At 36.5% G+C, this 108,211-nt stretch overlaps 3 protein-coding genes across 3 annotated transcripts; 1 reads left to right on the forward strand and 2 right to left on the reverse strand.

The window, feature by feature from the left end:
• Window positions 1-1,691: 1,691 nt before the first annotated feature.
• Window positions 1,692-52,617, reverse strand: LOC140151203 (autophagy-related protein 9A-like). The gene is made up of 21 exons (XM_072173461.1): window positions 52,516-52,617; window positions 42,058-42,263; window positions 41,177-41,222; window positions 39,242-39,304; window positions 38,280-38,423; window positions 36,173-36,308; window positions 34,261-34,363; window positions 33,421-33,520; window positions 32,622-32,671; window positions 31,882-31,966; window positions 30,976-31,116; window positions 29,897-29,959; window positions 29,437-29,511; window positions 28,722-28,831; window positions 27,303-27,343; window positions 26,724-26,858; window positions 24,484-24,663; window positions 23,134-23,379; window positions 22,242-22,474; window positions 20,690-20,879; window positions 1,692-3,520 (listed from the first exon to the last, which is right to left on the reverse strand). Exons 2-21 carry the CDS (start codon window positions 42,161-42,163, stop codon window positions 3,470-3,472), a joined length of 2,298 nt encoding a protein of 765 aa, XP_072029562.1. The 5' UTR covers window positions 42,164-42,263; window positions 52,516-52,617; the 3' UTR covers window positions 1,692-3,469.
• A 401-nt stretch (window positions 52,618-53,018) lies between these two features.
• On the forward strand, window positions 53,019-68,574 carry LOC140151204 (CCR4-NOT transcription complex subunit 9). Its single transcript, XM_072173462.1, has 9 exons — window positions 53,019-53,133; window positions 58,134-58,282; window positions 59,234-59,354; window positions 60,205-60,292; window positions 63,158-63,264; window positions 64,278-64,373; window positions 65,421-65,519; window positions 66,398-66,489; window positions 67,081-68,574. Exons 1-9 carry the CDS (start codon window positions 53,107-53,109, stop codon window positions 67,241-67,243), a joined length of 942 nt encoding a protein of 313 aa, XP_072029563.1. The 5' UTR covers window positions 53,019-53,106; the 3' UTR covers window positions 67,244-68,574.
• Window positions 68,575-76,429: 7,855 nt separating this feature from the next.
• LOC140149906 (ankyrin repeat domain-containing protein 22-like) lies at window positions 76,430-81,640 on the reverse strand. Its single transcript, XM_072171923.1, has 9 exons — window positions 81,549-81,640; window positions 81,011-81,157; window positions 80,100-80,164; window positions 79,779-79,883; window positions 79,236-79,287; window positions 78,292-78,402; window positions 78,005-78,103; window positions 77,137-77,199; window positions 76,430-76,572 (listed from the first exon to the last, which is right to left on the reverse strand). Exons 2-9 carry the CDS (start codon window positions 81,111-81,113, stop codon window positions 76,526-76,528), a joined length of 645 nt encoding a protein of 214 aa, XP_072028024.1. The 5' UTR covers window positions 81,114-81,157; window positions 81,549-81,640; the 3' UTR covers window positions 76,430-76,525.
• Window positions 81,641-108,211: the final 26,571 nt, after the last annotated feature.

Here is a 108,211-nt window from a genome sequence, read left to right on the forward strand (position 1 = left end):
TATAAGATGGTAAAAAGTCAAGTCTATAGACAGTATGCAAAGCGATGGCACTCATCCTCGTTTGAATACAATTCTGTCCACCAGGAGGCCTCCACAGGGCAATTTGCATGATAATACATTAAAACAGGTGATAGGTATGAATGGCCATGGAATCAAACTAGAAACCTATCTCTCTATCATCATAGAGTGTCCACCAACAATTTTGTAGCTTATATTACCTTCAGGCACTTTTAATTAACTTATTGCAATAGTATTCAACAAAACTTGTCCAATAGCTATAATTGAACAGCTAACTTCCATCAGGGGTGTGAGGAAAAGGGGAGGGGCTGAAGGCAGGGAATCACCCACTTAGAATCAACAGAAACTACTTAATGCTTAATTTAATGTCATGGCAAGTCAAGGAAATGCAGTATGATTGTTCCATGAAAGAGTCTTTTTCTGGAAAGTCCGCTTACTATTTTCAAATTAAATATGTCAGGGCTTTAGAGTTGCAGATGCTAGGAACTGTTTGATGACCCACATTGCATGTGTGCCCCCCTCCCTGCCATGGGTTTAAATACTAGCTCAAATTTACAGATTGAGTCAAGAGGTTCAACATGTTCACCACCAGACAAGTATAATTCCAATTTTGTCCAGAACAAATAGCAAGTTTTTCTTTATAAATATTATACTCAATGCCATTTCAATTGAATAACAGAAACATTTTCACAAGACATGAAGTGTACTTTGAGAGCGACTTACATTATTGCCTTTTCAATCCAACATAAGCATCATATCCCAAGAATTATGCATTCTTTGCACACTACATGTACTATGCAGCATTCAGAGATCTGCTCTTCATCAAGATATAAAACCTTTCTTGACCATAAACTGTCTGTTATCTTTTTAACAATGCATAAACAATAACGATTCAGGGCTGCAGCAAAGTGGATTGCAACAACTTTGATGTGATGAAAGTCATTTTGCAGAGATACTGATCTTGAAAAGGATAAAATTGCTGATAAGTGCAAGGTACGCCAATACAGATATCTACATAATATACTGTATACCAATCACAGAAATAGAAGGCTTAACTTGCCCATTACTTGTAATTTCACTTGTATATCAGCACTTCATAAATGATGTATGCACTTTTGTTTTTGTACATAATATATAGTAGCAATTGAGCTTGGCAAATAACAAAATGGATGGATATACTGAGAAGTTAAATATTAATTGCTGCTATTAGAAGTAGTATTTCACTAAACTAATATACTTTCCAAAAACATAAACACATTATTCAGTGTTATACAAATAAATCATTCTTTGCCAAACACTTACTAGTCGTTGCTTGATAGTTTTATACATAATACCTCATCATTATTTGATTTAAAATTGAAATCACATGCAAGACCTTGATATATAAGCAACTGATTTGCCAATGAGGTCAGAAACTTCTCTAATTTTGGGCCAAATAATCCAGCTTATTTGTCAATCAATCGTTTTTGTTTATTAACTAAATCGAGGCGATTTTGTTTATTAATTAGATCGATGGTTGAGAACCAGTTAGGAGGACAGCTTTTATGGTCTACTTAGCTTAGCAATGCTTTGCTGCCTTCGATAGCGCATTGTATCGGAGAGGTACCTGGCTTTTATCAAAGCCCAAACCCATAAAAAGCCTGTAGCAAACTCTGTCAGGCTACACTCGCTCCGATACCATAGCGCGTTGACCAAAATATCGATTGAATCAATTTTACGACTATGCTTGAATTAACAACCCCTTGAAACCTAATTACACCACTTTATATAAACATAAACTTACAAACATTATTGACTTTCTATTGACCGCAGACACGACCCCAGACATGCTTATTTAATGACCACTTGCGTAGTTGATGAGTGGGTCGTGATGTACTTACTGAACACAAAGGAAATTGATTATGGATTTACCATCGACCGTGTTTATAATCCTGCTGCTCTGCTAAGCGCTCCGATAGATATCAGCAAACTCAGATACTGTTAAGCTTGTTCCTATCGAACGCGTATGTGAACCATTATCGAGACAGCAAAGCATTGCTGAGCTAAGTAGACCATAAAAGCTGTCCTCCCTTAGCCTTAACTCACATTGGTTTTCATTTCATGTTTCATCTTCTTTCTGGTTCTCAACCCTTGAAACATTGATTCAGCTCTGATGATCACTGCCTCATCACTTCAAATCACACATTCGCTTCCATTTCAACTCTTCCTCAAATCAAAACAATTTGAAAGCAATTTATTAGATTCACTTGCTTTGGAGCTATTGAATATTGGCACAGGGCATCACCTGTGTGCAAAAGTGGCTTCTTTTCATGGCCAGACACTGTAGGTTTATAGCACAAGTAGAGTCTGAAAAATCATTACAAATTGGGGAAATGTGTATGGGCTCTATTTTTTGGAATAGTTGCATTACCAATTAGCTCCTGTGGTATCTAAATCAAAGCGGAGCTCCACTATAACCAGTTTTACACTTTCTAATTAAAGCAATAATGTGCAATGTCAATAAAGAATAGATTCTTTTGTTTTCCACAAAATGTTAGTTTATAATATACCTAAAACTAAAATTGAACTGTAAGTAATTAAAGCACATTTACGCTTAGTATTTCACATGGTATACACCACTGGGCATTACAATCCTGCAAAAAGTAGAAATTCAAGAAAAATGAGGGTGTCAGTATGGATCAAATCACACATTATGGCTTTAAACTGTTATTTGACATGACAGGATTTTGCTCAGGTGTATATAATTTTGATAATTCCCTACTTTTTAGGTATGGAAAAAACTAAACACTTTTGGAAGTTATGGGAGAAAAAAAACCTTATACTCATTGAAACACATGTCAAATCATGGAAAAATGAATATTTCTTAAAACTTTGGGAGAAGGGAGCCATTCTACAAAATAAAACAAAAATAAAAAAACCAAACATTGCACAACTGTACTAAGATCCTCAATCTGGATGTAATCAACTGCTATTCACAATTTCACATTTTATAAAACAAACTTGATTGAAATTTATACAAGAACTTTGTACAAAATCATTCCAAACGATTAAAAAAATTTCAAGATATTTGGTTTATTGGTAAAATTAACAACAAATGAGGTAATATTCTGTGTAAACAAACCAATACACCATACCATACCATACCATACCATACCACTATAAACATATCTCTTTCTTTGTGTAAAGTCACATGGCAAATAGCTGATAAATATATACAGACTCAATTCACATCTATATTATAAATAATACCACACAATCAACAATGTGATCATCCACTAGACCTGCATATCACTCGTGTCCACCAATGATCCTTCAGGTACGATGGGTAGAGGAGCGCCCTCTGTCTGTTCACAATGTCCATCTTGTTCAACACAAATTTCCTCTGGTGGTGAAGCATCATCATCATCATCATCTTGATCGTTGTTGTCCATTGCCCAGTGCCGTCTAGCATCTATATCTGGTGAGGATAATGTCCTGGTAGGATGATGCTACGGTCATGGAGCTGCACACACATAAATACAAGAGATATTATAATTACGTATTTGTCACAATCAAAGATTCAAAGTTTTCTCAAATCCCAATAAATACCACTGAAAAATATAAAGTTGCAAGTGGATATTTATGTCAAAATTTCGGTAAACTAAACAAACCACCATAATGTTATGGTGAAAAATGTTCTTTTTTTCCAGAATAGTGGCTTTTCTCACTGTACAAAACACAAAACATATTTTGAAACTTGACATAAAAATGTCAATAAAAAACTTTGTATTGCCTTTTCAAAATAAGTATGTATGAGAATTGAGTAGGTCAGGTCATACATGTAATGTAAGTTTATGTAATTTTCCAAACTGATGGCATAAAAAGTACACAGTATACATAGTGCCTATTATAGATGCAGCTTGTAACATAACAGATTAGAATACCATTAGCTACAACATAGAATGACAGTAACACCTGGGCATTCAGCTTAGATGACTGGGACATTATAAATACCTGAATTACAACAGTGTTTATATTTTAGATGTTTTCCATAGAAAATGTCCCATTTGACTTTTGGTTTAAAATTACATAGCACTCTTGGCTCTAGGTGATAAGTACGTATGTAGGTCTAATGTGTTGTGCTCATCATTTATAACTTGACACAGCTGTTTGCAAACATAAAAATCCATGTTTTGAGATATTTCCTCAAAATATCAAGACATATATTAAGAACCACTAGGCCAATAGTGGACTTGATTGTACTCATTTAGATGCATTTTTCATACGTTTTCCAAATATGGTTATGAAAATGAACAATTATGAATTTTTTTAATTTTTCAGGAAAATTTGGAGCTTGCATTCTGCATATGAGTACAAATATGCCTACAATTGGTCTGTACATGTTATATTTTGTTTAGTTTATTTGTCTTATTTTTTAAAAATAAGTTACTTTTTAGTTGTTGATACATACATGTTTAGTTCCTTTAAATCAAATAAAGCTAATCCTGTGAATGGGTTGGCTTGATGCAGAGAACACATATTACACAAGGGATATTGGACAAGATAGAACAAGTTGAATGGGGCTGGCTATCTCGACCTCACACTTAGATCCACATCGATTTAGATCACTAAAACCTGATTCCTGATACTGGGCTAATCCAGTTGAATCCATACACCCCCTATGGAGGACATGACTTAATCTTCCACACAGGGAGTGTGAATTAAAAATGGAGTTACCTGAATGGGGGACTCCATTTGAAATCTACACCCCTGTGTGGGAGATTAAGGTCTTGTCTTTCAGAAGGGGGTATATAGATTTCAAATTGAATAGCCCATTGCTCTTTTCATTCAAAAAGTAATATCTCTACCGCCATGTCTCTGCTTCTACAAATAGTAGACAGAAAATGAAATCAGGAGTTAGTGAAACTGAAACAGTGAAAATCTGTATGTATCTACAAAAGTAGACAAAATTGAAGTGATCATAAAATACAATTCGACCACTTTTATATGACTAAATGGTATTTTATGATCACTTCAAAGATGGTTGAATTTGAAGCAGACATGAACACAAATATTGAAAATGTTATTGTGTAAATTGGCAAAAGGAACTGCTTTACTCTTTCATTTCATTTCATTTTATTTAGGATTCAAACCAAGGATAAAAAATACAGAAAGGAATACATTTAAAAGCACACTTATTTCCACTGTGGTCCTTGATGAGCCTACAAGGTACAAGAATAAAGAAATATTTGGATTTCACTTTACATATGTGACATGATCTGGTCCATGGGGGCCAAAGGCGGCAAATTTGAAACTGAGATAAAAGCAAAAATATGGAGTAAAAAACAATAAAATACATAAGAAAATACACATTATAAAACCTCATAACTTTAGAACCAAGTATGCTAGACCTCTGGTGTTTTCAGTATATGATAGCTTAATGTTACTACAAGGTATTATAGTAACTCAATTTTCAAAAATGCCTCCTTTGGCCTCCATTGAGCAGATCGTGTCACATATGATATTACACACATCAAGGTGGTACCACACCCCCTGACAAATCCTGTGACCAGTTCCGCACTCCTCCCAAAGAAACAAACACACACCGGCAACAAAAGCCATGCACTCCAACAAAAGGATACGACCAGATACGGACCATAATCAAATTATATACATGTTCAAACTCTCAGAAGACATTTATGCAGATATTAGGCAAGAAAGCTAACTGGAAGGGTTTTAATTTTAAACCTTCTATGGAGATATCACTTGTAGTATTTGAATACCAAGGAAACTAATTTGAAAATGGCTGGCAAGGAAAAAAATACTTGTGTCTTTGTTTTTAACTTTTAACTGTGAGACAGAACTTGAAAGTCATTTGATATAGATGGTCATCAATACAGATCACCATGCATGCTCTGAGAGGTCATTACACAGTACTGCGTAAAAATTAGATGCAGATACAATTTCTTCAAAGCTAAAATGCATTTTTGTTGCTAGTAATCTTTCTCATGGTTGTATAATAATGTTATTTCAGTTATAATCTATTAGCATGTACAGGTTGAGTAAAAATGATATGTGCCCAACTTGACTCATTTATTTCTGGAATCATGGACACTCTAAATAAATATTATGCTCATCCACCTATAATATTGTTCATTTCTTCATCAACTAAATTTTGTATTTTAGAAATTGGTAATTTCAATCCAAAGATGCAGCAATTTCAATATAATTCCCCATTTTCATGTCACCATATAGAGTGTTAATTGTTGTGCAGTGCTTCCTGTCTCCTATAATGAGTCATTTAGCATGCCTATTATAACAAAACTGATACCAGAACAATTTCATTTGCAATACACAGATATGAATGGCTAAATTAAATATATATGGCACTTAATAATGACATTCTATAATTAGTGGCATAGCCAGTGGCCGGATGGTGCCCCCACCCCCACTCATCATGGCCATCAGTTCACTAAAGCCGTCGGTGCAGGAAGGGCTTTGGCCAAAAAAAATTGGGGTCAACAATAGACAATTTTTTGTGCACTGCTTTATGCAGGATGAAGAAATAAAGAGTAAATGTGACATGATCTGGTCCATTGGGGCCAAAGGAGGCATATTTGAAAATTGAGTTACTGTAATTATTACATTATACATACAATAGGCTATCATTTACTGAAAACACCAAGGTCTAGCATACTTGGTTCTAAAGTTATGAAGTTTTTTGCTGTCTATTTTCTTATATATTTTATTGTTCTTTACTCCATATTTTTACCTTTATCTCAAGTTTCAAATTTGCCGCCTTTGGCCCCCATGGACCAGATCGTGTCACAAATATAGCCCAAGTACTAACTAAAAACTTGGATGTGACCCACCCTTTTTGCCCATTAACGATGCCACATTGAATGATATTGATATAAGCTTAATGGGATGTTGATATTTTTTTGCACTTTTTTGTGCACTTGTTCTGCACCCCCACACACACTTTCTAGATTCCTTGTATTGATTTCGTACTGATCTAGATTCATAGGCATCATGTGCGCATCTCTAATATTTATAGCTCTTCACATTATTCTGTTTTGATATTTGGCAACTTGTGTAAGTATCTTGTTTATTAACAAAAAAGAATCTTCCCATACATGCATATAATATCAAGTAGCTAAAAACATGTTTTGCAAGTCTGTAAATATATTTATTTGGTCTTAATCCATGGGGAAAATACATACATGTATAATATCAAGTACTTATATATGTTTTACAAGTCTGTAAATATATTTATTTAGTCTTCATCCATAGCGACAATACTTTTGTTTTTACTATTCTGTCTGAAACTTTGCATGGACAATATTTTGGTAGTGTATTATTTTTAACTGAAATGATTGCTGCTGCTGCTGCAGTATCGATCAGTCAGAGGTACAGTTATTTCACTGCCCATGGCATTTCAAACGTAGGGGGCTTGTGATCACCATTACCTTCCCCATAGGATGCCAACTTTAAGAAAATCACCAAATGCTATCATGTATCAAAAGACATTGTATGAGCTATTTTATATGGATAGCACACAATATTGCACACAAAACTTTTGGTTCTCAACGCATAAGCGTCAGCCATAATGCCTCCACGTGAGATGTGCATCACTTTACATGGGGCAGTTTCACTTGGGGAAGTGTGATTAAAAGCAACTAACAACAGAGCTGTACGGTGAGCAAGAAGAGGGAGCCCTGGGGTAGTGACACCTTTGAAAATGTCATCAACTGTAGAGGAGGTCTGTATACTTTGTTCCACCCGTTTTTGCAACTATACGTCTTACCAGTTCCGAGGAATCATGCTCACAATTTTGAGTTATGCAATTAGCATATTTTGTGACAAACTCCTAATGGAATCTGAAGACCGCCAATTGCCACCCCTCCACCAGGTCACATCACTATACATATTACCAGTTCCAGGAAATTGTGCTCACAAGCTTGGACAAATAGACTGATGGACAGACAGACATCAAGGAAATATAATGCCTCCGGTGGAGGAATAAATAACATAATTATCATACAAATTCAAGTCAAAATTACTTCTATATAGGTTAATAATACATAAACTATTTAATGTATCAGTTCAAGTGGCGATCAGTGGCACCAGAGCCAATTGAAAAGGAATAATATGTTAAAATAACAGGTTAATTAATTGATCAAATGCATTAAATGCAATTTGTTTTGCTGAAATATTGCAGAACTTTGTCCTTCCCCCTCCCTTAAAAAAAATCAGGTCATCAGTGCTAGCGTTAGAGGTTTAGGGGTGGACTATGACTTGATCAATGGCAACTGTTGACACACTTTATATAAATATCATATCAACTGGACTCTTATAAATGGGACCATCTTGATGATAGTCTAGATAAAAGTTGTACATGTGATATGAGCTGAGATACAATGCAAAGATAAATAGGTGCTGAGAAATTGGACAGAAGTAAATTTATGCAAATGAGCTACCAAATTAACATATTTTGCTTCCAAAACCTAAGTAATGGAATTTGAAGACCGCTAATTGCCAGCCCTCTACCAAGTCACATCACTCAAACCAGTTCTGTGAAATTGCACTCGCAACCTCAGACAGACTGAATTACAGATGGAAAGCTGGACGGAATGCCAGACGGACAACCAGGAAACATATTGCCTCTGATACAGTGGCGTGCACAGCACATTGAAAGTGGGGGCCAGGTTATTCAATTCCCCCGAATGGAATCTGATTAGGAGTGTAAGGTGCGGGCGTATGACTGATTTCCCCCGATTTCCGGAAGTTTCCCCCGAATGACCAACAAAAGTGGGGGGCATGTGCCCCCCTGCCCCCCCCCTTGAGCATGCCACTGCTCCGATAGAGGCATAACAATAAATAGGAATACAATAGAGAAACATTATCATCTTACATGCATTTTACGTGAGGCAGCTATTCAACTGTATTTGAAATAAGATGCTCTTGTGCTCACACAACAGTGAATCGTTCTCAAATTAAACTGATTCCATCCCAATAACAACACAGTAATGAAGAAAGAAATGTGGCAATCTTTCTAAAATTAAACTGATTAGTTTCAAGTAACAACAGAGAAAAGTGAAATAAAATCTAGGAATCTTGGTCAAATTAAACTGATAAGTTTCAAGTAACAGCACGGGAAAAGTGAAATGAAATAGAGCAATCTTTCTCAAATTAACTGATTAGTTTGAAGTAACAACAACACAAGAATGTGGAAAGAAATAAGGTAATGTATATCAAGTTCTTCTGTTATCAGTATTATGATTTGGTTGGTAGTGATATGTTATTTGATATCTGTAGTAATACTTAATATATGATGTCTTTTTTGTTTTATTTTAATTTGCTGCAAGTCATTGTCCTGTCCTAGCCCACAGCCACATAATTGATAAGGGACCTGTCGGCTTTTACAGGCTAGTCTTAGATGGCATTGTGGGGTTTCATATAATTGTATTACTTGATTTGTTAAATTACATATTTTTTAAGGGTGTCTACGTTTAAACGTTTCATGTGTAACCGTCCGCTAAATGCACTATCCGTTTAGAAAAATCGCTAACCGTTTAAACGTAAAAAAAAAAAAAAAAATCGATGTTTTTCCTACTCTTACACAAAGTCTAATCAGGGTTGGCGCGATTTAAACCAATTGATTTAAATCACGATTTAAATCACGATTTAAATCAAATGATTTTTTTTTTTTAATCACTGATTTAAATCAACTTTTTCAGTTTTTGCTGTTTTTGATAAATTTAAGTTAATTTCTATCTTGAATTGCCTGTTTTACTTCATTTGTAATGTTTCTACACCTTTTGGATACAATTAAATACCTCTATGATGTCATTTTATCTATTGCTAAAAAATCATTTTCAAGGTGCAGAATTCAACAGGTTTTTTCCCATGATTTTACCAAATTTTTTCTTTGAAATTTTCACATCTGAAAACATGTTTTGATTTTTTGTAAATACCTGATAGGATTGCACATTATGTCTAGCATTCCACTGGTCTCTTTAGACTTAATCATGGGGTATAGCAGTTCTTGAGATAAAAAAAAATCCAAAAAATCGATTTAAATTAAAAAAATCCGATTTAAATCAAATAAATCGATTTTTTTTATTTAAAAAAAAAATCAAAAAAATCGCCAACCCTGAGTCTAATCCACCACCAAACCTTACTACATGTATACCAACCTACCCTAGCCCAACTAACCTTTAACCTAACCCAAAACCCTAGCCCTTACCCCAAAAAAAGGGAATTAGGGGAGAAATTGATTTCACCTGAAAATCTGACCTATATTTAATATTTTTAAATGCATGAATGTGTTAATAATGTTTTACTTTATTTTCCCTCATTTCATCGAAATTGTTATTTTTATTGCTAACAAAATAAAAGAGAAACCTCTCACATAATTTTGGAAATTAAAAAAAAATCTAAAATTCTAAAAATACCAAAAAAATACATTAGAATGCAAAAGCTTTTTTTCTTCTGGGTAAGAATTATTTTCTTACATGCAACAGTTTTTTTTTCTTGCAGGTTAGAAATTTTATAAATAGGTCATCATATACAAAATGCATGCATGGACCTATTTATCAAATTTCTAACCTGCAAGGAAAAAGCTGTTGCATGCAAGAAAAAAATTCTTACCCAGAAGGAAAAAGCTTGTGCACTTAAGGGATGGGGTATGAGCGTTTGGACAGTATTTATTGTGGGACATTAGAGCACATCAGTCATATCAAATTGCATTCTGAAAGCGAAGAATGTCATTCTGATATCAAATAATTTTGATTTTTTGAAATTGCAATGTAATACACATTTTATGGCAAATGATTAAAATTGATATTTTGATATTTAACAGTACTCAAGTAAACTTTATAAAACTGATGATTTATACTTAAAGTGTATGTAGGTGGGATGAAAAGCCGACGATCAGTTGAAAATTTTAACCTTTCGTATTGAAGATATGGATTTTTTTCCCAAAAAATCCATATCTTCAAGTTGTTTTTTTTCGGTTTTGGAGTGTCCCTGGACCTAGACCTAGATGCTAGGATCATTCATGGTTGACCTTAAAAAATAAAAATTTCAAGATATTTTGTATTTTTAATATGAAAATTGATAATTTGTATTCATGTCATACTCTATTAATGATTTCAAAATGCATTGAATTTGAAGGCATTTTGAAATCATTAATAAAAAAATAATTTTTTTTTTTATTTCAACCATGAATGATCTTAGCATCTAGGTCCAGCTGTCGCTCCAAAACCGAAAAAAAAAAAAATTAAAAAAAAAAAATGGGGGGTGGGATTTTACTTGAACGTGGGACTATACTCGGACGAATACGGTATCAGAATTTTAAAAATTTTTTAAATTTCCAAAATTATGTGAAAGGGTTCTCCTTCCAATAATTAGCCATAAAAAAATTGCCAATTTGATGAGATGAGGCTAAATAAAGTAATTGAAACTTTATTAATTTACATAAATGCATTTACTAAACCTGCTAATACAGGTCCGATTTTGGGGTTCCCTTTTGGGGGTTGGGGCAAGGGTGTTAGGCTAGTTGGGCTTGGGTGGTTCGGGAAGGGGTTAGAGTTTGTATAAGGGTAGTAAAAAAAAAAGGTAAAACTTTTTAAAAAAATAAAAAAAATAAATAAATAAAAAAACGTTTACACGGTTAACCGACCGGATTATGGTCCGTTTAAACGGTTAGACAAATAACCGTGAATTTACACCCCTAGTATTTTTGTATTTTGGGGTTTTTTTTTATTGTTTTATTTATTTTTTATTGTGATACCAAATAATACTAAGCTAAACCAACACTATAAAAATATTGGTGTAACACATCCTACCCTAAATATACTGCCGACAGTGAATTTTTTTGAAATTATTTTGAGACATGAAAAATAAATAAAGGTCATCTTAATTAAATACATTGTGGATAATATATATTCTTAAATGGAACAAAGTACATGTAGTTTCTGACTGTTTGCTTTCATAAGAAGTGAAAAATGTTTTTAAATATATGAATTTTAACTGTCTTCCTATTTACCCTAAAATTTAATTACGTTTTGCCAATCAAACAATATTTTTAGGCCGTAATGAAGATATACATTTTTTTCCAAAAAAGACCTTAAAATTTTTAGGCCTTTGGGGGGAAAAATGTATATCTTGAATACGAAAGGTTAAATTTTCAAATGATGGATGGCTTTTTCTCCCAGCTACATTAGATTTATATAGTTTACTTCAAGGATTGTTAAACATCAAAAATTTAAAAAATTTAAATTTTTAATAAGTTGCCATAAAAATTTGTATTTTATTGCAAATTTTAAATAAATCAAAATTATTTGATATCAGAAGAACATTCCTCGTATTCAGAATGCAATTTGATATGTCTGATGTGCTCCTATGTCTCACAAAAAATACTGTGCAATTGTTGCTATCTGATCCCTTAAGAGTATATGTATTTCAACTGGAATAGCCAATTGTCAATGGGAAACTGAAGTATAGATTGATTCTTCATTACAAATGACTTTTATTTCATCATTTCACATAAAGCAGTTGTTGCATGTTCCAACACACAAAACAATCATGTCATTGACAGAGATGAGGCTAAGATCATGGGAAAAGAGAGCAATGGATATAAAAGATGGATTAAAAAAGCAATCACCACCAGGAAGCGGGGCAACACCATGAACAGACATGAGGGGCAATACAGCTTAAGTCATGTTTTTAACAATCTGGTATCTGACAGAAAATCAACTGGCAACTCGGTTGCTAAGCAGCAGTCAACATCAGCTGTACACAGATCGCCATTACAACAATAGCATCGAAAAAGGAAACTGAAAGTTTCCGAAACATCTGCAAGTAAGTGGATATTTTATTGGACTAGTCGTATGAAATCACAACTAACAACACACAAGACAACGGAAATAAAGACATTGTGCCACAGGTGTATCCAGGTGTACTCAGATTTCTTGGAACAGATACAATATAACAGACATGGTTTGAGGGTATTTTCATGATCCAGGGAAGGCTCAAACAAGAGGGATGAGACATTTAGTATGCCCTAGTTACACAACTAATTCTATGCAGTCAAGGCTCACAATTAAATCACCCCAAGTCATAAAATAACAGTTTAATCAAATCAACTGATCGTACAAAAGATAACACAATGAAAGTGTTTGGGATTTTTTGCTGCCGTAAGAAATGGTTGTAACGGTTTATTCTGATCAAACGATGCTAACCAAGATAAAACATTATCAGCCATTGTGCATTAAACATTACATGATCCATGTACATGGGTTCATAGCTGCTGATTCCTTTGTATAATAGACCGAACTAGGTCTAGTTTAGAGCCATGGCAAAATCCCATCAAGCATCAATAGCCAGTTACTAGCAAGCCTGCATGCTTGCAATTTTGACATCGAGATCGGAAGGAACTGGGCCAGTTCTATAATAGACTAAGCTCTGACTTTGGCTCAAATAACATAATTAGCAGGATATTAGCTTGAGACTCTCCCATTAATTTTTGTATCCTTGGAGGTTGTCACTTTCTTTGTAGAGCTTTACATGCATGACAGGCTATTTTGCTGTATTATACAATTGTCACCATACTACTTTGTTCTCTTCTACTAAACAATATTCCTAACCTGTGTGGGGATACCGTATGTATTATCCAACCTGTTACAAAGGAGGCACCCAGAGGATTATGTATGTGGGATTTGACAGTGATAAGCTTACTTAATGGGTGCATGTAAGTTTTATTTCTGTTGAAGCCAAACAATTAGGGGCTGCCACTTTCCTTCCTTTCCTTTCCTTTCTAGTACTTCCTATTGCAGCTCATTTGAGCTATACTGGAAGTCCTCTGGAACTTAGAGGAGGTGAATACAGATATCAGAACCGGGGATGGTCCCCCTTCTCTTTTCGAATAGCTCTGACACTTAACGTGCACAGGATTTGACTCTTCCTGTACATGGGACCACCAGCTTTACGTGACTTTCCGAACCACGAGACACCGTTCATACACTACATATAATCTGCATGTGCTACGTAGTATGGTAACATCCCGCTATCTCTAAGGTCTGCTATCTCTAAGGTTCGCTATCTCTAAGGTTCGCTATCACTAACGTGTAAAGTCTATGGAGACAGAATCCGCTATCTCTAATAGAGAAAAGGTTAGCTATACCTAAAAAAGGTCCGCTACTTCTAAGATTCGATATCACTAATTTAAAATAAGGTTCGCTAGTTCTAAGGTTCGATATCACTAATTTTAAATAAGGTTCGCTATCACTAATTTAAAATAAGGTTCGCTATCACTAATTTTGAATAAGGTCCGCTATCACTAATTTATTGAAGGTTCGCTATCTCTAAGGTTCGTTATCACTAATTCCAATAAAGGTTCGCTATACCTAAGGTTCGCTATCACTAATTTTAAATAAGGTTCGCTATCCCTAATTAATTAAGGTTCGCTATCTCTAAGGTTCGTTATCACTAATTTCGATTAGGGTTCGCTATACCTAAGGTTCATTATCACTAATTTTAAATAAGGTTCGCTATCACTAATTTTAAAAAAGGTCCGCTATCTCTAATTTTAAAAAAAGGTCCGCTATCTCTAATTTTAAAAAAGGTCCGCTATCTCTAATTTCAAATAAGGTCCGCTATCTCTAATTTTAAATAAGGTCCGCTATCTCTAATTTCAAATAAGGTCCGCTATCTCTAATTTCAAATAAGGTCCGCTATCTCTAAGGTTCGCTATCTCTAAGGTTCGTTATCACTAATTACGAAAAAGGTCCGCTATCTAAGGTTCGTTATCACTAATTTCGATTAGGGTTCGCTATACCTAAGGTTCGTTATCACTTAATTTTAAATAAGGTCCGCTATCTCTAATTTTAAAAAAGGTCCGCTATCACTAATTTATTGAAGGTCCGCTACTTCTAAGATTCGATATCACTAATTTAAAATAAGGTTCGCTAGTTCTAAGGTTCGATATCACTAATTTTAAATAAGGTTCGCTATCACTAATTTAAAATAAGGTTCGCTATCACTAATTTTGAATAAGGTCCGCTATCACTAATTTATTGAAGGTTCGCTATCTCTAAGGTTCGTTATCACTAATTCCAATAAAGGTTCGCTATACCTAAGGTTCGCTATCACTAATTTTAAATAAGGTTCGCTATCCCTAATTAATTAAGGTTCGCTATCTCTAAGGTTCGTTATCACTAATTTCGATTAGGGTTCGCTATACCTAAGGTTAGTTATCACTAATTTTAAATAAGGTCCGCTATCTCTAATTTTAAAAAGGTCCGCTATCTCTAATGTTAAAAAAGGTCCGCTATCTCTAATTTTAAAAAGGTCCGCTATCTCTAATTTCAAATAAGGTCCGCTATCTCTAATTTTAAATAAGGTCCGCTATCTCTAATTTCAAATAAGGTCCGCTATCTCTAATTTCAAATAAGGTCCGCTATCTCTAATTTTAAATAGCGCCCGCTCTTCCTAATTTTATATAAAGCCCACTATACATCTCTAATTTTCAATAAAGTTCGCTCTTTCTAATTTTAATTAGCCCACTATCTCTGACTTAAAAGTTATTTTAAATAAAGCGGGAAAGGCGCCCTCGAGTTGAATAGTTTATACGGGTGAAAATATACACATAAAAAAACCCAACATACTCTTTAAAAAAAAGAAGCCGTTTCTTAAACACACTAAAACTAAATTACAAGATAAAGTAGTCAATAGATAGAGAATTTTGTCATGCATATTTTCATGGCCTGCTACTATAAACTTGATGTGGGAGTTACCACCTGTTGATGGAAGCAGCAGGCTGCGGTCTTCGGATGGCTGGTAAAGCTGCCAATCTGAAGCCTGATGTGTTATTGATGTAACTGCTTTATGGTAGGATGTTCCAAATGACACTGATCCCAAAGTGACCCCTTTTTTCCATCACATGTTGTTTGGAAGATATAAATTGCATAAAGGACCCCCTGTTCTGATTTTGATGGTATCAATGATTTTAAAGATGGAAGTAACTCGACGTATGGCCTAAAAATGTGAGCCCTATTTAGCACCTAAAGTCTGTGGAAAGTTTTTTTTGGGTGGTATGTACAATTTAAGGAGCATTTCCATGCGTTTTCGTGTCTTTATCTATTTAAAATGCACGTGAAAAAATGAGGACATCACTGGCAGCGTGCATGGACGCCACCAGGTTTTTCGCTTTCCGTGCGTTTGCCGGGAATAGGCCTAGGCCTACATTCATTTCCAATTTAATAACAGCTTCGATTTTGGAAGAAGCTAGAAACCTTTTAATATGAGTAAAGAAGGGTTTAAAAATATAGAAAACAATGTTTATTGGTGTTTAAATTACAAAGAGACTTTTCAATGTTATTGTTAGCTGTTTTAACTTTTTTTGTTTGTAATTTAAACTCAAGTTTTGGCCTTCAATTTTGATTAAATTGCATAAAAATTAAGTTTTTTTTAAATAATTCATATAGGTTTCTAGTTTGCTCTATCTATACCAATGTTTTGTGTGTTCCAAATTATTACTAATAATCAAAGTTGAATTTATATTAAAATTTAATTTCAAATAGTCAATCATCACATTTGCTTATTGGACAAAACGGGTTAAATCCGATGCTGGATGGGTGGGATAGGCCTGTTTGTGTTTCAATTTTTGATGATAGTACTTTGAAAATGAAAATTGCAAATCAGCAACTATAATGCGTTGAATTCGCCAGCGTGTCTAAAGGATATATAAAAGAAAATAACCCAAAAATTAATGATTGTGAAGCAGTTTCCGGCAAAAGTTTATCACGCCTATAGTCCCAACTTTGCATAAAATCGTGTTTTACAGATCTTGTGAATGTGATCTCTATAAATTTGAAAATAAAATGCGACAATTTGAGCAATGTTTACGATTATGTGCGCATGAACATACCAGTTCAAAACGTGGTTAGCAGTCAGATATAGGGTCTAAATACGGGAAAATCTGTCGCTAATTTTCTTAAAAAGTAGGCCTATACCTAAAAATGTGGTGTCATTTTCAAATATGCGGAATTTTGTTCTGATTTATGATATCAACAATATTATTATAAAGTTGGAGGTAACTCGACTAATGTCCTAAAACGCGACCCCCTATTTAGCACGTAGATTTATGGAAAAAAGTCATTTAATTGGCAACTTCTGTAGATTAAATTCAGACTTCCGCTCTCCCCATGGTTCATTTAGAATTGGGTAAATGAATCATGAAAGTACTCCGTCCTTCGGAGGGGACGTTAAGCCGTTAGTCCCGTGTGCAGAGAGCCATACCTGTATATGTATTTCGCAGCCAGTTTGAAAAGAGTAGGGTGTTAACCCCTGACTGTTCCTAACCCGTCCGGTGTTCAAATGGAACCCAATGGAAATAAGCTTCAATAGAGGCTTTCTTGGGTTATCCAGGGTTGTCAAAACCCGAACAAATCAAAACAAATAAAAAAATTAGCATATATTATCATAGAGGGCAGTACACAGCCCACTGTTTTTTGCCAGGCTTATTGACAATAATCGTATGGTATTGCATATCGTATGGATTCCCCATCTCTTTTCCCTCCTCTCCCTATCTCCCCTCTCTTTCCCCTTCTCTTTTCCTCTCTCTCTCTCCTTTTCCTTTTTTCCTTCGCTAGGGGCGAGGGTCTGAGGGGGGGGCCCAAATAGGCAATTTTGTCAGGGGGCAATTGCCCCACCTGCCCCACCGCCCCCACCACCCGCCAGGCAGCTACGCCACTGGATCAGAGAAGATATTCTCTGGTTTGATCAAGTAAAATAGGGTGAATAAATTATGATGCATCAAATGGCTTCAATTGGAATTAATTTCCTTAATTTTGGAAAATTTTCCAATTTCCAACTTCCTCAGACACCTCCCCTGCATAGACAATAGTGGATAAACAAGTCGCCGATTTCGTTTTTGTCACCTGGTACTTTATGTTTAACACAATTATTTTATAGGCCTACAATTATAACAGAAAAAACTTGTGCCAAAATGGTCCACCAAATGACTTTAATTAGGTCTTCATTTTGGAAAGGTTTCTCACTTCTTAGGGGGACACAACATACATGTATATCCCCAACACCTGAGCACAACGCGATCGGCTATCAATTGTAGGCCTATACTGGTGCTGACGGTGAACTGATTCAAATCTCTTCAACTTGTTCAGACCGGACCAGTATACGTACTAGCGATCTTGCAAACTTTATCATGTTTATTAAAATAAAATTACTGATCATAGCGAACCTTACAGTAAATTAGAAATAACGGGTCCTATTTTAAATTAGATGGGCCTTATAGCGGGCCTTATTTTTAATTAGAGATAGAGGGCTTTATTTTAAAATAGCGAATTTTATTTTCAATTACAGATATGAAGCGGGCTTTATATAAAATTAGAGTTAGCGAACCCTATTTGGAATTAGAGACAACGAACCTTATTTGAAATTAGTGATAGCGAACCTTATTTAAATTTAGAGATAGCGAACCTTATTTAAGAAATAAAGGGTAATGCATGATCCTTTACACGAAAATAATGTGTCCGAGGCAGTAAAAACGTAAATAATGGGTGAGGCGCAGCCGAACCCATTATTTAAACAATTTTACTGCCGAGGACACATTATTTATGTAAAGGATAATGCTGCACCCTTTATTTCTATTCTATTACCACAAAATAGTGTGATTTAAAGAGAAAATATCATTTTTTTTGCCCAAACATTTCAAGGTGTTTACCTCAAGGTGGAGCGCATATGCATAGCCAAAGCGCATGCACATTCCAATAACACAACCTAGCATTCCATTCTCCCCTATAAGCAGGTATGCACATACAATAACACACCCCTGACATTCCATTCTCCCCTACATAAGCAGGTGTGCTGTGCGCTCTGCTGTGCGCTGTGATGATACAGATAGAAGAACATAAAGTTCGTTGCCCTTGACACTTTATCGCTAATTAATGGTCTGTCACGTGACGCGTTTCAACAAATCACAGTGCGCGATTTTGAATAATGGGTCGTGGGGGTAATAGAATTAAAATTAGAGATAGCGAACCTTATTTAAAATTAGATATAGCGAACCTTATTTAAAATTAGAGATAGCGAACCTTATTATAAATTAGAGATAGCGAACCTTGTTTGAAATTAGAGATAGCGAACCTTATTTAAAATTAGTGATAGCGAACCTTAGAGATAGCGAACCTTAGAGATAGCGAACCTTAGAGATAGCGGACCTTATTTGAAATTAGAGATAGCGAACCTTAGGGATACCGGGATTGTTAAAATTAGAGATAGCGGACCTTATTTTAAATTAGTGATAGCGAACCTTAGAGATAGCGAACCTTCAATAAATTAGTGATAGCGGACCTTTTTAAAATTAGAGATAGCGGACCTTATTTAAAATTAGTGATAACGAACCTTAGGTATAGCGAACCCTCATCGAAATTAGTTATAACGACCCTTAGAGATAGCGGACCTTTTTCGTAATTAGTGATAACGAACCTTAGAGATAGCGAACCTTAGAGATAGCGAACCTTAGAGATAGCGAACCGTAACCCGTAGTATATGGGGGGCGAGAAGGAATTCTACAATTATATTCTACTGCTTTGAAGCAGAGACTGCTTCACACTTTCAGAGAAAATATCTCTGATACACTAACCTCACAGTAACTGAACATATTTGCAGGATTCCCGACCTTATAGGAACATTTTGGGATAGTTAATGAATTCTCACCAAAGGCAAGCCCAAGGCTCGAACCCACGCAGATCGTATTATCCCGGCCGACGGCTCAGCGCCTTAGACCGCTCGGCCATCTCGCCCCTTGTTTGGTTATACTAACTTGGCAGATACCATAGCTTAGCCTCTTGCACTAAATGTTATTACATGTACTATGGCTTCATTGATTCATGTGTAGAGTACTAACAATCATTCCTATTGGAGCTCTGAGATAGGTGCTATCCTTGTAGAGCCAGGCAGTGTGCCTTGTCCTGCATTGTACTTTATAGAACTCATTATGATTGCATGATTAATAATTACTAAGGCTTAGTGCATCACAGTTCTACTGTACTATAGTTATTATAAGTAATTACTATGGCTTAATTGATGTGTATAAAGAGAACTAAGATTCAGTTTTATAATTTTTGTTGTAGCAGCCGATAAATCAGATAAGGGTATTACCCTGGCTTGTATGCAATCTTGTGGTTCTACTGTACTAAAGTGAAACATAGCTCACTCCTAATCATTAATTTAGTTTTAACTGGAGATAAAACAAAAACTTCACTGTTATACTGATTTCTTGAAAAAAGAGCCAAAAACATGCATTTTCGGCATTCAAAATCTTGATTATATGTTGAAATTTTGCTCTTAGTCTAATTATCACTTCTTTTTTTTTACTTTAATTAATTGATTGGTTACAAGAATGAAACATGTCTTTTCCAAAAATTAGAATGCATAAATTGAAATTAGACTTCATACAAGTCTTCAGACTTTATTGTCACAACATGTGGAAAAACCCACAAAAATGCATGTTTTTGGCCCTAAATTTGACCAAAGAGATTTAACTTTTGTTGACAGTTAGAACTAAATGAATGATTAGGATTGAGCTATGTTTCATTTGGCAGAATTCTATATATTTTTAATCCCCAAATATTAGTATTTTTATGGAGTGTGGAGTAGGGCTTACCTGATGCATGTATAGAGCACTAATATTCATTTCTGTGGCAGCTGATAAATCTGATGTAGGTGTAATCCTTGTAGGGCTTTGTAGTCCTGGTAGTGTGCTTGGTCCTACTATACTCTCTGCTTGCGCCATAGGTAAATAGGATTCTGCTGAGAAGTTCACACTTGTTTGCAATGGTCCAGAGGTATGCATACTGCAATGAACATGAAAAATAAACAAAAATACAATTATTATAAAATGAACCCTCCAAAATGATTGTTGACAAACAGATTTGCACATAATGTTACAAGCATGCTTCTACAAATACACAGTTCATAATGTTCAAAACTGAATTTTGTTTTCTGGTAAGAAGAGACACACTCATACACACCCCGCCACCTATAAACACATCAGCGAATGACGAGGCAATATGTCATGAAATGTAGCAAGCATTCTTAAAGACCCTTATTCTGTATTTACACACTAAATACACTACACTAGCAACAAAGACCCACACAAGGGTGAACATTGGAGGAAAAAGTGAGTCCTGGTTCAAATGAATTTAGTCATGACCATGACTCACTTTAGGCCCAATAATACTCCTCTTTATTAAAGTAACACTCAGTATTTATGGTTTAATATCCAATTGCACAGTTCAATAGTTTCTATCCTCAAATTGAAGATAAAATCCATTTTTGTTCACTATTTCCTGGGTATCTTATGTATAGACTTTAATTCTCAACAGCCTACAGTAAGTATATAACGGGCCTGAAACAATGCCTGTATAGTTTGATCAGCTCCTAATAGGTAGGAAATGTTTGGCTTTTACCACTACGCCGAAAAGTAGACCCACGTTAAGAGTGCTATTAGTTGACCTGTCTGGTCTTTATTTTGTGTGTTAAAGAAAGTAGACAATATATATGACTTGAATTAATAAATTGTGATGCATCTGGAGATGTCAGAAGAAAATTCTTAAAATAAAATATTTGGAAATAAATCTGCGACGTGATAAGGCCCGCCGATTGCGAGCTGATCAAAGTATAGCTTGTTTATTTGCCCCATTGGAGCCACATCCTCTGATAAAAGTATATCACGGTTGTTTGAGGGGATCATTTATTAATTTTTCAAACAAAACATCATGTACAACCAAATTTTAGGCTTAAACAGTTAAATGTGATATCATGCTAATGTATACAGATGCTTTTGAGTCATTCTCAACTTTAATTTCCCCTCTTTTACAAAATTATTCACTTTTATAGTATTTTTTAAAGCTTTATCGGATATAAAATGTATCTATTAGTGACAAAATTGGTGGCGCTATTTAGTTACTGGAAATTACTCTTTCAATCTTTTAATACAAATAATTCCTTTTATTGTTTGATAAAATATGTTTATAAAATTTCCTTCTTGTTTGTTTCACCTATTCCAGCTGTTTTAAAGGCAGTATTAATCACCTAACCCTTGCAAATAAAGAAATATGATTTAGGATAAATAGCGCCATCTATAGTTTACATTTAGTTAATAATGAAGCCAATTCTATATATATCAAACAACCATGGTATAGGGCCTGTCTCACCTGCTAAGAAGACCTCCTTCTGTCTGTAGTGGTCCTTCTGTACTTGATATTGCCCCTCTCACTTTTGGCTGGTTAGCTTTGGCTGCTGCTGCTGTTGTATCTGTCCCTTTAGGTGAGCCTTCTACACTCCTGAGGGATCCTGTATGGTGACGTGGAGGTGCTGCTAATGGTGGAGGCATGCCGGCTGGGGCCATGCCTTGCTGCATTGCCAAACTACTTAGAATACTGTTGTACTGCAATGTAAATGCATAGGAAACATGTCATGTATCATGGCTTCAATGTTGCTATGTTTGGTGAGAAATATATCTAATTCTCACCAATTATGTGCAAGATATTCAGTTCAAAAAGATCAAGACTCATTCCTACAAATTTGTTTTGTGAGAACCAAAAAAAATCACTGACTGGTGACACAATTAATTTGCCCACTGGTCAGTAAATATCATGCTGATTATATTTGTTGTCAAAGTGTGTGTACCTATTGGTCATGCAGCTATAAGAATCGTTTCACAAAAAAAATTAATATCAATATCAATTCTCAAAGTAAAGAATAGCGAGATCATGACAAATCATGTGTAATTTTCAACAATGGGTCGTAAAGGTTAATAGAGTGGATGATAAGATGAGGGAATAGCACTGTATCAGAAACAAAATACAGGATATTGCCTAGGGTCTGTTATAACTGAAGACCAAAATAAAAAGACTAGTTTGCGTATGACGTCCTGTCAATCCGACAAAAAATGCTGTACTGCGCAGGCCAGCAACCAATCACATCGTGTCTTTGTCCTGACGTCAGACACAAACTAGTCTTTTTAATCCGGTCTTCAATTATAAGTAATTTAGGTACAATGACACTGTTGAACCAGGAAACACTCAGCACCCGCTTGTTACTTACCCCACCTCCTTCAAGTGAAGTGATTGATCTAATCGATGTTGCCATTGCTGTATTCTCTGCATCTACCGTATTCAATAGATGTATATCCCTCTGTGCCTGTTCTTTGAGGGCATTGATGAAGTATTCACTCTGCTGAGGTGGCTTCCATTTGGGGTTAGTCATTGTGAAGTGCATCAGGGAGAGTTCTGTTTTCCCATCCTCTGCTTGCTGATATTGACTGGCTTCACTCTTCCCCTCACTCAACCACTGTGATGATAAATGTAATTATTATGGTTTCAAAATGTGATTCCTCAAATTAAATCACAAAAAAGCTTACAAATTATGTAAATAATTCAAATCTAGGAAATAATATCCTAATCCTAGTTTCCTGTTCTGTGGCCCCTGATTGAGTTAGATTCATTTATGAACTAAAAGTAATCATAGTCTTAGTTAGAGATTGAGATTTTCCCCTCATTTGAATCAAATTTGACATTTAACATCCCAACAAGCCCAACAAGGTATTAATTTTGCCCTCCCAGAGAAAACTACACATAAAAAATAACAGCGGTGGACAGGTGGCCATGGTTAATTAAGAAATGGACTCAATTCCAATATTTGATAATATGCCTCATCAAATGACAGCTTTTTGTAATCTATTCTGTTTTTCACAATAAGGCCATATTGTCAATCAAATTCTGAATTTACAGAAGGAATTACAAAATATAAGGTATAATTTTCAGAATTAAAATGCTTTTCCCCCCCATCATCACTGAAATGGGTTCTGTCTACTAAGTCTTGAACATAACAATGACAGTTACCACTCTGTTACATTGTTATGCAATAGGGAAGATTTGAACCTATAGTCCATCCTGCTTCCTCCAGAGAGTGCGCCAGTACTTTTGCGCAGTTATTTCGGTATGTACAGATGTATCGCCTTTGATGGTGTATGTAACCATGCCAGTTCTTTGAATCAACAAGCGTTATTTAATACTATGCGCATTAGAGCACACACTGACGTCACTCTCTTGAGGAAGCCAACTAGATAATAGCTATTTAATGTTCTTTGTCCAGACCAAAGGCAAAAAATATGTTTTTCTGCTGACAGTTTCGCCAGAAACATTCTGGCTTTCTCAAATCGATTGGTGTTGTTATTGATCCATCTGCTTAGATGGATCCATGTGTTGCAGATGGATCAATAACAACACCACTGATCGCTTTGAGAAAGCCAGAAGGTTTCTGGCGAAACTGTCAGCAGAAAAACATAAGTTTTTCCTTTGGTCTTAACAAAGAACTTCAAATAGCTGTTTAATCAACAGACCTGAGTAACCTCTTCAGTCAACTAGATAATAGCCCATGATGGAAACCACTTACCCTGGGATTACCATGTGTCCTAATGTCCATCTGAGCAAAGGAACACACATCCCCAACACCTACTACATCTACTGAAAAGTTACGATAGAAGTCTACAATGTCTAAGGTTTTGGTGCGTAGGTGAAAACATAATACGAATGGTGTGACAATAGGGCTTAGCAACTCTTCTGCAAAATGGGTCTGAAAGATAAGTAAATGAACAGGTAGTTAATATTATACAAATACAACATGTTTTGAGGGGAAGTAGTCAAAACTACTGGTCCCGCGGTGTTGGATGATTTGATTTTGACTAAGTAGTCAAATCATCCAACAACGAGGGACCAGTAGTTTTGACTACTTTCAAATAAACTTATGTTGTATTTGTTTACTACTACCTCATAAAAATTTTCACTATCACGGTAAATCGTAAACAAAAGTCAAAACAAACACCAGTCAACGTGCCGGCCGGCCGGCATGGTAAATAAGCTTTGCTTACCTGATTTTATTGGAGGATTTCAATCTACATTTTGACCTACATTATTTGAATTTTCTTTTTAACATTCCATAAATAACATTTTGTTTCATAAAACGTCAAATTCGCGTGTTATTATCCATGTGTAGCATAATGCTACGTCAAAAGGAACGGTGACACAGCGGGTCGATACACCGTGTGGTAGTAGGGTGCGGAAGTTTTACTACTTCCCGCGTGCGGCGTAATTGCATGGGCGGCGGGAAGTAGTCAAAATACCGTACTTTCATGACCCTGATTTGGTAAAACAATCTAACTTGAAATTTGGACATTTTGAGATAAATCCATATCATGGGTAATGTGAAGGCGCTCTTTCCATTGGTGACATCAACAAATCGCCACCATGCCACCAAATAATGAGATTTATATATTTTCTAAGACATTAGATTTGTTTAATAATTTATTTTATTCAAAAAGAAAAACGTCAAGTGTTCAAACTTTAAAGCTCTTTTCTCGAAACAGCGATTTTAATTTCAAGTTAGATCATTTTACCAAATCAGGGCCGCTCGGACGCTGGCGTTATTAACCAATAAGATGTTAGGATTACCTAATAAATATTTATGAGGTATAGTAAATTATGATACACAGTACTATTGTTTTTACATAATGGAACAAATGGTACATAATGGTACACCAAAAATAGTCTGTTCCATTGCCAATCCCTGGTTGAAATGGCCTGTTTTACTAAAAACATGTATGTGACATATTCAAAGGGAATGAGTCACATGTCCACAACTTTCAATTAGCAGTTTTTACATCATTTTCTAGCAGTTTACAAATGTTACATTTTGATGCAAACCCTATCAAAATTGGACATCTGGTTACCAAGCTATAAGTAATTATTTATCAATGGCTGAAAACAATATAAATATATATTTAGCATGAATAGCATTCATGAACCGCACGGTGTACATTGGTAGCTTTTAAAATGGCTACTGATGACATCGCGAAATACCCAGTGGCTGTCTGGCGAAATGGCAATAATATCTGACAGCATTGGCAGCTACAGTCAAATTCAACCTGTTTTGGAAATATTTGATAGTGTAAGGGAGAGGGGTGTTGTACCAGAGAGGATGTAGTTGTCAAAGATTGAGGTAACAGCACAGGAGAAAGAGCCATGACGTGGTGTATCCGATTCCTGTATTTGAAAGAAATTTTTTTTTAAATCTGGCGACCTACCGACCCTTTCATTTGAAGCGGCCCTGTGGGCAAGCAAACAATTAATTGTTTTTGGCCTAACCACATATGTGTACATCCATATCAAAACGATGCACTTGTCGGCTGCTACATGTGTCTCATTTCACATAATAGCTTGAAATAAATACCAGACTCATCCGAAATGGAGGTCACTTCAAATCATCCCAAGTCATAGTGGTTTAGGAACACAGATTAACATTTCTTAACCTGGGGATGTGATTGGAAGTGACCTTTTTTGATTATTTAGCTAGTATTTGAAATGAGACACATGTTGCCGCCGACAAGTGCATCATTTTGATATGGAATTTGTAGACAGAAAGTTGACGAAACACACATACTTAAACTGGATCTCTAAAGATGCACTCCGTGAAATATATAACATAAAATAAAAGCGAACGAAGCGGGAAACAGTTGTACATTAGCAGCAAATTTTCAGTACTAAGCGTACCTTCTTTGATATGGATGTACACATATGTTAAATTGAAGTTTACCAGGCGCATGGCGAAGTAATCCACTATTTTACCATCATACTTACAAATTTATATTGGAATAGTTGAGCAAACTCATCTCTCACTCTGTAGGTGTGAGCCACACCTTTCCATGAGTCAGGAATGTAGTGGATCTGAGCTAGGATACTCTGCATCTGTGTCTCTGGACACCATATTAAATTCTGTCAACAATAACAAACAAAATATGATACTTTTTCTGAACACTTTTGAAAAGTTACAAAAAAGTACACTTCACTAAAATATATCAGCAATTTCCTAATAATCACACTCACATCCAGGGATGTACTTTAGTTTAACACTCGCCTGAATGCCATGGGCTTGTGACTTTGCTGTCGGGCCGATAAATTTTCAAAAGTACCCACCCGTCTGGCGGGTAAGAAATTGAGGATGAAAAACGCGTAATATTGCAACCCTGAGCTGAGCCGCCCAAAAAAATTGGATCACGCCCCTCTAACAATACGTAAGTCACATTAAAGAACAAACATAGCACAGTAAAAATGCTTTGAACTAAATTTCTAAGCTCTTTTGGATGACCTATATTATTATGTGTTCTACTACATGACACATTCCTATTCTTATGCTTTGTCACAGACATATAAGCTTACCTCATCGGGTATGAAGGTTCTACACACTGTTACTATCAAACCTGAAATATAAGCAAAAATGGCAACAAACTTGAAAATGGAAACTAAAATATGTTCAAGTTGACTAATTAAAAATAAGAATTGCAAAATCTTGGGCACCAAATTGAATTTTCAGTGGGCCAAAATTGTGACATCTGAGTAAGCACTGAGCCAAGTTGCTACCTGTGCTTGGCCATCGTGCAAGGCATTTTAAGTTTACAGATTATTTAGGGATGGTTTTACATTTACATTTATATTTACAGGCATTTATGGCGCCATTCACAAAGATACCATGGCGCTTATTACAAAAATATACACAAAGAGTCAAATAACAAGAGAATAGTTCAAGAAAACAAATGAGTCTTTTGCATAGATTTGAACGCGGATGTGGTCGCAGCAGATTTTATGCCCACGGGTAGTAAATTCCATGCCGTAGCGGCTGCAATGTGAAATCTGTTTTCACCAGTGATTCTGTGGCTGCCTCTTGGAATAGCAAGCGGTTACTGTCAGAAGATGATCGTAAGGTACGAGGAGGAACATAAGCGGTAAAGTAGTCTAGTTATAGACGTTTACTTATAGATGGTTTATTACTTCATGATGATATCTTACATTTGTTAAAAAATGACCTATTTAATTCACAGTTTGTGTAAACCATATTTTAAGTTATATAACATGACAGTCTGTGACATACACCCAATAAGTTAGAACTAAAGAGTACCAAGCATGTATGTTTGTATGTCAATCACGGATGGCTCCATAGTGTACCAACCGATTACTTCTCTATAGTCCTGGCAAATTTTGATTCATATAGTTGTTTGTGTTCTGCATGTAAATTATTGTTCCAAAAACATGCACAATGCATTGCATGCGCAAACCTTTGAAATGCTCAAATTTAAATAGGCTAGTTATCATTCCATTTTTTTAGCCGTTTAATGCCAGAGTATACTATTTGAACTCCATGAGCTACAAACTTATATGGTGGACTCGCCATATCATTTTTTTTTACTGTACAAATGAATACTGACCCTAATTTTGGAAATTCCAGAAAAAGCTTTTTTTTTTCTTTCAACATTTTTAACATCCTGAAAAGTTTTTTTTCAGTTTCTGCACTCTTCAAATCTGTTTTAAAAACATGAATAAAGTGGTGTACAGTAGAGAAATATCCCAATTCACAAATATTTGGGCTATTTTAAAGGCATGCGGTCATGTTTTGGCTATGATCTTTAAAAAAAAGAGAAAATTTTAAATCCCGACCGACGGACCGACCGACCCAATTCTGAAAAAGTTGTGGAGGATAAGCAAACAATCTTTTTTTTTTTTGCCTTACACACAGGGCAAGTTTGAGACCATACTCTTTGGATCTAATCTCTTTGCATACACCTAATATGGTGATTGACTTACCTAATAAGGTCATTGCAGTAAGTACATGTTCAACAGTCAGCACATCTTCATCTATTACTGTTAGGATGATAAGAACTGCTAGGATAGAGCCAGCAAAGAATGCTATATTTCTGTCAGATGCAATGGAAAAAAACCAATATATGGATTTTTATTATAATTACACTTTACAAATAAGACAAAAATAGTATAGAATTAAAAATGCCTTAGACTAAACATTATAATTGAAGAACGAATAAAAAAGACTAGCTTGCACCCGACATCAGGGCAAAGGCGCCATGTGATTGGTTGCTGACCTGCGCAGTGCAGCATTATTGGTCTGGTTGACAGGACATTGTTTCATACGCAAACTAGTATTTTTAATTCGGTCTTCAATTATAGTAGGTACACAAACAAGGTACTTCCTGTCTATCAATTTGACATGACTGTCCGTTGGACAGTTCTCCTAGTGTATATAAAGCCCAACATCTTATTTATTTAGTTGCTCCGAAGATGACACTTGAGTATTGAAAGCTCAGCCCTCTAATAAAGACTGCTCTAGGGAAAAAATAAATCTTACTCAAACAAGGCACTTGTATACCAATTCTATCATATACTTGTTAAATCAAAGATTTATATTGTAAATATCCATATTAAAGTGAGATCACAATGCATGTTTTTCTTTATTCTGCACTAATTTGAATCTTATAAAGGTAGGAAAGACAAAACAGGTACTTACTGCGATACAACTGTTAGAATATTAGAGCTGAAGGCACCTAGGTATCTAGCAGCAGGCCTATACCCACGGTTTAACCTGTAAAGGAACATAACAAATATGCCAGGTAGTTATGCATGTATTTGACATGTATGAAATAGTACTACTACAAAAAAGGGAAGTATAACATAGAAACAAAGATACTGCTCACATACATAAACCCATCTGCAGAAGATGCTAGTCAATCTGGCAAAAACTTTTCATGTGAGCGAAAAAAAGTTTAGTGTTGGAAGTTAAACTCTTTTCTTGTTTCATATACCGCTATGTATGAATAGCCACTTGCATAAATCAAAATATGTATGTATGTTTACATATATGTATGTTTCTTTGAACAAGTTTATTAAGAATGTTAATTTCAACTGTGGATTTTGTTCAATCTTCATTTTTCATGAATTTTCAAAATGAACAAAATTCCCAGACTCACCTTGCAGTAAATTCATGATCTAGCTCATTGAAATGCCTCACATACAACCTAGCATAAGCAGACCTGTAACAGGAAACAATAATCACAATAATTGTATACAGACTTAAATTTATAATAAGTAGCAACTTGCTGCAAATCTTATAACAAAAGTTCTTACAATTATCTTTAATAATTTAATGAGATCAATGACTGTTAATACTTGCTGATATTGCCAATAGTTGTATTAACAGTATAGACCACTTGACATGTGACGTCATTGCCCAGCAGTATGCGCGCGAATCATGCCAATTTCCATTGTTCTTTGCCCTGCAGTGTGCGTACGTATCATAGTTTGCTCAGGGCACGTGCATTTTAAATCGCCCACCACATTTCATATAGTAGAAGAAAGCCATTGAACAGTGTAGTGGTTCCTTCAAGCATATCGATAGACCAGTCCCTTGCCTTTGTTGATAAACAATGATGTCAAGTGGTCTATACTGTGAAGAAACTAAACATTTTGCTCTTAAGACTAAGAATTTCCTTCAGACCAAATTTATAGGTCCGAGAATAAAATGTTTAGATTTTTCACATTACTAGATGGAGCGAGGTGAACACAATAGAGATATATATAGTTGTTTATTCCTCAAGAAGCACAAGACTTGAAGCTCTGTCACAAAATTCAAGGCACTGGAGTTATCTTAAAATGTCAATGGGGAAAATTAAGAAAATCAGTTGATTCAAGTCACATTTGGTTTTCTGCAAGTTCACTGGTTTCACATCACTATTTGGATTGAGCTGAAATTACTCAATAAATCTACAACTGTTTGTTCCTCACAAAGCATAACATTGGTTTCTTCCAGGCTTAAGCTGAGTCATGACAATTTTGGTGGAGTAGAGGCATTTGAGCTATTTTTCAGGTCGATTGGGATCAAGTTATCTTACAAAAAGTTTATCTTACACAAATTGAGAAATTTTGTTAAGTAACATCACACCTGTTTTTATTCAGTCACAGGTCAACACACAAAAACAAGTCTGAAACTTCCTTCAATGTATTTCAACACAAATCAAGTCCATGAGCTATGACAAGAAATCACACTTACCACCTACGAGCACCTAAGGTTGAGGGATTCCTCTTGATAAGGTCAGTGTAATTGAAGAAAGAATACAGTAACTGCCATAGCAATATGAATGGCATCAGAAGAAAATTAACTAATCCTACCCATAAAATATGCTTGGAAAGTCTGCAAGTAAACAAGAAATAAATCAGAATGTTAGTATACTACAGATACAAAGAAAAGTTGTTTAAAAAAACTAATTCAAGTGCAAAACAAAATACATTTTATACAATCTATTTTTTTCTGTTTCTTGAGACAGTTTGTTTCATAATTTATACACCAGTAGTGTTTAGTCATCAGCAATTGCCTTACTGATATATACTCAAAACAGGGTCACAGTCCCAAGACTTTTTAAAGTCCTAATCCAACACAAAAACTATAAGTCCACCCAATCCGACAAGAAACTATATACATCATGGATGCACATCAAGTTATACATATCAAAAATCAATAAAATGTTGCATCTATGTTGGGTTGCATTATACGCTATTGATATTCACTATATAACCATTATTATAATCTATTTTCTCATCATTTACAGGGTTATTTTCTGTTTGGAAATTGCATTAAAAAATCAGTATCATTTGCATGAACAAGCATTGAATTAGAATAGACCTTCTTTAAAAGATTATGCCACAAACACAATTCATTTATCTCCGATTGCAGTCTTTTACACTTTGTTGTATTCATGTTTGCCATAATAAAGGATACAATTAAATTTTCATGCAATTATAATTTGGGTAAAATGCATTTGATCTATAACAGTATGTTCCCGAACTTTTTACAATATGGCAAGTAGCTGATATGAATACAAACTTTGTGCAAACTTTTATTTATTGCAGTTGCTGTACTAAACTTGCCACCAAATACAAGTAAAAGCTGCTAACTTACTGTTGTGCTAGTTGTTCCCTTTTAGCTGCCTTCTTATAATCTTCCTTTAGATGCCAATAATTTTGAAATGGTGACCAAGGACCCCCTGTAATTAAATAATAATTGCACACACAAAACTTGTTATATAAGAATATAGACTATAGCCATATATTATACTTAATGTACTTGTCATCAATTTCAGTCAAATTTAGTGTAAATGATGAAAGTGTAAACATGTACAACTGCTATTCAACTGGGGCTTTTAAAGTCTCTTTTGAATGTTGCTTGTGAACATCATTTAATTGAATTCACTTTGACTTAATGGTTATCTAATTGCTTTTTTCCCTGTATAAACAGTCAGCAGAATTGATTTGTTTGCCATTCTTGTCTGCTATATGAATGTTAACCAAAATTCCATGAAAATGGCTTCAATTTACTAAATAAAGTAAACACCAAGGAAATTTAATAAATTATGGTAATTTGAATGGAGTTAAGTGGGGGATAAGCAGCGTTCGAAATAGGGCCGGTCAGCCGGCCATTGGCCTGTAACTTTTTGGCCTGGCCGGTAACTTTTCTGACTGGCATCTAGTTGCCAGCCCGGGTGGCCGGTAACTTTTTAAGGTCAAGCCCGGCTGGCCTGTAACTTTTTGAGGCATATTTCGAACACTGGGGATAAGGCTCTCAATCAGGTTATAAGAGAAAGCAATAACATACAAAGCAATAATGCAAAAATACAAGGTAAACAAATATCAAATACTTACAAAATAATATCAGTTCTAAGTTGTATTTTAAACCGTTAGTAAGGAAGACCCTGAAGAGGAAAAAAAACACCAGAATATAATTGAAGTTACTCACAAAGAAATCATTTGTTTTGAGGCAAATTAAGGTGGATATGGGCTATTCCAGAAATAAATGGTACACCTAAGACATGGGAATAAAAATTAAAACAAATTGTCAGTTTTGCCTTTGCAAAAGGGCCATCTTTCTTCAGAAATGGCATAGAAGACAAGGACCACCCCCTGTTGAAAATTGGAATCCATATCATCAACATACCCAGTGCCCAACCATACCACTGCAGAACTGCCAACCTACTGAAGTCAGAAAGAGGGACATTGACGCCAAAACCTTATACATGTACACAAACTAGGAACAGACAAATTCAACAAATTGAGGTGTGCAATACTTTCAGAATTCAGGGAAGGTTTTGCAGGTCAAAATTTATCACAATTGACTAAAGAGAATGCTATAGCAAAATTTTAAAGTGAAATTTGCATCATTTTCATGCTAACATTTGAATTTGCCTCACTGAAAATTTCAGAAAGTAAAATCATCCCTCTTTTTCACTTTAGAAAGCCCAAAAAGAGGGACAGTTGGCAAGTCTGCTATTGCTGACATCCGTAGATCACAAACTTAGTAGCTAAGTTAATGAGCTTTTATATTTCCTTATGAAATTTGTTGATTGTTCCCTATTTTTTGCCTTTATCTTAATTTCAGTAAATTGCCACCTTTGGATCAGATCATGTCACATAATTATTTGTAAAAGAAGATTGTGATACTTACGTCTCTCCAAGAAATGGCACCTCATGCTTGAGTGGTAGAAGTGATTTGTTCACCATTGCTATCATATAATTCTTAAATCTAAGTATTCTATGGTAAATATCTGAAAGTGAGAAAACAAGTACATGTTGCTATGTATCCTAAACCAATTTTAAACATCAATTTCAAACTTATTAAAACATTTTAGGAAATTAAATTTTCATTTGTTTGTTCATAACTTTCCAAGAAGGAGCTGTGTAGCCAGTGTTAACTGCTCACATGTGTATGTATGCAAGTTTAAGGAGTTTAAGAATCCAACAAGCTCTCACGCTTATTTGCAATTAGAAGAGTGCAGAATACTCTTAACCTATGTCCATAATTAATGTCAGATTTTGTCTTTATTTGATTGATTTGATGCCAATATTTTTGGATGTTATGGTTGGACAAATCACTGTGTGCTGTGCACCTGTAAGATTATTTTCAGATGGTAACTAAATAACATTATATATTATTTTAACCTAGAAAACATTTGACATTTGGTTGCAATGGTCTATTTCTTTTGAAAACTACACACCCATTCAGGAAGATTTTGGAATTCCAATCAAAAACATTTTTTTTTTTTCATTCCAGATCCAACAATTGTTATACAAAAATAGCAAAAAAAGAGTGGAAGATTTTGGAATCAGAATGATCAAAATTGTGTAAATCATTATTCAATAATTTTTTTAATTTTTAGCTGGATCGTAACATAAATTTGCTTTAAATCTTATCCACCTGGATTGACATATTAACTAGAAACGAGGTAACTGGACAATTTCCAAAGGGGTGTGGATCTCAAATGGAACAGTGTATTTTCTTACTTACCTAATTCAGTTAAATCTGCTTTATGTATACACATTCTTTGCTCCTTCTGAACATGTTGTAATCTTTTCAAAACATCATGCCAAGTTAAATTCAGCAGTTCATCCTACAAAATAAAACAAAAATAAAAACATATTGTGGAATACAACTTAATCTTCATAAGAACACCATATGGTCAGTACCTAAGTATCTATATAAATAAAAGGAAGTCGCTAAATCTTGTCCAGAAGCAGGCTCCGAGATGCTTTCACTTTCAGCTCTGATTTATTCGTACATTGATCGGGTACATATTGCCATTAAACCATCTGACGTTCATTTTTTAAAACTATTCAATCACTATGGAAATAACAAAAAAAATTGTCGGTTGCTAGGCCGTTGAGGTCAGTAACCTTATGGGTCAGGTCATGACAGCAAACGCGTCAAATGCAAGCGATGTCCAACACGCGCGGTAAGTCGCGAGGCACCCACCTGCGCGTACAGGTTTCACACAAATTGCGGCGCATGGTATGGACGCACTTAATGTTGGCTTACCGCGCGTAGGCCTACTTATGTGTACGTGACTGACTGCTTCTCTGAGACAGTGGCGGATCCAGGAATTGGGAAGGGGGGGGGACAATCAAAGTTTTTGCCCCGTTTTTTGCCGCAACCTTTTTGAATGGCCACAAAGCACCATTGTCCCCTCAGAATTGGTAACTCGATCAAGGCAAAGGCCTTCAAACCATTTTGGGGGGATTATTGGGTGTAAGCTGATGAAAAGGGGGGTCATTGGGTGACAGATTTGCAAAAAAGTCCACTTTTCAGAGGGAATGTTAAAATGTAGCCAACAGAGTCGTTCAACTGTTCAGTATAGCCCAAAAAGGTTAAATGTTAGGGGGGTGAGTGAGCCCAATTTAGTGGAACTTGAAAGTCCACATTTTGGAAATTCTGCAGCCCCCGCAAATAAATCCTGGCTATAATGTAGGCCTAGCTATTAACAACAAGGGCTTGCTTAAAATGTTTTGCAGCAACTTTTAAACATGTTGCTTACATGTTTTATACCATTATAACCCGAAATTGAAACGTTTTCTATCAACCTCTTCTAACATTAATGTTTTATGTTTGTTGGGATAAAGTTAAAATCAACCATTTTGTCACGAGCTGTTTCAAAAGAAATCCGAGGGATTGAGTGAGTAACAACATTATCACAGGTCTGGATATTCACTTAAAGTTTAGCTTCTTTAATATGACAGGAGCTAACATATGATTATCAAGCTAACATGATCATTACTATACTGGATGAATAATCTACACCAAGACACCATGATTATCATCACCGTTTACCATGTTTACTAACCACTCCCGTTTACTAACCGCTCCCGTTTACTCAACTAGCGGGGACACGCGCGAAGCGCGGGTCTCCTGCTAGTTTCATAATATTTTGTTTCATTGCCTTAGAAGACTTTTGATGATAAATCTAAATGTAATAAGACACAAGGCTGCCACAGATCTTCTAACTTAACACTTTACCAAGTTAACCCCTGAGCACTACCTGCCGATCTAACATTGCCTCTAATTGGTCAATGATATCTTAACTTTAATCACCAATCAGATTGGAGCTTTGCAAATAATTCACCCCAATTTTTTTGTGCGGTGAAATTATTCTAACAATGTTGCTGATTGGTCTAATCGATAATGAAAACTTCGATTTGGCCAATCGGCAGGTAGTTCTCATGGGGTTAATGAATGACCTTGCAGAATAAGTTTTTTTTTTAAATATGCTGGTTTATAAAATCTGCACAATTCTTTGTAAGTTTATGGATACAGAAAGCAATTATGCATACATGTATATTGAATGAACAGTTCAAATTAAGTGAGAAACTAATAATGCTTTTCATATTACATAGACAGTGTCTATTAGAAGGAATGAAATACTTACTGCTGATATTTTAAGAGCTGTCAGATAGAATAGTCTAATTTCCCAATAGTGCCAGGCATTATAAATAACCCTGACTAAACGATGTAACCAAAACACACCTGCTATCATCACACATATAACTAGAGCACCTGGGGGACTGAAAAATAAACATATAGAGAAATTCATTGTTGTAAGTCCACTTGTTCATCAAATGTTTTGAACTCTCCAATGCTATATTAACCCTAACACTGTTAAATACCACAAAATATCGCAGCACAAAGCAACTGCAAGTACAAGCATTCCATGTGGTGCCATTGTGCAATCACACAAGCACTCATATATATACATGAAAACGCTGGCCGGGCCAGGTCAGCACTCATGGCTTGATATCCTTGGTCTTGTCAGCGGCACCCAAGGGGTCCATGGTTCCACCAGACTTGGTTCACACCAGACTCATCTCAAGTGGAGGTCATTTCAAATCATCCCCAAGTCACATGGTTTAGGAATACATAGACATATGTAGCAGAAAACAAGTGCATCATTTTGATATGAATACACAAATGCTATATATACATCTGAATATTTCTACTGGGGACAGTGGGGAATGGTTACTAGGTAATACAGTTTGGTTTGGACTTTGGAATAATACTAGTAAATATACTCAGAAGAAATACAACATCCAAACACACTGGAGAAATGTTACTTGGAACCTTGCACCTACTTAAAATGCCAAAGCTAGCAAGTCTGGTACTTAACAAAGTTTCAAGTACAAAGCTGGCATAGCTGAACTAACATGAAATGAATAGTTCAAATGCAAAAACAAAAAGATGTAATTTTCAAACTTTTTGAGTCAAAGCCAAAGGCCTGCACTACATAATGCTGGCTCTAAATTGACACCTTGCTTTGAAATTCAAAGGTATATTGTTGATCAAAAGTAGCACATATTTTCTTATTATTTACCAGGGAATAAATAAAGATTGGGAAGTGTCACTCGAGGATATATGTAATAAAACTATGGATGCCGCCATTACCCTGCCATCGCGTAGGCCTGGAACACTACCGCGATTTCTACCGGCTGCATCGCGCCCGTGCTCCGCGTTCAAGAAATAAAACCAAGGTTAGACCTTTTCAAGCCTGCAACAGCGTATTTTTTTCAAATGTTGCATAGCTGTTTTTAATACTTTTTAATAATATTTTTAGCGCATCTATTAACTTAATTTATTAAATACATCAAATCGACCAACAATCCCACTCTCCAGACCAAGATTTATACAAGAAAAATACTGTTTCAATCACAAAAATTAACCTTAATTTCGCGCCTACACGTAAGACTTGGCAATAGTCTATTCAGATATCGTTGTCAAGCTCGAGGTGATTGACCCTTAAAGGAAGTGTCCGGCAATCACAACATTAGGTCTTATTTGTTAGAAAAATAATTATCAAGCACAAATCACATGGTTTTATTTCAATCAAACTCATATTAATGATAAAAACGAATAAAAACAGCCGTCTCTCAACACGCGATATTCAAAATTCGCGCGAATTGTTCTAGAGCAGTGACGCCATGGTTATTTGTGCTCATTTGTCGACAGGCTTCATTGAACTATTGGGACGTCACTGCTCTAGACAATTTCGGCGCGGGAATTTTGAATATCGCGTGTTGAGAGATGGCTGTTTTTATTCGTTTTTATGGTTAAAATGAGTTTGTTTGAAATAAAACCATGTGATTCGTGCTTGATAATAATTTTTCTAACATATAAGGCTTAATGTTGTGATTACCGGACACTTCCTTTAATGATTGACAGTCGGGAACGCGTACTGTTATGCGTAGTCATGGTGCTGGGCACGTTCGGGGTGCTGGCGACCGTGGAGTCGACGGTCGCCAGCACACCCTTTTCCCAAGATGGCGGCGCCCATGCTGGTACCAAATTTGTGATTCTGTATAGCATACCGTAGCGTGCAAATTTGGCCAAATTTGGAGAATCGGCGAATCACTGTCAACCCCTTGTATTTACTTAATTTTTGACCAGTTATATTAGCCTGCATCTCAAATTAAGGAAAATGGATATATTGGTTTTTGCATCGAATTCTCCAAAGGCACTGTGGTAGAATGAGTACAATAACTTACTTTCTTGAGCACTTATCCAGTGGATATATGGCATCTGGTAATGTGACTTTTTTATCACTGCTATTGTGGCTATCTCCAAACAAGACATCATAGTCCACACAACGTAACAGAAAAAGTGAAAATATAACTATGAACAGAAATTGCCTGCAAAATATAAGTAGACAGTATAATAGTCATCAAACATTTACACTCGGACCAAACATATTCATATAGATCAATAAATGTGTATCATTGGTATGCATATAATTAGGCTATAATATAATTGATGTAATTTTCTTTGATACAATACAAAGTAATATCTGTATCTAGACATCTTCAATCCTCAATCAAGGATTGTTCTTAGCCTTGAATTGTTGGCAACCACATCTGGCCCCCAGAATGCATGTTGCGCATATATTATAGAGATCTATTCAATTAAGTTGCATTTACACTAAGTGAAGTATCAAAGCACAGAAAAAATTTGTTGGTGTTTTTTTCTTAGCTGTTGCTGTAAAAGTAAGAACGTTCATGCAATCTTATTGGTTCTTACCCGTGTGATATAACCCGGTTCAGTGTGTGTACATCGACACGATACACATACTCGCTATTTGAATCAATTGGAGGATTAAACGGGACTGATTGATTTTAAAGCCTTGGTTATTCCTTGTAAAATGTAGGATTTAATTTGATTAAAATTTGGTATACTTATGAATTGAAGTGTTTTGGCGTAAAATAATGTTGTCGTTCCGTGTTATATAAGACAATAGATGCATGACAGAGGCTAAAAATAATACCGTTATTCTCTAAATTATACACTTCTTGTACAATGTATATTGCGAGCTCAGAGCAACAAAGGCTCATCTCCAGTAACTCCTCTGGGTTATATTGTGCATAAATGATATCATGCTCATGAAGAACATTAACCATGGGAGCTACTGGAGATAAGGCTTTGTTGCACTGAGTTCTCTAAATGGTATACTTACACTAGTTCGAAGACCTGGGCAAGCATCATACATAAATAGCCATGCTTCTGATGATATTGATAAATGTAAACACTATTAAGGAAACATAAGTTTAACAGGAAGGCTAGCAGAATTTTCCTATTGGCAGCCTACTTCTGGCTAAAAGTGTGTATTTTTAGTGCTACAGCTCAACTGATCGTACTTTTCCTACATTCGACCTTGCATGATTTTTGAGTTGACACAGTCATGAAAATAACTATAGATACTTGACAGACCATTAGTAGCCCAGTTCTGAACCTTTTCATTGATCATTCATAACAATAGGTATCTGATGGATCAGTGAAGATAAGAAGGGATTATAATATATCCGTAACCTTGATATTATAGTACATCTCGAGGAAAAAGTGCAATGGACATGTTTTCATTTTATGTTTCAAATATCCCGCAAGCATGAAAATTGAGTATTTAACCCAAAATGGAAAATGGAACAATTTATTGGAAATCTGTTTAACAGATTTTTTTGACATCTTTTTCTGCACTGTATTATACCTAAATTAAGAAATTTTATATATATTCAAAGAAAATATAGGTCATCCAAAAAATTTTGATTTTTACACATTTTGGGGCAAAAAAGGAAAAATAAGCAAAAATCTGTTTAACAGCTTCATTCATCAAGTCATAACAAACGGCCTACATGCTTAAGGGATCTAAAATGAGCGTTTATTGCGTTTCGACAGTATTTTTTGTGGGACATGAGAGCACCTCGGACCCTATCGAATTGCATTCTGAATTGAAGCATGTCTTTCTGATATCAAATAATTTTCATTTTTGAAAATCACAATATAATACAAATTTTATGACAAATTGTAAAAATTTGATATTTTTCAAATTTTGATATATAACAGTCCTCAGTAAATTATATAAATCTAATGATATATTCTTAAAGTGTATGTAGCAGGAGGAAAAGCCGACGGTCAATTGAAAATTTTGACCTTTCATATTGAAGATATGGATTTTTTCCCAAAAAGACCTAATTTTTTTTTTTTGGTGTTTTGGAAAAAAAATCCATATCTTCAATAATTAAAGGTCAAAATTTTCAATTGATCGTCGGTTTTTCATCCCACCTACATACACTTTAAGTATAAATCATCAGATTTATAAAGTTTACTTCAAGTACTGTTAAATATCAAAATTGTCAATTTTTAATGATTTGCCATAAAATGTGCATTAAATTGCGAATTTCAAAAAATCAAAATTATTTGATATCAGAATGACATTCTTCGTATTCAGAATGCAATTCGATATGTCTGATGTGCTCTGATGTCCCAAAATAAATACTGTCCAAACGTTCATACCCCAGCCCTTAATTTCTAATAAAATATTGAAATTGTGAAAAATATAGGTATTTATTGATTTTCATGTTTTTTCTTGCAAATATGCTAATAATATGCAAATTATGAAATTGCAAAATAAAGTTTCTACATAGCATACATCTTTCAAGTGTGATGTTCAAAATGACAGACATCAAAAAGAGATTCGATGAAATGTAAAGGTGTAGTAACAATTTTGGCATGGACTGTCTGGTCAGGAAAAGTACGGTAATTTGAGCTGTAGAATAGGTTTGTATTTGGAGGTGACGGGACCACCCTGTATCAGAAGAACAAGCTAAAAATATTGCCAAAAAAAGTGCCAAAATTTGTTTAGGGTAGGAAATTGCACAATTTTTCCATACATGTACTCGTATAGGGAATGCATTTTCATACCTTGCAAATATTTGCTTAGGTGCTTTTAAGACTTCATGGTCATGCATGATACCCCCTATCAATGACCAATAGCCACACTGGGACTTTTAATGCATCCCTGTTTATTTCAAAAGACAGCCTCTGAAATAGGACAGTTTTTGTGACCCAATTACTCTGTTGATGCTGTTGTTGTTTTGTTTATCAGTAAAAGGATATTCTTGTGAAGAATTCATCAAGGTTTTCTATGTGACTCCATCGAGCTGAAAAGAAAAAGAAAAAAGATTACATGCAGTAGACTCCATGATTCAAATACATACACTTCTAATAAAAATTTATTATCACCAAGAGAGGAAAAGTAACATGTGAGATGGACATGCCAGTAAGACTAATGATCAAATTTTGAACAGACTAAACTACAATATCCAAGCTCATAAGCAGGATTTTATTTTCCAAAATGTGGACCTGTTCCCCACCCAAAAAAAAAAAAGAAGAAAAAACTACCAAATTACTTGTATGCAAAAAGTGGACTTCACCTCTACCTCCCCACCCAAAACTATTTTGAATAACTTGAAAAGGTGGTCCATTGTCTAATTTAGACCTTCTTGTACATTTTCACTCTGTTTTCCGAGGGACTTTTTGGGGTACAGCCTGGTTATATCATCTAAATACATATATGCAGCTTCCATATTGTCTGGAAGTCAACCATTGACAAAAATAATAAACAGCGGTGGCCCAAGAATCGAGCGCTGAGGAATGTCAATATGGATACTTTTAAAATATACAATTCATTTTAACATCTTCTTACTACATTGTAAGAAAAAAATCTTCCAAAGTTCATGTTTAGTTACATGCACATCACACAATATTTCAGCACATCTGAAACTAATAACATGTAAGTAAGTATCTCCAGTTTAATCACTATTGTTTTGAGACATTGTAGGCTCCAATCTATAATTGCTAAAAAGATTCCTTTAGAAACCTTGTAGTCAACCTATTTTGCCAAAGAAGACATCATTTTTGCTGGGTGATTTGACTTGAATAGACAAAAACTTGCCAGAGAACCTTTAACAGTAAAGTTTACAAGCATTTGCTTACTTTTATTGCCTTCTGGCATGTGTAACATGACATCCTGGTCATCCACAGGGTCATCATGGTCATCTGTTGACTCCAAACGTCGATACTCTGTTTGTAGACCCGCCATTATTATGCTGAATTACATGTATGCATATGAGGTTGACAACAAGAAGTTATGAAACTTTATCATACATGTTCAACCCAATCAGCATGCTGGTTTAACAAATCTAAAATTATACAGAAAGCAAAAGGAATAACAAATTTATTATACATATATCGGATCAAATGAGTGTTCACATTTCCTAAGCATTGAGGTATCCTACAGTTTGATCAGCTTGTAATCGGCGGGCCTTATAACATTGCAGATTAATATCAATATATTTTATTTCGAGAATTGTTTATGACATCTAGCCAGAAGTAATAGGAATTATTAACTCAAATCCTATCTTTGTCTGCTTTATTTAACACACACAATATAGACCAGAGAGGTCAACTATATCATAATTAATGTGTGGCTACTTTTCGGCGTAGTGGTAAAAGTCTAACAATTCCTGCCGATTACGAGCTGATAAAACTAATGTTTGAAGCACATAAAAGGGGTGGTCAATAAGTTAGAAGAACACTTGAAAGAGTACTCAGCCAAATTCTTTCTACATGTATCTCACTTTTTCAAGAGCATGGTCACTGCATACCTTACTGCACCCGACCACCCGTCTCAATTTTTCTTGAAATCTTCCGTGTTTTAAAAACAGAATGAGCCACTTCTAACATGGCCGATTACGTACCACCATTTATAACGTGGTGTATACGGTAGGCCACTGGTAATAAACTGGTCTGGAAACAATGTCTATTTGGTGAAGTAATATTTATTTCTTCATACTGGTAAATACATAGACATCAAAATCATACAGCAATGTAGAGCGAACCCATGTCGTGTTCGAAATTTCGTTCGGTGATATCGTGAGTTAGAGAGACTGAGAGTGAGAGAGTGAGAGTAAGATTTCTCCCACACCTGGTTTTCATTGCCGTCTCCCTATTGAAAACCAAATTTCTTTTGATAATAAAAATCGATTGGCAGTTTATCTGGATTTCCCAACAAGAAAATCCTACAAAAAAGTATGGATCCCCCATCAACATTCTGCACTGTTACACACTCGTCAGTAAAGGCTCAACAGCATTTGACACCAGTAAACCTGATTATGAAGGTAGTTAAAATTATAAAATTGGTTTCATTATTGGGTGCCATGCCTGAACCACAATATGGTTGCTTTTGTTATCTGAACCCTCTGTAGTGAATGGCAGCTTGACAAACTGAGTATAGGGTCAAATTAAACGGACGGAATATGCCATCGGTGCCCACTGCTCATCCCAACTGCAGTACTGCCCTCAAAATATGTCCTTTACCTACAGCAGTCACTTGCCGTGCCCTCTGACAAAGTTGCCATCGGTGCCCCTACCCTGCCCCTTCATAAATCATTTTAACAAGTATAGCGACGTAACTCAAATTCATAGAAAACAAGTGGAAAATACGAACATTTGGCACCAATTCCCGGGCCAATTCACTCAATCCTGGCTGAAAATCCATGCCGAATACTAAAGACTTCACAAAAAGTAATGCAGAGCTGTTATAAATACGGCTATAGCTTCAGAACTAGTCATCGTTTTCAAAACATAAAGAAGGATATTTACACCATTTTGATAACCCATTCGTCCAATTTCATTCATTAATAAAGCAGACGTAAAAAGACCCATGGAATCAGTGGCCAAACTGGGCAAGTTCCTAGTGACATAACCGCTCCACTTGCAGAAAAGTACAAGCAGCATGATGAAGCGTCCCGCCGCTCAGCAGCAAGTGGCAGAAAGTATGAAACCAAAACACACCAGGAGCATGGTCTAGCCTGAATAATCAGTCCCAGAACAAAATATTAATTTACTGATATGATCGTGTTCTGGTACTTGAGTGTTTGGACAACCGGAACAGTTCTGACAGGTCTTTTGTCTACCTCTCTGTTTGTAAACAAATAAGGATGTCAAAATTGTCATCCTTGTCGAATATGAAAGTAACAGCGTTTATAAACGGCACTGGTGAGATCTGTCATCAAGACTCTCCCTGAATCTCAGAAGTGTTGAAGACCTTGCACTACGGTGACCGAGTGATAATCTTCTTCTTAGGGGTTGGAGATCCAAGTGCTTCCACTGATGAATGGACTCATAATTCCAGTATGGAATTGTATGTCTTATCTGAGATGAATACATGTATACCTAGTTTAATTCGTCTCAGGTCTTATCACCTTTTAGATAATTTAGCCAAATATTGAACATTAGAGAAACACAAAGGGATGAAAACAAGCACTGACATAGTTTCCAGAAACTGCTTTAACATAAACTGAAAATTTCCTTATACTTTGTACAGAAATGATCCAATCAAAATTTCCTGAAATCGGGGAATTTCTCAACAAAACTTGTTTTCACTTGTACAAACATACATTTTATTCTGAAAGATATGATACATACGAGAGACCTGGAAAATACGATGAAAGAAACTCTTCCAGGAAAGCGTGTTTCAATTGTGGATTAACAAATCATACAAGTAGTGAATGTCATTTCAAATATCCAGTTCAATGTAGAACCTGTGGTGAATTCGGACACAAAAGCAGGTGGCATAGAGATCAAAATGATCTTTACCATGTTTACAGTCAAAATTGACCAATTAGCCAAAAGTCACGTGAACAAGTTTGTGAAGGTAACTTGAAAGAAACTGAGTTTTCATGTAAAAATACAGAGAATAGCTTTTGTGATAAGTATGTTAAAGCTACCTTTGGTTAATCAAATCATAGAAACCGTTTTAGTTGTTTAAGTGTTTCAAATACCAGTTTTGCTGATGATGATGACAATAATGTTAATATACTTGATCATAAAATTAAAAGAAATTGTGAAAACAAACAAGTTGATTGTACAAGTAAGAATCCATGTACTATATCAGCCAAAAAAAGGAAAAGTAATGGTCTCGTGTTTGCTCATTTAAATACTCGAAGTATGAGATACAAAATGGACGATGTAAAACTTATTGCTGCTGATGAAAATATTGATGTTTTTACAATAAGTGAAACTTGGTTAGATTCAACCGTAAGTGATAATGAAGTGAATGTACCTGGTTATCAATTGTATCGAAGAGATAGATCTGCACATATAGATGAACATAATGAAGATGATCATGGTGGTGTAGCTTGTTATGTAAGAGATTCTTTAACAGCAATTCATAGAGAAGATCTTAATGATGATGCAATAGAAGCACTTTGGGTTGAAATTAAGCCCAAGTATAGAAACCAATTCTTGTGTGTACATTTTACCGCCCACCTAGTTCCTATGTTGAGTATTTTAAAAGGTTTGACGAAAAGGTACAAAGTATTAATGCTGATGACATTGTTATATTAGGTGATTTTAATCTTGATTGTTTATCTGAAAATAAAAAAAAAAAGTTCATGAGTTTTGTACTAATAGCCAACTCTCACAGCTTGTCGATGAGCCGACCAGAGTTACAGAAACGACGAGGACTTTAATTGATCTAATTTGTGTTTCCAAACCAGAAGAGATTTCAAATTGTGAAGTGGTATATTATGGTGTAAGTGATCACTATTTAGTTAAGATGTGTAAGAAGTATAATAGGGTGAAACTGATGCCAAAAACGGTTACAAGTAGGTGTTATAAGCATTTTAATGAATTGGAATTTACTAATGATTTGTCACGTATTGATTGGAGAAATATAACTGCCATTGATGATCCAGATGATGCTTGGAAGCTGTGGAAAAATATGTTTCTTGGTATTTGTGACAAGCACGTACCTTTTAAGACTAGAAAAGTAAAAGGTCATCTTCCCCCATGGATAACCCCTGAATATAAAAAACTTTCTCATGAACGAGATTATTTAAAGAGAAAGGCTCAGTTATCTAATGATACAAACGACTGGAAACATGCAAAAGAAATCAGAAACAAAGTTAATGAACTGAACCGTAATCTGAAAAAGGAACATTTCCGAAAGGTTATAAATGATAATGCAAATAATACATAAACTTTGGAAAACACTGCGTGATCATGGTGGTCTTGGTAAAAAAGTAAAAGTATTATTGTAAATGATAATGAGAGTGAGAGTATTGATCGTGCAAATCAGATCAATGATCATTTTTGTTCAATTGGACACGAAGTTATCGATAATGCCAATAATATGAATAGTACCAATCACGACAGTGACTTGATGAGTAACAACCTTGGATCAATTGGTAGTAATGTATTTAGATTCACAGAAATCACAGAAAGTTATGTGCTCAAGGAGTTGAAATCAATTTCCATATGTAAATCAACTGGTACGGATAATATCCCAGCAAATCTTCTCAAAGTTGCTGCTGCATATATTTCTAATTCACTAACGCACATATGTAATGTTTCTCTAAAGAAAGGTAAAGTACCAAACGAGTGGAAGGAGGCTAGAGTTACTCCCATACATAAGGGTGGCGACAAGGATGACTTAAATAACTTCCGCCAATTTCGGTACTTCCCATCATTTCAAAGATCCTGGAAAGATCAGTTCATGAACAATTGTACACTTATATACAGGAAAATAATATTCTTTCCAGTAATCAGTCCGCTTCAGACCAAATCATTCAACACCAAGCACCCTTATTGATGTTACAGATCACATACTGACTGGCATGGAAGAGAGAAAAGCTACTGGAATAGTGTTTCTCGACCTGCGGAAAGCCTTTGATACCGTCAACCACGATCTCTTGTTGAAAAAGCTCTATGGTATTGGCATTCGTGATATGGAGCTTACTTGGTTTACATCCTATTTAAAAAGAGCGCACACAGGCTACTGCAATTGGAGGAACACTATCTGATCAAAAATGTATTACTATTGGTGTCCCTCAAGGGACAATCTTGGGACCATTGTTATTTTCTATTTTTGTGAACGACTTGTCAAGTAATCTCACATGTAAGACTGTACTCTATGCTGATGATACAGCACTTATGTATTCAAGTAAATGTGCTGATGATATGTGCACTAAACTAAATGACAATTTAAATAATGTTGAAAAATGGTTAGAAAGAAATAAGCTTTCTCTGAACGTTTCAAAAACTAAATACATGATATGTGGTACACAAAAGGGCATAGAAAATGTGAAAATATAAATTTATCTATAAGTGGTAAGGACATTGAACGTGTTGATAATTTTAAGTATCTTGGGACATGGATTGATCCGTTGCTAAAGTGGGATGATCATGTTCACAATACCTGTAAAAAGATCTCTCAGCGTATTGGTCTTGTGAGTAGATTAAGAAAGTCTGTTCCACCCAAAGTTACCAAATTACTTGCCAATACACTCGTAATGCCGTTCTTTGATTATTGCAATCTTGTATGGAATAACTGCTCTAAGGAACTTAGTAACAAATTACAAGTTCTCCAAAATAGACTTGTGAGGTTAGTACTTAACGAAGGCCCAAGGGCACGTGTTTTGGATATGTATGATGTTCTGAAATGGAAAACTTTGAAAAACCGTTCTCATATCAATCTTATTAATCTTGTTCATAAATGCTTGACAGGGAATGCCCCAGATTACCTGCGAACTAAATTTTCCTATGTTAACACCCACCACGCCTACGTAACAAAGTCAAGCTCAGGTCTATGTCTTTACCATAACAAGGTGTCGTCAGAAGCAGGAAAAAGAACTTTTCATTATCGAGGTGTTACAGCGTGGAATGAAATGCCACAACATTTAAGGTTAATAAATTACAACTCAAACTTGTTCAAACGGGCACTTCACAATAATTTCTGAACTTTTAATATTTCGTAAAATGTATATATATGAAAAATGTAAATAATGCGCCAAAGTTTTACTTTATGACTTTTAAAGATTGATGTATTTTGATGTATGCTTCTATATTTTGAGTGTTATTAATTATTCTACATATATTATGTTTTATGACCCAGTGAATATGTAAATAACTAGCCAATGTCTTTACTATGATTTTAATGGCTTTAGATATTATTTGATGTATAAGTTGATGTATGTTTGGATGTTTAAGTTATTAATTATTTTATGTATACTAGTATTACATGTATATTTTAAGACACAGAGAAATGTAAATAACTAGCCAAAGATTTTTACTTTATGAATTTAATGACTTTTGATATTTGATGTATTTGATATATGGTTTTATTTGGATGTTTGTATTTTTAATCATTCTAATATGTATAATTCTACCAATTACTATGTACTTTATATTTTATGACATGACACAGGGCCCCTGTAATAGCAGATTTATCTGAAGGGTAACCCTGTATAAATATGGTTTTAATAAATAAAATAAATAAATAAATAAATTCTGAAAATTGTTCCAACAAATTCATGTTTTTATAGCTATTTTGGACAAAAAAGAGCTTGATTCAAAACCAGTGATACCAGCTCTGAAGCACATGACGGTACCATACGTTTCTTGCTTAATTACGATTTTAAAATAATTTTTCGAGACAGAGAAGCCCTAAAAAAATGGTCATTTTCACTTTCTTTTCAAAACGTTATTTTGATCTTGCTTTTTATCCAAAAATTTCCCTCATTTATCGAAGCCCTGCCCTCCTTCCAATACATTACCGAACTCTAAAGTGTTCCAACTTTACAATGAATAAAAAACTTTTAAAACCTTGATGCAAAAGTTTTAAAAAAATAGTCCTTGTATAGCGAGGGTGGTCTAAAAGGGATTGCGAGAGTGGCTAAAAGTCAGGATGGTTAATCTGCGAGTAGTTCTTCTCCACTCCAGTGAACCCCATTCAATTTCAAGCAAGGGTTTTCAACATAACTTAGTACAAGGAACTTATACGTTGTCCTCATTCACAAACTGATACTATCTGTCCAACGTATTTCTATTACCTTACGGCAGAGTGTTGAAGGAATATTACAGTCAAGAATAGGCTCCGTCACCCGTTGTTTGGGATCCCTCACAGTCTCCCAAAATATCAAAACACCAAAAGCGATGCACATATACTTACTTCAGACTGTCTTTTATCATATTACGCACACAAAGTTTTGTCAACTTGTCTAGAAAGGTCAAATTTCGCAAATTTAATCGCTGTGCAATGATGCAATCCTATGCAAGTCCCACATCACATCTTTATCGGCGATCATGTTTTTTTTACTGAAGTTTGGCTACACCCATCGAATGTGTGTCATCAGCCCTCAGATCGGCCCTCAGACACACACATACAGGCATAGAGTTCTGCAGTAGCATGTGTTGTTGACATTTTGTGTAATGTTTACATCCATGACAGTTCTAATACCATCAACAGACAACTCAAATACAAAGGATATCAGTTGGCAAGTTTTATGCAATCATTAGGCCGTGTAAAATTAATATTTTGGTTCTCGCCCCTCCTCCTCAATTTCTGGGATTTGTCAGATTTTTTTTTTTTTTTTTTAGATTTTTCAATTTTTTAGACTTTGGAATGATTTATGAAATCTTCATACATATAAATAAGTTTATTAGAGAACAAGCATCACTTCCAAGTCTTTTGTGGTACTCAATGGGGTTTATCCTCAGAATCTCACATTTGAAAAAAAAAAAAAAAAAAGGGCCTCATCGTTTCTTCGAGCACTGTTGGAGAAGACCGAAAACTACTGACAATGCTAATTTTACATTGGAAAAAAACAAAAACAAAAAACACCTCCCTCCCTCATCAATTCATGAAAATCCTCTGGACGAGAACCAAAACATTAATTTTATACGGCCTGATCAAGTTTACAACACTATCAGTCTTACAATGAGCAGAAAGTCACTGAGTCACACCATTTCAAGTACCGGTACCAATATTGATTACCTCAAGTGGCCTACTACTGGTGACCAGACATAACCTTTCTGATTTTCATGTTATTTTACAATAACAAAACCATGTTTTCCTTGATTTTAGTATGAAATTGAGCAAATAGAATTCATTGTCATGTCAATTTGGAGTTATTAGGGGCAACTAAAACTGATATGAGGTAAGTTTTATATGTTTGGAATCTGTATTGACTATTCTGAAGGAATTATTGCCATGTAAACAAACCATCCCTTGGCCCATATGGACATGGTGTACTGCTTTTCAGTACCCTGTTTTCCATGGGTGACTGTAGGAACTAAGGGTGTGAGTGAGTCCCGGGAATTCGAGTCCCGCCGAGAATCCTATTACCCGGCAGGAAATTCCCTGCCCCTGCCCGGTACCGAAATTTAAAAAATAATATAAAAAAATTTAATTTTTGTTTTCAGTTTTTTTAGGTTTTGCAGTGTCTCTGGACCTAGACCTAAATGCTAGGAGCATTCATGGTTGAAAAAAAAAAAAAAAAATTTCAAGATGTTTTGTATTTTAAATGCATTTTGAAATCATTAATAGAGTATGACATGAATACAAATTATCAATTTTCATATTAAAATACAAAACATCTTTTTTTTTTTTTTTTTTTTTTAGGTCAACCTTGAATGATCCTAGCATTTAGGTCTAGGTCCAGAGACACTACAAAACCGAAAAAAAAACTTTTAAAAAAAACTTTTTTGCAATTTTTTTTTTTTTGTTACCCGCACGAAAAAAGCGCCTGAAAAATCCGCCGGGCACAAAATTACCCGAAAATCACACCCCTAGTAGGAACCCATGGATTCGATCCATGTAAAGTTTGGCTGCTTCCCACCAGCGTCATGCACATGACACAGCTAAAACGTCAACCGTTTCAAAATTAGAGAATCATTTTTTAAAAGATAGGATTTTGTCTTTTGCCTATCCAATATCGTGTCATAATGGATGGGCTGGCCAATATTTTGAGTAAAAATATTGGCCAGTCCATCCATTATGACTCAATATTGGATAGGCAAAAGACAAAATCCTATCTTTTATTCTCATTTTTATTCAGTTTTAATGTAATTTTTGCAAGAAAAACTGCCTTTTTTCAGAAAAAAATAAAAAGTTACTTTTGTGAGGACACCCCCGTTGTTTTAAATGAATGAAACCATCACAAACATCTAAGCCGCCGAATCGCGTTCTTAGTTCTCGCACGTGTATTACGCTGACGCATTATCGCGCGATCATTGAGGAGCAACAAGCGTGCCGCCATTGGGATTGCGTGCCGTGCGCGCACTGACTAATATCACTATCAACTATTGTGAGATATTAAACACCAGAAAACCAATCAAATTATGTGAATTCTTTACAAGACGCACCAATTGAATAAGAATACGCAATGAGAGTAAACTTAAATTAATGGCAAGCGGTCCGAATTTTGAGCCATACAAGTTTACGTGGTGAATAGACGTTCGCTTTTCGTATCTCTTTCCTTGTTGGAAAGGTATAACGTTGAGGAGATAGGAACATGTACCGTCATCCGGGACCTACTCTGCCATGTTTGGCTGAGTAACGGTACATGAACACGGTCTTTTGTGCCTATGTAAATTAGTCATTGTGTAAAGCTGTGTTTATACCCATGGGTTGCTCATCATCAGACTGAATCCTTGACCGACTGAGGGTGTCAATATAGGCCTACCTGTCGCTTTTGAAAAACAGCGATTCATGCGCATGCTCAGTAGGCAAATACAACGGCGATTTAGTACACTGATCATGCGTGCGATTCAGATTTCGGCAAAAGCAATTGAGTATAAATGCGTCTTTAGAAATGACTGGCGATTGTGTGTTCTCAAGTGGGTTTTATCATGTTAATTAGTGACCTGACACACATTTGTATTGGTTCGATCAAGCATTGATTTTTTGTACTGGATTGTTCAAGCATCTCCAACAAATTTTTCAATGTAAGTGCCTCTGGCCCTAGTGGAAGTAAAAACGGATACTATGCTATGGCCAGAGTTCTAGTCTAGGGCTAGTGGTGAACTAAACATATTGTTCCAGGCAGTGTTCGAAATAAGCACTTATCCTCTTGTCCTCTTGTCCAAAAATCACTGGGGACAACCATATTGAGCTATGTACTTATCCCCTGGACAACCACTATTTGGATTTTTTACTCAAAAACATGACATATATATTTTGGGGACAACCAAAATGTTTTGAGGACAAGCAGAATTCATGCTTTGGTTGTCCTCGGGACAACCTCCATATTTTCCTTATTTCGGACACTGGTTCCAGGTGTGAGAGATGAATGAAAACAAAGCGAGTGGCTTGTGTCTTTGTTTTGTAGTGTTTCAAACTGTGTCTAACATGCTAATACAGGGGACAACTTGACAGTGAATTGGGGATAGGCAAATAAAATCTAATCAATCATTGTCATTGCATCATCATGATCAGCAATTAATTCATGCAATGAACATGATGAACTTTTCATTTTAGCAAATGCCGGTAGCACTTGCACTTTAGGCTAGCTTGATGGCACAAACCCCTATTTTTATCAGATACATTGTCATCTTAAAGCTCTAAAAATCATCTGTAGCTTTTATCTGACTCTAAAATATAATACTTACATCACATCTTCTAAACATTTGGCGTTGTTTTGTTCGGTTTGTTGTTTTGTGATGTCGCAGAAATTGTACAGCTGCAGGTGTTTCTGTTCTTACTCTTAGAACAAAATGTCTAAAGATATCAAATATTTGGTATTTAATTTTCAATTTGACTAAATATAGATCAGTATTGCTTGGATTTAGGTTGGTTCAGCAGAAATAAGTTTAACTCTTATTTTGATGCTTGAAAAATTTAGGAAGTGACCTACACCTTCACCCAATTATTTTAAAATTTTATCTGTTTTAAAAGCACTAGAAAAACAAAAACAACCACTTTCATAATATTTTTTAATAATATGACAATGTTACACTATTTTATCATCATTAGCCACCTAATATTTGCAAATAATTTTTAATACTACTCATAATAATATTTTTATCCTATTTTAGTTTTTAATTTACTTTGAAATAATAATAAAGAAGGTGATAATTTTATGATTGCTGAGCAAGGCGATTACTGTCAGCCATTTTGTCAAAAAAAGTCGGAAAAGACACAGCAACATAAAGAAAATCCCGTTTTCGACCAGAATTGGGTTTCTTATCTGACGAAACACAATGCTCCCGATGCCTAATATGCAGCAGGTTTGCTATTAACATTTTTGTAATTAAATATGGTGTAATAATAACTTTACAGTGGAATAAGTTGATGTTAAATTGACAAAAGTTACTCTCCAGTGCAAAATTCGGAAGCATTACATGCATATTGCACAGTCATCTGGGCTGGTCATACATAGTATAAGTATAGTATCCGTTTTTACTTCTTGTAGAGCCAGAGGTACTTTCATTGAAAAACTTGTTGAGCATGCTTGTCTGCTTGAACGATTTGTTCATATAATTTCTAGTACAAAAGTTGAAACTATTTCGTTCATTTGTCATTCACCCGGGGGTGTCACTCCCGTTGACGTTTTGGCCTGTACTACACTTTAGGCTGTACACCATCCGCGATAATCAACTTTTGAAAAAGCACCCTAAACAAGGATTTAATAGGTATGCCAGGTGAATTCAAATTTGCCATCAAATAGGTATGCTACTAATTCAAATTTGCCATCAAACTGCATCATTTTATATATCAAATTAAAGCCCTTGAGTAAACAAAGCCAAAACTGAAAACCTTTTTTTCATAGCACTTTCCGTAGCAAAGTTACATCTTGTCAAAGTCAAAGATTGACTTTCATCAAAAAGATTCAGCTAGCAAAATTCCCCAAAACGGCATTTCGGGGGTGTTTCTAGATCTTAGACTTAGTCTCATTATGATAGCAGCTTTTTTAATGGAACTGCTATCAAAATCCTCTAAAATTCCATGTGCGATTGTCTTATCACCATAAAAAATCATATATTTGGGTCAAGTGAAGTATAGAAAACATATTTATGTAGGTTTCCTTCTTCGCCCAGTTGTTTTAAATTTCTATGTAAATATGCATTGACATTGTCGGCGAATTTGGCTGACTAGCAAATGTGTTAACTAAGGTTTGCCTGGCATACCTACATCAAACTGCATCATTTTATATGTCAAATTAAAGCCCTTGAGTAAAGGAATGCCAACTCGGAAGACCTTTTTGTCATAGCACTTTCCATAGCAAAGTTACATCTTGTCAAGATTGACTTTCATCAAAAAGATTCAGCTAGCAAAATTCCCCAAAAAAGCATTTCGGTGGTGTTTCTAGATCTTAGACCTCATGTTGACAGCAGCTTTTTAAATGGAACTGCTATCAAAATCCCTCTAAAATTCCATGTGCGAGTGACTTATCACCATAAAAAATCATATATTTGGGTTAAGTGAAGTATAGACAACGTAGGTTTCCTTGACCGGCCAGTTCTTTTATATTTCTATGTAAATATATGAATTGTGTTCTAGGCGAATTTGGCTGACTAGCAAATGTGTTAACTAAGGTTTGCCTGGCATACCTAGATTTAACCCTTGGCTAGAACAATACCCTAAACAGGTAACACGGGCCTGTTTTCACACCCTAAATAGGGACCTTGCATCAAATTTCATACCCTAAATTTCATTTCCGCGTATTAGCAATGCCTGGGCTGGCAATTTTGCTACCCTTTTTTCAATTTTTCATATTTTTGACACCCTAAACACGATACGCGCGTATCGTGCCTACCCACGAAAAACTACCCTTTTACACGTTTTTATTATCGCGGATGGTGTAAGGGTGTAAATTAACGGTTATTTGTGACCCCTCGGCACAACTGAGCCCGGATGTCGCCAGTGCATCACTATTGAGATATGCTCTATCGAACTTAACAATAAACAATAGGAAACAAAGGATTTATTGACTGTTTTATTGATTTTTCACTACTTAAATGTAAAGTACTATAGACATGATATACATCATTTTAAAGCTAATTTCAAGCAGAATATTTTGGTTGAATATCTCAAAAATGATGATTGGCAACTTCAGGGCTCAGTTGTGCCGAGGGGTCACATTTGTCTAACCGTTTAAGAATTAAGGGGGTACTACACCCCTGTGGTAAATATGTGACTATTTTTGCATTTTTCTCAAAAAATAATAACACAGTGGTAACAAAAGTAATGTATATTATTGGGGCAAGGAATCCAATTACTACACTGAAATTTCAGTGACGCAAGACAAGCGGTTCAGTAGGCCTATATATGATAGGAAATGAGGTACATCCTAGCGGTAGCCTACCTCTTTTCTTATCATAAATAACAAACCTCTTGTCTTGGGTCACTGAAATTCCAGTGTAGTAATTGGATTCCTTGCCCCTATAATATAGGCCTACATAACTTTTGTTACCACTGTGTTAATAGTTTTTGAGAAAAATGCAAAAATAGACACAAATTTATCGAGGGGTGTAGTACCCCCTTAAACAGACCACAATCCGGTCGGTTAACCGTGTAAACGTATGTAAAAAAAAAAAAAAATATTTTTATATTTCTTTAAAGTAAGTTATAGATGCTAAATTTCTTGTTATTCAAGGTTTGTTTAACTTGTCCCTCCAAAGATCTGTTTTTTATGCCTCCACCGCGAGGCATACTGTTTTTGCAATGTCCGTCCTTCCGTCCATCCGTCCTTCCGTCCGGATGCCATATCTCGGGCATGGATGGGCGGATTGACTTCAGATTTTCAGGATAGGTGGGTCATGGTCAAAAACTCTGGCTACTTTTTTTTGGGTGAGGTTCAAGGTCATATACTGAGGTAAAAGGTCATTTGAGGTCAAGGGGCTCATTTTCCTTATTTACCTCTTTTCTCAGAGACTAGGGGTTGCATGTTCCTCAAACTTGGTGGGTGGGTGCATCTTGACCCCAGGCAGAACAAGTTTGTATTGGTTAGTGGGTCAAGGTCACCTGAGGTCATGCAGGGGTCATTTGAGGTCAAATGAGCAAAAACTGTCATATGGCCATGAAACTTGGTAGGTATAGTCCACATTTAGAGCCGAATTTTCGGAAGGTCATTTTGGGGTCATTTGGGCCCTAGACCCCCGACCGCTATTGTGCCGCTCAATACGCTAGATCTCGACGCTAGAATTTTTTTTTTTTTTTTTTTTACGTTTAAACGGTTAGTGATTTTCCTAAACGGATAGTGCATTTTACGGTCGGTTACATCTACATCTACATCTACTAGGATACTCAGTAAAGTTGCCAAGGCAATATCTGACTGAGAAAACAATACTGACGCCGGTCATCAGACACGGATCAAAAATTGACAAATAATACAATTACACTTAAAGCTACGGTTAAACGTGAAACATGTAAACGTAGACACCCTTTGGATGGTGTACAGGCCACAATGGGAGTGACCCCCCCCCTCCCCGGGTCATTCAACTCAACAAAGCTTAGAAGTACTACACCCCTCAATAAATTTTGTCTATTTTTGCATTTTCTCAAAACTAATAACACAGTGGTAACAAAAGTTATGTATATTATAGGGGCAAGGAATCCAATCACTACACTGGAATTTCAGTGACCCAAGACAAGCGGTTCATTATTTATGATAAGAATATGATAAGGTACCGCTTGGATGTACCTCATTTCCTATCATATATACTGAACCACTTGTCTTGAGTCACTGAATTTTCAGTGTGGTAATTGGATTCCTTGCCCCAATAATATACGCGACTTTTTGTTACCAGTGTGTTATTATTTTTTGAGAAAAATACAAAAATAGTCACAAATTTACCACAGGGGTGTAGTACCCCCTTAACGTCCATAAGTTGATCGAACCAAAACACTTCTAGTGACTTCTTCATGAGTGTGCACTGAATTTCACTTTGACTTTGAAGAGATACTCCTCTCTAGATGAGGTCACCCGCAGAGGGTAGTCTATTACATCAAAAGAAATTTGCTTTTTGGACAAGACGGGTTAAAATTGACGCAGGAGGGGGTAGGCCTACTTGATTGACATTTCTCGTCTTTTTAAATATCCTGCACGTACCGTACTGAGAATGTTTTAATTTTGAAGTTTTGCACTTGGAAAAGATGTTCAAAGAACGTTTATTCTTAACATCAAATGGCAATTGTCGGCTGTCATGCTTGTGTTTGAAATCGACATCCTGTCTAAAGTATAAAAGAAAATACTAATTTGAACAGTTGTTTGAAATGTTGTGTCATTTTCAGATATATGTTATGCAGAATTTTATTCTGATTAAGATGATATCAAATATATATTTCAAAGTTGGACGTAACTCAACTTATGGCCTAAAACGTGATCCCTATTTTGCATGTAAAGTCTATGGAAAGCTATTTTGTGTTATGTACCCTTTAGATGTCAGTGCGTGCAGTAACATTGTAAAATTATGTGACCTCAAAATGGCCTTATTTGAAGGGTGCTGCCAAGATATGGACTGGTGTTAAGTTATAGCAGTAACAAAAGTGTGTTACTGCTGTAAGTGCCCGGAGACACTGTTTACACAATGACTAATTTGCATACATGTAGGCATAAAAGAGTGTGTTCGTGTACCGTTACTCAGCCAAACATAGCAGAGTAGGGCCTAGATGTCCTATCTTGACAACGTTAATTTTCTCAACAAGCACAGAGATACGAACAGCGAATGTCTAGTCATACCTAGCCCTAGTACACTGCGGCATTCTCATCTGTGTGACTCCGATGTCGCCACACTGTCACTCCATTGAAAACTTTACCCCGGTTTCCCACGCCGCTGGTCCAAAATAGCCGGGTAGCCAGCCGCCTATGATGATTGGTGACACTGTGGGGGGCAGGCCCCTCTGGCCCCTCTGGCCCCCCCACTGGCTTCGCCACTGTTTCTGGGAGTAAAACTGTACAAAATTTTGCATGCCTTCTGAGATCAGGTGTATAGTACTCTACTTTGGTCTAACTTTCAATATTATTATACTAACCATGTACTAACCCACGGATACTAACCTACTCTGCACTGATTTAACAATAAATAAGTGATTTGAGGCATAAATGATACTTGCATCTTGACTCTGGAAAATAAGGGAAAAATTGCAAACTAAACTTTGAGAATAAGGGAATAAATAGATGAATATATATGCACAATGGATTTTAGTTTCACAATTCCTGGCTTTGGCTTCAGTGGATCCGATCACATCAAAATGACATATTTTCTTCTATTTTGTCTGTCCACAGAGACTAGCAGGTGTAGCTACATCAACTATCCAGCCAACAACCCAACCATCAGTAGCAGCATTGGCGCAGGTGGATAGAGACAAAATATATCAATGGATTATAGAGCTAGCTGGGCCAGATACCAGGGAAAATGCTCTTCTTGAACTAAGGTAATGCCTGGTCATTTGAAAGATCTCATCAAGACAATGCCAATTTTTGTTAACATTAAAATTAATGTTTTCCCAAGTCTTCATAATTTGCAGTCTCTCCAAATGAGTTTCAGTAATTAATGTTGATGAATTTACTTTGATGTTCCTGTTGGCATATGACATTGATTAGGGGTTAGAATTGACTGAGTGTAATAAATCAAACTTGATTCTATTCAACAAACATCATTTTATTCTACTAAATCTATATATAGCCAAGTAATTTTGAGTCAACTTAAAAGGTTTATTACAACTACCAAGAATCAGTTTTGTTTCACATCTATATCTTATCTAACTAAAAAAATTTTGTCAAAAATAATCCATAAACTTGGAACTGGTAAAAAAGTTACCACTGATGTGTGTTTCATGTAAATAGGTACCCCCGGATGACCCCTGAGCAGTACTGTAAAGCAGCTCATTCAGGCTTCAAAATAATGTGCCTACATGAAGCTGAGGTGCAACTGCAATGTCATAAATGGGTGTATAAGATGCAATAGAATACTTATCATTGTATCCTAACAGGCAAATTTTAGCACACATGCAGAGCACCTATGAAATAACACAGTTTCATTTTAATATGAACTTGAAGCAGAAAAAAAATCCTTGCAAAGTCCTTGTTTTTAACTACTGAAGTTTTAATGTGTATGTTCTTGTTGTAAAAGCAATTTCATTGTTTTATTTCTTCTTCACTTTGTAGTAAGCGAGAAGTTGTTCCTGATCTGGCACCCATGTTATGGCATTCCTTTGGTACAGTAGCTGCACTTCTGCAGGAAATAGTCAATATTTATCCGTACATAAACCCACCGGCTCTCACAAAATCCTTGCAAAGTCCTTGTTTTTAGCTACTGAAGTTTTAATGTGTATGTTCTTGTTGTAAAAGCAATTTCATTGTTTTATTTCTTCTTCACTTTGTAGTAAAAAGCGAGAAGTTGTTCCTGATCTGGCACCCATGTTATGGCATTCCTTTGGTACAGTAGCTGCACTTCTGCAGGAAATAGTCAATATTTATCCATACATAAACCCACCGGCTCTCACAGTAAGTATTAATCTAGAGGATCCATAATGTTAGAAGATGCATAATACAAATGATGTGTGCATAAGTGTGGGTTGGGTCATTTTTTTGGTTGACCTTCTAATTATTTTAAAGATTGCTACAGAGAAAATTATTTTCTTATTGTCATCTGGTTGGAAAAATTTATAATTGGTTGACTGATTTTCTTGTTTCTTGACAAGGCTTGAAAATGTCAAAGATGTGATTACCTTTTGTAGTCATTTGTCTTCTGAATCCTGTTAAAGCTCAGATGAAAAGGGGGATTTTGCAACTAAATTGATATCTTTTAGTATAAATAGCCAGTGGTTGCTTGCTAAATCTGCCTTATTATAGCATTGGTGTATTCCCTAACTATCAGTGTTCATGCCAAACTAAGAACAACAGAAATTTCATTTAAATTCAGATTTTTGCATTTTTAACTAACATAGATGATGAAGCAAACAAATGGTTAATGTAAAGCAATCAGATAAAAGACAAAATCTGGCATCAAAATGGAGGTAGGATAAAAGTATGTCCATGAGCGAGGTTGTCAAATTCAAAAGCCATGGCCTAAACCTACATACACTAGCAGTCAACACTGGGGATACCAATATGCCTGCTATATTACAATTATAGAGCAAGTAATTTGCAATGTTTTATGAAATAGACATGTGATGTTATGATTAAATTAGCGCTAGCCCATGTAATAATAATATTGTGGATCATTTAATGGTGCAGATACACAAAATATTTTGTACAGAAAACATTTGATAATCCCTGTAAGCAATTTTGTTTTAAGTCCAATTGTAGGACATGTGATTAAAGTGATGTGTGTTTTATCATTTGCTTCCTACAGGCCCATCAATCCAACAGAGTGTGCAATGCTTTAGCTCTTTTACAATGTGTAGCTTCCCATCCAGAAACAAGGTCTGCCTTTCTACAAGGTATGTTTACTAATGTAGTTATAAGTCGCAGGCCTACAAAATCCTAATTTCAGGGGCCACATACCATCAGGGCCTTAAGGTGAGCCCCTGGAACAACCTGCTAGAGCATTAAATAGCTCTTCTGGACCCTTCAAGGAGGGCTGTTTAGAGCATTTCCAATAGAATGTAAGGAGAGAATGGTCAACTAAAGAAACCTAAAAATCACTCTCCTATATCAGATTTAAGGAGAACAGTAGAAACTGATTGCTAATAAAACTTCTTTGCCAAGACCAGAGGAAAAACGTACGTTTTTCTGCTGACAGTTTCGCCAGAAACCTCCTGTCTCCAATGTTGGTCTTGAGCAGAGGATTAAAGATGCCCTTGTCTTTGTTCATGGTGTTGTCTCCTCTTTTGTGAATCCATGCTGATTCCTAATTTCAGGGGCCACATACCATCAGGGCCTTAAGGTGTGCCCCTGGAACAACCTGCTACAGGGACTGTCTTTTGGAATTTGCAGGAGAGCATTAAATAGCTCTTCTGGACCCTTCAAGGAGGGCTGTTTAGAGCATTTCCAATAGAATGTAAGGAGAGAATGGTCAACTAAAGAGACCTAAAAATCATTCTTAGTCAGTGGGAGTGGTCTAGTTCGTAGACACATTTTTGATTGGACAATCGCAAGATTTCGGGTGCCGTTTATCAGGCCGTAGACGACCCCACGTCATCATGCGTCTTGATAATGCCTTACACGCTTGTAGAGGTGCGGCGTATGTATGGCGCTGTAATGCGTGAGACTAGTGCGGAATACGTGACGCGCTAGCAGCACGCGCAACAGAATACGTGAAGTTGTAAACAAGTTTCGTTCATTTTATAATGAGGGAGTTTTTATGACGGTAACTTAGTTTTTGCTTTAAAAAAATTGTTTACAGTTATTAAAATAATATTTAACTGACTAAGAATGAGAATAAACGATAGGAATTTTTACGATAAAAATATTGGACCTGCCTGTCGTCTATCATAGGTAGAGGATAGGCAAAATAAAAATTCCTATCGTTTATTCTCTAACTCTCCTATATCAGATTTAAGGAGAACAGTAGAAACTGATTGCTAATAAAAGTTCTTTGCCAAGACCAAAGGAAAAAGTTACATTTTTCTGCTGACAGTTTCGCCAGAAACCTCCTGTCTCCAATGTTGGTCTTGAGCAGAGAATCAAAGATTTAGCTCCCTTGTCTTTGTTCATGGTGTTGTTTCCTCTTTTGCAAATCCATGCTGATTCCTAATTTCAGGGGCCAAATACCACCAGAGGACTGTCTTTAAAATAACTATGCATTGCTAATTTTGACTTTGAAGGAATGAGCTCAGTAAATGCATTATATTAGGGATAACCATCAAAATTTCATGTTGCCCCTATTGCTACAAAAGATTGTTTTCTGGATAGAACTTATCAACAGAAGTATTTTGGTGGTTAAATGGTCAAAATCGGTCAAAACTTTTGAATTATGAATTTTCAAAGTTTCCCATTCTGACCGGTCATTGGAACGAAATAAAATGACAAGGTCCAAAAATAGCAATTGGGAGCAAAATTGGCATAAGCATATATTTACCTTTATATATTTCTTTATTTTAACATATATGCAAACATGAAACAAGCATATTGTGAAAGTATCAAAGGGTTTCTTATGAAATGGCACTTTACTAGTCAATGGCATAAATTATTTTTTGAAACCGAGGCATTGAAATCATGCATTTAGAGAACATTTGCCAAAAATCATCAAAGATGGCTGATATGGCACAAAAATCAAAATTGCACTAAGTCCAGTGAACTTTTGTTGCACAACCAAAAATTTCAATGTTATTGGGTTTAATATGACCAATTAGTAGGTGTATGCAAACAAAATCTTAAGTGCCATTGAAGGTCATTGACTCATTCACAACAATAGAGGTTATACACTTCACTCATGTGTGACTTCTAACAAAAGGCGCTGGTTCCTGTAGTATTCCTCATTCAAACCAATTCAATGCATGACCTCGGAGTTACCTGCATGACTTTCGCGGGCTATTTTGAAACAGTTATGGTTGCACATTCAGGTACTTCTTTTGAAAGTCCTAATCAAGGTATAGCCAGTAGAAAGTTGTAGATGGTATAGGCCTAAATATAAGAAAACGTTTAGGGTTGAGATCAGGTGAAAAATACATCGAATGAGCACGAAACTTCACATTTATGTTCAGAAAATTGTCTTCTTAACATGATTCGAGAAGGAGTATGGAAATTTCAAAGGGAAGCTGGTGAACTCGAGATCTACTTGTTCAATTTTTTAACCTTTTTACAGTGGGTATGATAGAGGTATTACTGGCAACTCTGCCAAATTACAGCTCAGTAGGCTACGTTTTTCACCTGATCTTATTGATCTGAATATTTTGTGCCATTCTTGAGCAGTGCTGAACTCAGCCACTGGCAATTAAGCGCACTGTGGCGATGGACCAATTTTGACTCGCACTTACAGGAAAACAAAATAAGTTATGTTGCTGTAATTTGCAAGATAGTTACAAAATATAATTGGCATTAACTTCCCCAATTGTTACAGAACTATATTGAAAAATAAAAGAATGAGATCAATTTAGAAATGTCTGTGCAAGCAGTGCACAGTTGAGCTCCCTGCATGTCTATGGGAGTGTTCTAATCAAGTTGATGGTTCATTGGTCATCCCTAATTATATTAAAGCAAAACAAAGAAGTATGTCTCAGAGCTACCTCGGTAAAAAAAAGTGTATTTTATTATGTAGTAAAAATGTATTCTAATTTGTTGCTGACTTATATGGCAAATTAATTGAAAAAACCATACTAACTAATACCAACTAATCATATGTTTAATTGTTTTCTTCTCAACAGCCCACATCCCTTTGTTCTTATATCCATTCCTGCATACGGTTAGTAAAACACGGCCATTTGAATATCTGCGGTTAACAAGCTTAGGAGTGATTGGTGCTTTAGTTAAGGTAAGGAGGGCTCATGGTTATATAAATAATGAGTCTTATAAAAAGCCTTTTACAGAGTAGGCAAAAGAGCTTACAGAGAAAAGACCAGAAAAGAGCTGCATAGTGGGAAAGAGGTGGCCAGGTGGATCTTCAGAAGGATCAGTGACGTAGCGTCATAGGGGCAGGGGGGCATGTGGCCCAATCGATTCCAAAATTTTAAGAATCCCATGGGAAAATTATCCAAAATGGCTTGTGCCCCAATCAGACCCAGTGCCCCCCCCCTTCATGGTCGGTGCCCCCCCAATATGATGACCCACGCTACGCCACTGAGAAGGATCTTGATATTTCTATATCCAGCGTTACATGTAACTTTTTTTGGCATTAGCCAGTTGCAGGTAACCAATGAAAATTTCCAGCTGGACAGGAACTATTGTTTTCATGTTGAGCTGTAGTGTTAGTTGCAGGTAACCAATGAAAATTACCAGCTGGACAGGAACTATTGTTTTCATGTTGAGCTGTAGTGTTAGTTGCAGGAAACCAATGAAAATTACCAGCTGGACAGGAACTATTGTTTTCATGTTGAGCTGTAGTGTTAGTTGCAGGTAACCAATGAAAATTACCAGCTGGACAGGAACTATTGTTTTCATGTTGAGCTGTACTGTTATTGATTTAAATTTTACCATCCCAAAAGAACAAAGGTACCAGCTTTTGTTGAATATTTGTATATTAATATTCAAAGTATTTCCCCAGTCACTCCGTGGATAGAGAAACAAATAAGTGAACCTTGGTGTAATTCCTTCTTGGCAAATAATATCCTAGGCAAACTTGGTGTGTTCTTTTAATGCTGTATACACAGCAGACTTTTTATCCATAAACAACCCTAAGCATATTATACACAGGAGTATCCAACCTGAACTTCTACAGAAAGAAATTGTGCTCTGGGCTGTAAGTAAATATATTGTAAGTATATCATGACCTTCCTTTATTACTTAGGACCTACAACCTTTTTCTAACATTTTCTAATTTGTTTACAGACTGATGAACAAGAAGTTATAAATTTCCTGCTTACAACAGAAATCATCCCACTGTGCCTCAGAATCATGGAGAGCGGTAGTGAATTATCAAAAACGGTAAGGGTATTGGCAGTTTGTCACAACCCCCTGCTGCATTTTATTTAGAATTCATTAACTTGTTAATGGATGATTTATTGGTTGGTTGGTTGTGTGTTGTTGTCTGGGTTGGAGAAAATGTATTAATCTACACTTCCACCACAATCAACAACCAATAGATTTTAAAGTTGGAACTGTCAGGACATGACAAATTCTGGTACTCTCTAAGATTTTATCAAATTGTATGCCTAATACTGGGATATTAAGAAGCGTATGTGCATATTTCTGGATTGGATTAACTTCAAATCTCAGCTAATATCTCACTATGTAGATCATGATGGTTAAATTGTATTGATGCCTTTTTGTGTTTTTTTTGGTGTTTTTTTATTTTTATTTTTATTTTTTTATCATGAAGTATCAAAGTTGGGTGGATGATAGGGATGGGTTATTCCGTTTATTTTCCTACATGTGTAATGCCTCAGTGATGTGTGCGCTTAACGTATTAACACGCATTGATCCAGCCCTGTCTGGCGGCAAGATTTCATGAATATACGATAGGTGCAGTGCACCTCACAAAACCAAAATTTCTAGTACCAATGGCGCCGTACATAAGGTAAAATTCACGAAGTCAAGGGCCCAAACATGTCAGAAACTATGCATTATTTCGACGCATTAGTGTTAAATAATGAATGTTTTGAGCAAGTTTCATGTAACTTATTAAGGTCGTCTTCAGATTTTGTTACTTTCAACTGTTGATTAGCATTGAAAAATGGAAAATTGAAGGTTGAAAATGACTTGCGTGCTACACGTTTACCACAATTGCTAAACGTTTAACGGATTATGCGTGCGTTTAACGGTATATGCGTTTAACATTCCCATGCCTAGTGGATGATAAATCTTTAGGAATTCTATGTGAAATTGTTTAAATTTATCATTGGGAATAGGTAGTGGGTAGAGTTGATGTCCCTGTGTAGAATTTTTTTTTCTTTTCAAAATGCTGATCATGTAGAGTTTTAGCATTGCAACTGCCCACCATATAATGTGTAATGTTTTTATTTGTTCCTGCAGGTTGCCACCTTTATTCTTCAAAAGATTCTGCTAGATGAAACAGGGTTGTCCTACATCTGTCAAACCTATGAAAGATTCTCACATGTGGCCATGATTCTGGTATGTTCCAAGCAAGATGTCTGCTCACTTTCAAATGATTGGGGTCCACATGGACACCGTAATCCACACAATATGGGGGTCCCTCAGAATTGTTTGGAATCTGGACACAAATGCTGACATGGTTATCATGTTTGGGTTTCAAATTATGGGGTCCAGTTGACCCCTGTAATCTGCCAAATTTGACAAATATAGGGTCCACCACAATGTTATTTTATCAAAACTCAAATTTAGCAGAAACCCTGGTTCAAAACATTTTACCACTTCCTATAAACACCCCAAAATATGGTGATTTCCCTTCCCTGCATATCGAAGCCGCCATGGTATGAAGTTATTCACAGTGCAAGTTTTGGGAGCATTACAAAACTGTTCATGGGGAGTAATCATTTAAATGTTGATGAAGTAATTTTAGTATGTTTCCCTTATCTGCATATCCAAGATAGCCGCCATAATCCTACGCGTAACTCACCATATTGCGACTTGCTCTAGGAGTGTGATTTCCCACACACTATTGCAAGTTGCACATCGGACGTGTTAATGGGATACTTGTCAGAAAGTGGCATAAGTAAGATACTTTTTTACTGCAATACATGCAAAATTGCAGCAAAAAGTGGAAATTTTGTAATTTAGGGTTTTTACTGGGGAGTTCTGACTGGAGGGCATTTGCCACCTATGCCCCCGTGGCACCGCCACTGTATGTTTTGTCCTTTATCTGAACACATTCTGCTTCTATGTGAGTACTTCTCAACACCTAAGTGAGGCCAACAGCAAGAAATATTCAAAACATACAGAAAACATGTGAATTTTGTGTGAATAGATAGCATCGGACATGACTTGATTTTTTTAAGTATTTCATTTTATATATATTTTCTTTTTTACAGTGCAAAATGGTGATGGCTTTAGCCAATGAACCTTCAGCTAGACTTCTCAAACATGTTGTACGGTGCTACTTAAGACTCTCAGACAACCCAAGGTAAAATACTATGTCATTTTAAGGTGATATTTAAAGTGACCTCCATTAAATTTAGAAGTTTGTTAGCCTAGCAAACACAAAATATCTTTTAAAATCAGTAGTGCTTTTTTGATCCAATATTTCTGAGTTTTCATGGACAGGTGGTGTTACTTGATCACTTTGATACTAATGGAACAAACAAATGCCAGATAACTAAACCATAATCTATGTAACCTTTGAATTGCCTTATTGCTGAGTGGGAGCAGCAACCATGACTAAAATTGCATAATTGACTTAAATTTAAATATTTAGATATTGCCCTCATTGTTATGCACAAATTGGTTTATAGTCATTTTGGTTTATATGTACCTATGAAGAAATAAACATGACAATATGGATGTAGTAGATTTATAAAAACTGGCCCAATATTGGTTTCATTTAATTTAATAACTGCATGTTGTCAAAGTAGAAGTCATTCAAATGCACCCTCCTGCAGACTGCAGACTCCAGAAGCATGGGTAAACAGAAAAACATAAATTTTTATATTTAATTCATGCATAGATATTAGTCTTCATACAATCTTGAAACCAATCATTACTTTGTTCTCCTCAGAGCAAGAGAAGCATTGCGCCAGTGCCTACCAGATCAACTAAAAGATGCAACATTCGCTGTGGTGCTGAAGGATGACAACTCCACAAAGAGATGGTTAGCTCAACTGATCAAGAACTTAACTGATGCTGGCGTTCCTGAACGAATCCCTATGCCTCCACAGTAGTCCCTTGAGTTTGGAGCTGAAGTCTCATCCTTCACTCAAGTTTCAAACATAAAAAGTCTGTACTTTGTTGAGAGAATGCTGCAGTCAGCAGTAATTGTGTTATTTGTATGATAGTCTGAGTAATGTGCCCAGACTCAGTGTTGGCCATGAAATGCATTTTGGAGCACAAGTATAATGCATTCTTTGGTTAAAATGTACCTATGGCTAGGCTCTGTAATCTTACTATTGGCCATCTGTAGTGATAATATACTAAAATAAAAAGCAGAATTCCTTTTGCAAGATGTGTGTCTTTTAAGCCCCCAGTGCGTAATCATGCAGTGCTGCTGATCGGCTGGTCATGCAATTTGATAAAAGTGGGCAAAAATATTAATCAACTCCATGTTCACAAATGATGACCTTGAGCGCATACTCCTTGTAATGGGAATCATGCTTGATGTTAGTGAAAGGAATCCTGCCAAATATTTTAGTAAGTTGTCCTGAACTTCAAAACTGGTCATTAGATGGGGAAAGATAGCACATGAGTAAATACATGTTTACATTTGATATACCGTCTGTTGGTCCGAGATATTAAAAAAGCCAAGTCAAAAGACCCTATAGTCTACATAGAGTAAGTTAATTTGTTTACATTAACTTTTGTTTCAAAGCTAATAATACCAAAATGTTAGGAAACTGATGTTCATGAGCCACAATCTACATAATATCACAAAATTAAGTTGGGTTCTAAAAAGATTTTATCTGGTGTAATTTGCCATTAACAATTCGCTGTCGTAGTGCATGTTAGAATATGACCAAGTGCTAGGTCAACTGGATCATGCTTTCTTTGTTACGAACCACTGAACGAAATGATCATAACACAAAGCCTATGGCTTATCAAAATTCGGAACAGGTGTATGAGCCCAGACTTGGAGTAGTAACCAATGGTTACTAAGGTGCACTACGACAGCAAATTCTGTATTATTTACCTCGTGTGAAACAACAGAGGGCATCATGAATGTAAACATGTGAGGTCATAGGTCGACTCACCTGTGGGTGTTGGTGTAGTACATTGGAGGCCACATGCAAATACAGCAACAAATTGTCATAAAAAAGTCAGTACACCTGTATGGTTCTCATGCATGATAATCAAACCTTTTGGAATTTATTTTCACATCCCAAAAGTTGTGTTGAAGAATGGTATTGTAGCTGGTATACAATAAATAAGAGACGTGAGAGGGCTCAGGAAGAAAGACCATTGTTTATTTTTTTCACATTGTTGTATTTCAAACAAGTAACATATTTCTTTGTTACATTTTGTGAGATCATTATGCAGGAATTGAAATGTTGTGTCATACTTCAAACAAAAATTAAAACTAGCAGTATATGGTTTCAAGATGTTTACATTTAGACCACATAAATGATTGCAACTTGATCAAAAGGCACCTTAGGACCCGGTGCTCAATCTCACCGACTAAGTAAACGGTGTCTCAGAGCATTTCAATGGCTCTCCTGCTGCTTGCAGCTTCAAGACGCATCACGCCAATGAATTAATATAGCGTATCTATATCACTAGTTGCGAATTCGCGAGCAGTTATGGGCATCGACTTTGCAACATCTTGTCATCTTCTTGCTCTGTGGTTTGTCATTCATTACTCAAAACCATTATATTAATGTTTATTGTAGTACTTACTTGAGTATAATCACCGTAAGTAATTTGTGGAGCAGTCAATATAATCCGTCATTCATCAATGCACTTAGTTCACCACTTTAACTTGTATGGCTCAAAATTCGGACCGCTCGCCAATAAGTTTACCGTCATTGCGTATTTAGAAATGGTTGACGTTTTAATGATCCCCGATTTCCGGTCGATTATTTTAGCTGTGTCACGTCACATGCATGACGCTGGTGGGAACTAGCCTAGCCTAACTTCAGTAAAAAAACACAGTTGCCGATATCGATGCGATGTGGGACTTGCATAGGATTACACAGAGATATTTTTTGCCAAAATTTGACCATTTCTAGGCAAGTTGGCCCTAAGTTGCCTGCGTTATGTGAAAAAGGACAATCTTAAGTAAGTATATGTGCAACGCTTTTGATGTTTTGGGAGACTGAGGGATCCAAACAAGCGGGTGACGGAGCCTATTCTTGACTGTGTAATATTCCTTCAACATGCTGCCGTACGGTAACAGTCTTATACGATGGACAGATAGTATCAGTTTGTGAATGAGGACATCGTATAAGTTCCTTGTACTACAATGCACTCAAGGAGAGTAATTTGTTAGAGTATAATTTATTGTTGTCAAGTGTTGTAAGCTGGTTGCGAGACATGCAGGAGTTTGTCCGATGAAGTCGATGAACGGGTGACTGATCATGGCTTTTTATCGGGCAGATACAAATTTTGTTAGTGCATATCGCAACAGTATTATGTTTCTCAGCATAGATGTATAGGCCTGGGTCTCAGCTTTGGTCGCACGCCGACGAGTTAATCAGCGAGATTGAGCAACAGGTCCTTATGTTGGGAAGATAATGACAATATTGTACAGCTAAAGTATTTAATTTTGCCAAGCACCCTGGATTCTCAAATTTGTATACCTACAAAATTATGAAAGAAAATTGTGTTTTTACCAGTTAAGCTACATTTAATTTCTGAAGTTAGTAAAAATGCTGGTCATTTGGGTCAATCACAAAACAAAATACCTGTAAGTAAACTTGGAAGAAAAGTGTTTATAGGCATATAACCCACTTAGTATGCTCACACTGTCAAACAATTGTAATTTGCGCTGCTGCGCGTCAGACTCTTAGGAGTATGCAAACTTTTGAAAAACAATTTTGGCTTCCTAAATGGCCTGTAAGAGGAAAATACCCCAAATTTCTTCTTTTTCTTTGTGGTATATCCTGGAATCCTTTGCATATTGAAGCTATAATGGTAAAATGTGGGTCAAAAGAGGAACAAATTTGTGTGAAGAGCGCAAAAATTGGCATGTATTAGGCCAAAGTGGTCAAATATGAGGTTAATCTGACCAGAAACCCACATACAGGCGTCAATATTTATAGGGGATGATTGTATGTTCTATCCCTACTTATATCGTTACTGCGCATGTTTGACTGATCTACATTGTGCAGCGAATATTGACAATGTCTCAGTTTCAATCACAAATACTTTCAGGAATTACACAAATGGTCTATTTTCTTTGGATTTCTTACATTTCAAGAAATGATTACCTTTCCATTATAAAAACCCATATTGTACCTTTTGATTTTGATTTTGACAGAAATGAGACAGAAAAAGCAGAAAAACAATGTTTGTCAGGTTCTATAGCATCGACTGTAAACCCATTTAGCTAATTACCAAATGGATTGGCTGTGTCTTTTCTTCACATCGACAGCCTCTGACACCATTAAACGTGACATGTGCATGAAATCAAAATGTAAATAAAATAAAACACCATATTTGCCCTTTACAGCTCTTTACACAGTTCCGCCATCTTGCTACCAAAACGAGGTTGCAAATGCATGTGCAAAATGTGCATTTTTGTTTCCCATGCTTTTCTAGCAATGCGCTAGGAGGCTTTTACAATGTGTATGTGGTAATTAAAGTATGCGTTTGACAGGAAGATGCATACACAGCACCAGGGACGGATTTAAGCAGTGGCCCGGTGGCCCGGGGCCAGTTGATTTTGCCTCGGGCCAGTAGACTTCCAACAATACTGGCCCGGCGGGCCACTAGATTTTTGATCCTGATATAACTCATATGAGGCAAGATATAATCAGCGATGGACATAATTGGACACAGTTTCTGCTCCACATGTCACCTGTGTGTAATTTATATTTTTATTTAATGATATTTTTGTCCATTTATTCTTATCCTTGTGTTGCAAGCCAGTTGGAAATATATGGCCGCTTTTTACGGCGATGTAGGCCTACATACTATTTCCAAGCTCTTTCATGCTCTATCTGATGATGATAGCGATATCGCAAATACCGCATACTTGAACCTTTTCTTTTGTGCACTTTTGGAACTAGAGATGACTCAACTTGTGTTAGTGACTAGTCTCACTATATTGAATACGCTCAGTACAAAACAATTAAAAATGTTCAGGTTTGCTTGAATTAAAGTGGCCCCATAGATCCTGGAAAAAGATTTTTAGGGTAACATGTATCAAGTTTGGTAACTGGTAGTCTCTAACTTTAAAAGTCGCATTGGAGCGCTCGTGAATGGGACTTTTGGGTCAAAATAGGGGACTTTTTTGGGCATTTGGCGAGGGGGTGTTCACCACCTCCCCCCTGTTTACGTGCATGGGAACATATTATATATCTTTATTTGCACTTTTTGGCGTAGAACATATTGAAAAAGTTGGGCCAGTAAATTTATTGCAGGGCCAGTCGATTTGCCGTTTCACTGGCCCGGAGGGCCAGTAGAAAACTGAAACCTAAGTCTGTCCCTGCACAGCACACACTTTGTTGGTAGAACCTCGTTTTGAGATGACCGCGCGATCGGCGAATATGCTCAGCTAAATATGAATTGAAATTGCTTTAAAGTTTAACCAACACATTATAAAAGACTTCACTGGTGCCATAAATCACATAAGAATGTCTAATATCTGGTATGCATTTATCCAATTTTACATAGGACTGTTTTTAGAACTGGACCAATTTTCACATTGAGGTCTTGATTTCTAGGTTAAGATGCACATAGTAGGGTTTACCTGCACAGTGACAATGAGGTTTGTACTTGTGCCAAATTAAATAAGAGTCAAAATTATAACCTCATAATTTGTTCATTAAACCAATTCTAGACGGGTTGAATTTCAAGTTAAGTTTGCCTTTTATGACTATCAATCGTTCTGATATGCTAAAAGCAGCTAAGCCAACAGCCATTAGGCAAAAAAAGATTGTTTGCTTGTCCTCCACAACTTCTTCAGAATTGGGTCGGTCGGTCGGAATATATTTATTTTTAAGGTCATAGCCAAAACATGACTGTAAAAAAAATGTTGGAAAAAAAAAACCTTTCTGGAATTTCCAAAATTAGGGTCGGTATTCATTTGTACAGTAATTAAAACAAAAAACACCTTTTTTCCAGATTAGGGTCAGTCGGTGGAGGACAACAAGCAAACAATCTTTTTTTACCTTAAGGTGGCATGCAGGATCACTCAAATTGGGAAATTTTAGAGATTGTTTTGTATTGTATCTTGAAAAGTAATGATGATAAATACAAATAAGTACACATTTTTCAGAAAGGAAATGAAGCAAGGAATCCAACTAGCATGGCAGATATATTCAAAAATGAACACTAAAATTTACCACTTTGAGTGATCCTACCTGCCCCCTTAAAATCACCTATAACAGGTTGATGTTATAGCATAATACCAAATGTTGTTTTGTTGGAACAGTATGACTTGTAATAAATACAGTAAACATAACTGATTGTGTATATATTTTGTGCTTGTGTCTAGTTAGACTACTCTGTAGTCCACTTGGATTGTGCATACTCAGGCTTTGCCTTTTCACATAAAACTCCAAAAAGTTGTCTGCATGCGTCCAGCCCTGCATGCATCTTTTTCAGGCACCGTACGCCCTCTGTTGTACATACTCGGGTTTTAAATACCTTTACCCATAAAACTCTGTGTGCACAATTGATAGAATTTCCTGATCTTTTCAGTCACCGTACGCCACCTGTTTGCTTGTTACCTAAGTGATTTTCTCGAGGACAGCGGTCACTAAACGTGAGCAATTCTTAAAAATCTCCAGACTGCTTGGAGAATCACTGGTAGGCATGAAGGGAGCCCTCTTTCAAGGAATAAAAAACAAGCAAGGCAGGACACAAATCATTCAGAATGCCTAGATTTGCAGCATATCAGTAAAACTGGAAACGTTTATCAGGATTAATTATTATATATCTATGCCATAGTCTAGTGTCTAGTATTCCATAAGATAGATTACGTCCTATAAACAAAACTAGTTACGTTAGTGACAGTTGGGGTTACACCAGCTTTGAATCTAAACAAGTTATGTTTATAGGACATCATCAATCGTGGTTGTTTTTTACTGAATATTTCCTTGAAAACATGAAAGCTGGGAAACAGGTTTGAATTGTCAACTCCCACCTCTTTGGGGAACTTTTATTAAATTACACAAAATATCCACTGTTCAAAACAATACTAGTTCACAAATTGGTACATGTTCATAGGCAATGTTGTACATGCATGAAAGTGATGCTATCCTTAACAGAATAACCCACCTGAAGAAATATAGGTTGATTATTCATCCTTCATGTTGAATAATCTGTCCAAAGTTGGAAAAACATGAATATTCGTTTTTCTTGGTGAGGGAACATTATTCATCCATATACACCAATCCGAGAAGCGTTTACTGTATTTGGCCCTCTATTGATGGCAACAGAGATGTACCAGTGCAGAAGATTTAATTTGTTCAATCAATTAATGATCGTGTATTAAAAATCACTGTAATGTACAATTCTGTATAGCACACAAACATGCTAACAAGTAATTGATGGAACCCCCGACTTTGGGACACCAAAGTTTTACGTCGGGGACACCGCAGTAATGGCCTAGTCGGATTGGTGTATAGGATACTGCCAATCTTTATATTTATTCTTACCCAAAAATAGCACAATTTAAAGACAAAATACATATTTTTGGCCCATGAACTTGGACGACTTGGTTTACATTGAGGTAGAGCTATCTGCTATCAACAAAAAGAGTAATGGTTTGTTGTGATTAAGCACTTACAGGTGTATTATTCTCACTTATTGACAGGTAAGAGACCATTATCAGACCTGCCAACCTACCGAAGTCAGAATGAGGGACATTGAGACCAAAACCTTGTACAAGTACACACACCAGGTACCGACAAATTCAAAGACATGAGGTGTGCAATACTTTCAGAATTCAGAGGTTTTGCAGGTCTGAATTTATCCCATCTATAACAAAATTGTAAAGTGAAATTTGCATTGTTTTCTGCTGTTCTAACATTTAAATTAGCCATCACTATTTTCAGAAAGCAGGATTGTCCCTCATTTTCCCTTTGGTAAACCCCAAATGAGGGACAGTCCCTCAAAATGAGGGACAGTTGGCAGGTCTGCATTATGTACCCCTGAGGTAATAAATTCACTGCCCACTTCCATCAGAGAGGCCCCGTCACTGCAGATCTTTAAAAGGCATCTTAAAACCCACCTTTTTGAATTGTTGTAATTTCATTTGTTTTTCTTTGTTTTGTTAAGCGCTTTGAACTGCGAAAAAGCGCTATAGAAATATTGTATGTATGTATGTATGTATGTATGTATAAAATTTCAAAATAATGTGACCTATATATTATAACAAGTATACTTTACAAGTGACTAACTTTGGAATTTAGAGTGCTCAAACCCATTACAGGTGAGCTATAGAAACACATTCATAGTATAGACCTCTGGCAAGGCACCACAGAATGTATATACTTGTATAAACATTCCTGTAAATTTGAAATCATGACAAATTATCCGTCTGATGATCGGTTTACCCAATGATCGTAAGTGAGGGTATTCCGTGAAACTTTAAGTAACGGTTGCCTTGCCAGAGGTCTATACTTTGAATTTGTTGACCTATATATTAGATATTAAAAAACTCCAAACAATAATATACTGCCCTTTGGATCATTTTTTTTTTTCATGAACAATTGTACATGTACTACATGAAATACAAAATATGTTTTACCTGGGCTCAGTAACATTCATACTCATAAATCCCATTCTGTATTACTTTTGTTCAAATACTAGTACTCTTTGAGTTTGAGTTAAATAATTAGTGCTCCAAATATTGCCTAGAAGTTTGAATGACTCAGTCACGTTCACACACAATGTGTCCCTCCATACATGTATGTTGACACGATCTGGTCCATGGGGCCAAAGGCGGCAAATTGGAAACTGAGATAAAGGTAAAAATATGGAGTAAAAAAACAATAAAAATACATAAGCAAATAAACATCAAAAAACTTCAGAACTTTAGAACAAAGAATGCTAGACCTTTGGTGTTTTCTGTAAATTAAAAGCCTATTGTATGTATAATGTAATAATTCTCACTCACTTTTCAAAAATACTTCCTTTGGCCCCCATGGACCAGATCGTGTCATCGTCTTGTATAATATCCATACCAATGGAATTACATGTGGTTTAAATGTTTATGCCTATCTTACTACAGTTAAAAAGCAAAAAAATTGAACTGCACTTCAACACAATGAAATGAAAAGTTGGCTCCTGAAGAGCTTGTTGGAAACTGTCTTATATTTCCTGTAAGGACCTTTAGCTTGCCTGATCAATTATCTGTTTTGGTTCTCAAGGGTTCATGCAGGATTGTCAGTGTAAAATTCATCAAAAAAGCAAAATATGGATAATTATTGTGGACTGAAATGGGCCAAAAGGAAGAACATGACCAATTTGATCCTGCTATTTCCCTGCCCCGGACAGTACACCCCTGCTACTTATAGTGACAAAATTTCAGGGGCAACCGGCCGATGAGTTGGTTAGGGAAATAGCACGTCTACGGTGGACAAAGTTATGTCTCAGACAGCCACTAATTTACACACCAGTTTTGTGGAAAATTTTCATCTCTTATTTTCACTATAACTTTAAAGTAAGTGGAAAGGAAATGATTGAAGGAAATTATTCAACAGTATCTTCAAAATGTGAAAACAAAATACCCATTTTTTGAAAAGGTCCAAAAATGTTTTGATCCACTTATGCTTACGCTTTTAAATTATAAAAATTACTTGTTCTTGTTCTAGAGTCAAACTTCTCACTACCACTTTCTCAAAATGTTTTCAAAATATGGACCGAAATTGTGTGGCAGGAGTGACACAAGCACAAATTTTTCGTTGATACAAAATTGTTTTGTTTAATTCAACATGTTGTCAACCAGGACCCAAATACCACAGATTTTCTCCATATTTCCGTGGTTGTAAGCACAAGCTGCTCAGTACTATGTAAAGCTTGCTTAGTGCACTCTTGCTTATTCTTTCATAGCATATATAGTGTGTACTTCACACATATCTAAGATTTTTTCTCAATACAAAATATAATAAATTCTGTTTAAATCTCTTAAACTATAGTCAGATAAATATTATATATTTACATATCTATGTACATCTTAAAACTTTATATTTAGAGGCAGTTGAATTCTATTTTTCAAATATTTTTAAATAAAACAACATGTAAAGTATTTTTAATACTACACAGTAACTGCAAAAAATTATATGGTGTTTCAGTAATCTACTGTTGAGCGCACCTCTGAACAACATCTTGCCAATTTTCCTTTATATGTATGTGTACCTCTCCAACATTTCAGCTATTTCCTTGTGACCTAAAATGTAAAAATAAGCAAAACAATATGAAACTAATTTTCCTGCTATAGCAGACATTTATGGACACATGTTTCACTCAGTACAAGAATCGCATCACACTGCACTGGTTGGTAGTGTTATCAAACAAAATGAAGCAGTTATCATGATGTTTATGTGACTTGAGTGCTTAGGCACATTTCTGGATTTCTATGGAGAGGATCCAGATTTCCCACAGACACCACATTTGTGACCTACTCCCACAAAATGAGCATAAAGTTAGAAATTGGTAGTTTCTAGATGTAGACTGGCATTTTGTATGCCATGCAGTAGTATGTTCTTTGTGAATGGGGCACAACATGCACAAAAGGGCTTTCACACTTCTGGCATGTACATGTACATATGCATCAAATAAAGAACATCAACTTAGCAGTCAGGACATTCACAAAGACATACTTCTGGCATGGTCAGGTTCGCACCAACCAAAGAACATCAACTCAGCAGCCAGAGGTCTCAAAACTACCAACTTGCGACTATACCCGCATTTCATGAGAGCAGGCCATTGCTGTTGCATAAGCCTTCGTTACCTGCATTTGCAGCACAATCAAACGGAGATATCCCAACATTGTTGGCTCTCACAGGGTCAGCACCTGAAATAGAACAAAAATAACCTTCATTTAAGATACCCACTTGTGTCACATAAACTGGACCAAGTTGCCACAATCCATATTAAGCTAACATAAAAATGTTTGCTTTGTGTAGGACATGCACGGTTCATTTTTTTGGAATTCTTTTACATTTTTGTTTAAATCAAGAAAAATTACATTTTCTCAAGCATAAAGTCACCAAATAAGGTAAATTAAGTAATTCTTGGCCAAGCTCCAACATGAACGCCAGTGGCTCCGCGATAAACACACACGCAGATAGCGCAGAAGAAAGCATATGCGCGCCTTACATTGCATACATGCTTATTATGCTACATGGATGCAATGCACATGTTCCAGCTTGGCCAAGAATTACTTAATTTACATGTAGTGTACTAATCCCAGGAATGAGAATGGATTTTTTGAAAACTGCCTGACAAAGTATGTGAATTCAGCCTCAAACGGCCCAAAACAGGCTGAAAAAAAATGCATAAATTTGGACAACAAAATAGCCTGAATTCAGGCAACTGAATTGAAAATTCTCATGCATATAAAAGTGAGTTGGGGCATAAATTACGTACATTGATTCTGATAAAAATAAAAAATAAATTATAGAAAAAAGATTTCACATGTAGATTTTCAGGCTGCCTACAGGAAACAATCTTTTAGCCTTGTAATTATCTTTTATTTCTTCATTAGGATGGTCATTTGTCAACCTAAATCCAATTTGATCATTCCCATTGTTTTAATTAAACATGTTTTGTTTTTATTAAAACTCAGTATGTGACATGTTTGACTTGTTAAAACCTACTGTGGTTAAGGAGTGTCTGAACCAGTCTGGCGTTGCCTCTAGATGCAGCTAGGTGAAGTGCAGTATTGCCGCGATAGTTCTGGCCATTCACTTTGCATCCTATAATAGTTGTGAATGGTGAAAATATTAAGCATTAATACAAGGATAAAACAGGTCAGAAATGATATTTCTCAATATTGTAAAAATGCACCTGGATTGAAGAAGTGGAAAGATGAGCACAAAAAATAACTTTGTTCACTGGCTTCTTTATTTGTTTGTTTTCTTTTGAAAATAAAAAGTTAACTTACCATGTCTAATTAGCAACTCAATCAGTGAAGAACCTGTCCCATTGACTGTTGCAAATGTTGCCAGATACAGACAGCTATCTCCATCACTGTTCACACTGCTGGTATCACCTCCTGTACAATTTTACAAACTTGATATTATTGCTTTTGACCACAGAGCGGGCAAGACTAACTGCCCTTCCCCACCCCCTTGGCTATGCCACTGCCAAGAAGTACTGATAAACTGTGCCAAATGAATCTGAATTCAAGTGCCACTATATCACCATTGGTAGAATGATGAACAAATTATTATCTGATCCTGCAGCACTTGATGTCTAGAATACTTTGGTCCATGTAAGCATAAATGAAAGAAAGGGAGAGACTCATTTGGCAAAGCCACTGGTGAAACCCAAATATTGTAATTTACTAGGTAGGTGTTAGAGTGCATCATATATGTGACCGCTCTAACGAAACTCACCAGGGAACCCACCATAAGTTGCACTCTGCCATTTCAAGATACCGCAAGTCAAAGTTGGGAATTGAGGTGAAAAACCTTGCAGATTTTGTTTTTCAGTTTTTATTATTTTTTTATTCGTATGTTTACTTTAACCTATATACCATTGAAAACAAAATATTCTTTTACATCTAAAGCGCCCAAATCCAGCATTTTCTGAGCAAAACCAAGTCCTTAACATGTCATTTTACAACTTTAAAGCCATTTTTCTTGCATTTGCTTTTTCTTCATGTGTCGATTCCGCCCTTCCTGTTGAAAGTCCGTATAATGAGGACCACATGTCCCAGAAACATAATTTTGGTATTCAATGAAAACTGAAGACCTATACTAAATGATGACATCACAAACTCAATTTTCAATATTAGTGACATGTCTGTTTTGTGGTAGCGAGTCACATATGTTAGTAAAATCCACTCAAATAAAATTTAAAGTGGTCAAAATATCTGTTTCCTACCTTTTCGGAGCAAGAAATTGACCAAGTTTCTCTCCCCACTGATGCAAGCACACTACATAGTAAGCAAAAATACAAATAGTTCATTTAGTTTATTTTCTGATTTTTATGAATCTTCTGATCCCAGCACAACTTAATTTTTTGAGTGGCACAAGTGTAAAAAATTAAAATTGTTTATAAATCGCTTTTAAAAAGTGAAGGATGAGTCATTTGGTGTTTTTTAAATGAAAAATTTGGCAAAAAAAAAAAAAAAAAGAAAAGAAAAGAAAAGAAAACAGCAGTATTGACGAAGTTGAAGCCTCATTCAAATATATGTAGCTAATTTACATACTGTCAGTACATAAATTACAGAATCATGTAAATGCCTTATTTTGTCTAAAAATACACAGCTTTTGGCAGGCTATTATTAGCACATCTATGACACCATGTAATTTTGTAATATAGAGAAATACAGAGATATGATATACCCTAGCAAGCCTCTTTCCCTATTACCCCTCCACTCCAATATATCTGAGCATTCTACCCAAAAATGTGAACCTGACTTACCAAAAACAATGACATGCCAGTGGTTGGAATTGGAAAGTTGACATCAAATTTAAGTCTGTCTACCAGCTTCATCACCTCTTCAGTATGTCCATCAATGTAGGCTGTCTAATGGTGAAGAAGACATAGGGTAATCCTTTATTCACATAAACACTTTTGTTCGAGTGAGGCGAACAATAATTATGACACATTTCAAGTTTTACACATACAAATAAGGAATGTGGGAAAATTATCAGCATTTATTTTTTAATAAAACAATTTTAAATCCAAAATCAATAATTATGTTAAAGAGACATGATATTCAATTAAAACTTTCATACTTACTTTGGCTAATTCAAATATTGACAAAACCTTTGCTGGACTGGAGGTTCCTTTCATATGCAATTTCTCTGTAATTAGTGACAAAGCCAATAGCATATTAATGCCTGTAGTTAAAAAATACTAATTTTAACAAAAGAAAATGACAGAAGACAAACAGAGAAAGAAAAGAAGACAGAAATAATAAAAGGGGAAACATTTAATTTTTAATGCATTGCAAAAAATTGATGATCCTCAGATTCCCTCCACTGCAATGCATCCTATTTAAATGGTTGCATTCTGAGAGGATAAATGCTGAAATGCAGTGTTAGATTGAGCCTTGATCATTTTTGATTTCAAAATTTATGACAATAATTGCCCAAAATGGCTGTTGCATCCTCTATCAGGCTGCCCAATCGTGTCAGCCAAGTTATATAAGAAAGAACACATGGAGAATAGAAAATAGCAAATCAGCTCATAACTTAAAAACCTCCATGTCTTAATTTTGCTTGATTATATCACAAAAAATCATTTCTATTATTATTATTATAGCCAAAATAACAAATTCTCAATCATGAGAGGATGTACCTTCTGCGTCAGTGTACTTTTCATAGAATAACACGATCACACATTCGCGCAACCTGCATGATCGAACCTTGACCTTGCCTAGCAACAACTGTGTGATTGGTCAATTCTCAAAAGCTGTGTTTGCGCCGTAAGCGCCGGTCTTTGCGTAGTACGCTCGACGCAATTATAACTATAGATGCGTACCCGAGTTGGCTCTCATGATCGAGAATTTAATATTTTGGCTATAATTATTATTATTGTTGTTACCCCTTGGGAGAAGAAATAACAGCATTTGAAGCATTATTAACTAGCACAGTGCTCCAAATGCATTAGTTCTCATTCTCAAGTGTCTGGTCTGATTTCTAACTTACTATCTCTGCCCTTTGATTGTTTTACAGTATCCGTCCATGTGGCTATCATTACCAATACTAAGAACATTGCAGTTGCAGCAATGAACTGGTTTCTGAAGTTCATAAGATCACAATTCTGTTGGCTCCAGGCTGTAAATTGACTAAATGCTGGAAAAGAAACAAGAACATTTACATTTTTACATACTTGACAATTGTGAATCCAGACAAATAAAAGAAGTGTGATCAGTAGGGTGTCCAGGCTTTGGGTCTTCATGTCCCCAGGGTTTCTAAAAAATCATTCAAAACAGAACCTATTTTTGGCACATTTAAGCCACTTCCCAGCAAACACAAAAATGTTTTTAAAACATTGCCCCTCTCCCCATAGCCTATTTCTGGACACACCCATGGTGATAGTGGTAACATGCACAGTGGTTCAAGTTCCTTGCAAAATTTTGTAAGATTTTTTGTGGTTAGAGTTTAAAAAAAGTGCATGTTTATTATCATAGAGCTTTGAACTTAAATATCCACATGCTCATTATTCATGTTCTTGTATTCCTACCTTCTATGGTATCTTGGAAAGTCTGATTAATTCTAGTATTGGCTTGTCTCCAGGCACCTACTATTTCAATATGCAGCTCCTACAGAACAAATGATACAAAACTGAAAATGTTGCTGTTCAATGTAACCATTTAGAAGTTGTTTAATGGTGAAATAAACTAAACCCAGTAACAAAAATAACATGTATATCCTGCCCGCCCTCACCGATTTTTGGAGATTTTCAAATATTTTTGTTATTTTTCCTATTTGCTCCCTTACTTTATTTCTAAAATTGTTGTGATGAAAAGACATGTTCAGAATTTCTTGGTTTATCATTTATAAACACAATGCAAACACTTTAGGGCTTTGATGATGTGTTGACAAACATTTTGCAATTGCAATTTTACACAGAAATGAATGGCAAAAAAATAACACAAATAATAAGGACCTCCCTCACCGATTTTTGAAAAAGTCTGTACGATATACTGATATACATGTTATTTTTGTTACTTGGCCTAATATAGGTGTGCATGAACACATTTAACCTGAGCAACTCACCCAGTAGTCAAACATCAACTTTCAGCTTTAGTTTGTATTTGGGCTTGTTATGGGGGGATGGATAAATGGCGAGTTAAGTGATGGTAAGTTATGGGCGAGTTACTGTTAGACCATTGGGCGAGTTACTGTTAGACCAATGGGCGAGTTACTGTTAGACCAATGGGCGAGTTACTGTTAGACCAATGGGCGAGTTACTGTTAGACCAATGGGCGAGTTACTGTTAGACCAATTGGCGAGTTACGTTTAGACCATGCTAAGATGGTGGTGTAGTGCAGGAACAGGGTGGAAAGCAGATACTGTAGCTTGGGTGGGTTAAGGTGTGGTGGGTACTGGGTAGGGTAGAGCGTGGGAGGTGGGTTAAGGTAATTTTGGGGTCATTCAGGGTCATCTGCGGTCAAATCACTATAGATTGTCGCAGGTTTATGAAATTTGGTGGGAACGAAAACTGAAGCGAGACAAAAAATGTCAAGGTCATTTTGGGACCATCCAAGGTCAAATCACCATAGATAGTTGTATGTTCATCAAATTTGGTGGGAATGATTACAGAACGAAGACAAGAAATGGCAAGGTCATTTTTGGGTCATTCCAACTATAAAGCATCAGAACTCTATCAAAAAAAGTGGTCTTTGTATGTGGGTGTTGGGGGGGGGGGCAAGATTCACTAAACCCAAATAGTTTCTTGTGTTTCAAGGTACAGATTATGCTTTTTAGCTTGCTTTTATTATTGAAGACCGAAAAAAAAGACTAGTCTTCATATGACGTCCTGTCAACCAGACCAAAAATGCTGTACTGCGCAGGTCAGCAACCAATCATGTTGCGCCTTTGCCCTGACATCAGACACAAACTAGTCTTTTTAATTTGGTCTTCAATTATATCAGCAATCGCCATAGAGGGCATGATGAGTTGGTTAAAGATGTTGTAGAGTTTGTAAGTGTGGAAAAAAGTAAAGGTTGAAAATTTGGATCTTGGCCTGTCCTTCTAAAGCCATAATGTGTGATTTGCATACAGAATAGATTCCTATTTTTAAAAATGTTAGTTTTCAATGATCACATTGTCCTCTTAATTTCGAGCCAAACAAATGAGGCAGAACGAAGACAATTGTTATTTCATTCAAGCGCCTACAATGCGTGTGTTAGCTTGCCGATCGTCTTATTGTCATGAATATTGGCATACACTGAAAACAAAAACTCGTATTATATAAGCTGAACTAAGCTTTTGTTTGGTAGGACCACTAGTTTCCCCTGGTAAACTAGTTTTTAATGTCGGACTAAACGTCCATCTAGTATGCTTGGCTAGTACAGCATGCAGTGAGGGAAATTGTTAGTACGGACATGCCGAACTATGCCAAATTGTGGTACTTTAATGAAAATTAGTTGCACCGCAAAAAGTCGGTCCAACTAACTTTTCTGGCTTTACGAATTGGTAGAACGAATCATGGTTGTGGTCCGTACCAAGGGTTGTACTAACGTTGAATTTACCGCCCTTTTGATCACATGACAAAGCTAGTAGAGCTAGTCTCTACTAGCTTATAGACGACATTTCACACATGCAGCTGCAGACGATAGCACATCTAGCGTCTTGAGATGGACAATTTAGCCCCGATTCTAACCTAGGCTATTAGAAATGGTCGAAGAAATGGAAAGGTATGTTTTATTGAAATTTTTCCCAAGCTTGTTTTTGAATAACTTACAAACCGTTAGAATTTGAAATGAGATTGTAAATCGGATCACAAATGTCATGATCATGGACCGTGGGTTTATGCATACATGGTTGAGGCTGCCATGGCTGCCGAATTCGTGGGAACCTTCATCATGCCGTGTGTAGTAGAAAACAGGGCTCGAAAAACGGGGCCAAATCTGTTTTTCAAATTCTAACCATGCTAAAACGGTTTGTAAGTTAATAAAAAACACAAGGTTGGAAAAAAAGGTCAATAAAACGTAAGTTTCCATATCTTCGACCACTTCTACCGGGCTAGAATTGAGCTAGTTCCACAGGCTAGTTCAGCCAGCTGAACTAGTCAAACATCATTAGTACAGATTGCCCTATCGTTTTTGATTGTAGAGCCCATTAGTAGAACACCCCAATATATTATTAGTTGAGCCCTTAGTATAGGTATCAGTTGAACTAATTTATTTAGGCCTATTAGTTGGTCAAGTTGAACTAGTATATTTGATAGTTAAGTTGCTAGTGTATCCCGATGTACTAATATTTAGTTTAGTCAGTCCAGCCGTACTAGGTATAGCTCAGTCGTACTTGACATTGTTTTAACTAACTATTCTATAGTAGGGCACCCCAAGTTTTGTTTTCAGTGTAGTTTCACGAACAAACAAGACGTAAGACTAATAGCAACATGTACACAGTTTATACATCACTGATTCAATGATTCATTAATGCACGCGATGTGTTTAGCCACCACTCAATCAGTGGACTTTGAAGAAACCCGGAAATCTCCGGTTTTATTACACAAACTTATATTTGACTGTAATTAAAAAAGCTCTTCCAGGTTAGTCTCAAGTTCATATGCCGTACACCATTGGGTATTACAATCATGCAAAAAGTAGAAATTCAACAAAAATTAAGGCTGTCGCTGTGGAGCAAATCACACATTATGGCTTTAAAGTGTGTCACACAATGTTCCCACCCATGTATTACTGTATTGAAGCTAGGGGATGGATAAATGGCGAGTTAAGTGATGGTAAGTTATGGGCGAGTTACTGTTAGACCATTGGGCGAGTTACTGTTAGACCAATGGGCGAGTTACTGTTAGACCAATGGGCGAGTTACTGTTAGACCAATGGGCGAGTTACTGCTAGACCAATGGGCGAGTTACTGTTAGACCATTGGGCGAGTTACTGTTAGGCCAATTGGCGAGTTACAGTTAGACCAGTGGGTGGATATATGCTAAGATGGTGTGGTGGTGTAGTGCAGGAACAGGGTGGAAAGCAGATACTGTAGCTTGGGGTGGGTTAAGGTGTGGTGGGTACTGGGAGGTGGGTTAAGGTAATTTTGGGGTCATTCAGGGTCATCTGCAGTCAAATCACTATAGATTGTCGCAGGTTTATGAGATTTGGTGGGAACGAATACTGAAGCGAGACAAAAAATGTCAAGGTCATTTTGGGACCATCCAAGGCCAAATCGCCATAGATAGTTGTATGTTCATCAAATTTGGTGGGAATGATTACAGAACGAAGACAAGAAATGGCAAGGTCATTTTGGGGTCATTACGACTATAAAGCATCAGAACTCCATCCAAAATAAATCAAAGTGGTTTTTGTATGTGGGTGTTGGGGGGGGGGGGGCAAGATTCACTCAACCCAAATAGTTTCTTGTGTTTTCATGGTACAGATCATGCTTTTTAGCTTGCTTTTATTATTGAAGACTAAGAAAAAAGACTAGTCTTCATATGACGTCCTGTCAACCAGACCAAAAATGCTGTACTGCGCAGGTCAGCAACCAATCACGTCACGCCTTTGCTCTGACATCAGACGCAAACTAGTCTTTTTATTTGGTCTTCAGTTATATCAGCAGTTGCCATAGAGGGCATGATGAGTTGGTTTTAAAAGATGTTGTTGAGTTTGTAAGTTTGGAAAAAGTAAAGGTTGAAAATTTGGATCGTGGCCTGTCCCTCTAAAGCCATAATGTGTGATTTGCATACAGAATAGATTCCTATTTTTAAAAATGTTAGTTTTCAATGACATTATGATCACATTGTCCTCTTAATTTCGAGCCAAACAAATGAGGCAAAACGAAGAAAATTGCTATTTCATTCAAGCGCCTACAATGCGTGTGTTAGCTTGCCGATCGTCTTATTATCATGAATATTGGCATAGTTTCACGAACAAACAAGACGTAAGACTAATAGCAATATGTACACAGTTTATACATCACTGATTCATTGATTCATTAATGCACGCGATGTGTTTAGCCACCACTCAATCAGTGGACTTTGAAGAAACCCGGAAATCTCCGGTTTTATTACAAAAACTTAAATTTTACTGTAATTAAAGCTCTTCCAGGTTAGTCTAAAGTTCACATGCCGTACACCATTGGGTATTACAATCATGCAAAAAGTAGAAATTCAACAAAAATTAAGGCCGTCGCTGTGGAGCAAATCACACATTATGTCTAACAGTAACTCGCCCAATGGTCTAACAGTAACTCGCCCATTGGTCTAACAGTACAATAACTCGCCCAATGGTCTAACAGTAACTCGCCCATTGGTCTAACAATACAGTAACTCGCCCATTGGTCTAACAGTAACTCGCCCAATGGTCCAACAGTAACTCGCCCAATGGTCTAACAGTAACTCGCCCTTAACTTACCGCCACATAACTCGCCAACTAACCATTCCCTTGAAGCTACAATTTACTACATGTATTTTTAAATTTGCAAATTTAATTTAATACAAGTTATTTTTTAACTCGCCAAATGGTCTAACCGTAACTCGCCAGTTGGTCTAACAGTAACTCGCCCAATGGTCTAACAGTAACTCGCCCATTGGTCTAACAGTACAATAACTCGCCCAATGGTCTAACAGTAACTCGCCCATTGGTTTAACAGTACAGTAACTCGCCCAATGGTCTAACAGTAACTCGCCCAATGGTCTAACAGTAACTCGCCCAATGGTCTAACAGTAACTCGCCCAATGGTCTAACAGTAACTCGCCCTTAACTTACCGCCACATAACTCGCCAACTAACCATTCCCTTGTTATGGACATGCTGTCATTAGTCAGTGGGTGTTGTTCCTTAGCAATTTGCAAAATTGCTAAGGTCTGTTTCTGTCAAGTTCTTTATGTCAGGCGGATTTATCCGCCTGATATACTGTGAAGCTCTCAAATCTTCTTCTTTCTTTCTTTAAGTTAGGCGTGCAGCCTAACTTATTTTTTTCTTGCTGTTTGTTTCTTTCTTTCTTTCTTTCTTTAAGTTAGGCGTGCAGCCTAACTTATTTTTTTCTTGCTGTTTGTTTCTTTCTTTCTTTCTTTCTCACAATTGACTACTAGTGCTACATCCGTGATCGGATGTGGACCAAACGCACATAAGCCAAGCCGTATTGGGTAAGTGGCTACAAAAGTCTTAAAATGTTTTAATATCGGAGGTCATCCAGGGGTCACAGGGGTCAAAATTGTCATTTTTGCCTCATATGTGCCGCACCCCCATTATAATTAGGGGCAAAACATGGAGACATCTAGTCTAGTGTTTTGATAAACAAGCAATGGTTCTGCTGTCTGTGCTTCAAAACGTGTAAAACTTCGTCTGGATTCGTCTATTGGCAGGTGGTGAGTGCCGTGCATTCTCTAAATTCAGTATATTTCCATCGTCAACCGTGTGGAAAATGTCATACGGCCGGGCGGTTTCACAAGTTGCCGGCTCTATCATACCAGTCGCCGCCTGGCTATTGCAGCTGCAATCCATACATCAAAACGTGTACATTTTGGCTATTCCAACTGCAATCCATACACCCTTCATGCAAGACATGACTGGAATCGTCCACACAGGGAGTGAATATTACAAATGGAGTCACCCATTGAGGTAGGCCCATTCGAAATTCACACGCCCTGTGTGGGAGATTAAGATAATGTCTTCCGGAGAGGTTGTATGAATTTCAACTGGAACAGCCCAGTTGGGGTGTATGACTATGAAACCGCAAGTGGGCGATTCACACGAAACAAACTGAGGTATGTTCAGATGCCAATTTTGTTACATATCTTGAGTGTAACTTGTGATGTGATGCCTGTATGCTAGATATAAACAGCTACATCATTTCCACTGATGGCTATAGGGTGTGTGGGTGTGGGGGTGTGTGTGTGGGGGGGGGTGATATCTTGGCTAAAACTGCATCACGCCTTCCCATGATGCATTTATGAAAATCAATAATCCCACTATATAGTTTCTACAGATGACGCAATAATGGTGAATAAGGGGGTGGGGGTAAGTAAAATGTTGAAATATGACCGCATTAAACCACAAAGGTTATGTGAGGTCAAAGGTCAGGTCAAATTTAAAGTTGCTCCGATTGGGCTGGAACTCGGGGAAAATGATCCCTGACACTTGGGGAGCATGAAACCGCAAAGGTCATGTGAGGTCAAAGGTCAGGTCAAATTACAAGTTGCTCCAATTAGGCTGTAAGTCGGGGAAAATGATCCCTGACACTTTGGGAGTATAAAACCACAAAGGTCATGTGAGGTCAAAGGTCAGGTCAAATTTAAAGTTGCTCCAATTGGGCTGTAAGTCGGGGGAAATGATCCCTGACACTTGGGGAGTATAAAACCACAAAGGTCATGTGAGGTCAAAGGTCAGGTCAAATTTGAAGTTGCTCCAATTAGGCTGTAAGTCGGGGAAAATGATCCCTGACACTTTGGGAGTATAAAACCACAAAGGTCATGTGAGGTCAAAGGTCAGGTGAAATTTGAAGTTGCTCCAATGAGGCTGTTAGTCGGGGAAAATGATCCCTGACACTTTGGGAGTATAAAACCACAAAGGTCAAGTGAGGTCAAAGGTCAGGTCAATTTTGAAGTTGCTCCAATGAGGCTGTAAGTCGGGGAAAATGATCCCTGACACTTTGGGAGTATAAAACCACAAAGGTCATGTGAGGTCAAAGGTCAGGTCAAATTACAAGTTGCTCCGATTGGGCTGTAACTCGGGGAAAATGATCCCTGACACTTGGGGAGTATAAAACCACAAAGGTCAAGTGAGGTCAAAGGTCAGGTCAGATTTGAAGTTGCTCCAATTAGGCTGTAAGTTGGGGAAAATGATCCCTGACACTTGGGGAGTATAAAACCACAAAGGTCATGTGAGGTCAAAGGTCAGGTCAAATTTAAAGTTGCTCCAATTGGGCTGTAATTCTTTCTTTCTTTCTTTCTTTCTCACAATTGACTACTAATGCTACATCCGTGATCGGATGTGGACCAAACGCATAGCCAAGCCGTATTGGGTAAGTGGCTACAAAAGTCTTAAAAAGTTTAAATATCGGAGGTCATCCAGGGGGTCACAGGGGTCAAAAATGGTCATTTTTGCCTCATATGTGCCGCACCCCCCATTATAATTAGGGGCAAAACATGGAGACATCTAGTCTAGTGTTTTGATAAACAAGAGATAACCACAGGCAATGGTTCTGCTGTCTGTGCTTCAAAACGTGTAAAATTTCGTCTGGATTCGTCTAGTGCCAGGTGGTGAGTGCCGTGCATTCTCTAAATTCAGTAAATTTCCATCGTCAACCGTGTGGAAAATGTCATACGGCCGGGCGGTTTCACAAGTTGCCGGCTCTATCATACCAGTCGCTGCCTGGCTATTGCAGCTGCAATCCATACATCAAAACGTGTAAATTTTGGCTATTCCAACTGCAATCCATACACCCTTCATGCAAGACATGACTGGAATCGTCCACACAGGGAGTGAATATTACAAACGGAGTCACCCATTGAGGTAGGCCCATTCGAAATTCACACGCCCTGTGTGGGAGATTAAGATAATGTCTTTCGGAGAGGTTGTATGAATTTCAACTGGAACAGCCCAGTTGGGGTGTATGAAACCCCAAGTGGGCGATTCACACGAAACAAACTGAGGTATGTTCAGATGCCAATTTTGTTACATATCTTGAGTGTAACTTGTGATGTGATGCCTGTATGCTAGATATAAACAGCTACATCATTTCCACTGATGGCTATAGGGTGTGGGGGTGTGGGGGTGTGTGTGGGGTGATATCTTGGCTAAAACTGCATCACGCCTTCCCATGATGCATTTATGAAAATCAATAATCCCACTATATAGTTTCTACAGATGACGCAATAATGGTGAATAAGGGGGGTGAGGGGTAAGTAAAATTTTGAAATATGACCGCATTAAACCACAAAGGTCATGTGAGGTCAAAGGTCAGGTCAAATTTAAAGTTGCTCCGATTGGGCTGTAACTCGGGAAAATGATCCCTGACACTTGGGGAGTATGAAACCGCAAAGGTCATGTGAGGTCAAAGGTCAGGTCAAATTACAAGTTGCTCCGATTGGGCTGTAACTCGGGGAAAATGATCCCTGACACTTAGGGAGTATAAAACTGCAAAGGTCAAGTGAGGTCAAAGGTCAGGTCAAATTTGAAGTTGCTCCAATTAGGCTGTAAGTCGGGGAAAATGATCCCTGACACTTTGGGAGTATAAAACCACAAAGGTCATGTGAGGTCAAAGGTCAGGTCAAATTTAAAGTTGCTCCAATTGGGCTGTAAGTCGGGGGAAATGATCCCTGACACCCGGGGAGTATAAAACCACAAAGGTCAAGTGAGGTCAAAGGTCAGGTCAAATTTGAAGTTGCTCCAATTAGGCTGTAAGTCGGGAAAATGATCCCTGACACTTTGGGAGTATAAAACCACAAAGGTCATGTGAGGTCAAAGGTCAGGTCAAATTTGAAGTTGCTCCAATGAGGCTGTAAGTCGGGGAAAATGATCCCTGACACTTTGGGAGTATAAAACCACAAAGGTCAAGTGAGGTCAAAGGTCAGGTCAATTTTGAAGTTGCTCCAATTAGGCTGTAAGTCGGGGAAAATGATCCCTGACACTTTGGGAGTATAAAACCACAAAGGTCATGTGAGGTCAAAGGTCAGGTCAAATTTGAAGTTGCTCCAATGAGGCTGTAAGTCGGGGAAAATGATCCCTGACACTTTGGGAGTATAAAACCACAAAGGTCAAGTGAGGTCAAAGGTCAGGTCAAATTTGAAGTTGCTCCAATTAGGCTGTAAGTCGGGGAAAATGATCCCTGACACTTTGGGAGTATAAAACCACAAAGGTCATGTGAGGTCAAAGGTCAGGTCAAATTACAAGTTGCTTCGATTGGGCTGTAACTCGGGGAAAATGATCCCTGACACTTGGGGAGTATAAAACCACAAAGGTCAAGTGAGGTCAAAGGTCAGGTCAAATTTGAAATTGCTCCAATTAGGCTGTAAGTCGGGGAAAATGATCCCTGACACTTGGGGAGTATAAAACCACACAGGTCATGTGAGGTCAAAGGTCAGGTCAAATTTCAAGTTGCTCCAATTGGGCTGTAAGTCGGGGGAAATGATCCCTGACACTTGGGGAGTATAAAACCACAACGGTCATGTGAGGTCAAAGGTCAGGGCAAATTTGAAGTTGCTCCAATTGGGCTGTAAGTCGGGGGAAATGATCCCTGGGAAGTATTAAACCGCAAAGGTCATTCGAGGTCAAAGGTCAGGTCAAATTTAAAGTTGCTCTGATTGGGCTGTAATTCGGGGGAAATGATCCCTGACACTTGAGGAGTATGAAACCGCAAAGGTCATGTGAGGTCAAAGGTCAGGTCAAATTTGAAGTTGGTCCAATTGGGCTGTAAGTCGGGGGAAATGATCCCTCACACTTGGGAAGTATTAAACTGCAAAGGTCATCCGAGGTCAAAGGTCAGGTAACATTTAAAGGTGCTCTGATTGGGCTGCAATTCGGGGAAAATAATCCCTGACACTTGAGAAGTATGAAACTGGAAAGGTCATCCAAGTTCAAAGGTCAGGTCAAATTTAAAGTTGCTCCGATCAGGCTGCAACTTGCGGCAAATGATCCCTAACACTTGGGGAGTGTTAAACCGAAAAGGTCATCCGAGGTCAAATTTAACGTTGCTCAGAATATGAAGCCGAAAAGGTCAACGTTGCACAGTATTTCTGCGTGATGATGTCATCACAGTCATACGCCTAACTTACCTCGTGCCCTTGCAAAGGGCACAGTTGCTCTAGTTCTTTCTTTCTTTCTTCTTTAGTAGAACCAAAAATTGCTACTGGTGCCAGACGCTTGCACCAATTTTGACCAAACTTGGCCACAATAACCACTGACCCAAGCTTAATATAACTTCTACACGGATAGGGGTCAAAGGTCACGTAAGGGTTATTAGGGGTCATTTGGTGAAAATCTTAAAAATGCTACTGCTCCTTTAAATGACATGCTATGACCACCAAACATGGTCAACAAGAACCACTGGCCCAAGCTTCAAATAAGTTGTACCACAGATTGGGGTCAAAGTTCATGTAAGGCTTAATAGGGGTCATTTTGTGAAAATATTTGCGTGAAATGTAATGAAGCAGCTATCATTACAGGCAGCAATTTGGCAGATACCTTGTGCAGGGAGACAGCTATTTGATAACAAGAGATAAGCATATAGATTTGTTGCATGCTTGGGCATGTCTACTGGTGTGGTTTTAAGTTTCCAGGAAAATTTAAAGTAAATATTGTACTGCTATTTTGATAATAAGAGATAAGAGTTCTTAGGTTTTTGAAATTATGCTGTCCCGTGATGCATTTATGAAAATACATTAAAAATGTATGTGATAAATGCTATATAGTTGCTAGTGCGGTGGGGATGGTGGTCAAATTTCATTCCTTCCCATAATGCATTTATGAAAATCAATACATACACACTAAGGTTATATGGTAAATGCTATATAGCAATATGGTGCAATAATGGTGAATACTAGTACTTGGGTGGGCGGGGGCAAAATTTTGAAATATGTAGGGGAAACGATCCCCGGCACTTGGGGAGTATGAAACTGCAAAGGTCATCTGAGGTCAAAGGCCAGGTCAAATTTAAAGTTGCTCCGATTGGGCTGTAACTCGGGGAAACTGATCTCTGACACTTGGGGAGTATGAAACCGCAAAGGTCATGTGAGGTCAAAGGTCAGGTCAAATTTAAAGTTGCTCCGATCGGGCTGTAACTTGGGGAAAATGATCCCTGACACTTGGGGAGTATGAAACCGCAAAGGTCATGTGAGGTCAAAGGTCAGGTCAAATTTAAAGTTGCTCCGATTGGGCTGTAACTTGGGGAAATGATCCCTGACACTTGGGGAGTATGAAACCGTAAAGGTCATCCAAGGTTACAGGTTAGGAAAGGTCAAATGTTAAAATAGCCCCAACTCAAGGTCAAAGGAGGTCAATCAGAAGTCACCGCCTGACATTCGTGGCTCGTGAGCCACAGTAGCTCTAGTTGTTTCTTTCTTTAAGTTAGGCGTGCAGCCTAACTTATTTCTTTCTTGTGCTTTCTTTAAGTTAGGCGGGCAGCCTAACTTATTTCTTTCTTGCCATTTCTTTCTTTCCTCTTTCTTCTTTCTTCTTTCTCACAATTTGCTACTACTGCCACATGCTTGATCGGATTTCGACCAAACTCAGTCACAAGCAGTATTGGGTAGCTGGCTACAAAAGTTATGGGTTGTTTAACGTCAGAGGTCATCCAAGAGGTCACAGGGGTCAAAGAGGTCATTTTAACCGAAAATGCTCTGATTGAGCTGAAATTTAAATGCAATGATCCTTATGACATTCTAAACATGTTTAAAACATTTTAGAATTCATTGAAGGTCATTAAGGGGTCATAAAGCGGGTCAAAGGTCAAGTTTTTCAAAATGCTCCGATTGAGCTGAAATTTAAATGCAATGATCCTTATGACATTCTAAACATGTTGAAAACATTTTAAAATGCATTTAAGGTCATTTAAGGGGCAATATAGGGGTCAAAGGTCAAGTTTTCAAAATGCTTCAATTGAGCTGAAATTTAAATGCAATGATCCTTGTGACATTCTTAACATGTTTTAAATATTTTAAAATTCATTTAAGGTCATTAAGGGGGTCATACAGCGGTCAAAGGTCAAGTTTTCAAAATGCAAGCTTTCCACGATCAAGATATATTAAAACCGCAATTAATGAAACAGTTTATTAAAATTAATACTATCCAGCACAAAGTATTGCTGCTTGATCAGATCGTTCAGAGATATTCTCATCTTCTCTGGATCGTCACAGTCATCCGCCTAACTTACCTCGTGCCCTTGCAAAGGGCACAGTTGCTCTAGTTCTTTCTTTCTTTCTTTCTTCTTTCTCACAATTTGCTTCTTCTGCCACATCCTTGATCGGATTTCGACCAAACTCGGTCAAAAGCAGTATTGGGTAGCTGGCTACAAAAGTTATGTGTTGTTTAACGTCAGAGGTCATCCAAGGGGTCACAGGGGTCAAAAAGGTCATTTTAACCGAAAATGCTCCGATTGAGCTGAAATTTAAATGCAATGATCCTTATGACATTCTAAACATGTTTCAAATATTTTAAAATTTATTTAATATCATTAAGGGGCCCATAAAGGGGTCAAAGGTCAAGTTTATCAAAATGCTCCAATTTAGCTGAAATTTAAATGCAATGATCCTTATGACATTTGAAACATTTAAAAATATTTTAAAATTCATTTAAGGTCATTAAGGGGTCATAAAGGGGTCAAAGGTCAAGTTTTTAAAAATGCTCCAATTGAGCTGAAATTTCAATGCAATGGTCCTTATGACATTCTAAAATTTTAAAAACATTTTAAAATTCATTTAAGGTCATTAAGGGGTCATAAAGGGGTCAAAGGTCAAGTGTTCCAAAATGCTCCAATTGAGCTGAAATTTGAATGCAATGATCCTTATGACATTCTAAACATGTTGAAAATATTTTAAAATTCATTTAAGGTCATTAAGGGGCAATAAAGGGGTCAAAGGTCAAGTTTTCAAAATGCTTCAATTGAGCTGAAATTTAAGGTGGTATTGGATGCATTTTCTAGAAATTAGAAAATGCTTTGAGCTTGTTTTAAACAAATTAATTGAGTAGGGTAAAGTACACTGATCAAAATGCCTTTTGTTTGGAGCAAATCGGACACACGGTTTCCAAAATACATCAATTTATATTTTCTTTGTATCCTATTGTTTTTGTCAATAATCAATATAGTTAATGAGCTAAAAAGGACTGGAAAGGCTCATTAATATGTAATTTTGCCAATATTTTGCTAAAAATCAATGCATAAATGTCCAGAAGTACTTTTATTTTGCATACTTTTGCCTGAAACTTGGTCTAAGTGTTTGCTAATATGTTGCAAATATGTAAATTAGTGGCGGCTTCCTATAATAATACATTAGAACATATTAGAAACACTTTGACCAAGTTTCAGGGCAAAATTATGCAAAATAAAAGTACCCTGAACATTTATGCATGGATTTTAGCAAAATATTGGCAAAATTATATGTAAATGAGCTTCTCCAGTCATTTTAGCTCATTAGCTTGATTGATTATTGATAAAAACAATAAGATACAAAGAAAATATAAATTGATATATTTTGAAAACCGTATGTCCGATTGACTCCAAACAAAAGGTATATTGATCAGTGCACTTTGCTCTACTCAATTAATCTGTTTAAAACATGTTTAGAGCACTTTTATAATGCCTCCATAACCACCTTAAATGCAATGATCCTTATGACATTCTTAACATGTTTTAAATATTTTAAAATTCATTTAAGGTCATTAAGGGGGGCATACAGAGGTCAAAGGTCAAGTTTTCAAAATGCCAGCTTTTTAAAATTAATACTATCCAGCAACAGTGTTGCTGCTTGATCAGATCGTCACAGTCATCCGCCTAACTTACCTTGTGCCCTTGCAAAGGGCACAGTTACTCTAGTTACACAGCCGTGACGTTAGTCACGGCTGTGTCTTTTTTCTTACAGGTTCTTTCTTCTTTCTTCTTTCTTTCTGCCGACCACTTCATTTGCTCTAGCACTTACATGCTTACACCGATTTTGTCCTAACTTGGTCATAACCATCATTGACCATGCCCCTACATGTCATATGAAACTCGTGGGGTCAAAGGTCACGCAGGGGTCATAGGGGTCAAAAACGTGATTTCAACTCAAAATGCTTCTTCTCTCACAGATTACATAGGACGGTGACACCACTTGCACACATGAATTGTTATTATCCCGTGTCTATGGGGTCCTCACAGATTTGGGGTCAAAGGTCATTAAAGGGTCACTTCCGGTATAAAACGAAAAACCGTCAAAAAATTTTATTTGCTAAGAAAAACATAGGACAGTAACGGTATGTTCACACATAAATTGTAGTTACCCTGTGTATATGTGGTATTTTTTATTTAGGGTCAAAGGTCATTAAGGGGTCACTTCCGGTATAAAACGAAATACCTTTAAAATGCTTCTTCTCCGACAAATTACGTAGGACAGTGACAGCACTTGCACACATGCATTGTTATTACCCAGTGTCTATGGGGTCCTCACAGATTTGGGGTCAAAGGTCATTAAGGGGTCACTTCCGGTATAAAACGAAAAACCTTCAAAATTTTTTATTTGCTAAGAAAAACATAGGACAGTAACGGTATGTTCACACATACATTGTAGTTACCCTGTGTATATGTGGTATTTTTTTATTAAGTGTCAAAGGTCATTAAGGGGCCACTTCCGGTACAAAACGAAATACCTTTTAAATGCTTCTTCTCCCACAAATTACGTAGGACAGTAACACCACTTGCATACATGCATTGTTATTACCCAGTGTCTATGGGGTCCTCACAGATTTGGGGTCAAAGGTCATTAAGGGGTCACTTCCGGTATAAAACGAAAAACCTTCAATTTTTTTTATTTGCTAAGAAAAACATAGGACAGTAACGGTATGTTCACACATGAATTATGGGTACCCAATTCATATGTGGTATTTTTTTATTTGGGGTCAAATGTCATTAAGGGGTCACTTCCGGTCTGAGACGAAAAACCTTCAAAATGCCCCTTCTGCCACAAGTAACATAGCAAAGTGGTGCCACATGCACCCATGCATTGACATTAGCCAATGTCTTTGGCCGTTTTCATATATTTTGTGGTCAAAGGTCATTAGGGGTAACAACACGGCTGTGTTCGTGGGTTAGACCACAGCTTAGTCTAGTTGTTTCTTTCTTTCTTTCTTTCTTTCTGTCAATCTTATAATGAGCCACCGTAGCCATATGCTTTGAGCCATGTTGACCATAGTTGGTCATTAGGACCATTGGGTGGGGGGACAAATGAAACATGGTCAACTTCAGGTCAAAGGTCATCCACTTCCGGTCAATGGCCAAAAACGTGATTTCACTAAAAATGCTACTTCTTCCACAAATTATACAGCACGATGATGGCACTTGGGTACATGCATCAGCTATACCCAGTGTCTAAAAGTTATTGTCCAGAATTGGGGTCAAAGGTCATTAAGGGGATACTTCGGGTATATGACCAAATACCATAAAATGCTGCTGCTGTCGCAAATATATATGGTACAACAATGTTACTTGGTCATCAGGACCAATAGCTGGTGGCACAAATCTCACGTGACCAACTCAAGGTCAAAGGTTATGGAAAGGTCATTATGGCCGAAAATGTTATTTCCTGTTATTTTTACTAAAACTGCTACTCCTTACACGAATTACACAGCAAGATGATGTCACTTGACACATGCATTAGCCTTGAGGTCAAAGGTCATACGAAGGTCATTATGGCTGATGTGATTTTCTGTTTTGTTACTAAAAATGCTAAGTCATTCCACAAATTATAATTTAGTATGATAACATTACACATTGTATTCATCCATTGGGGTCAAAGGTCATTGGGGTCAAATGTCATGCAGATATTACTTCCGGTATGTAGAAAAATACCTTAGAAAGTCGCACTCTAATAGTGCATGACCAAAGTTGCACAGAAATATTTACATGAATATTAAATAATTTTGGTTAACAAAATGATTTCACAACTAATGGAAACTAATTATGTAATATAATTAATAATTATAAGGCCAAATAAAAAAAATAAACATGTTTCATGTACCCTCCCGCTTCCTTTTTTGAGGTTTCTTCAATCATATTCAGTTATAACTTTAAAAAAAATATATCTAGGAAGCAGAAATATTTCTATAGCCTTGCTAATATACAAGAAACACTTTTGGAAGGTTTTATGAAAATTAGAGGAGCCGGTCTATATCCTCAGAACAAAAATAAAAAGACGCCTCCTCCGTTTTCCAGGCATTATTGTGTATGCTAAAACAGCTTAAATTATGGGTATTCACACCGATTTTGCCATGAAAATATAAAATAAAAAGCCCCCTCTTCCTCCTTTTTTACAAAACCCGGACTTGAAACATGTTTTTTTTTATTTTACTTGGCCTAATTATATGATACATACCAACTTCAGTTTTAGTTATACATGTATATTCCAATGAATTACACCAAACTGCTGGACCTTTTGAACTCACATATGCTATAGGTGAGCTAACAAATTAACCTTGCTCCCATTGTCCCTATGGTCAATTTCAAATTACAGTGCATTTCAAAAAAGACCTCTCAGTAAAATCAGCATATTATACTACTGCTGGTTGTTTATGCCTTAATACATCCATACATGCTAGATAGCTAGCTGGGCTAATTAGCCATAGGCCTAGTTAATTAGCTATTGCTAAGGTCGCGTATATGTGTATGCGCAATTAGCTCTAGTTTAGCTTGTAAGCGAAGGAAAAAATAACTAGTATTGGTTCCTGTGCATGAGTGTGTCATCTACATGTAGAGGCAATGAATAGAGGCCATCAGCCTTTCTCCATCTTGTGAGTAAAGCATTTCCCTCTACTGTCATGGGTGCAAATCGGGGTGCAAATCCATGTACCAACTTCTAGGTTATCACATGATTTCTTAATACTTGAAGGTACAATTATGATTTCCCTGACATTGACCAAAAATGATGCCACACTAAGGACCAAGGGTTGTCAAAGTAGCCAAACCTCCTCCGTGGACAGGATGAAAAACAGGTACTTTTCTTAAAAGCATATATCTTCCAAAGTTGCGAGTCGATTTAAATATGTTTCGATTTATTATAGCTAAGGCTAATGAAAGTCGATTCCTAATTTCCCGTTACCCTACTCCACTCAAAACCAATTGCTGGCCAAATATTTCATTATTTTGAATAAAATGTTGATTTCTAACAAACTTTAAAACACACCAATAAATAATTTTTGTTTTAAATATATCATAAATCTCGTTATGTTGATTTTCATGGATTTTCTTTGCAGTAGGAGCATGGTATATGGTTAATAATGAATTCATAATGAATACCTACTCAAGTACTCACTTCTCTGTCCCGCACTTTTTGATCTGCTCTGATCTCATCCCGTAAAAAATATTATGAAACTTTTGATAATAGTTGTAGGCCTACAATCACCTTCATGTGGTTGTAAACTACATCTGGAAACTACAAACTGACACCTGTAACAGATGCAATAATGAAATAGTATGAAATAATGAATATTCATAACCTCATTAATAAACGCGATGCGTGCGATCCAATCATATTTTATTATTTGCGTAAAACGCGAACGCAAATCGAGGTCATTAATATCTCACAATTGACCGCAAAATGCGTAATTGTTCCAATGTCGCACACAATTGACTTCTGCGTGCTTGCGGTATTGTGCGTCCAACAAACTCTTGTGGCGCTGGCTGCCGTATTTGGATTGCGCGCTACCATATTTGCACAGATTGTGATACGCACTTTTGTTATTGGTCGTTCTGTTTTAGCCTGGTCGATTTTTGGCAAGGGAAGATGTAAAAATCATCTATTTTTATAAACTTTTGAGCAAAATTTTGTGTTATTTTGTAAGGTGAAGAGATTAAAGTAGCGAAGTTATGAATGAGGTTAATAACTTTGCATCGGTAATATATGGGCATTGTGAAAAATCTAAACATTTTGCTTTGGACCTCGGAATATCCCTCGGGGCTACGCCCCTCGGGATATTCCTCGGTTCCAAAGGCAAAATGTTTAGATTTTTCACAATGCCCTCCAAATAACCGATGCGCAGTTATTAACCTCTAAATAAATTTCCAGATGTAGTTTACAACCACATGAAGGTGATTGTAGGCCTACAACTATTATCAAAAGTTTCAGAATATTTTTTAATAAATTATAATGAAAAATGAAATGGTCACAGGTCTACACAGTCATGAAAAATTGTGTAACGGGAAACTAGGAATTGACTTTCATTGGCCTAATGGGCACAATGAGGGTTCTGTTTTTTGGGACACCCTGTATGTGTGTAACAGTGTGTATTTAAATGTGAGCACAGATTGTTTGGCATGGCACGGGGAAGGCATGCAAAATATTTTTGGCACATTGAAAGGGGAGCAATTTGAGAATTCAAACATACACATTATTATTGCATAGCTCCCATTTAATATAAAGATACATGTAGGCCCTAAATTAGGTAGCCCAAGTTTAAGAGGGGTACTACACCCTGGCCAATTTTGTGCCTATTTTTGCATTTTCTCAAAAATTATAGCGCATTGGTGACAAGTAAAGATATGTATATTATAGCTTATAGGGGCAAGGACTACAACTACTGCACTGAAAATTCAGCAACTCAAGGCAAGTAGTTATTGATTTATTGATCAAATATTGGTTTTCCCTCATTTTTGACTGTAACTCCACAACTGTTGTCTGTGCTGAAATAAAATTTCAAGTGCAGTAGTTGTAGTCCTTGCCCCTATAATATATACATATCTTACTTGTCACCAATGCTTATATAATTTTGAGAAAATGCAAAAATAGGCACAAATTGGCCAGGGTGTAGTACCTCTTAATTGGCCTGTTGATATTAGCTGATGTAGCTAGCATACTGTAGTGTGGGAGGCAAAATATCAAATTTTGATCATGAGACTAAGTGAGAGGATCAATGTACCGTACCGGAGTACCTTCCCGGTCCCCGCACTTCGTGCATCCGCGGGTATTCATGCTTGTCGGTGAACTTTAAAACACCCCCTTTTGCATCTCATTTCGCGAAGTTTTTTAGGGGAAAAACACCCCTTTTTTTAGCGATTTCGTGAATTATTTGCCCTTCGACAATACCCCTATTTTCGCTAAAACGCGAACGATATTTCTAATATACCCTTTTCTGGCAGAAACGCGTAGGCTGCTCGATGAAAATACCCTTTTTTTAATTTCGCGAACACGTAGTTTGAAAAAACACCCTTTTTTGTGTATTTCGCGAATCGCGTTTCTTCATCTGAAAACACCCCTTATTTCGCGAAATTTTCGACGAGCATGACAAGGAGCTACAAGGCAAGTAGTTATTGATTTATTGATCAAATATTGGTTTTCCCTCATTTTTGACTGTAACTCCACAACTGTTGTCTGTGCTGAAATAAAATTTCAAGTGCAGTAGTTGTAGTCCTTGCCCCTATAATATATACATATCTTACTTGTCACCAATGCGCTATAATTTTTGAGAAAAATGCAAAAATAGGCACAAAATTGGCCAGGGGTGTAGTACCCCCTTAATTGGCCTGTTGATATTAGCTGATGTAGCTAGCATACTGTAGTGTAGGCAAAATATCAAATTTTTGATCATGAGACTAAGTGAGAGGATCAATGTACCGTACCGGGGTACCTTCCCGGTCCCCGCACTCCGTGCATCCGCGGGTATTCATGCTTGTCGGTGAACTTTAAAACACCCCTTTTGCATCTCATTTCGCGAAGTTTTTAGGGAAAAACACCCCTTTTTTAGCGATTTCGCGAATTATTTGCCCTTCGACAATACCCCTATTTTCGCTAAAACGCGAACAATATTTCTAATATACCCTTTTCTGGCAGAAACGCGTAGGCTGCTCGATGAAAATACCCTTTTTTTAATTTCACGAACACGTAGTTTGAAAAAACACCCCTTTTTTGTGTATTTCGCGAATCGCGTTTCTTCATCTGAAAACACCCCTTATTTCGCGAAATTTTCGACGAGCATGAATACCCACGGATGCACGGAGTGCGGGGACCGGGGTACCTTATGCTGGTTTCATACTTTCCTGCCGCTTGCCGCTCTGAAGATGATTTTACTTCACTGCTTAATCGCACCAAAAACGCTTAGCGGTGACCAGCGGCAAGCTGATATATAAATCACTCCACCGCTTTGCCGCGGCGGCAGCACCGCTAGGAGTTGAATTCAAGTCAACTCGGAACGGTGCCGATCTGGCCTATGCGAACAAAATACGATTTTGGAGCGGTGCTGAGCGGCAAGAGTGGCTTTCAGAGTCATGCCGCTGCCGCTCGGCGGTGTGCCGCTCCGCTTGCAGAAAAGTACAAGTGGCCATATGGAAAAGTTTTCCTATGAAAGTCTCTTTAAATAAATTATACTCGCCTCCAGTGTGTGCACACTGTGTGTACAGAGGCGTTCGAGGTCAATGCACAATGCATACATTAAAGTACCACACAGCACACTAAGCAGGGCTGTACGGAAGAGGGTATGGTTTATCCTACTGTACGACGGCATTTTATAACCAATCAGATTCCTTTTTAGAGAGTAGAATCTGGCAAAGTATTTCTAGGAAATATCGTGTGAGCCAAGTCAATCGGACTGACTATTATCAAGTGAGGGCCGTGACCGGCCGTCTATAGCACGCTACTTTAATAATACACAGGGGTGCATGTCAGTGTATTTATGAGTAAATTGAGTGAGATTTTGGGAATACCTTGTGTGTTTAGTGCTCCTGTACGACGAGGTCTTTCATCAGATTTCCTTGAAAATCGGGGAAAGTAGAGTTTAATATATACATGAGACAATTAAGAGTGAGCCAAAAAATAAAAGACTTTCCCTTTATAATAATTGAAGTTGAAAGCGAAAAAAGACAATTTTCTCCCATTGCTTAGGCCCTTCGCACTTGATTATTAGTTTCCTGTTTAAGATTTTGAAAAAGGGACGAGGTGACTTTTAATTATTAATTATTAATTATCTTTAATTTTCTTTATTTGGTTTGAACTATTACAAGCAACTATCGACTCGTTTTGACAAGGGCGGGCATTTAATTATTTCACAACAATATTTGATTTTATAAATAAGTGAAGGTGGAGTTGTACTCTTTGTTCATTCATCATTATTGTTGATATTATTAAAGTCAGAAAATGTCAAGTAGAAGTAGTTGAAAGTTATTTTAAAGGAGAAAATTGGAAATAAAAATAAAATAACTAATTATTTTGAGATTTTCAATTTTGGACGCGGGCGGTAAACAGGAAACTAATAATCAAGTGCGAAGGGCCTTAAATGTGGGACCCCTTTTATTTGAGCAAAAGAGACTACTTTTCCATATGTGATGAAGCGTCACCTCAGCAGCAAGCGGCAGAAAGTATGAAACCAGCATAACTTTTTGTGGAACACGATTGCGCGACCTACATGACCAAACCTTGACCTTGCATGCCTAGCGACAACCGTATTCGAAAGCCGTGATTGGTCATGGTCCGGTCACGATCAATTCTCAAAAAGCTGGCTTGCGCCCGAAAGCGTGTGGCCTTTGTGTACGCTTGACGCAAATTTCTGTGCGTACCCAAGTTGGTTCTCATGGTTGAGAATATTAGATATTTTGCCTCTAAGGGACTAAGCTAAGGCTAAGCGTGTCATGCATGTACCGGTACCCAGTGTACATGGTGTATAAGGGGGTAAAGGCGCATGCATGCAATCTTCTGGGTTGCGTTATAATACGCATGTGTGTTTAACGCAGACTGAGCTGCAAGCATTGACAAGCATGCCAAGTAATCCAACTTGGCCAAAACCAAGAGTTATACTTTTGTATTTGTTTAGCCTTACTGATATAAAACATGGAATCTGTTCACGTGAGGCTAGACTAGGCCAGGGCAGGCCTGATGATGGCCTACTGCACATGTGCATGACTTGTATACAGTTAGTCTAGCCTAATGCCCTAAGCCCAGGCTAGCCTGTAAGCAAAATATCTAATTCTGGATCATGAGAGTATGTGTAAATTTCTTGTCAATAATGTCAGCATACCTTTTGTGAAATGATCGCGGAACCTAATCTTAGCCTAAGTTAATTTTTTATTACTTCCGTGGTCCGGGCCAGGACCACAGATCACGGAACTAATAAAAAATTAACTTTAGATTCCGCGATCATTTTACAATTAAGGTAGGTACACGCTGGTGAATTGCGATTGCGTAGAAGTGACAAGAACGTCGCCTATTACGCGCCTCGCCGACGACCAATGGGTCAACCAGCTTGTTGTCAAGTGCGTTGATCAGCCAATCAGCGTGATTGTTTATTTCTTGTGTGTGTACGCTCGTCTATGCTTGGCGCACAGCTTGGACCACGGAAGTAATAAAAAATTAACTTTACATGACCAAACCAAACCTTGAAAAAGCTTATAACATGTACATGTATGCAGGCATAGCAATTATGTCGCAAGCATACATGCATACATGCATGCATGTAGGCCTACAAGTTCAATGTACATGATCAGATGATGCAATACATCATTGTGCATGCTGCATCATGCCATAGCTGCATCATTCATGTACATGGCAATGATGTCATGCATGGTCAACGAACATGCGAATAAGCTGCCTTTTACAAGCATGCAAGCACATGAGCATGCATGCATGACAAGTTAAAGTTTAAGCTTCCTGATCGTGACATCACCTCAATGTTCATAACACCCTTCACAGATTCACACAACATGCTCCAAAAACTACTTGCTCCAGAATCTATTTGCGCTAAGGCTTGATGTGAGGCGTTTTCTAAGTATTCCATCATGATGTTTGGCCTTTTTATTTTAGCTTGTTGACGGAAAAATAGATGGTGCTGCGGCAGACGCAGCAGACGACAAAAATAGTCTTGGGCGTTAACAAAAACAAGAAATGTCTTTTAAAAAGACAGTGTGGATAATTTGAAGATCATGTCAAAGTTCAGGTCAAGGTCATCAGGTCATTCAGGTGTCATTCAAATGTGATTATTTTTAATATTGGTCAATACATAATACAAAAATTTGGTTCACTTTATGTTTAAAACCAAAGATCACGTCAAGTTCAACATAGCCTATTCCCGATTCCAAAAGATAAATCATGTAAAAATGTGACGTGCGGTCATGTCAAAAGGAGACACTTTTGGGCAGGATCGTAAATGGAGAAATAGCCAAAATTCTGCCCGGGGGTGATTTTTATGTTAATATTAATGTTAAAAATATTGTCTGATAGTTTCAGACCGGAATATAACTCGCATATTGTATTTTTGGATACATTTTTCAAGGTAAGCTGATAACTCAATTGTCAATTTTATAATACCATAACTTACGAACTCAATATCTTCGCTTAGGAATGTCCGATTCCATTGGGGAAAACGGCGTTGTAGAGCAAAATATCTCTATAGGCCTATTTAAGATATGTAAAAACCTCAAAATTGATACCCTGCCCAAAAGTGTCTCCTTTTGACATGACACGTCACAAATGTTATCTTGTTTTGTCAATTAAATGAACCCTTTAGTTGAAATGAATTGATTTGTCGCAAATCTTGCAATCACGGTCATTCAAAAACTTGATAGGCCTACAAGTCTGTAAGTAGGCCTAGGCTACATGAAGTATTCAAAATCTTGTGTAAAGGCTACCATTTTATTTTAATTCTAATAATATTAGTTTCCCCTCTTATCTAGCTTTGTGCGCTGCCACTCTGCCTGTAGGTTTTAGTCTAGTTTGTAGGCCTAGGCCTACAGGGTTCTGAGCTGTGATTGGCCCTTCGACAAGTTCGACAGATCTGAAGTCTTTGTCCCTGAAACACAAACCAACTAAATTAGTTTGTCCATTTGTGGGTTGTGACCGCCAGCAAATAATATATACATGATATAACTGAAAACCTCTGGTCTGCGTTATATATTTTGCGAGTATAGGGCCTACTAATACACAAAGTATCAATTTAAGACTCGGTCAGGTTGTTGAAATTGCCTGGACCATTCATTTTAAATAGCTCATATCTGCAACCTCTCACTGAACATATTGAATGCATCTACTTTTCCTGATGAATAGAAAATGCCAAAGTGGCACCAATAATGAAGTATAGGCCTATAATAGTAGTCAGTTTAGGTAATATCTTTTAAAAGAATATTAATAAAATGTTATACACGTGCACGTGTAAGACGGTATTTTGTGTATTTCATTTCAATAAGTATATTTTTGCTCGTAAAACGTTCATGCAGCTATTTTGGAAAGTTTGATCTTCAGTAGATATAGCACCATTAAGCTCCATTATGCACATGCATCTATCTCGTTCTTGAGATAAAAGTAATAAACTGCATTAAATTCAGCTATCTTCAGTAGATAGCAAAACAAAAATACGTGGATTAAAACAATAGCAAAAGACTAGCTGCAACACGTTTTACGAGTACAAAATATATTGATTTAAATAGGCCTAAATAAAATATCACCTTACACAACTTTTAATTATTATTCAGTTACGGTATTTTAGTAGGGCCTACCTATAGATTCATTGTACAAATTGCCAAAATAATACAAAAGAAGGAAAATGTATACTATTTACAGGCCCAAACTAAATCAAATCAAAGTGCATCAGACAATTACGGTTATCGACTAAAGAAAGGAGGAACTTTTTTTAGTGTCTTAGATAAAAAAAAATTAACCCTTACATTGCTCTATCTATGTTTCTCTGTCGACACCAGTCACCACCTTCATCTTTTTATACATATATATATGCAGACATTATGTCACTTTTAGCATTTTCATCTATTTATCAATTAAATGAATGTTAATAGCTCTTATCTTCAAGTCTCGTTCAGAATTTGTATGTCTATTTTAGCACGTTTAAAACATTTTAAAAGAAAGTCAGTGCTTTGATTTTAAGTTTTACCTTTAGTATAGAGATATAGTACCAGTAGAAGGTATATCAATCTGTCTCCTACAAGAGACAAAATGACAACATGCATTTTAATTGGAGCTATCTTCACGCAAAAACACGTGAAGTCAGCATAAGCCTACCAAAAAATTTGTCGCAAAACTTGGGAATATTAATTTGATATTCAGTATATAGATAGCACCACTAACACAATTCTAAAAATATTTATCTATCTCGTTCAAGAGATAAAAATAAGAAAATGCATTTATAAATTTGAGCTATCTTCAGTAGATAGCAAAAGCGCATGAATTAAGATTATACTAAAAGACAAACACTTTACTATACAAGTGGCCAAAATTATACCGAAAGACGTGAAATGCAATATTTTCCATGTCTACAGGCCTAGACTAAATGAAACCCACACTGTTCAGACAAAAAAAAAAGGTTCAGAAATTTTTCCTGCCCAACGACGATATTATTCATCGACTGAGTAAAAGGGTTCTTTTTTAGTTTCGAGTGATTGTGCTGACTATAATACCAATTCAATTCCAATACCAATAAATTCAATTCAGCAGTAGTGGGAAAAGGTATTTTAGTATTGTTCTGTTTCTCTATTTAAATACCACATGTAACAATGATATCCCACTATCCACAAAAATGTTCTTAAAATGTTTATTCAAAACGTTTTAATAACATTTAAACGGCAGGTTATAAAGATCATGAATACGTTTTTAAAACGTTATTGTAAAATATTTTGGGCAAACATATTTGCAAAATATTTTGTCAACAATTAAATAACATTCTGTTAGAATGATGTTTTGCAAAATATTTCGTCAACAATTAAATAACATTCTGTTAGAATGTTTGCATCACCTTTTCAAAAAATGTTTTATGAATGTTATTAAAACGTTTTTATACCCGTTATCATGTTTATATAATTTTTTTAACCTTTTCTGTAAAACGCTGTGTTTGCTGGGTTAATACTGTTAATATACACCTGATAAACATCAAACCATGGTGAGCTGATGTATGTAGTGTTGCCACCGGCTAAGAATTTGTTACAGAACATTTAACTTTATATATGCCTACCCGTTTATTCCACTAGCAAACTAGGGATGATGCCATTGTTAATTTATTGTGCAAAATCCCACAGTAGCGTGAATTCAAAGGAAAAACATGAATAGTTTCGTGAAATGTAACCAATTTCGGGTGTCAATCCCCTGAGCCGAATTTTTCTGACTAAAAAGCTTCAATTCAAATGTTATCAAAATGAAAATATTCGTATCGAAGCACGGGAGGTTCCCCCACAACCCGTAAAATAATATCATGAACATTTATGACATTCAATGCCGGGATTCAATGATGTACATATTTTGGCGAGCACGTCATCAGGTGTAATAAATAAAATCATTATAAATATAAATATGATTACATATTAAATTTTTAAAGCTAAATGCTACTCGGGATTTGTGTGTTTGTAATGTGCGTGCGTGTGTGTGCTGTGTGTGTGTGTTTTAGTCCGCCTTTTTTTTTTTTTTTTTTTTTTTTTTTTGCAATGATCAAAAAGATGCTGGACAAATCGCATCTGGCACTCTTTGATTCAGTCGTGTCACCTTAGTAGTCATGGGCAATTTATTGTAAAATTAAAATATTGCTGCGGTACTGTGTTTGTGTCGAAAAGTTCTAAA

This window comes from Amphiura filiformis, chromosome 4, assembly GCF_039555335.1.
Source record: "Amphiura filiformis chromosome 4, Afil_fr2py, whole genome shotgun sequence".
Lineage (NCBI taxonomy): Eukaryota > Metazoa > Echinodermata > Ophiuroidea > Amphilepidida > Amphiuridae > Amphiura > Amphiura filiformis.

What these genes read in the sequence shown, in the direction of transcription:
- LOC140149906 (XM_072171923.1), bottom strand. Translation starts at nt 81,113, where the DNA reads ATGAACTTCAGAAACCAGTTCATTGCTGCAACTGCAATGTTCTTAGTA. An exon ending in CAATTTCTTGCTCCGAAAAG is followed by an intron (nt 78,403 to 79,235) that starts GTAGGAAACAGA and finishes AAAATTGTACAG; the next exon opens with GAGGTGATACCAGCAGTGTG. An exon ending in TCAGACACTCCTTAACCACA is followed by an intron (nt 77,200 to 78,004) that starts GTAGGTTTTAAC and finishes GTTCTATTTCAG; the next exon opens with GTGCTGACCCTGTGAGAGCC.
- LOC140151203 (XM_072173461.1), bottom strand. Translation starts at nt 42,163, where the DNA reads ATGGCGGGTCTACAAACAGAGTATCGACGTTTGGAGTCAACAGATGAC. An exon ending in GGACACATGGTAATCCCAGG is followed by an intron (nt 23,380 to 24,483) that starts GTAAGTGGTTTC and finishes TTATCATCACAG; the next exon opens with TGGTTGAGTGAGGGGAAGAG. An exon ending in CTTCACTTGAAGGAGGTGGG is followed by an intron (nt 22,475 to 23,133) that starts GTAAGTAACAAG and finishes TTTACATTGCAG; the next exon opens with TACAACAGTATTCTAAGTAG.
- LOC140151204 (XM_072173462.1), top strand. Translation starts at nt 53,107, where the DNA reads ATGCTCCCGATGCCTAATATGCAGCAG. An exon ending in GTAGTGAATTATCAAAAACG is followed by an intron (nt 64,374 to 65,420) that starts GTAAGGGTATTG and finishes TTGTTCCTGCAG; the next exon opens with GTTGCCACCTTTATTCTTCA. An exon ending in AGACTCTCAGACAACCCAAG is followed by an intron (nt 66,490 to 67,080) that starts GTAAAATACTAT and finishes TGTTCTCCTCAG; the next exon opens with AGCAAGAGAAGCATTGCGCC.